Source organism: Thunnus maccoyii, chromosome 16 (assembly GCF_910596095.1).
Source record: "Thunnus maccoyii chromosome 16, fThuMac1.1, whole genome shotgun sequence".
In the NCBI taxonomy this organism is placed as follows: Eukaryota; Metazoa; Chordata; class Actinopteri; order Scombriformes; family Scombridae; genus Thunnus; species Thunnus maccoyii.
Window position 1 is genome coordinate 20,214,386 of NC_056548.1, and position 103,204 is coordinate 20,317,589.

Consider the following 103,204-nt stretch of genomic DNA (forward strand, 5'->3'; position numbering starts at 1 on the left):
CTTAAGTATTTCTGTTTTGTGTTTTTCTTCTGATGTTCCAGTTATAGTGATGACTTGCCATCCCAGAAATGTTAATTAAATGTTAAAAGTCATTTCCTCTCCTTTCTGATCACACTATAGTGTTGCATGGTGGAAGTGACTCTCTAATGCCATCCTGTGTTCACATGAGAACATTGATTTGTTTCCAAAGACACTATACCAAGCCCTCATTTAAAGCCAATGTAGTTTCAAGCGACTCAGATTATCATTGAGATGCATGATCACGCAGAGCACAAGGTGATGAGTCTTGTAATTGTGATGCTCCATTAATGATTCTCTGGAGTATATCTAAAGTAGACTGCTTTATACTAACTAACTAATTAACTTGTCCATAGTGACAGACTCAGACACTAACTCAACCATGCCAGTGGTCCCCCCCCCCCCCCCCTCTTTTGGGTCTGAAGCACTATCCCAAGGTCAGCAATAGCAGGAGCAGCAGAGCTGCCACTCATCTGCCAAACCCTGCAGGGAAGAGTATTTCCATCTCAAGCTCCTACCCCTGTGACCCAGAGACGGGAGACCACAGGGCCACAAGGATCATTCCAGACAGCAGCTGTGCATCATGACAATGAATGTATGCCCTGCAGTGCACCATTGGCATGCAAGCTGCTCATCAATTTAAACTGAGGGGTTTCACTTAGTTCAAAGAGATGATGATGTTTAAATCTGAATTTATAGCTTAATGACAGTGGAACAAGGGGGTGTTGTGTGTTTACAAGCCTGAGTGGGGTTCATGCTTAAGAAAGGCTCTTAACTGCTGTTTTTTCAAAATATGAATATAAATGTGTTGATTTCATAGTGTTAAACAATAGCCATATTGTTTACTTTGTATATGCCTATTATTTAGCTCTTCTGTCAGTAGTAGGTGTCTTCAAGCTATGTTGCTTAATATCCAGTGTTTTTCACAATAATACAATAAGGTTCAATTAAAGGAAGTAATATCATGGATTGTATGCAACGATACTTAGATTTTTTCCCTGGAGGACTACATCTACCAAGAGTGATTTTTGTAGTTTCACAGTAAATAAATGTCGCCCTCTCCTGGCTGTAAAGCATGATTACATCAACAATAAACGTCTCTTCAAGGGCAACGCAAAGATCCGCCTACTGCCACTTGATTGGTTTAGGTCACAATTCTCGCAAGCTCATTGGATACGCGGACATCAATTAAATGACGAATAGGGAAATGTAAGGGAGGAAAACGGTACTGGTGAGAAACGTGGGTTTACTCTTGTATATTTTCTACTTTGTGTCCTCATTGTATTCTGTATGCGGTTTGTTTTCAGTCTTTTCTCGGTTTTCAGAAACAATGTTGAAATGTTCTGTCTAAATTCACAGTCCTTTTCCCGCTAATGCTAAAGACATTATGACTACAAGCTAACGCTCGCTGCAAATGCTAACGACTGTGCCTGTTGACAGTGTCACAGCTCAGTTAAATGACTTAAATATGAGTTTAACGTATTTATTCCAGACTGAGCGTGCTTGACTGCTTCCTGACTGGTTCATTAACCTCACTGTATTATCCAGCCAATGTTACTTATGTGCAGCAGTGATTAAATGAGGATATAATGTTCTTTACTCTAAAGTAGATTGACTGGTTCAAACACTTAAAACATAAAACATCTTTAACATGGACGTGTTTTCATATTGTGAGGTGAAAGAATAGTTATTGTATATTTTATCTAGTTATGTTTGTCAAGTAGTTTTCTGTTATATGACCACTAGGTGGTCCAAGAGATCCCTTTATGAGACCATAACATTGATACAGTCAGCTTTTCAGCACTAACGGCTCAGCTTTCAGGATGGACATTGAAAATCGATCCCAAGAGCTGATAAAGAAGTAATTGGAATCGATAACAGTTTGCCATAATAGACAAAAATCCATAGATCAAGACTGTGCTGTTCCACAAACAATAATATTGTTGAATTTGCCAGTTAAAATAAATCCCACTCAATCACAATTGTAAAAGCACAAGCCAAAATAACAAAATACCTTGAACACATAGCCATTCACTTCAATTCAAAAGGTCACCCCTGACTTAACTTCATATCAACTTTGGAATACTATTACTGGGAGGTTATTATGACCCGTGTGACCTCAGTACATTACCATGTGTTGCCCTTTTCAGTATTTTTAGACATTTATGCCTCCCAGCCTCTGAATCACTGTGCTACTGAGGAAACTGATCAATCATAGTTTCTCTTACCTTGTGTGTGTGTGTGTGTGTGTGTGTGTGTAGGTGTGTGAGTTTCACAGTTTGAACCATGACTGCCTCAAGGAAACTGGCGTCCTTCCGCCTGCCTCCCATGCCTACTGTAGGTGAGCTGATAAAGCTGTACAACCTGCGAGCTGAGAAACAGCTGTCCCAGAACTTTTTGTTGGACATGAAGCTCACAGGTCAGTTTTACGGCTCAACTCTTTTCTTTCTCTTCCTCCTGCTCTATCTGCATTGCACCAATACCTGCTACCTCCTATTCTTTGTTACTGTGTCTACACTGACTGAGGACACCATAGTGTGTTTTTCCAGTTCACTTGATTGCACAGCTCCACATAGCCTTGTTTCTAGGCATTGAAACCGACAGGCTTCTCTGTATGGGTAAGGTTGGGTAGATCTCCTGCTAATGTGAATGGACCGAGTCAATTGTTTGCAGCCCTTGCGGTGCTCCTGCCTTAATATAATTATCAGTGATGCAGTGCAGGTCTGATGTGCTCTCTTGTCCTTGGACAAGGTGACTGTTAGATTAATGCATCTCATCTTTATCACACAGAGGCAGACAGGTAGTGCTACATCACACACTATTAATCTCAATTTAGAAACCCAAGACTCTGATGAAGAGTATGGTGTAATATGATGCATGAGTTCAACTAAGTTAGTATATAATTCACTGATTGTATACTTTTGTTGTATAAAAATATCAGTGAAAAACATCCCCATCTTTGCAGACAAAATAGTGCGTCAGGCGGGCAGTTTGAGGGATGCCCATGTGTGTGAGGTGGGTCCTGGGCCAGGGGGCTTGACCCGCTCCATCCTGAACGGCGGTGCGACAGACGTGATTGTGGTGGAGAAGGATACACGCTTCATTCCTGGGCTAAAGGTAAACTGAGCAGCCACATTGAGGTTGGCTAAATAACAATGTACAAGGTTCTCAAGGTCATTGGGCCATTCAGGAGAAAAAGATAAAACACCTCCACCTGTCAGTTGAATGAGACCAGTTCATCTATTTTTAACTGCAGTATCATTAGCTACCTGGAGAGTGACTGATGACTACGTAGTTTTTCTGAATGCTCGTTCATTTTTCTAATTTAATGTTGTATCACCTCTTTTTCTACAGCTTTTGTCTGAGGCAGCACCAGGCAGGTTGAGGATTGTCCATGGTGACATACTTACTTACAGAATGGACAGAGGATTCCCAGTAAATATCTCTAAGCCATGGGGGGAAGGTGAGAAGATGTAATTATACAAGCTGTCACGATGGTTAGAGTGTAGTAAATCCATGGAACTAAATTGTGTGTATTGTGTATAAATATGTGTTTTTACAGATCCACCAAACCTTCACATCATAGGGAACCTACCATTCAGCGTCTCAACCCCCCTCATCATCAAGTGGCTGGAGAACATGGCCAACAGAACAGGACCCTTCCTCTACGGACGCACCCGACTCACGCTCACTTTTCAGAAAGAGGTTGCAGAGGTATGTAAACACTGTTACATGGTGTTAGTCTTCAGGATGTGTATCTGTCAGGATGCAGCACTCTCAACCAGGAACCAAGAATACAAGCAGGAAAACCTGCCTGAATTAAGTTTCAGTTGAGTTAAAATAACTGTGAAAGTTGAACAAATCTTAAATACCCTTTTGTATTTTAAGCATGAAGTCTACTCATGGTTTCACATTGCTCTTGTTCAATGCAGTCACAAATGTATGAAAATATTGTGTAATGAATGACTAATTTTGTTAAGATTAAATATTGATTTCTTGATCCATTATTAATGACAACATGAAACTAAAATAAATAAAACTGGAATATTTTTTACATATAGCCCAGGCAGTTCATTCAGAGCAGGATCTAATGATGGTTGCTTTATTATTAACATTTTTTAATGAGGATATATTCATATTAGAATACATCTAAATACTCATTTTGTTTCAGTTTGGTGCCTTATCTAATACATTTACTTTACTAGACATGTTTGGATAATACCAAAAGCAACATTATATGACCTCAACAAGTTACCTTGTCTTTCTGAATATGTATTAGTGAGTACTAATTTGTGGTAGTTGTGCTCTCCATCCAGAGGTTGACGGCCAGCACAGGGAGCAAACAGAGGAGTCGCCTGTCCATCATGGCTCAGTATCTCTGCACAGTCCGCAACTGTTTCACCATCCCTGGACGGGCCTTTGTCCCCAAACCAGAGGTAAGAGTTAACTTTGATCATTTCCATCATCATGGAAATAATAAAAAGCAATTAGTCAGTGTGTTAAAGCTTAATAAAGCAATGTTGGCACAGGGATTTTGATGTTTTTGTTTGTGTTAGCAAAGGATAGTTTCATATTTTGTTCCTGTGACAGTTTAATTAACCAGATAATCTGGGGTTCAGTTCAGCATGTGCTGGACTGCTCGAATTGAATTTTCTGCTGGCTTTTGGAGTGCACTGGCAAGAACTATATTATTATGGTCTATTCCAAATCATCTTCCTCTTCCTTTTCCTCTTGTTTACCTACACATAAAAATACACACTCCTGCACCCCCTGGGAGTTTGTTGAAATAGGATTTCAACTTTCAGAACACATTTAGTGAAATCATGAAATGTTAAGAAAGTTTCATGTTGATTTCAATCTTTAATACCAGTGTGGGCAGTCAGGACACCACTGGCAGATGGACACATTACTATTTCAAAGTTTTTACCATAGGACAGCAGCAGTACCTCGACCTCCTCACATCTCCTAATCTCTGCTCCTCATCTGGTCCCATGTTCCCCTCACAGTCCCTCATCATGTCACCATCACTCATCCCTCCCTCACTGTCTTTGCTTCAAGGCTTCATTAAGGCTGTGTTGAATCAGTGTTGTCTCTGTTCTGTCTTTGGACCCTTTCTAGGTTGTAATGATGCCTGGTGGGTATTTGAGATGTAGCACCATCACACTGCGCCTTGTAATGAGGGCCTAGTTCTTTTTTAGGCCCAATTTCTCTCCCCGTGTCTTTCAGCCCGTGTGCGTGTATCAGTGGCGAAAGAAAAACGTTCACTCTTACATAACATGAGAATGCAAGGGGTTTTTTTTATTTTCAGGGTGAGGATTTATAGTAGGACTAGGGGGCGCATTAAAAAATAAAAGTACTGCTGCAAAATTTGAAATGTCAGCGCTGGTTCGTAGACCGCTCCACTGAGATATATTTTGAGATTACGGTAACACAAGTCTTTTGAAAGACTCAGGAGCTCCCTTACATCCCTGTACAAATGAAACCATGTTTTTCTTTTCCTGAATTAAAGGATAGGTGTTAGGTTGATGTCGGAGATGGACTGTTGGTCCCTTGAAGATGTCGTGGCTCTTTAGGAGACCCACTATAGGTAAATATTTAATCTCCTATGAGGAGAAAAATGCAGCAGAGTGAATGGGACCAGTGCTGATTGTTCATTCTCTTAGAAGAGATGGTTCCCAATGATTATTTCATCACACTCAGCTGTCTTTCTGTGCATTTTTTTTTCCTCCCTTGAGTGTCTTATTTTTGTGTGTATGTCAAACCGTAGCTTAATGGATTTCGGCGTGCTTGCCCTGCTGTAAATATGCACAGATGTGTGCATGCGAGTGTGTTATCATGAATGTGGTATGTATAAATGTGAACAGAGAGGACTTCACAATGCATGCACATACATGCACTGCAGATGAATCAGCACCTCCCACATGCCCACAAAGGCCATCTATCCCCACTAAATGTTTTAATGGGCACTTGGTTGAATTGATATCATTAAGAGAGATGATGGCTGTTTGATGAGCAGGCTTCTTGCTGCTGGTGTCCTATAAAAGATCAGAGAGCACAGACACTATATTAATGCCATCATACTCTCTGCATTGTGCATGCCCGCTTTTTACCAGTATGTCATGTAGTATAATTCATAAAAAGCTCTATGGCTCTGAATTGTTTACTGCTGCATGCAAGGGTAATTACGCAGAATTGCATGAACAATAAAAATGTCCTGTCTGATTTACAGGACAACAACAAAGATGGCAGGAGCAGAGTATTGAGGTTGTGACATACAGGAATATAGACTTCTGGCTAAAAGCAATCGTTTGTCTGTAAACTTGACCTATATATCGGTGAGAGAGGCAAAATGAGTAACTGTGTTTGTGTGTGTGTGTGTACGCGCTTTTTCAGCAGGTGTGTGTGACTGTGCCATAACTATAGCCAATAAATCAGCTCAGTGGTCTAATTGTTGGTATTATCCTGTTCCCTCTGAAGCTTTGGGATCACTGATTGTGTTAATGAAAAGGGATTGTTTAAAATGAAGCACAACCGGGATTTCTCATTGTCTGCTCCTGGCATGTCTTTGTCATGTCTGAACCTGAGGCTCTTTGTTTTGCTGTGAGTGACTGAGACGTGTCTATCCTGGAAGACCTCAGCTCAATCATATATTGATAAGATATTTCTGTAATTATGAATATTTTATGTGGAAAAAATGGTACTAGTTGGTCAGCCGCTTTTAGGAACCCTTTCCACTTGCGCACGCACACACACACACACACACACACACATATATATATCAGATCACGGTCACTTGTGGGGACATTACATAGACTTACATTCATTTCCTAGAGACTTATCCTTACCCATAACCACTGCTTGCCTAACCCTAACCTTAACCACTGGCCTTTTGGGGACACGGCTTTTGTCCCCAATTGGACAAGTCGTCCCCAATTAACTGGTCCTAGGTCTGAAATTTGTCCCCAAAAGTAGCCTACGATAGACCACACACACACACACACACACAAACTCACCGCCAATGGCAATTCTCATACAACCACAAAATATGCAGCAGCAGGTGCTATACTACACATATGGCAATTACTGAAGTGTTAAAAACCGTCTGAAGTGGCTTGATATTGTGTAATCAAACAAACAACGAGCCACAGAAAAAGCAATGAAATTACTGAACCTTTCCAAATAACCATGATGAGAAAATAGCATCAAATAAAGGCAGGGGAAAGGGGAAGTGAAGCGATGATTTGAACCTATAGGAGCTAACCAATGTAGGCTAATGGGATAATGCTAAAGGAAATATTGGATCCATTTTGCATTAGCAGCTGCTGGGGCTGTTATTGACGTGGGGTGGGCAGATAGGCTCTTATCCTTGCTGTTTAATCTGCCTGTCTTGTTCTTCTCGCCCCCGGACTGCACCTCTCTTGTGTCACATTGAGTGACTGAGATTGTCCTTGAAGGTTTCTGAGAGCAGCAATTGGCTGCTTTGATGGTGTTCCCCCCCAGGCTCAGTGCGCCCTACGTCTGTCCTGCCACAGATCACACCTGCCTCCCTAGCCTTATTAGTCACACTCCTCCTGTTCATTCTCACATAGACAGACAGATTGAGTGATCTTTAAATTGCTTCTGTCATTCACAGCAAGAAATAAATCTGAAAGATCTTGTTTTTAAGTAGTCATTTGAGATTATAGACAGCTTTTCTGTTGTTGCTTTAGTAATCATATGCATTTCTAATTTATATTCTGGTCAGGGGTCAAGGAGGACCATCAAGGCATCTGTGTCTTCAACACGGAGATCCAGTCATCTTCACTGCCTCTCGACATAGAAAATAGCTGATTTGCAAAGAGTAAAGAGCGTGTGTTGACTTGCTCATCTCTCTTCCCCTGCCTCTCTGCTTCCTGGTAGAATGTAATTAAAATCAACTTCTGTCCGTCACAGGCAGGCCCATACATTAAGTCACGCAGTGGATGCTACATCACGAGCAACCTGCTGTCATCCTCTGGAGAGCTCCTATAGGGTTCCACATTTTGCTAACAACTGCCTTACTCAGAAAAGGGGAGGAAGGCAAAGTGGGAGATGGAGTAATGATTGCTGGCAAGTAGTAGGGAAGATATGAAATTCAGAAAAATGGATCGATAACTGTGTTGAGGTGACACAGAGAGAAAACATCGAAACTGGACTGAAACCCCAGTTATATAAAAGAATAGAAGCAGTTGTTTGTGGAAAAAGAAAAGACAATTATTGAGTGGAAGTGAATGGAGAGATGTATATAGGCTGGATCTGATATAGAGAACGAAACAAACACTGTGAAAAGGATGTAAACGCTGCAAAGCCCTCCTGTACACGAGCAGAGAGTGCCACAAGACAGATTCATGACAGAGATCGATCTGGAAGTAGAGTGAGGCGTACCTCCAGCAGATGGTTGTCTGGGCCCATTGTCAGCCCGCTCTGAGTAATGGATGCATCAGCCATCACCCACCAACTAACTGAGCCTCACAAGAGGAAAGCCCTACAGATGTTCGCCTTGTACACAATCGTCTACCAAGACCACAGGCCAGATGAGCAGAGCCTAAATTAAATTTGTTAATGCTGCATTGAACATCCATTATGGCTGGCTGTTATCAGGGAGAGTTTGGACTCAGGCAGTATAAATTCAGCAGACACATTCACCTATATGATATTTTTAAAATGTCTTTTTGGTTTTCTCTCATGCTAAGCTGTCAGCTGGCGTGTCAAGTATCAAAATAATGATGTCCTTTGAATTCAAAGGGGTGTTTTTAGTGTTGAAAGTGACCCACCTCAGTCCAGTGTAATGCAGTGGCAGCCACAGTGATGGATGTCTAGGCTGTGACCCGAAGTGGCCCAGCTCTCGCCTCAAAACTAAGAGTTAGAATCTACTCAGAGGGACTGCACTGCTTTTCCACCTCCCGTCACACACTCTACAGGCACACAATTCATCCAGGCCTATTCCTATCTCGTAAACGGGGTCAAACACGGCATCAAGAGTATCGGGGAAAGTTATTTCAATGACTCGTGCGAGCACGGTAAACGCCTAAGGGCTTGGTCTCAATACATCACAGACCCAAGGTAAAGAAAGCTAAAAATACTCTCCTCCCTCTTCCTCCTTAAACAAAATGCAGAGGTTGGCAGAGTTGGCTTGTGAACATCTCCAGAGATCTACGGCTCCTCCTAACAAGAAACCGTGCCGAGGCTCGCTCAGAGTCAGCGTTCAGAGTTTAGCAAATTCAGCTCTGTTTGTTTAGTGAGCACACCAAGAGTATATGCAGATGTTTTAAAGAATAATGCTGAAACTCTGGCTACACACCAAGGAAAGAAGGTCAGCTTCCAATAAGTATATCACTAGACTACAATGGGAGGCATCATTCTATAAGCTGTTAACGTAAAAGGTTGTTTGAACGCTTCAGTTTAAACTTCATGCACTGTGATTTCATGACTTCACTTCAGGCTTTTCAGAGCAACTGAAGTTGTAGGTTGGATTTTGTGTTCATTAGGTTTTGTACAGGTCCAAGCTGAAAAAAAATTCAAAGCTAATAATTTTGTTTCAGCTAAATATTAAAATAATTCTTTGCATACGTGAAAGTAAAAGTACTGTTGAACAGTGGCGTAGGTTTGGTTTGAACTTTGATAGGGACATTTTTTGTCGGATGGCCAAAACATTTGTGTATGTGTACTTGCTCTTTATCACTCTTTTCTCTTTCATAGGCACATTCAGTTTGCACACATACACACACAAGGAGCCTGACTGCTGTTTACTGTACTGGATATTCATTTGCATTTTATTTTATTGATAGTCTACTAAACTATAAATCTGAGCCCAAAATTAATATGTAAAAAGAACATATGAGTATTGCAAGAAAATCAATGTTTAGAAAGCTGTAGGTAATATGCTGCTCTGTAACTCGCTGCTATAAGGTTTTCAAACCTCACTTGAGATTCTGTCCTGCTTTCAGTTTGTTTATTTGGGCAAAACAACTCAAGAGTTTCATGACAGACTCACATTGAAACTGATGCTCAAACTTATCTTTAAATCATCTCAGAGACTTCTATTTGCTGCTGCTTCCGTAATAAAATGATGCCACACATTCACAAACAGATCAGTTGGACAAGCTGTGGCTAATTTAGCTTATAAATAATGTTCATGTCTTCATGATACATATGCAATAGTAACTCTGCTCTCCTCTCATGGAAAAGGAAGAGATGGCATTAAATAGTAAATATTTCTCTTACTAATTTCAGAGATTAATGTTTGGATTGATTACAGAATATTCTTATTAATTAAGCTCAACTGTTTGACACTTTGATTCTTTTTTGCAAATTAAGACCAGATGTCTTAATTTGCTTTTGGGAAGAATTTTCACCAACAGTAATGAAGTAATTTATTTAAACAACATGTCTGAGCAACGGTCACAAATTAGCTAACAACACTTAACGTCTGAAATTAAATTTAATATCAGATGATCTTAGTTTTGTCCAGTGAAGTCGTTTTCAATTCTGTGACATTTGGAGCTTTTAAACTATAAACACTAACCGCTTCACTACTGCTGCTGCTTTCGGGGTGCTGCTAGTCAACAATGCGTATAGCTTGAAGCTGAGGGGTTGCCAGATCATCAGGTTGAGCAACCCCCATATCCTATTCTTTCACTCTTTCACTCACGCAGAAAACACACAAACCTATATAATATACGAGATCTGTAAAAATATCGGTAGGGACAATCCAGCAACACCTTGATATTGGTAGGAACATTGACATCTATATTTTAGCTTGTGCTTCTCTGTTATGCAATAGAATATTCTCTACCATAATCATTTCCATCAAGACTGAAAAAAACACACTCTTCAACCATTAGCCTCCCTCACCTTCAGCTCACCGAATACTCCATACCCGTGCTCAAATCTGAAATATTAAAGGGCCTCCTTTGAACTGTCAGAGTGTATTGTTTTCCTACAAACGCTCCTTTTGTCATCTCCGTAGCTTTTACTGCCTTTCTCAGCAGTTTACTGCGCAAGCCAAGGTCGTTGCTGTTATTCCCCAGCCTCATATGAGCACTGGGACCAGAGGAGAGCAGCTCCAACAAAGGAAGGTCATTCTTTCTCAGTGTTGATGACCGCATTATATCTCCAGTATGAACCTTCATGAGCATAACGGCTGTCCAAAACAACGAGCCGTGCATTAAATATGGTGACATACTAGAGCAATTTGAGCGCCCACTGTGTTTTGAGCAATGTAGTGAACGTTAATGGAGTTTTGGTGACTGATGGCATTACAGCTCCTTAACACGGTCTGATATCTGTCTCGCTCTTTTCTATCTGCCAGCCTGACTGGTGGAGTGTGGTAACGCTCTTTGTGTGAAGTCATCGCCTCATTGTCTTCCACATTTCCCGTTTTCTTTTTTTTGCGGTTGATCTTTGGAAAAGGTTATTTGCTGGTCATGAAGGTCAATAAAATAATCACTGAATTGGACGTGGTGGAGAAGTTCAAAGAAAAGCCTGACGCATGATTAACCCCTGCCTGGAATTGACAAGTGCTCACCTCCCCTCATCTAAGCTCATATTCCAGATCTGTCATAGCGGCAATACAGGGTGAAAGCCTTTGATGGAAAATGTAGGTTAAATACACAGAGGAGCAGATCTTATTAGCGTTTCCCCACGAGAGGAGTAGTTATTTGATCTGAACTCTTGTTGCATAACCAAGAGGAGTGGGAGAATGAGAGAGAGCCTTGAATAATCCATGTTTGTTTCAGGAAAGCATATTCTCACTCAGTTTGCGACTAGGCTCCAATCAGCTGTAATGAGAGGCCAGATTCTCTTGGAAAGTAACTATTTAATAAGCATTGCGTCTGAAGTGTATACTGTGGGCTATGGGACACAGATATTAAAGCTGAAGAACACGCTGTGCAGTATTCTTATATGAAACAGGCTCTGCTTAAGGCAAATGATATCTTCATGTAGAAAGTCGTGCAAAGGTTGATAATGCAGAGTAGAAGTTTTTGTAGTTTTCTACATCTTGGCATTTCTCTTTTTATAATAGCCTTCTTTGCAGTTTTATTTAGAGATTTTATTTGTTCGTGAAGCCAATTTGATGAAACACATTTGCATTTCAAAATGTACTCTCGCCTTCCTTTATCATTTTTGCTGTTCTATGCGTTTGCATGTGTCCGGTTTCTCAGGTTTAGTGATTCATGTTAGTGATAAAATGCAGATGTCATCTGTTTCGCCCTTAGGTGAATGTCTGTCACACACACCCGAATCAAATCAAATTTGAACTTTATTATACAAAGAAGGAAATTCAGTGGTTTGAGATGAGAAGGAAATTACTCAGGCGTTGAACAAAAAACAAAAAGACAACAAGACTTTTTTTCATAAAAGGAACAAAATCAAAAGCAGTGACTGTATGTGTTACCTTTCTTTTGTCGTCATCGTTCATTATTTTTTATTTATTTATTTATTTAAGGCAGACAGGAAACAAAGGGGAATGAGAGATGTGTATGACATGCAACAAAGGTCCCTGGCTGGATTCAAAGCAGGGATGTTGCAGTTATGTGGCATGCGCAGTAACCATTCGGCTACCGAGGTGCTCCATCATTCATTATTTTTAAATGGTTAAACAAAACAAGACAAATGGAATCCACCAGCTGTACTTTTCTCCTCCCATATAATTGCATAATGTCAGCAGCTAGTCTTCATGTTATCATTAAATTCATGACTTTGCGTCAGATGAAGCGGAAAACTGAGATAACTCTCATTCCCTGAAACTCCCAGGGATGCTGTTTCACTCATGTATTAGCTTATACTATCATCTCAATAAGGAATAACTGGAAGGGCTCGGGTGTGGTATTTAAAGGAAGAATTCCTTTTTCAAAACCCATTTGCGCAAGGTAATGTTTTATAGATGTGTATTTTAGTTGGACTGATACTGCTGTATTCCTGGGCGCTGCGTATGAGCAGCCTGCCTGCCTACACTCAGCACAGCCTGTACTATCCAACAATCTGTACATTTGGCAGGAATATGAATGCTGTCTTCATAGTTATGGGCCACACACATACAAGCACTCAACAGACTACAAACGGTAAGCATGTTGCTTTCACAAAATAGTTTTATTGGTAAAAAATAGAACTACTTGCACAAGCACATTGAGACAACTGTATCAGAACTTGTGAACTGTTCATCATCACAAATATGCTCTGGCAAAGTAAGAAGTGCTAAAGCATCCACAAAAATAAGCTGCAGTTATCAAAATGATAAGTCAACATCTTGGTACAGTATATGCAGGAGAGTTGTAACTCTTTAGACTTTTAGGACCTAGTCACTTTGCACTCTGGCCATTTATAAGCTTATGAATTGCGTGCTGATGATCAAGCTGCACAGCCACAAAAAAGAGAAATCTCTAGCTTCTATTTCCCTGCTGAATTCTATCGACCATTCCCTTTTTTTTTTTTTTTTCCAGAGTGCCAGTTGTGTTTTGTATTTGTACTGGTCCAAGGGAGCTTGAAATGCTCAGCCATTTGAAACAAACTGCTGTCAAATAAAGTAACACAAGCAAAGGTGCATTTGCGTAGTCTTCTTATAAAGAAGATATGGTATGAACATGGTATTGTATCTTATATTGAAACAATCCAAGGGAATCCTGATCCCTCAGTACAAACAAACACCTTAAAAGTCTAGATACTTGTGTACAGTTCTCACAGACTAACAGTGAACCGGAGTTCCTGAAACAAATATTTTTTTTATTTAGAAAATACACTCCAGTATTCCCAATGAAACACTCATGCCTAGTGAAGTCTTGCTGTGCTGTGGGAAATGAGGAATAAAGAGGATTTAAAATAACCCTTGAAAGCTGCACTGGACTGTACACAAGCATCTAGTTGACTTGAGACTTAGTCTGGCAGAACAAATCACAAATCCATAAAACATTTGCTAATGTATAATTCATGTACAAACAACGCAATAAAAAAATAAACAGAAAGAACTCCAGATAGTATTAAAACGTGTCATCATGAGACGATTTTGGCACATTCTCGAAACACATAACGTGTCAGTATTAGTTGATGACATGGCACATTCTTTACTCTGTTTATTGCATTGGTTATGGTGCCTGGGCAGTGAGTTATTGTCAGGAGGCCAGCTCTGTTGGCTATAGTCTGTGCTGGGCAAGATGGCTAGTGGGTGGGGCTAGAAACCTGGGCCTAGAGGGCTGCCAGGGCCGGAAGTGGTGCCCACAGAGATGCCCGTGGCGTCCCGGTAGCAGCCTGCAGGTGGCGAGCTGGGCTTAGCCATCTGCTCTCCCCCAGGAAGCTGTTTATGAGAGAGAAGGAGAAAAATGTGCAGTTCTACACATCACTACCAAAGGCCTGTCTCAAGCAGGAAAACAATATTCCTCCAATCCTCTTCCCTCAGAAAAGAGTAGACACACTGGAACATGACTGTGTGAAAGCGTAACAGCGCTACTGACATATGAGTAGGTGGGAGTTCTGTTTATGTGCGCCCGCTGCCGTGCGCATGTGTGCGTGCGTGCGTGTGTGTGTTGGGGCGGCCATGCTTTCAACATGCATCAGCATTCTCTTGTCAGCGATCACATCCATGTGACATGTGACACAAGCAGGACAGAGGGAGGTGGGTAAAATGAGAAGAGACTGACAGGTAGGAAAGAGAGGAACGGTGGCGTAGTCAAGTGGCTTCTATTTAAGACACCGAGACCTTCCGCAGGTGCAGACTGGTAGCATATGCGCACTGCTGATGCACTTGGAAAACAAGTCACATATGGAGAATGACTCAAACCTTTTTTAGCTGCCTGCCACAAAGCTACCCAGTCAACCATGACTCAAGAAGCTTCTCCCTCTCTCTGCTTCGGTTTTGCTTCTCTTGCCACTGCACCATTAAACATCTCTTCATGCCCGTGAAAGTAGTTGCACGGTTAAGACACCATAGCAGCTGACGGTAAAAAAAGAACATTTTCTAAAAAAAAAACAAAAAAACCTCTGACCACATAACACGGATGCTGCTGCCTGTCACTAGCTAATAAAGGGGATTAGTCAGAGTAGTGTGAGCAGAGGCTGTGATTAAAGCTTCTGGAACATCAGCAAGACAAAAAGATGCCCCCCTAAACAACTTCAAATCACTGACTGACATGCACCAATCCCCAGACAATAAAGATACTTGAATGCTGAATTCTGTTTCCATGGCAGTGCGGAGGAGGGTGGCAGGAGTGAAAAGCACATGCAAAAAAAAAAAAAGCCGGCGTGTCTGAATGTTTACTGTGTACATAAAGACACACATGAGCATGTGTAAGTGTGTGTGTGGGGGTGTGCATGTTTGAGGGCGTGCTGGTGTTTTTGTGCCAGGAATGGGTAGATGGATTGGGATGGGTTAGCTGCTACTTACAGACAGGTTGTTTTTTTGTTGTTTTTTTTTTTGGTTTGGATGAGAATATGAAAACAGCATATCAGAGAGTCCACTCTGCTGAAGGATTGAGTCTCCTTCTATCAGTTTCTCTCCATCTCTCTCATATTTCCACCCCGCAGAGAGAGAAGCAGGCATCTGTTTGTCTGCATTTTCTGTCTCACATCCAGCCCAGCAGCCCACGTCTACTCCTCCTGACAGTCCTCTTTGAACAGTTACAGCAGGGTAATGTTTCTACAGCTTTTCAGGCACAGGCATATTGTGTGGCTATGTCTCAGTCTTCTACCAGGCATTCCGCTGTATTAATACACAGACAGGCTCCACACAGCATGCTTTAGAGGCAAAATATCAACGTCATTCTAGTAGCTAACAAAAATATGACCATTTATCTCAATCAGTTCCACATAGCATTCTAGTGGATAAGTATACGAAAAACTACAATGGCTTGCTATGGGGGGGGTAGGGTTTCCACCTACTGCTTTCAGGCATTATATTGCCTATTTTGTCAAATGGGAGGGTTCCAAACGATTGTAAATAGCAGCTAAATGATTGCTTTTTTCTTTTAATTCAAACCTTTGGCGAGGAAAAAAATCTACACGGAAGGCTTCCTTATTTGCTTAATCCATTCCCCAGGGAACTCTTTCTCTGATTTACTGATGAAGGATGTCTGCATTTGGTTAGCGGCTTCCTTCGATTCTGCAGCACCTTATCCTGGCTCCTTACACATTCACACTGTTTGTTCCAAGGCGCTGCTTCGGGAATACCTCCACTGCTTGTGCTTGCAGAAAAGAAAAAAAAGAGAGAGGAGCAAAGATACAAGAGAAGGGAAAAAAAATGAATTCAAAGTTGTTGCCCTCCTCTCTCATTTTTTCTCCACCTCCATCTGGAGTAGAGCCTTGTGTCTAGCATAAGCCGTGATGGTTTCCCCCCAGGCTCCTCTCCCTTAAGCTGAAGCGTACACAGCGCTGCTTTATTACACATAGTCCTGCAGGCTGTAGCCAGTCTTATTGTCTAATGGGGAGAGAGAGCAGTACTGGTGCTGGAGCTCCTGCTGCTGGAGCAGCTGTTGCTGCTGCTGCTGTAGCAGCAATTTGTCGGGAGGAGGGAGCAGGACCAGGTCCTGGGGGCCATGCCTCTTCCCCGAGCAGGACATGCAGAAGATGGACCCCCCCATTAAGAGGAATCCTGCCGAAACAAAGGCCACGTACACAGCACCCCCAGGCTCAAACTTATTGCTCTCTGGCACACTGGAGTCCAGGAAGTTGGTGATGACCTCGTTGGTAAACCAGGAAGCAGGCACCAGACACAGAAAGCCTGCAGCGACAAAGCAGCCACCACTGGCAATTGCAGCATGCCGTTTGGAGCGCCGTCCACCTCCCCAACGTGTGCATTTGAGTCCCAGGGATGCAAGGCAGAGGCCCATGGCAGCCAGTACGCAGCACAGCACCATGGTGGTGCGGGCAGTCTGCAAATACGCAGGTAGTGAAAGCACAGAATATTTAAGTGTGCAACTGAACATCCCTGTACTGTACCATGTGCAGTCCATCCACAGTCCCTGCATCTGGGAGATCGCTGTGATGATGTTGGAGCCCACATCTGCGCTGACCTTCCAGTTGGGCAGCAGAGTGGCCACCATGGCACCCATGATGCCCAACAGTGCCAGGACAAATCCAAATATCTGCATGCCCGTGGATGCCATGCTCCTTTACAAGATGATGCTGCCGCTGCCGCCTCAGCCCTTGTCCTCGCCAGGCAGCATTCACCCAGCACCAGCCAGGCTCGTCGACCCCACTGCCCAGCCGCCTCTCTCCCCTCCCTTGGTAGTTTACCAGCTGTCAGTCAAATCCTCAGTTCCTCAGCTCTTCAGCTGCGGCTCCACCGGACTGGAGGAGAGAGATGAAAATGAGAAATTGAATTGAGTGGGTCCCCTAGCACTCCCTCCTTCTTTCTCCCCTCATTCACCTCACACACAAGCACAGACTTTTCTGGCTGGAAACAAAGGACAGCATGAGACGAATAAAGGGGGGGCTGGCTCTGGCTGACTATAGGTAAGCAAAACACAGGGAGTTGTTGTGCATGTGTGCTGCCTTCTCCTTTGCCTTAGCGGAGCCCCATAGAGCTGTTATTGGAGAGGGAGAAATGAGTTTGTGGTATTTGCAATACTCAATAGCTATGTGGACTTAAAGCTGCAGTGCCCTCACCCCACTCATATACTGTATTTTCTATCACTTTGGTTTCACTGCTGTTTACCTAATAATCTGAGCCCTTCTTTTTAACATTTATACAACGTTATACTCAGCTAGAATACCAGTTATAATCTAGTCAGTCACTAATATGTAACTTTCTTAATGTACAGTTCTTTTATTATCATTATGTCGGACTTCTAAGCCGGCGCATCGTGACATTTTAATCTAAATAAATCGGTCGTTCTCGCTTTAGATAAATAATATAGAGGCTCAAGCTAATTGTTTATTGTTGTTCTATGTTAAAAGAAGAACCAAAAAGCGATGTTAAAATAATCCCTTACCCCGGCTGGTGCAGAGCTGTCGGTGACGCGTCACGTTGTTCGCAGTGATTCCTGTAAACACACACAGTCACACACTGAAAGGGAAATTCAGCCCGGACCACGGATCCATTCAAGTCATCCATTTCCTTAGCAACAGTGTATGAGTGAGGACATCCCAGCTCTATAGACCACACAGGCTCGACCGGAGCCTGGGAGAAATAACCGTACTGCTCTCTCTCTCTCTCTCTCTCTCTCTCTCTCTCCTTCTCTCTCTCTCTCTCTCTCTCTCCTCGCCGGTGTGTGTGTGTGTGTGTGTGTGTGTGTGTGTGTGTGTGTGTGTGTGTGTGTGTGTGTGTGTGTGTGTGTGTGTGTGTTTGTGTGTGTGTGTGTGTGTGTGAGAGAGAGAGAGAGAGAGAGAGAGAGGAGAGAATAGCAGTGTCTGCCTCGCAACTTCAAAAACAGCTAAACCTTACTCTCCTGCTCCCCAACTGCTACTGTACTACCGTCACCTGCTCCTTTCATGTCCACAACCAACGTTTTTTTAACCGTTAACAGTAACGGATAGTACTCTTTTCTTCATATGCGTTTCAGAAACACTTAACTATTTTACTTTAGAGCTAATCAGGCTACTTGCTGCTATCTCATCCTCATCAGTGTTTACTGTATAATGGTATTTACCTCATGAAATTCGTTTTATTCCGCCGCGAATGATCTGAATATATATTTCGTCCTTTTGTGGCCATAAAATCCAAATTAAAAAACGCTTTCTGATATTTCCATGAAGGTGAAGCTAATTTCGTTTGACATGAGTCATTTCAGATGATAAACTACTCAGTGCAATAAAAATAACGTGGGGGAAAAAATCAGCAGAAACTTCTCTTATCTTTCCAACAAAAACGTCTGAGCTCCTCGAAATAATCCACAGAGATTTACCAGTGAACCGTTTTTATTGGAACTACTTTCCACCAAAGAAATAGTCCCTTCAACAGTTACTTTATTCAGGGGAATAATCTGTATTTATCCGGAAAATTTGCCTTTTGAGAAAACAACATGGAAATACAAGAATATTTATGATGAAGTTCTGCAGGAATTTACTGCTCAGCTGATAAGGTGCCTCTTGAGAGAAATACTGTTTGTCTCTTTATTCTGGATGGAGAAAACTCTTCTTGCTGTATAATTTAAACGAACTAACAAATTGAAATTGAATCCATCCCATTTTTTTTCATTGAGCTGCTCTGTAATCGTAATGCAATACCGCTGCTGTTAAAAGATAAGAAACTGCAACGATGCAATATCTAGATAAGATTTCCAAACATAGCCCCGCTACACAACTGGGAGCTGTAATCTAATTAAGACAGAATAAAAACCTGCTATCATTATGACCAGATGAGCTGGTCAGACTTGTGTCTCACGAAGCTTTGTTTGGTTATGTTATGGTCTGGAGGCCAGAGGAGCATGTGTACCCCACCATGTCAAAAACTGACCCTCCCCTAGGCATCATCTTCATCAGGCGTCAGTCAGCAGGAGGCTAAAACTCACAGCTGCTACCCTGTCTTTCCTCTGCTTTCTGTAGAGGACATACAACAGGAGAGGGAGTGGCTAGGACGGCCTTGATTCATGAATGACAAAGAGGACAAAATGAGAGAAAGGGGGGGGGGGGGGATCAGTCAGGACTAATAGACCTGATACCCTTGGAAACGCAGATGTGTGTTGCTATTATTTTGCTGCATGGGCAAATCAGCAAAAACAGTCAGCTGTGGGAAATTATTTTGCCATCCCCCCCAACTACAGTAAAACAACCAGGCATTGACCACAGTGATGTGCAGCCATTACTTGTAGAAAGGTTGGTAGCAATTGATTTGTTTAGCTATTGATCTGTTTGTTTAATATGGCCCAATGTTCTCTCCAGCCCCATTGTTTTTCCCATAAACTACCCCTAAGAGACCCTTTCTTAGAATGAGATCTGGCCGGCATGCAGGGACGGTGCACACTATATTACCTCCAGTGTGATGTTGGTTTCGAGCGTCAACGCTACATTCTCCGGGCTCCTTGTGGGGATACCACTGCAGCAGGAAGAGAATTTTTTTTTATTCTGCAGACACACTACAGTATGGCGTGTGTGACCTGTCTCCTCGTAACCGATGAGATCCCTAAGTGCTGATGCTGGTGTTGTTCTGTGGGGGGAAAAAGATAAATAAATAAATAGATCATAGAGGGGGATGGATGAAAGGAGAGAAAAAGATGGAAGGAGAGAAGAGCAAAATGTAGTTAACATACACCGGGTGAGTGCAGATGTGTGACGTTGTGATGTGTGAAGATATTGCGGGCTATTATAAGCATGGTCCCCTTTATTTTATCACCTCACAGCAGAGCTCTCTAGCCTTTCTGCAGCATAGCTCTGAGGCACAGCCGGACCAGCCACGCTCCTTTTTGCCCACATGATGGGCTTTTATCGTTCAATTTGCATTTTCCTCTTTTATGTCCTCTCTTGCGTAATTGGTTTTCGTGCTCATCGTCCTGCAAAGGCAGTTTGTTCACAGTGGAGACATGCAAGTGTGATAGCTGTGATGTCGCTGTCAATGCAATCTTGTTGTGTCGCAGGGCCTGGGTCCAGTTTCACCGTACATAATATGTGTAAATCTGTCTAAGGCAAAAGACTTTTGACATGTTGTGAATTTATCGACATTGCCTGGGATAACGAGTCTGTTATGTTAACTTTGTTAAGCCTGAACTCCCAAGTACACAATGTGGAGTGGCATTTAGTGAGTTTTTAAATATCTCACCAAAACTATTTTCCCATGTTGTCCTTATCTGCTGTTCTGCTGGTTTTAATTCCACATTTCTGAGCAAAGTTTGAGATTTTCTATGACGAAAGCATCTCTCCAAGGAGCTGATCCTGTCAAAGAATAGGGCAGCGGTCTTGGTTGTCTTGTGTTTGTGCCCTGGGCGATCCCATGGAAAGTACACTGGGCTGCCTGCACAGGAAGCCAAAGCCCTTCCTCCCAAACCCCTCGAGCAACTTCAGCTTAGTATATTCAGCGGCATTGACTGCTGCCTTCTCCTCCTTGAGAGGCTGTCTCCCTCCACTGATGTAATGGAGGTTGTCTTCTCAAGGTATTGTCATGATTAATGCAGTTCTTCCCCTTTGGTTGCAGGATCTCTGCGAGCTTTTCTCTCTTGTTTTCCCGAGCTGTATATAGCTTTCATCCATCCCCCTGCTTTTTCTCAGAACCTGCCATTATGTAAGCACAAGTGTTGGTGGTTCAGGTAGCGCAGTGGCTGGTGCCCCAGGGCCCCTGCCATCTCATCTTGGTTACGCTTAGAGGGACATGACAAATTACTGCTCACACGCCATTGGGCAAGAACTCACTAAGAAAGAGACATTGGAGGAGGGAATGAGAAAGGGGAGCTGGAGAACCACAGGGCAAAGCTGGAGTAATAGAGTTCCCTACTGAGCTTTGGGAAGGTCAAACACATGAAATATCGTAATGCATAAGTGTGTTAATATGGATGTGTGACTATTGTGTTCAAGTGGGTCAGAAAAGGTCTCGAGTTGCGGACGAAAGCAGACATGTGACTTTTAGATAGAGATCTTTTATATTTTGCCCTTTTCAAACACTACCAGGGGAATTGTCAGTGTAAGGCTGCCTTTTTGCAATATATGGAAATGCAAGGTGTCAGGGTTGGTTTATTTGGTTTATCAGATTATTTAGTATACCATATGCAAGGGTGAGAACCAGGTTCAAAGTCTGTGTAAATGTTTGAAGTCTTTGTTTTCAGAACCTCTGATCAAATTAGGCGGATTTCAGAGTCAGAGCTAGAGGAATTTCCATGAGCTATAGATCGTTACATAACAATCTAATTTGGAGGCCAAATTAGTGGTAATGATTCACTTATTTTTCCTGCTCTATGCGATGGTTTGCACAAGCCTACAAGAAATGATTACATTCAGACCATCTCCAGACTCTGTCTGCCTCATATGTATGATCCCCACCTCCACCCTTGTAAAGAAAAAAGGGGGGGGGGGGGTAAGGGATAGGAGTCTCAATGAGGGAGAGATGAAGGTTGTCAGATAGGGTCAATATAAGTCAGTCTGCAACCCCAGTTGAGGATCTCCCAGCATATGCAAAGTATTTTCGGGGTTTGGGGGGAGGGCTGGTGGGTAAAGGCATGTTCATAGCATCTCAGTGGAGGGCCCAGGTGACAGTGCATGATTTAAGATGGAGTTTCCTTGCATGTTGAGGTTATCAGGGGAAGGATTAATGGCAGGGAGCGGGATATATTACAGTGGTGCTACCTAGTGAAACCGTGTAGCAAGGCCATACATAAATCATAGCAGCAAAGTGACTTGGACAAGCTGATGGCTGAAATGCTGCTGCCTGTATAGTCCCAATATCGACTTTTCCCGTTGCTCCTCTCTTAAATCATGAAGTGCAGAATATAAATGGCCTAATTATTCCAGCAGAGAGTGAAATTAAAGACGTTCCTTTTTATTGCTCCTTCCCAACAGATGGTGGTCTGATCTTGCATCACCAAAGCATTGGTAGATGCATTTTGTTTTTTCCAGATTTAACATCCCAACCAGAATCCCTCCTTGCTGATGTGACGGTTAGAGGAATTGATTCTCATAATACCTGTTCCAAAGCAAGTGATGTAGCCAAAGCTCCAAATGCCCTTGACACCACCTGCCACAAGGCCTTTGTATTTAAAATGCATAATCTGAACTAAAAGGGTTAGTGTATTAATAATAGACTTATCAAGAAGAAACCAAGGCCATTACTGCCTCTACCTATAAACTATGAAGTCATAATACATTGTGTCAAACATGACAAAAATCACCATTAAAATTAAACATTAGATTTACCCTAACAGCTGTACAGTACGTGCACTTACGGCGTGAACTCATAACATCCTTCCTTCCTCCATGTAATGCTGCACCCAGGAGCTTTCTCTGCACGTAGCTTACAGGGCTGTTGAGACAAACAGGCTCCACCGCCGCTGTTCTGTTAAACGCCACTGCGGCAGGAAGCTCAGCGGCAGCCAGGCATCTCCGAACTACACAGGGATCTATAGATCTGATTAGAGATAGAGCTGAGGTTTACAAGTGCCGCCAAATTCTACCACAGTTTGTTCACTGAAAAAAGGGAATCTTAAACATCTCATTAGAAATCCTTTGCGAGTCCTTGGACCACTTTAGTTTTCCTCACCTAATTATCGACGCCAGCCCCCGGCCCAGGAAAGGCAAAAGGCAGCTGTGAATGAGAGTGAGTCACACAATCCAGAAATACAGGCTTCAAGGATGCACGAGGAGCTCTGCAGGGCATGTAGTCTCAACAGGAGGGCTGTTGAGCTGAATTAGATGTCCTGTTATTTTACTTCTATGTACGTGTTTGCATGACTAAGAGGGAGAGCATGTCTGCGGGTGTGCTTAAGTGTTTTTTTTGCTTGTATGTCTTTTGGATTATAATTACAACTAATACAGCTGATGTTTCTTCCACCATTGTCAGTCTGCTCAGCCAGTCAGAGTACAGTCCTTCTCAGTACTTCCTCACTAGGCTACTACCAACTATGGAAAGACAGACAGGTGACTGCTCTGCTCTGCTGCCCACTGTCTGGCTGTGCCATTGGTCCACACACAATAGAGTGTACTCTTGACTGTGTGGTAGCCCCTTAAGCTATAAAATTCAAGCTTAAAACTATCAAACACTTGTAACAGCTGATGGCCTTTTTTCTGCTGCAAACGCAGCGATCCAGAAATTCTGAAATTGTCTTTTAATGTAGTTTGGTTTCTTTTGATCCCAACGTGGTGTTCAGAAGATAAATAGAGTATACTATCCTTTCCATGAGCACAAGTAATTGGAGAGAGTGTGTGTGCATGTATATGTGCGAGGGAGCAAGGCTCTGCTGAGTCTGGCACGATTACTTCACCAGTGTGTCATGTCAGCTTAGGGCTGACACAGGAAGGATCGGGAGGCAGCAGCTATTGAGGTGGTACTACAGCCAAGGTTCTCACTAACACCAGCACCACCAGTCCTCCACTTCATACTACATTTACATTTTTACATTTACATTGTTGTCATTTGGCAGACGCTTTTATCCAAAGCGACAATCGAGGCGTTAGAGGACAGTTACTCACGTAAAAAGTCATGGTATAAATTTTCAAGGGTACAACTGCAAGAAGAAAGAACGCTAGAAGTTTATTTTTTATTGAAGTAAGAAATAACTGGATTTAGACAAGTGCATGAGAAACAACAAGAAAGAAGTGCAACAATCAACAAAGTGCTAAAGGCTGAAAGGTGACTTCGTACCAGGCAGTGATGGTTTCTACCAGATGAGGACTAGTTCTGCTAAGGTGACCTTCAAGCTGTCCACCTTATTAATTCCTATCTCAAAACATACTCAATGAGCTGAGTTTTACAAAGTGAAGGTATACTGTGAATAAGTTTATCCATGACTTTCTTTAATGATTTTTTTTCCACTGAAGGAGTTGAAAGCAGGTATAAGCTGTAGCACCTATGTTGGGTGAGTCTGCCTTAAAGCAGGATGTGAGCTCTGTGGCTGCCTAACGCACCCATCACTGGATCTATGTATGTTTGTGCTCCGTTGGTTTCACCCTCAGTGGAAACCGTAGAGCTGGATAGACAAAAGACAGCATGATGAAGAGAAGAATGCTACAGTTAGTCAGGCTTATAGGTATTAAGAAACTCAGTGGTGATGCAGCGACAGGAAGAGAGACAGGAAAGAAAGAGAGAGGCTCAGTTTCTATGGTCCATCGCACAGGTGTTACTGTGGCAACTGGAACCGGCTCGCCAGCCAGCCATGCTGCGTCATCTTCTTTTCTGCCTTTCCTCTTTTCTTTTATCCCACTGTGTTGATCCCTCTACCTCTTTCTCTTTGTCCATCGTTGTATCTCTCTTGCCATTTGTCACTCAACCTTTCTCTTCAGCATTTTTTCTCCACACTTTGCATTCTGCTTTCTCTTCACTCTTACCTGCTCTTCCTCGCCAGTTTTTGCCCGTCATTCCCATGAGCACACTTTATGCAATTTAGTTTTAAGGTCTGTGCTAACCCCCTGCTGTTTGGATTTCTTCATGCTGCCTGTGTGTGTGTATGTATGTATGTGTGTATGTGTGTGTGTGTAGGTGGATGTGGGAGTAGTTCACTTCACCCCTCTGGTTCAGCCCCAGATTCAGCAGCCCTTCAAGCTGGTAGAGAAAGTTGTCAGGAACATTTTCCAGTTCCGCAGGAAGCACTGCCATAAAGGAATAGAGTAAGTACTATTATACAACTTGATGTGTTGAATGTTTTACATTTTTCATTCTCTCTTGCCTGACAGCACCGTCTTCATCTCATCATTAATTACAATGGTTTCTGATTTGTTTTTCTTTCCCTCACACTGACAAACGAAGACACAACTTTCAAGGCTTCTCTAACCAGAGTCTGAACATTGGAACATCCTCAGAGCTCTGTTAAAAACCACTAGCAACAAACCCACACACCCACGTGCATGTGCACGCTGCCCATCGCCCCCATGCCTGTTAGAGAAAACTGTATGTAGGCCCGGATAACAAAAGAACACTGGCTGTGTGAAAGAGAGCAGCAATTATGAGTCATTGAGGTGGCATAGGAAGACGAGGCAGCATATTTTATGTAACTGCAGTGGGTTGGCGGCAGCAACAACAACCTGGAGAGGAGGCACCAGCGCTGAAGCGCCTAAAAAGCATCTGTACTGCAGAGTGTGTTGAATTGGCTATTACTTACTAACATGCAGAAAGAACACCTTAGACTGGGGAAAAGGCTTTTTAAAGGAAAGGGCTACCTCTCTGCGTTGGATATTCTGGGGATCTGCTCAGGGTGAAAGCAAGAAAAACTAAATGAAAATTGGAAATTTAAATTACAGCTGTGTGCCTGAGTATTTCTTCTTGTGTCAGTATCTAACACCCCTTCACTGTGTAGCATGGCAGTTGAACAAATTAACAATTCATGAGCAGTTCTAGCCCTTTGTGTGATTTCAATTAACTTCACAGATTTGAAATAATTGCTGAGGGATAATTTCTTTCTGTTTGAACTTTATAATGCCATTAAACATGCATGATCATTAAGATATCAAAGCGACCTGAGTGTAGGAATCTGTACTATCATTTCTTCACTTTTTCTCTTTTTTTATTCCCCCCCAGAAAGTTGTTCCCTGAGGCGTGCCGTGTTGAGCTGACACAGGAGATGATGCAGAAGGCAGATGTGGACCCCACTCGACGCCCTACAGAACTCACTATACCCGAAATAAGGGCATTAGTGGATGCTTACGCTCATGTGTGCAACCATGAACCCAGTTTCCTCAACTATGAGTTCAGAGAGGAGCTCCGACTGAAGCACCTGGCTAGGCAAAGAAACATGCCAATGGACGCTTTTATGGACACGCCAACCGGCACACCACCAAGCCCCCAGCAACCCTGCTGAAACAAAAAGCACAGAAACCAAGAGAAGCCCACTAATAGCCTCTGCTAGCAAAGAGAGACAACAGACTGCTCTTAGCCTTGACATTTCCACCTGGCATAAGCATGCATTTTTAAAACGTTTTTCCCTGCACGCAGGGGCAATACAGTAAGGTAACTTGGTATACATGAAATCTTGGGACAAAAACAAGAACCACAGAGGACATAAAGGTCCTGGATGAGTTGGATCAGCTCCAAGACTTTGTTCCAGGATAGACAGCTCAGAGTATAATCATGTGTTTTTGGAGGAATGACAAAAGCATGTTAGTAACCCACGATAGCTCTTTAAGAGTATTGCTGCATAATGCTTGGCTGAGTCCTCTCTTTATGTCCCAATTCTTACTTCAGATCCAACTCGCACCTCGTCCTGTGGGACCTGAGACACGTCAGTGTTTTCAGTGTGATTTAGAGAATGGGAACAACATGGCAGCACCAAATCCAAGCCACTTTTCCCTTCCACTGTGTATCACATAGTCACTTGGGAGACAGAGCTTAAAGGGAGGAGGAAAGTGGTGGGAATTTTTCAGTTCAAGAAAGATATATTAAAGAGGAAGGAGTGCACTGTTGAATGTTTCTATTATCATGTTTTGATCGTGAGATGTTGTAATCTTTGTTTTTGCTACCACTGTACATATTCATCTAAACACTGTTCAACTGGCAAATGAAGAAAAATATTCAAATCTCATGTGTTGTTTTTGTTCTATTTAAATAAGAAATATCAATTCAGGTATGTCATTATCCATATTCACTACATTTCTTGGACAGAATATGATATATACGGCATGTATGTTAAGTAAATTTGATCCTGATTGTAGCATTTAAGGTTTTATATCGATAAAAGTGTACAAGTTTTTAAAAATTCATCTGTCAATACTAGAACATATTATCACCAACAGAACATTGCAGGGCTGTTTCTTGCCAGTGTGACAGATGGTATGCTAGGGTTGGCTTGCCAGAGAGAGAATTCACTCAGTTTTGATGATTGGTGGCTGTTAATCTCCAACCACATCTACAGATAGGTGAGCAGGACTGCTTCTTTGGCAGCCGAGGTGGTGTGTTATAAAGACAAGTCAGTCATGCCAAAGAAACATGGTGTGGTTTTGTATAACACATAAGCTTTTATTTTTGGTAGATTGTGTTGTAGATATGTAGAGATTGGTGGGTCTGAACTGATGTCACATATAGGAAGGGAGGTAATTAGCCACTGAATCAAAACACCTGCAAGGTTTCAGTGAAGAAATGCTGTAGAGATGTTGAGTTTGGCCCACCTAGTTTGTTTGCACTGTTTTATTCATTTTATCCCTAAGAAGTGAACTGCCAACATCAAGAAAAGAGTTGGCTGACCCCAAGACAGAAGAGGCCTAACCACTACTGTTGCTGCCAACCCAGGTGTGTGTGACATCGAGTCCAGCCCACAGCCACTGGTGAGTCAAAACTTTACATACTCACATCAAATAGGCATGTAGACATGTGGTATTTCACTCTGAGCTGCCCACAAGCCAACAATTGAGTTTTTTAAATTGTAAAAACATTTTTCTCCAAGTTAAACCTTCTTCTAAATTTGTCTTTCCATTAATACACCATTTATACCTGAAATGTACCAGTTACTGAAACACAGGTATGTGAGTCTATACATTTTCTTTTCCTCATATTCTATACTTATTTAACTGTTTAAAGCAAATGTTACAATTATCTAAATGCTGCTTTGAAGCTACCACAATAATTCTAGTGGAGAGAAAAATCCTGTAGTATTCATGCTTTTGGTCTAAAACTGTCAAGTTAAAGAATTTTGACAATAAACTATAACTGAATCATTCTTAAAATATCTCAACATGTGATTTCTGCATTTAAGCTTATATATTTTCAATAGCACCATGTTAAAAAACTATTAAGTCCCGCATTCAAAATTTTATGAAATGTTAAGTTTATTCAACAAAATGTATCAGTAAGTAAAATAACTAATTATGCACATTGCTGTTTTATTATATTTATATTATATTATTTATATTACATATTTAATTTTGCATTATCATTATTGATGAGTATTAAGGTATGAAATGTAGATGGCTGAGCTAATTTGAACTACTTGATGTACTGTTGGACAGTTTATCAGATGATCATTTTGTATAAAACAGTTGTATAGCTTAGTTTAAAATATTAATATGCAAAGTAACCATGGCTGTCAAATAAATGTAATTAAGCAACTAGTATAATACTCTGAAATGTCGTGAATAAATAAGTATCAAATGGAAATGCCTAAATGAAGTACAAGTTCACTTTCCACCATCACTGTTAGCGTGCAATGTACTGTTGCATAACAGGTTTTTGTGGAAATCTGCATGTGTGGTCAGACAACTGTGATGCTAAGAGGTGTGCTGACTAAGGGGGAAACACTGTGGTAGGTGAGGGGTGATTTCAATCATTTCCAGACATGGCAAAGTTTTTGCCAAAATGAAAGTTGCACTAAGTAGAGAAAAATTGACCCTCGGCCTCCCACAGCTGTCTGCATAGTTACCTGATGAATCTCACCAAATCTGAACCAAACACAACTGTATCCTTTCAGCTGGATTCACTCCCACTGATTCGTCACAGATTGTGAAATGCAATGATTCTGAAGTTGTAAAAGAGCACAAGCTAATTCCCTTGTTACTCTGCCAACATTACCTGTCCACACATATTTGGATGCTTTGTCATCATCGTGCTTGGTTGGCTGGTTGTCCTCCACATCCAGTACCACATCATGAAATAATCCTATGTGGCTCAGTGTCAGATAATACTAGGAGCAAAATAAGAATCCTGGTCATATAAGTTACTCTGTTCAGCTCAATGAAGTAGATCAAGTCCCTTGAAAGTGCAGTTAAGCTAAAACACTAAATTCTCCCAATGTCCATTGCTGAGCAGTTTTTCAAATCTCATTATTCAGTGCTTTGAGCCCTACAAACTTAATTCAGTTCACGTCCCAAAACCTCTACAAATAAAATGGGAAATATTTGCATGGCTAGTTGCTACTAGGGCTAAGTGGCAAAATGTTTTTGTGATTTGAGTGAACTCATCCATTAAACAATGAGACAGCATTAACAAAATGCTTAATTTTATGGCAATTAAAGCATTTTCAGTCTGCTGGCCTTAATATTTAAGAGAATAAAGAATAGAAAAACACACTAATTGTCTTTGTGGAGACGCCCTGCTGAAACATGCTCAGCCATTGGAACATTTCATATGCCATACTTGTCTGTATATAAAACCAAAGCAACCCAGTAAAGCTTTTTCTGCGTCTTTCGTCATGTAACTGTGCCCCACTTATGTCAAATAATCATGTATTCTATGGAGGATATAGCTTTTGTTTCCAATACTAGGATATTGAATTCTGCATTTCTTATGACAGTTAATCAGGGACTGGTGGCAAGTCCAGCCCTGGGACTGATCCTGAGATAAGACACTTACTTCGCAGCACTGCTTTAGCTGTCAACAGATCTAAAGGATACTCAAAACTGAATCGACAGACTCTGAAGGGCAAGTTGAAAGCATCGTTCTCCAGGTGTCACTCACAGATAAAACTTTTATTTATAAAACAGTTCCATAAAAATGGGGCATTCACATTCATTGGTATGCTAGCATTAAAGGCATGGTAAAGTTGAGCTGAGAAGGTAAAGAGTGTACTGTAGTAGTGGTTTGCCATTTTATAGTACCTCAACATGTACTTTATGCTGTAGCAAACAATGTTTTACAAAAATATCAGCTGAATTTATTGCAAATTCCTGCCTTGTTTCTTACCTGTACAGTGTCAAGTATGTATAAGAGAATACATAAATGTTTAAAAGATAGAAAAGATTATATATACAGGACACATATAAACATAAAAAGAAACATTGGGTTTTAAAAATTATTGCAGTTTAAAATCATTCAATTAAGCAGCCATATCTCAAAAACACTTGTACATTCCAATGTATGCACTGGAAATTACAATCTTCAGCAAAAAAAACAACCAAAATCCAGTAGGCTACATTTAAAATTAAGTGAAAAACCGTCAAGCTGTATTGCTTTTTTTATTTTTTTTTATTTACTTGTGGACCAAATCTTTAACGGTTCAAGCCCTCACCCAAAAAGTTACTTTGATTAGATATACATAATCAAACCTATTAATAAATAAAAAGCATTAATAACATTAAAACCTGTACAGATAAAAATTTCAAATATATAGGCAAACAGTGTACTTTAGTGCACAAAATACAGCAAAAAGGCTTTGTTGCGCAAGTCAGTGTCCTTCCTGTTCAACTTAAGCCAATATCATCTCTTCACAGGAAGTATGACTTGACTGCAGCAGGTCTTTGGGTGAATTTTATCAATCTGCAAAAGCTTACACTCACTCCTTTTCCTACAAAAATTTATAATAAGCGGTGAGTGACCTATAGTATTTGCTTCTGTGAAACCACAGAATGCATACCCTACCAAGCCTGAAAACATGAAAGCCTGCTGCCCAGCAAACTGTCCTAAAGCACCAGTGTGGTCGCCCAAGAAACCTTTTGTTATTTTACCTCAGTGTCCCGTGGCTGTATGCACAGTGGACTTCTCTTTAACTTTTGGGACTGACCAGACAGACAAATGACATTCTCCCCCATTTCTTCACAGAAAAGGTCAAAAATTGGATAAAAACTGCAAATCAGCATGAGCTGCAGGGAAAACTTGGATGGAATACGTCACTGAAACGGTTTGCAGGGAGAAGGCAAGGCTTAGAGCAGAGGAGACCCGAGGGTGCGCATCAGTGCTTAGCAGATTCATTGCAGTCATTATCACTGGGACAGAAATCATCTCGCTTCGCTTCTCCAGGGGAGGAAAACCGTGTCTGTCAGCCAATAGGCTTCCATCAGAATACATCATTTACACCTGACCTTAACTAGGCAGGTGTGCGGCTTACTAAATGGACTTCCGTGTTGAGACACAGCTTCATAGCCACCTTGTTAGAGCCTGCAGTGAGTCACAGGGGTTTCCCCTCTAGTGGCACAGGGGCTTTAGTCAGCCCCTCAGACTGTTTGACCACTAACTTGTTGCCCTGGTATAGTATAGTCTTGTTCTGCTCTGTGTACACCCTTAGGAGGAGGGGGCTTGTTCAGAGTCAGTGGCACAGCTCTCAGCTGGATCATAGAAACAGTCTTCATTGACTACTGAAGTAAGACTTTGGACACTGAACTCCCTGTCCAGCAGTGTGTTGAGGTCCACCGCCCCTGAAGACGACACTGCATCGGTTTGGCTGTCTAGTGACCTGCTGTGCTCCTTCATGTTCAACAGTGCACCCTGGCTCCTCTTGAAACTGCTGTTTTTTCTCTTTACAGCATTGAAGTGGCCTCGCATCAGTTTGGGTTGGATCTCCGGAGTGTCGCCCACTCCCTCCGGTTGGACGCAAGGGGCCGGTGTACATTTTAACGCCGCGTCCTCTGAGAGTTTAAGTTGGAGGAACTGAGCCTCAATGGCGCTAGTCGGGGAGTTGCTGCCTCCACTGTCCCTCCTCGTTCTCCCCGTCTCGCTGAAGCCATCGTCCTCGTCACTTAAAATATCTGACTCCTTCACAGAGATGGAGGGAGGTTGTGAATTACACTCAGGTGTCTGAGACCAAGTCTGCTGGACTGGGAGGATATGCGAGTCAGAAGAGTTGCAGGGCGGAGGAGGCCCAGACAAACTGTAGGTTCCACTGCTCAGGCTTCCTTCATCTGAGTCTAGTCCAGGCTTGGGATTCCCAGCCTGGGCGTGGAGATCTCCAAGTGGCTGCTTACACAACCAGGAAGCTCTAGAGGAACCTGGTATGAAGGTAGAGATGGAAGTCAGAAATGTCACTCTTATCTGTAAAAAACACTTGCACCATATTCCCCACATTTTATGACCTTAAAAGCAAGATATGATCATCTGTAAAGTACATGCGTACTTAGTATTATACAGTTGATGATTTTTAAAACCAAATGACCTTAAAGGCTAAATATCAGTCAACAAGAATCACCCCTATGCCCTATGTGGATATGTTTTTATAGGAAACTTTCCCAGGCTGCAGTTGATGTACTCAAAGTAGAAATGTCAATGGTTGCTCATGTCTGTCCTCCATAAAACATGCAGAAATATTTTTCGTAAGAATCTTGCTTAACACTCACCTAGCTTGGCGGAGGCGGGCAGGGTGTTGCGCAGGGGGACCATGCGCTCCTTACAGTTCCTCTCCAGAGTGCCGTCAGTCCTCATGTTCCTCCTCGCGTTCTCCCTGAGAATGGATCGGATCACCTTGATGATGTTGACCTTGCTTTCTGGCACACTGAGGAGGACACAGCAGAGGTACCATAGTAAGATGAGCACAGCGTATGTTAAACTTGATTTCAAAATATCTTCTAAATATAGATTAAGAAGATTGCTGAGAGAGTTCCAGTGTGTCCCTGGTGAAATAGGCGATTTAATTCATTAGGTGTGATCCCATTTTCACAGTGCGCTATGAGACTTCACATTTTGAATGCAGGCTTCACTCTCACCACAAAGTAGACAGTTTACACTATTAAATGCTACAAAAAACATCAGTAAACAGGGTCCATGGAAAGAAATATCAACTCAATAACCTGTCTTTTTTGGGGTCTGTGATATAAGGAGGAGGAGACAAAATGAAACATTAACATATTATTTTAGTGTTGTTGCCATATTTCCCAGATATCAGTGTTTGACTACAATAGTAGTGAACCCTAAAATGTCTATGTATAATGGGTATAAATGACTTTGGAATCTTTGCATCTGTCCCAGAATCAATCATCACTGATTCCACCTGAAAGTTTAATCTCTGACCTGCTGCACAGCTGGAAGACTGTCTCTGGTCTCCCTTCCACTTCAGACTTGGAGTGAATCAGCTCCCAGATGCAGCTGCTCTCTGTGCCTGTTCCTGGGAGAGCGGGGGTAATAAAGAAGAGGCTTTTAATCACACAGTACAAATATGGTTTATGGTTTCAGTAGAAGATAAGGAAGGAGGGAGTGAGCTGAATAGAAATGCCAGAAGATGTGTGTGTGCGTGGAGAAATATGATGGCGGGGTAAAGAACAAAAAGGATTTAGTGGATTTACTTTGTGAGTGATTTAGTGGGGATAATGTGGCAGTGTGCCGGCCTCTTACCTGCAGTATTTCCCAGTCTGACCTGCAGCGCAGAGAGTGGGATGAGCCAACGGAACTTGAAGGGATCTGAATCTCCGTGAGAATGTGCCGAACGAGGGTTCGTCTGGTCATCACATAGAAAAACGCCACATGAGAAAAGAGAGAAACGCTATGTCTCACACCAAGACACCGTTTGTGGCACGTGAAGGTAAATGAGCACTACAGACGAAATACTTACCATCTTTTTCTTCAGCTTGTTGTGTTCCCTGTAGACCAATATCACCGCTTTCTTGAACACTGGAGAGAGAGAGAGCACATCACCATCTTAATTTTGACCGTGAATGCCTCTTGGGGAAAGCTGTCTGAAGGAGTGCAACCCACAGAGGCATTTTAGATGCCAGCTTGAAGCTTTAAAGCACATCTCTACAGCTACGGATATTGAAGTTCACTGAGAACTGTTTGAGCGCTACTCCAGACACAACTCTGCATGGCTCTACAGCATACCCAATACACTTGGTTTGTACTGATTAAATTTTAACTGCAAACATTAAATAAAATAATTCATGCAACAGTGGCAGGAACAGTTTGCAGACTCACCGAACACGGTCATTTCGGGGTCTTTTCTCATGCGGCCCAACGATGGATGCGGGTTGAGCCAGACCACCGAGGAATGCAGAAGAAACTCTCCCATAGAGATCTCTGTGACCTGAGTGAGAGACACAAGAGACAGGAGGTGGTTTATGAGAGAGCGGAGGCAGAGGGAGCGGAATAACAAACCAGGCTGTTGGCTTTTTTGCTGTAGCATCCTGCTGTGTGAGATACATACTAAACATCCATGTCTGTGAATGGAGTTCCACAGACACCGCAGACTCTGATCTGATTTTCACTTTTATCTGGTTTTTCATTGTGAGCTGTTTAAACACGCTGCAATGTTACGGTGCCCTAGACAACATTATTTAACATTCACTTTGAATATTTATACTGCAGTGCTTACCAACTAAATATTCCATCAATTTGTAAATGTATTCAATCCCCAGAGGCAATGCACAGAAGATGGCATAAACAGCATAAGGAGCTAAACAGCTCCACTCTGATGTCCTAATAGTTAGCTGGGTTGAAGTAGTTCAAACTGATTGTGATAAGTATTTAGTATTTTTAAATTTAACTTTAATTTGTATGAGAAGGCCTGGAGAAACTCAATACAATATTAATGTAAGGCAGCTTTAGATGTATTTACTATAGAGCTGAAACAATTGGTTGATTTATCGATTAGTCAATCAGCAGAAAAAGAACTGTCAACTGTTCATAATCAATAAATCAATTTTTCAAGCAAAAATGCAAAATTTTCGATTTTGTTGATTTGCTGCTTTCTTTGTTTTATGTGATCTTGGTGTTTTGGACTGATGGATGGACAAAACAAGCAATTTGTTAACATCACCTTGAACTTAAAGATAATTGTCATCGGCATATTTCACTATTTCCTGATATTTCTGACATTTTCTAATTCGCTAGAGACCAAAAGATTAATCAATAATGAAAATAATCGCTCCTTGCAGCTCTAATTTACCACGCTCCATTAATCCGATCTGAAACGTGCATCTACCTCTTTATCGTGGCCGGTCTGCTCAGCAACCAGTTGATCAAAGACGGAGCCGTAATCCTCGTAAATCTTCTGCATCTCATTGATGTGACTAGCCACTTTCTCCATGGCTTTCAGGGCCTCTGCAGGGACAAAAACAGAACAAAGTGTAAACAGGGATCAATTCTTGGCTGTATGTGTGGGTATTTAGCATTTAAGTAGCAGATTCGACTTGCTCATCGTGTTTATGCGTTGTGTAAGAAAAAAAAAAGCCTTTCTTATATTCCGAGAACTGTCACTTAATGCGCTCATGCATGATAGCATGACAACGTGACGCTGAAATGACAAGTGTGAACATAGATTATATTTTTAGCCCGCCCTCCCCTGTGTGTGTGTATGCATGGGTGTTTGTAAATGTATATGTATGTCTCTCCCTACCAGTGAGGTGGTAGTGCTCTTCGCTGTCAGCATCAGTGAGGGAGACCAGCTCCCTGAGCAGCAGGGGGTACTTAAGCACCCTCTGCACCGGTTTAATCAGGTAGGACTCCAGGGTGGATGAGTGCTGCTTGGTGGGGTTCCTCGCGTCTAGGAATTCCTTGAAGGCCTGATCCGTCTTAGCTGGAAAAAAAAAAAACAACACATACTGAATTAATATGGATCATTCAGCAGTTTGCTTTGTTTGTTTTTGGTGTCAAGTGTTTTGCTGATGTAATCTTATTCTCCTGTTGTTTAGTCTACCTAGTGAGAACAATTTGTGGCTATATTGTATAACCAAACTCTGATCTGACAAAAGATAAACGGTAGCTCTCTATTACAGACCAGTGAAGAATCATGGTGCAATAACATGTCTCCAGCAGGGGGTAGTGTGGGCTTCTCCTCAACCTACCATGACCACTGCAGTCTTCAAATGTAAATATCTGTTTGATGCATGTATTAGACTCAGCACATCATCTCTGTGCATCATAATTGAAGATGAGGTGTTTTCACAAATGCAAAGGGCAAAAAAACAATCTAGCAGATCTGTGTTGTGTTACTTAAATGCTTAATAAAGCTGTCTTATTTTTTAATGTGGTGAAAAAAGATCAAGAAACATTTAGTGTGAAATGGTAGGTATAATACAAAATGTTTCTTCTGTAAAGGTGATGACATTTTCCCTGAGCAGTATGCTTCCGTGATGCTTACAGAGGGGGGCCATTAGAGTATTAATTATAGCACTCCCAGCTGCAGACAGGCAGCCGCATCGACACCTCCCAGAGTAATTGGCAGGCAATTAACGAGTCGACAAATAAACAGAGAAACTAAGGCAACCCAGGGCCTTTGGCATGATGGGGTAGGGAGGGGAGTGATGAAGATGGCAGAGACGGGCATATAATTACTTATAGGGTTGAAAAACGCCCACAGATTTCTTCAGTGTGTCCTTGAATCAGCTGGTTGTGGCCGGGCTGCGCTGAGTGCTGTGTATCATGCTGAGCCAACTATAGACTCGGTGTGTGCACTGTGCAACTATCGCCTTGTTTTACTTGGCTGTTCTTATCTGTACTGTGCAATTATTGAGCTACATGTTTGTTCTAATATTGGTTCATGTGCACCAACTATGACAGTGTACACCCCACTGTTTAAAGCTTTGGTTAAGCTTTGGATAGGGTGTATGATCGTGGTGAATACTGTTTGAGTCTGGCATCTTTTCCCTTCAATCAGACATTAGGATCCATTTTGCGCCGAGTTGGCAGACTGAAGCACTTCAGAATAATCATTACGCTAGCATCACAGGTGCTATTTGAAAAGCACAATCAGTAATTTTTGACAGTATAAATTGGAGGTATACTCACATTTTGTGCATAATTATTTCAAAAAAAAAAAAATTGAGAGATCGGAGATTTTGTTTATATTTAGATCACAGATTGTGCCTTTCAGCTTTTTTGCATCTTTTGGTGCATCTATAAAAGTAGTATAAAAGAGCCAAGATAGCCTGATGGTGGCAAAATCTATAATTTTCATGATCTTTCAAAATATTTACTCAGTACAGGAAACTCTTTCATGCACCAGTGTTGCTTTCATAACCATATTTACCACACTTTATTCTCCTCTAGGTAAGTCTGACCCATCTGAGACTTTTCTCTGTGTCTAATCCTATTTAATATCCATCCTGTTGCTTACTTCGAGGAATATCCCATGCAATTCTGGTAATGGGGCAGACTCCCCCCGCCCCCTTCCCTCACACACACACACACACACACACGTTGGCAAAGAAGCCAGTCTTCCTGCATTCCTCTCTGTACTGGGCAGCGTTCCCAAATACTGCCAGAAAGGCCGGCGTCTTAGCGGGCATAAATCAACTTTAAAATTTCTACTCTGTCACATGCTGAGGGAGACGTGAGGAATTATTAGGGCTCTCAGCTTGTCACGGTCGCATATCGGCTGTTACTGTACAAGGTTATCCAAAGTCTGTATCAATAAATAAACGTATTTGTTTTAACTTCATCTGTTTGTAGAACAGCTAGTAGCTCTGAATGTTTAGGAACCATAGATCATAAAATAAACGGAGAAACTTCCTTCTTGCAAAGCTAATATTTTGTGTGTACATCTGTGCATGATGTTGGAGAAGCAGTTGAACAGGGCTTGCAGTAAATTGGAGAAGTATTCACCTCACTTCCATCCACCGTCCCACTCTCGGACATTTACTTTCATACATAATTCATTTGTTTCCCAAAAAGAAAAGGCCAAACCCTCAACAGTAAGTGCTGTGAGGTGTCTCTGATGCAACACAGGTGCAAGGAAGCTGAACATAGCAGGTGTGTGGTACATTTTGGATTAGTATGTGTGTGCACATTTATTTAATGTGTGCCAATTCTGAGTCTCCATTTCTCTCTGTGCAGTAGGTTACGTATTAAGACCATGCCATCTACTCTTCATGTGTTAAGGTGCGTGTAGTACCTCTCTCCAGGACCTTCTGAACCTTGATGTGATTGGCACAGAAGCCACTGTAGAGCTTGAAGTGGTCGGCGTAGTAGAGGAACGAACCCCCAAGAGAAAACAGCAGCTTCTGTAAACAGAGAGGATGTGAGAGAAAGAAAAAAAAACAGAGAGAGTGAGTGTTGCACACAGATGGAGAGAGAGAGAGAGAGTGATGGCACACAGAGAGAGGATGAAAGAGTGTGAACATGTGAAGTCGTGACCGGACCACTCTGTCCTCCCTCTCTCGGGAGACTATTCAGACGCCCCCTCTGTCCTTTCCCTCTCGCCTAACCTCTTGAGTACACTAGCTTTCAGCAGCTCACAATCCAACCAGCGAACCGCCGCCTCAATCAATAGACCCCACACCTTGTCATGTCAAGCCTATATATCAGCCCGCGATGCTCCTGTCACAACACCTCAATTATTTATTAACCTCAAGATCTCAAAGATCAAACATTTCTTTGGATTGGTGGCTAAAATCACCTGAATGCAGAATAATGCTCCGTATACCCATACTCATCATGGAACCTACACTGAATCTTTGGGCATTTAATCAATAGTACGATATGTTTGCGTATCTCACCTTGAACTGTGAGGGGGTCTCAAGGGTGCTGAAGTCAGGTGAGGAGGCGATCCTCTCTTCCAGTGTCTGTAGGAAGACTCTCTGGAAGTCCAACATCTCTGGAAGGCTGCCAAACAGACTCTCCATCTGAGAAGGAGAATGAGGGTGGGGGGGGGGGGGGGAAGATAGTGAAATAATTGATAGAAAGAGGTGCAGAAAGTGGAGGTAGTGTAGAATCGTGTGGAGGTGATGGATTAGGATGTATAAGGGGGAAAAAGGAACAGGAGTGGGGAGAAGAGAGTGAGTGAAGGAATATGAGGTTATGAGAAAAAAAAAAAAAAGCCAAGAGAGCTTGTAATTCATAACAGTCAGTCAGACAGGCACCCTGGAGTGTTATAAAACTTCCACTCTGATGGCTACATTTCTGACAAAGGCACTTAGGAACAAGCTATGGCTCTGCTAGAAATGCAGCCCTTCATTAAAAGCCATTCAAGGGCTAACATGCCCTTGTCCATTTTGTGTCTGGACACGTCCCGCTGTCCCATAATGGCCTTTTAATTTGCCCCAGTGCTCAGTGGCCTATCGACTATTGCGTCTTGGGAGAGACGTCCTGTGTTTGAGGTCACGACTGGCACAGCACTGCACACAGGGCTGGAGACTGCAACACCGAGGTCATTAACATGCTGCAGCTACACTGTGTTTTCAAAGGAACACATGACGACAAGTTTAATTTAATGTGTTTTTATATGAAAAAAAATCCTATTTAATGAAAAAGGTGCACTGAAATTAATAGACAGCTATACTGTGGTGTGTGAGTCTGGGTTGAATGCTAGCCGTTATTGGTGTGTCCCTCTGGGGATGCTACAGTAGAAGGTCACTGTAGGGGAATGCTAATTTGTCCTCCAGGCAGTCACAGTGGTAATGAGGGAGATACGGCCCAGCAGAGTTCATCGACGTCACCTTAGGATAATAAACACTCAATGAATCCCATGTCCTATATAGCCTCAACACCTCCCAGGACACACCTCTGGACACTCCACCTGTCTAACACACACACACACCTCTGTAACACACACACACACACTCACACACACACGCACACACACTCACACACTCGGCACCTACCTCGTCCAGTGTGAGGAAGGTTTCTTTCTGCAGAGGTTTCAGGTAGATCTCGAACAGACACGCCAGGTCCTACACAGACACAGAAAAACCAAAAGAGGGTGAGTGATAAGGAATCAAAACAGCAAGAGTAAAATTATCTCTTTACCTGTCTCGTCCTTTAAACCCCTTACATCATCAGATCACTCCTTATTTCTCCTTTTATAACCTCCAAGTCCCTCCCCCCACCCCCCAACTACTTTAATGTGGCTGTGGCTTGTCTTGGTATCAGTGGGGATATTCTCATTAGGTTGATTTATGAGCTGCTTCTTCCTCCTCCTCCTCCTCATCCCTACAGTGCACAGATAGGGGTAACTGGCCTGCGTCAAGTCACGCCGGGAAGACAGTCTCTTCCCTCAATTATAAATCAGCGGCAGGTTGAACAAGAGGGGTGCACTGGGAAAGGGATTTAATGAAAAATGAGTTGATGAAGAAGAAAACAAAAAAATGCCAGCCATGACAAGTGTTGCAGAGACAAGAAGATCATGAATGTGGCTGTTAAATGTGTGTCAGGGAGGAAAAGGTCATATCGGAAAACATGGGGGCAGCAAAATGATCGAGTGGGAGGAAGATAAATAAGGCTAGACAGGAGGAGGGAGAGAAGGAGGAGCTTTGTCTATACATGGGACACAAGAAACGGCATCTTCTCAACACTCGCTTTTTCATGCCTCGTATCTCTACTGTGCACAATGTGTTACATTAAAGGCCCTCAAATTCTATTTTCTTAATCAGCTACTGACTATGAGCAATGGGTTTCTACATGAACACAAGGTTTTCTGAAAAACAGTCAAATAAAGTGATGTCACATACGTCCACCTTCATCACAGTTTCGACATTTTTTTGAATCAAAACGTAATGACAGTTTTGACAGTTGCATGTCTGTTGCCGGCACTGTCAGTCAATCCACACATAGTGCCTGTCATGGTCTGTTGTAGAGTTATGAATTGGGTTTTGTTGAGAGCAATTACACATACTACATGGATTCAAGTTTGAATATCTTTATTGCATATGTTTATTTATATAGTTACTGCACATGTGATCATGATTTCCATTATATTTGATATGCTGAATCTTGAATATGTGATCTTTATAACTGAGGGAGCTTCAGCCTAAAAATGTGAACAGGGAATAAGGCCAAGGCCAAGGCCAAGGCGCAGATAAGGAAGTGTGAAAAAGTGTTCAGGCTGCTGCTCCCAACAGGTGTAGAAATGTATTAAAGGCCTCTCAGCAGATGGATGCGGAGGCAGAAGAAAAGAAACACTGATCAGTAACAAACAAAGGGCTAGCTGTTGTCTTTTCATTGCTTCTGACAACAACGGAATCCTTTGTAGTTTTCATGATTGGTGACTATATCTGTGTTTCACTTTGCCTTTTTGCTCTTAGTCCGTGTGCACACGTAATGCTCAGAGCTTTATTAAAATGTGACAATATTTTAAGAGATTTGTCTCGTTCCTCTTTGTCAGAGTGGAATTGCAAAATTGCCACGACAGTTTCAAAAGGGACTATGGCGGTTCTTGTTTTAATAAAAAGGAAAAAAGAAAAAGTTTAAAAATTAATAGTTTAATCAAATATTCATGTTAGCTTCCTAGAGGAAATTCTCACCTTCACATAGGATTTCTCTGTGTCCACCAACTCCTGTATGACCTTGCGTAACCTCTCAGTGCCGCTCATGTGCTTAGGGCAGGGCCTGAGCAGAGCGGCCTCACCCCTGGGACCCGACCCTAACTCCCCTCCCTGCCTCACTGGTGGTTCTTTGGTGTCGTCCATCAGACCCCCAGAGCCTGAGCCCGTCCCCTCCTGGAAGGACTGGTAGAGAGTGCACACTGTGTCCACGCTCTGCGGGGGGGGGTGACACACGGAGAGAGGAGGGTATTTAGGTTAGGCAGCACAGGGATTATGACAGCCAGCTGGATAGAATGAGGATCTCACACACACACACACACACACACTCATGCATGCATGTATCTGCAAACAAACATATTCTCTAGATTCCTTTAAAATACATTTAACAATCTTCAGTCTTTTACCTTCCTCATTTAACCATTCACCACTAATGACTCCATAGCTGTATAAAATAATGATTATATATAATTCTGCACTGTGCATAGCCAGTGATTCCCCTGGGTATACTAGGAGCGTTATGGAGATTTAGTTATGCACTCTATGCTAATTGGCTTTGCATCAAAGACTTTACGGTGAATCTGAAAGCCTAAACTGGATATCCCGGCAGATAGTATTATAGCATATTACATTATTCCTCTAAATCCATAATGGACAGCTATGCAGCTTTGTGACACATCAATTACAGAGAATTTGACATGCCAGGAGATCCCAGGTGGCTGTGTATTAGTTTGTAGTAGTTTGTATTAGTGGGAGTGGAGGAGGGCTTTAGCATCATCTTTTTTTTCTAAATTTAGCTGATAAAACCTCTATTCACGCACAAGAGTATAATTTCCTAGAGCCTGCTTTGTAATTCTTTGATAGGTGGAACCCTATGAAGAACTCAGAGTAACAGCTATAACAGAGGTGCTCAACAGAAACAGATAATCTGCATTACTTCATATTGGACTGTATTGCCTGGGGTTGGGAAATTAATATCAGCCGTAGGCACCATATTGGAAAGTCTTGCCTGTGGCGGGTAAGAGTTTGTACTCTGAGCAGCTGTGGCAAAAAATGAACGATTATCAGTCTCTCTGTTCTGTTCCCTAGGACATAAAAAATAAGCAGTGAGGGAAAAACTCTCTACATTACACAGTGAGTGGTACTGTTTTGCCTTTCTAATATGTGCTTTACAAGTACTGCATCAAATGTATATACACTTCATCAAAATCCAACCTATTTTCTTACCTGACAAGCTATTCATCAACTGCACCAAGCTTTGCTAGACTGTAGTGCGCACACCATCAATTATGCTGTGATTTCTATGCCAAAAATAGCGTCATGATGACCAGTCCCCCCTATATTCCAAGTGAATGACACGATGTAGAATTATAATCTGCGGCCAGTCACTGGAACCAGCAGAGGCTGATAAATGCCAGTTATAGCAGGTTCCAATCCGCTGCACAGCAACACAGCACAGTGGGACGGCCATCATGCCAGGCAAAAACAGCTGCTCAGCACTATCCGCCTTCCTGTGTGTGTGTGTGTGTGTGTGGGTGTGGGTGTGCTGGTATTTAAAATAGCGCATGAGCAAGCATTCAAGTGCAGCTCACTACTAAAGACTGTACAGCAACACACATAGATCGATACACCCTTCGCTCTGACACTGCAGATGTCGATACACATGCATACACACTTCTCAAAGTGTGTGTGAAAGCTTGTCTGAGTCATTCAGCTCAGATAGTGGTGTGAGCTACCACCCAAACCCCCCCACCCCCATCATTTCCCAGGGAGCCCACAGACAATCAGGGCTTCCATTAATAAGCCTGCGACTCATCAGCTAGCTCATTATAGCATGGTCACTCCAGAGACGGCCCTCCGATGCTACAATATAAAATGTGTGTGTCTGAGAGTTACAGATTGAAAGAGAGAAAAGAAAGAGAGAGGCAGAAGGGGAAAATGCCTCTCTGTGTCCTCTATGTATGTCTGGGCTAAGCCTCTTTCAAGTGATCCACCACCCACAGCAGCGCTCCTCTCTGGAGCTGTTTGAATGTGGGCTGATAATTATGAGGGGACTTAATGTCTCCCTTTGCGCTGGTGGAGGGATCAGAGTTCTGATTGAAGAGCGCAAGACACATAAATGTACTGCAAACGGACACCTGTACATAAAGACACAGTGACTGGGCTGACAACAAACCATACTCTCCATTAACCATCATAAGAGTTGTCGGCCATGCTAGCAGCTCTATAAGGCTGTACTTAGGCACTTAATGCTAACGTCAGAATGCTAACATACACACAATGACAATGCCATTCACCATTCTCACCATTTTAGTTTGGCATGTTACCATGCTAACATTTAGCAATTAGCAATGAACGCAAAGTACAGCTGAGGCTGATGGAGACGTCATTCATTTGGTCATAAAGTATTGAACAAATGACCCGATGATGGCACTAGATTAAATAAATAAAAATATAACACTGTAAACCCCGTGAGGAACACAGATGTCTGGAGCAAATGTCATGACAATCTGTCCAACAGTTGTCGAGAAACGTCAACCTCATAATGGTGCTGGAGGAAAAGTCACGGGTCGCCAAATCCCTTCTTTGTCTTGGCACCATGAATGTCTGTATAACAGTTTTTGTCAATATGTGAGATATCTCACTGGATAAGTGCTAAATGAATGGTGTGGGATCATCAATCTCATTGTGCCTTATCTTCTAGATCATGTCTGTACTAAATCTTACAGATTTCACAGCAACTCTAATAGTTAAGATATTTCAGTCTTTCAGGGCCGAAGTGGTGAACCAACTGACTAACCAACATTGCCAACCCTAAAGCCACACCACTAATGTGGCTAAAAAGGGCTGGGTATGCTCATAATTGAAGGTTGATCTAGTAATCAAGTGCTACTTTCTCTGGTTGGAATATATATTTGTCTACAATCATCTACTTCAATGTCTGAGCTGATGGGAAACCTTTTCCCCAACATGTATTCTGATTGTGTGCATATAAATATTCATGTAGTAATCATATAAACACTTCTCCTCAAGCACAGGGAATTCATAAAAAAACCTTAGGATATCGTCTTCGTAATCACAGCCACTGACAAACTATTTCATTAAAGATCAAAAAAATCTGCCTCAGACGATGACGTTGCCACACACAGCGCCAGTCTGACTTATTCACTGATACATGCTCTGGGAAAACTCCATATTGCGCCAGACAGGAGGGCAGGGGAAGACTGCCTGAGGGAAACACAGAGGTTGAAGGATATCAGAGCGACATATACATCAAATAGCCCAGTAGTTGCCCCAGACAGGGGAGAGCAGCATTGTGGAGACAGATAACAGTCATATCTGCTGTTTATTCCAGCTACAGGCGCCCAGAGGAAAAGGGAGGCCTGCTCGGGTCTTTAGAAACGTGTGTGCCTGGTAGCACGCTGTAGCACATACTCTCAAGAGCTGAGTTAATTCTCACACTCACATGCTGGAAGGAAATGGGCTCATGTTCACCTTGTATGCACACAAATGAGATGATGGAGGAGCCACAGAGCTGGGGGGGAAAAAAAGAGTAATATGCTTGATTGGAAGCTCAGGCACGCATGCACAGGGAACCACACACTTTCACCTCTCATACAGCTCCCTAACTACGATTTTCATCAAGGCTAAATTGCAGATACCTGCATTGGAGCGTGACAAGAAGAAGTGGGCAGACAGACAGAGGGGAGGGGGGAGGAGGGGGTCCAACACACCGCCATGACTCAGGAATTGTGATTGCCTCACAACAATCCCACCGACACAGCCTGACAGTTCACCCAAATAACCAATTAAGAGCAGAGGACAGCAGCCAGCAGAGGCGGGGGGAAAAGCCTGGGAGCGCCAGGAAAGACTGTGAATTCCTATTCAGGTTTTCTCACTGACAGCTGTCAGCTCCGGATCATGTTTCTACCTATTCCCGCTGTTCATGCCCTTCAGTCAATTTAGAAAAGAATTCTTAGTCAACCTTTGCAGGTAAAACACATATAATCAAGTGAGAGGCTGTTGAGTCATTTTGTCTTTGTCTACTCTGGTTCCTCTTGACGGTGTCTTTTCATTTTCAGTCATCTGACACACACATGTACATAATGTCCAGAAGTTAGACCCCCCCGATTTAAAAGCAAAGGGTTTGGGTTTCATTCCAAAACACTATACTCTTCATGTCAAGAACAAACATTTATTTTTACATACTCACATTTTCATTCAAAAGTGACCAAAAAAATCCTAATAACACAAATGAAGCTACACCAGCATTCTCATCACTCTGAAATTAAACCACATCTATTGAATCCAGAAAGCCCTTATGGGAACCTACTCACTATCAGGAGCTGTCGGGGAGTGCTAATGACTTTCTATCGTCTCTCCTGATGAGGCCCCTTCAAAAAACTGCCATCAAAAATTACAATATAAACAGCGTTAATCTCTAAATATTAACTTCCTCTCCCAATCCTCTGCTCACCATGAAGAGCAGTCTGTAGAGCAGCCTCCATGCTGCTGTGGCCTGCCGCTGGGTCCTTCGGGCCAGTGAGCATCCCTTCCTACGCAGCCTGCCTCCCCTGGATGCTGGCATGGTGGCTCCACAGACAGCGTGTACAGCTGAACAGCCAGAGAAAATAGTTTTCAAAGAAGTGAAAATCTGGCTTGACCACCTTGGAGATTTGTCTTCTTGCTGCGTCCACCACTGATTTTCATCTGATGGTCAGTCAATCCCCTCTTCAACTTTTCTCACCCTCCTCCTCCTCCTTCTTCCCTGCTTTTTCATTAATGTCTGCTGCCCGTCTCTCTGTTAGGCCCGGGTCTAAGGCCTCAGTCTCCAGTACACCTATGCCTCTGGGGCGGAGCAGGCTTTGATGGGGATCGAGCCATTGATCCTGCGTCCAGCCGTTCTGTGAGCGTAGGCAGAGAAAAAGTGCTTGCTGCCCGCTTGTTTTGCATATCAATCAGGAGTGGACGGTCTGGTCACTTGGCTTGTGCAAATAGAGGGGAATTCTTCCCCTGGCAACTATGTTACTCTCTTACTGTCTGTCTTTTTGCATCAGCACTGGTCCTCCTACATCTCTACCTCCACACCCCGTCATCCATCTTACTTCCCTCTGTCCATTTGCCTCCAGATATCCCCATCCCTCCTTGCTCTTCCTCTGGTTCTTCCCCTCTCTTTTGGCTCCATGTGACCTCAGTGTAATTTCCAGAGAGCTGAATGGAGAGGCCGGGGGCTGTATCAGTGTCCAGTCTCTCAATAGCGGCAGTACAATGTAGACTGTTCTGGCTTGTTACCTCCACACACAGAGGAATGGCTGACTCAAAAAATGGGAGGCTCTGATCCAGTGGGGGGGTAACAGGGTAGGAATGTTAACTATGGCCTTGCACAAGAATAAAACGTGACATGTATCTCTCATTGCACAGGGTATTTTCGCATGGAATAAATAAATAGAAAAAGACTATCCATGAAAACTGAACCGGTTATCCAAATTGACCTAATACAAGCAGATTTTAAGCATACATTACATATATGGACAGCCAGTAAATGGAATAGATTACAATTTGTTAAGCTACCCATAAGAAAACAATACAATGTCAAAGTGTATTATGTCAGGAATGACATGCAACAAAGGTCCCCAGCTGGATGGGAACTAGGGATGTTGCAGTTTATGGTCAGGGAAAGCTCAGGAAAGGCTTTTCTTTTTAAGACAGCTGGAAATGTTTTCTATATCACTGGAAGATATGATGCAATTGTCGTGTCGGTATTGAGAGCAACCTCACCTTTGAAATCACTGTGTGACAGGAAACGTCTGGACAAAGAGGTGTGAACTGTATCAAAAACCACAAGCCAGGAGCTACCATACCCTGCTGAAATTTTTACACCATTCGACTGCGGAAACAGGGACACAACAACCTTCAAGAGAGATCTCACTTTCATCTGTCATATTTTAAAAAGATTCTTTCTGATAGTCTCTACATTTGTGGCACTTGGTTGAACACTCAAAAAAGTGACAAAAGCAGTTGTGTGAATAATGAAAAAAGGCAAGTTCAAACTCCACCAACATTTACACATCCACACCTGGCCAGTCACTGTGCAAAGTTGGAATAATTGTTGGATTGTTTGTTTCAGATCCACCGTCAGAAGAGTTTTAGTCCCTGTTTTTAGCACATGCACACACACAATAGCTAAGAACTTACTTAAGTTCATAAAGCATGCCACTAAATGTTATTCCGTCTCATTTGTTTCACATTCCAATACTTAATTTTTCCAAGTGTTGGGTGTAAACAAAAAAAAAAGCAGCTCAGTTCTGTCAGTCTGGAAGGTTGCAAGATAAACACTAAACACTGTCTCCATCTCCCTTTAACGCTCCAATGGAGTCATTATGTACAGAGCTCAGTCTGCTCTGCAGATGAAACACTGCTCTAATCAAAGGAGAAGCCTTGTGCTTCACCAGCGGAGAAATAAGAAATAAACAAATGTGGGGAGAAAGAGGATAAAGAAAAGGGGATGAACAGGCATGCCTCCGGGGCTGGCTTTACCCATCCCTCACAGGAAACAGCCTTGTCATGACACTATGAGAGAGAGAGACGGAGAGAAGTGGCCCGGTGGCTGGTAGGCAGGCCAATGATTCATTTGCCATGTTAGTGGGCTATAGTGCCACGATGCCATCTCCTTTTCAAAGCTCAATAAAAGAAGACGCGCCCTCATAAATCACAGAGTGGAGGGGAGGAGAATGGAAGATGAGAGGGAGGGCTGGTCCCGTCGCGCTCCACTCCAGCCCATTTACGCCTTTTATTATTCATCCTAAACAAATATTATTCCGCCAAGTCTCGGAGGACTTTGGGAAGAAGAGTGTGTTTTAATAATGAAGCCAGCTTCTGATTAAAGCACCCATTCTACTGAGTCCCCTAGGCTTTATAGATCCATTCCGCTGCATGACTGCCAGTACAAAGCCAAAGTAATGCCAGCATTACACGTTATTCTTGCTCCACCAAGATGCCTAAAAGTAAATGAGAGGTTAAGTGGAAATGCTTGTTGCCAACATTAAATATAGCCTGATGTCTAGTCTTTGGAAAAACTAATGGGAAAACCTCTGCATCCCCTATTCCCTTTCCTGACATGGAAAATGCTAAATCTGGGTGATTCAGAAGCAGGGGAAGAAACCTGAACTATCAACGCCATACAACTGCCAAAGACGACATGTTATTAACAGATAACAGACCCACTGAGCACACAAGGTGACCGTTTCAGGGTGAATACACGTCCATAAGGACAGTCACTGCGAGTCAAACCAGTACAGTTAATTCTAATAAAGTGCATACTGCTGAGATAACAGATAGCAGAAAATGTAAAAGTTAACATCATGACCTTTTGACCTGATCCTATCTGCCTTCACTATAAACCTTACACAGTCTAATTAAATATCACCATGTACGGCGCAGTGCCAAATAATTCATGTACTCTACACATAATACTGTGCAGGCATGCTGGAATTCATGAGCTAATCTAAAATGCTAATATAATGCTAATAAAAGGCCTATAAATTCTCAGACTTTGTGAAGATATTTTTACCAAATACACACAGAGGACTGTATGAGTTGTGTGAAAACTTGCAGCTCAAATGTGAAGACTCATAGTATCACCCAGCTCAATTAAAACCTTCTACAGTTGATAATTACCGGTTGTTTGTCCCCTTTGGTGCCTCTCTGGCAGGACAGGCAGTCAGCCATATACTGGGCCAGGCAGGCCAGTTTGTCTTTAAGTGGCCTACCAAGGCTGAGCAGTGCAGAACCCAGGAACAGGTCCATCTCCTCTGCCTCACTGCAGGACGGCCAGAACCAGCACATAGCCAGCAGAGAGCACAGGGCCTGGGCCGGCGACTGGTCCCGCATAAAGAGCTCAACTAAGGTGGTGAGGCAGAGGCACGGCCGAGGGTCGTCATCGTTCACCATCGGGGTTACAGCTGGTGCAGCTACAGCCATGGCCGTGCAAGGCTATCCCTGTGTAGTCATTCGCTAGATCTGGGTCATGGTGGATCCGAGTCCCTGTTGTTCCCTCTGTTTCCTCTTTCTTTTAAAGGTTTCTCCAACCTTGTCTTCCCAACTTGTTTACAGTGGGGTGGACTGACAAGTGCAGGCTAGTATTAACTGCGCTGACAGCAGTAAGCCCAGATTATTAGCCTGCTCATGGCCAGATGGCGGCTGATGGGCTTAGTCATAACACACCTCGACAAATTACCCCCCACCCAACTCCCATCCTACAGACAGACAAACACACGATGGGTAAAGGAGATTCTTTAAAGTTTGGAGAGGGGATGGTTGTAGCTCCAAGGAAGACGGGATCATGTTTGAAGAAGATGATACAGCCCAATATCCGTAGGCATCTACTGTATCTTTTTGAAGTCTTAGACCCATGATAAGAGAGGAGAACTTAAACTGAATAATTCAACTTTTTCTTAGTCACACATTTTTTAAAAGTGTTAAAACACCTCTCAGACTCTCCAGTCCACTGAGACACATAAAGAGGCAGGATTTAGACTAGAAAAAAAAATAGGAGGAGCACATCCACTAAATGTATAGAAGACAGCTTCTCATTAAGAGGCAAAGTCCAATAACAGCACCATTTGTACTGGGGGCCAGACAGACTCCAGTCATAGCTCTATTCATAAGTCCATTTAAATGCTCTTACTGAAATGTCTGGTCTGGACAAAGAGGCTTAATATGTCTGTCCACTGTTTAACCTTTGGTTTAATACAAGACATGACTGACTACTATACATTGTGTCAAACATAGAATGGCTACTGGCTATAGAATAAAATGAAATTTAGAGTTATTACAATATAATAGAATTTAACATTAAAGTATATCTGGAGTCATGAGTGATCATATGTAATGAATAACAGTATTATCATGTCACAAAAGTCATGAAATACTAGATATATGAAAGTGTTGTTGTACCAGAAGATTATTTACATTAATAATTAGTCTGCTGGTTATTTTCTCCATTATTCAATAAATGTTTTGGTTTATAAAATGTCAGAAAATGTTGAAAAATGTGCATCACGATTTCCTAAAACTGAGGTTAACATATTCAAACAGCTTGTTTTGTCTAATTAACAGCCCAAAACCCAAAGGTATTGAAGTTACTATAATAGAGGCTGAGAAACCAGAAAAATATTCACATTTAATTATTAAATGATCAAAAATTTTGCCAATTCATTTTCTGCTGATCAATTATTAATTTTATCTACTAATTGTTTCAGCTCTACATTAAAGCAATGGACGGAAAGATTTTGTATGTGTGTTGTTCCCTACCATAGATTGGTGCGATTACTTCCCATGTTCCCCCACCTGTCTATTAAGATCTCCTGGTATGTTATAGATGTGTGCATTCACATGTATGCGTGAGAATGTGTTGATGACGTGCTCCCTGACAATTCCCCAACAAGCTTCTAACTCAAACCTTTCAGTTCCTTAACTAGTACAGAATAGTTGAGGCATGAACAAAAATGGACGTCTTTACAACTGCAATACCTCAGTGAAAACCATGTCAAATCAGTTTAATTTGAGTTGCCTCGTGGGAGTTATCCAGGACCGATTCAATTGACTTCTGCAATCGATTGGTTAAGCTCATAATGGTAGCATTACATTAAACCAATTGCTATGGTGCTCACACTATAGCCAAATATATCATTAGGTAACTCCCAGGTGCAGGAATTACAATCAGGATCCCGATGGTAAACATCACTATCAACTCTGCCTAGTAAGCACTTCACCTTAAACATACACCCACACACGCAGATCTCTCTTGTGTAATAAGCTCAAATTGGAATGCAACAGACCAATTAATCAAAAGTAGTCAGTCTAGTGAGGCGGCCGATTACAAGGTGTGACAAGAAGCTTGAAATTGGTCCTTCCCTTCCATCCATCTCTATTGACTTTCAGAACGGCGTGTGCACGCATGTGTGCGCCTATATGCTGATACACGGCTGATTTTCTACCCGGTGACTCGATTTCTTTCTCCCCGCCCCAGAGAATAAACTGATGGCTGTGCTGTGATTAAATTCCGCTCTTCGTGACAGCAAAAATCTGATTTACCAGCACCAATATCTCACCCTGTGTTTTTTTTTTTTTTTTTATTGCCTTCACAGTGGCTGGCTCTCCCTAATGGAGGCAGAGGGCTTTTTCTCCTTGTGTCTGAAATGTGCATGTCTGCAGTGACATAAGAACACACATAAACCTGTATCCCCCCCCAGCCCCCCCCCCCCAACACACACACACACACGCACACGCACACACACCTATCTTCCTTTCTTCCATTCAGTAAAAGACAAATGTCAGGGAGCTGAGCATCAGCAGAAGTGGTGCAGTGCAGATCCCAGCGCAGTGGGACTGACTCATGTCGCCGGGCAAACAAAAAGACAGACAAATAGAGCGAGAATAGAGAGAGGAGAAGAGGGCAAGTTGTCCTCTCTAATCCACCTCCTTGCTGACCTCGGGTCAAATGCTGCACGGCATCTTCTGACACGGGCAATTAGAATAAAGCCATGACAGCCACAGCAATTAACGATGCTTTCTGGATATTTGGCCTGGATTTACTATGAATTAAACACTGATGTAATGAGCACAACACTCCTTTTTTTCATTTAGCCATATCACATTATGAGCAGGTTGGTAAAAGTTTGCAAATCACACATTCCCAATGTTTAGAACAACTACACTGCTTTAAAAGGACATTAAATATCTGCTGCATCGATGAACTCACACACATGCGCTCTCAGGCTGTCAGCCACGTCTACATCATTAACACATGGCTTTTTGTGATGACCGCGCACACTCATTACTGCTCTCAATAAACACCAGCACACTGATTCTCCCCATATTACATTATCACAGCGCTGAGGCGTAATTCCCAACAGGACAGGTTCACACTCTCTTTAATGACTTCAATAAAGTTGGTTTACATATCAAAAACCTGACCGGATATTCAACAACCAACAGGACAGAAATAGGCGTGCCATCTGCCATAATTCATGAGGGACAAACCATTTGGCATGTTTACAGAGGAAAATATTCTTTTAAACTGGTTTGAGAGGGAATTCGGGAGTTGTTTCAATTGCAGAGTACCTTTATTGTGTTTAAAACCAAAGCTAGGACTGCCAGAAAATATTAAAAATATGATAGATGTGTATGTTTGAGTGAGGTGAGGATAATAGAAGCATATTGGTTTCTTCTGAGGGATTTGGCTTTGCATCTGGGTATGCAGGTCAGCGTGTACATGTATACTTGTGTATGGGAGTGTGTGTGTGTGTGTGTGTGTGTGTGTGTGTGTGTGTGTGTGTGTGTGTGTGTGTGCGTGTGTGTGCGTGTGCGTGTGTGTGTCGGGGGCGGCCTCTTCTCTCAGTCTGCATCCTGCATAAAGTAATAATCTGTGTTTATACCAGTGGCTATGATGGAGTATTGTAATTATGGTAATGTCGAGAATTGAAGCTAGTCTGGTTTCTGACAGCCCTGCAGCTGCCACTGTGAGTGGGCACAAACACATACACAGACACACAAACACACATACACACACACAATGTGCACACTTTTATTCATACAAACCTAGAATTGAAGCGAGGTACAGTATGTGGATTAATACTTTTTTTTTTTTTTTTAGCACAAAGACACACACTCTAACCACTCCTACCTTGCTGTGCTGTACAGTCCTGTGTGCGCAGTGCGAGTGACCATTCTCCAGTCCTACACACAGGGACTCGCCACCATCCACTGCAGCACACACATCTGGAGAGAGACAAGAGAGAGAGGAGGAGGAAAGTTTTATCTTATGCTCGTACCACCCATCACTGCATCTGTACAACAGTGGTTTCTGCTTAAGCACATTGTTCTACCGACCACGAAACACAAACAATGCTGGCTGGTTTCAGTCTAAATCCGTCATGGGTGCCTGCCAGTCGCACAGAACTTAAATATGTCTCCAATCTGAAAATGGCAATGGCATTCAGATGTTCCAAAAAAGAAAAAGAAAAAAAAACACTTGGCAATCCTAATTAAAGACTCTGTTATCTCTGTCCTTGTTTGCCTGGGAAAAAACCCTAAAACGGTTTTGTAGATAAAGTTCACTGCTGGTTTTCTTAAAAATCCCTCTTCATAAAATGTACATTTGCATATGAACTGTCCTGAAAGGATGATATTATCAGAATAACTGTTTTGAAAACATTTCTCTGATTTTGCCTACTTCTCATTAAATTCAAGGTCCTGAGGACAAACCCTCTAGCAGTTGGCACATGAAAAGACTTTATTTGTAATTGTAGCCTGGGAGGCAGGCCAACGTGACTGCAGGAAACAAAAGAAAACTTCTGGACCTCCCGTGGAGCTGAACTTCTCCTTTCTGAGCTGGCAATCATTTGTCAACCAAATGTCTGACTGCTAGAGCAGAGTCACTAAAGATATCTAAGCATCTGATTTCGATTCTCTTTTCTTATACGTTTGTATAAGGCTGAATGAATCAAGATGACAGACAGTTTCTTTTTAGGAACGCTTTCATGAAATTGTTTGTATCATTTGTGTCAGACAAGTGTTACTTCCCCCACTGTTGGCATTTACCTCACTGCCTCCTCATCAGCCTGCCTGGGATCCTATGCCCTCTAGAGACAAAGAAGAAAACTGCAGGGCACTTTGATCACGCCACTTACTGTAATGAGCCCTGCAAGTCATTAATCCCTTTGTGTTCAATTACGGCTGTAGTGGAGGAAACGATATACTAATGAATTATCATCATCACGATGACCCTTTTTTTTGACCGTTTTTTTAAATGATAAAAAGTCATTTAAAAAAAGCAGAAATTGAGGATGTCAGCTGCACAGTTCTGGTAAAGTTTTGTAAATTTAATTAGAAAAATCTATTCTATTAATAAGGTCATTGCTTGCTGCGTGGGGGTAAAGTGCATAATGTGAACCCACGACATCCTGTTTTCAAATCTGCTCTCTGAACATTTTGCAAGTCATACTCTTTCCTAATTTACATTCTCATGTTGCTTTACCATTATTAGAAAGCTTAAGTATTATGAAAATAACTATTTAAAATATAAAACTTTTACATTTTGCTCTTTTTTACTTATCTATTAACTGACCATGGGTAATATTCAATTTGTGTGCCTGATCCGACAGAAAATTAATCATTAAATTAACTGTTTTAAGATGATCAAATTATCGTTTCAGTCGATCTTCAAGCGTAAAAGCCACATGTTCACTGATATCTGCTTCTCAAATTTGTGGCTTTTCTTTGTCATATATGATGAGCAAACTGGATATTTTCAGTATGGATTGTTAGTCAGATTTTTAGAGGCAAATTTTTCATTTTTTTCTGACATTGTATAAATAACCAACCAAAATGATCAGATATTCGAGAAAATAACCAGCAGATGATTCATTGATGAAAAAAATGGTTTCTACATGTCCTGTTATGTCATAAAAACCATCCATTTCTTACAAAAACAGAACTGTACCAAAACTCACACACATTTAACGCATCAGTGTACTTCAGTTATGTATCCCTTACCTTTAGGACAACTCTTGAACAAGGAAACTATGTTTCTATCAGCTGGGTATCAGCTGTGTTTGTCCGGCGACAGGAATGACCTTACTGTTCAGCTCTGACACCTCGCATCCACAGTGAGATTAAACCGAGCTGACAGGATACTTATACATTCCAGCAATAATGAGCCCTCTGCGGTCAAAAGCCCCTCCTGGCCTTTCATCTCCCTCAGGACATACAGAGCTGTGAAAACTTCATTCGGAGCTTTCTACCACTTTTTTTTTTTTTTTAACTTTTGACAGTGAAGACCGATTAAGTCTCTTTTGAGGAAGTAGAGCTGTGAAAGATCTTAACTGTAAGGGAAGTGTTGTGATGGTCTTGTGGTTGGGGTGACAAACAAACTACTTTCTCAGTAAACTTTTTTTTTTTTTTTAGGTTTACATGAATCCCATTCCCTTAAAACTATATCACGTACACAAACTTCCCAACATATAACTAATCACAAAATAAAAAGATGCAATACAGCAGGCAACAACATAAAACAGAAAGAGACAGAAGAAAAACTGGTCTTTAACTTTAAGAAGCGGTAGACCCATGTGGTTGTTTGCAGGACTGACACCGCTTGCTGATGGTGTCACTTACTGAGAAAACTGTACACATATACAGAAGAGAGAAGCGTTACCCCGATGGGTGTGCCGAATTGTCGCTTATCAAAGGAGATAAAATGTCTTTCGTTGTTTGTTTGAATGCATCTCTCTCACACACACATACACACAGGGTCCCATGTGAAGCTAACAAACTAGATCTAAAGGGTATCATTATCTACTTCACTTTCAATTTCACTGTTGAGTGTCATGTGAAAATATATAGCCTCTTAGTTCAAATACAGTCTCGCTGATGACTAAATCTATTTTTCTCACTAGTATGAGAATTGTGTTGTTGTGAGTGCATATGGATTTAAGCACCTGTGGAGGACTTGGCTCGGTGCTTGTGTTTGGGAGCCGGGTGGTTGGATGCCACGTTTAGAGGCAGCGGCCCGTCCCGCCTCATGCTCAGGTGGAGGGTCTGCTCAGCAAACAGCGTCTGGATCAGTGCCAGGTCCAGCCCCGACACACAGCGGCCATTCAGCACTAGGATCTCATCGCCTGGACGCAAACCTGGGAACACACATGAGCATGTTTCAGCATATACCGCACACATGTGATTTCAGGATTATCTGTGTCTATCTTAGGCGTGTTGGCACCTTCGCTGAAGGCCAGTCCATCAGGGAGCACCTCACTGACAAAGATCCTGCTGTTCTTTTGACTGTCTATATGTCCTGTTACTGCGAAACCTGGTAGGAGGAAGAGAAAGAGAGGAAGTTAGACTGATAGGCACAGAAGCAGCAAGATTAAATGAAGGATCATGAGAGGTACATGAAACTACAACCACAACATCTATGTCTGACTCACCAAAGTCTCCAGTGCCACTCGGCTTGCTCATGTGCAGCGTAAAAACATTAAGTGGGACCACCTCCAACTGATCATTGACCTACAGGGTGATATCAAACAAATCAATAAACAAGAAATAAAGAGCAGATAATGAAGAGCACTCTGTGTCAACATGCGATTGTTTGGCCTCCTCACCACATCTCGGAGGAACTCGCCAGGCGCCACGTGTCGAAACTCCATGTCCGGTCCCACTCGCCTGTGCAGTCGGAGGCAGTGCAGACCCGGGTCCAGCTGTTTCACCTGTTTATACAAGAGTCCCTAATGTTTAGCAGCCCATATGCACACAATCATCGGACATGTTTCACGCACCAACACTTAACTCTGACAGCTGCTGTATGGCAGAGGCGTGAATTATTCACCGACTTTACAGTCAATGATGAGTAATTTTGCGGTAAACAAAATAGCTTTACCCAGGGGATTACAGAAAGTGTGTGTGAGAGTGTGTGTGTTTGTTTGTTTGTGTGTGTGAGTGTGTGTGTGTGTGTGTGTGTGTGTGTCCATCTGACTGCAGTCATTCTTAGGGTACTGTGTGAACTCGGACACAGGATGGATAGGTGTGTTATTTCAAGCCCATGGGAGAGTAATACAACAATATCTGCTGCTACAGATGCTCCAACAAAGACCATTTTACCATTAACAAGACTACACCTGATGTAGCTGATCATTTTTAGAGCAGCAACTTTCTATTTACACATGACAACTAACCAAATTACAAAAGTATGAATAGCAGGATTATGTACAAAGACTAGACAACAAAATCCAAATGACATCACTGATTTTGTTTGTTTTTATGCTACAACCGTCAGGAATATTGTTCATTCATTGCGGTGTCATGTGATCATTTATCTGTAACCGGCTGCCAAACCAACCTTGCAGGCTGCAGAGAGAAGGTCGGCAGCTGTCTGGTCTCTTCTGACGGGAACTTGGACTGTCAGGCTGTCTGGCATGTAGACACACGTCAGCACGTCTGTGGCACCACTGATGCTGTCCCACACACTGCCCTCAGGGGGCGACATGGAGTAGATGCTGGTCAGCACATCCAGCCTCTGTATCGGAGGAGAAGGGGGGGGAAAGGAAGATAAAAGAGAGAAGGGGGGATGAGCAGCATGAGATGGAGGAGAGTGAAAAGGAAAAGGGGGGGAAAGGAAGTAAACACAGTGGGGGTGAGAGAGAGCAATAGACTTTGAGTAACAGCACACAAATCAATACAGTTCCATTAGTCTAAATGCTTGGCTGTGGATCAAGCATTGGAGCAAAGATGTCATACAATTAGCCTTTCAGAAATTCATTTGACAACGCAGACGGTAGTTGCTTCACATAATAGTCACCGTAATGACCGTGTACACGAGAGAATTAGCAGGGGTCGACTGGCAGGTCTAGACATCCAGATGATATCTGTGTGTGCGGTTCCCCAGGACTTATTTACTTTGGAACGCCACAAGAGTAATTTCGAAGTGATATATAATTTATTTCAAAATCAGTCAAACTTTCACATCACATAATTATTTGTTGGTGGCATTAACAGTGAGGTTTGAGCTGGGTATTGAGGCGGGGAGTTAGCCCACCACCCGGCCTCACAGGCAGCCATTTGGGGGTTTTGGTTGCGACTTTGTGTCTCTGGAGGGAAAAGCGCCACTGCTGTGTTGTGGGGCTGTGGGAGACGCCAAAGTGCAGCCTAAGACCACAATTATCAAGGCTCTAGATCTTGAGGAAACGCTCAATCACACCAAATGTACCAAACCTCATGGGCTGAAGCAGTTAGTGATTCAGCACTTCTGACAAAGACGATATGAGTTCTCGGTTTAACTGAGACATGGGACCCAGAGAGATAATTGCCTCAGTGAATAGGTCTGAGTATATAGCAAAGTTTTAAACGCATTACTGGATCATAAAAATGGAGAGTGGTGTGTGTGTGTGTGTGACTGAGGCTTTCTCTCTGATGTGCATGTGTGTGAGCTTTTCTGTCTGTTTCAGAAGCTGTTTGCGTGCTGTTGATGCATCAACTCAAGAGGAAAAAGACCTTTTTCCCTGCCAGACAAAAAGCCTAAGGGACAAGCTAAAGTCTCTGATTCAGAACACCACTTAGCACCACACACACAAATAGCGTTCTACCCGGTGTAGCTCAGATAAACACATGCACACAAGCAAACATTTGCCTCATTTTCCATCTAAATGTCCCCTTGACCAGTCTACTTCAGGAATTAGTGCCAAAATAAAGGTGTTCTTGTTCTTACGTCAATGTTCTTTCCAAAATGTTTCCCTAACCTGTAGGGATGGAGGAACACAAGGTGCTGCTTCATCACCCACCTTTACCCACCCATTTGGGATGTGAGGTCATGCTTACAAAGTGAGAATGAAAAACAAGCCGTCATGGCAACTGGTTTCATAACCACCACCGTTTGTGTCCCGGCAACATGGCGTGACCGGAAAACTAAGATTTGGTTGCCTGCACTGACCTGACCAGCAGCTGACTAACACTGTACACTCATTCATGGTCAGAGAGGGTTGTAACGGACCGACGGTTGCCCGGTCAACGTTCCACAAACGACTGCCAAGAGTGCAGTCCAGGCACACGATGGATCTCGACAAGTGCTCTGTGTGGAGAGAGTGTGTGTGTACGCTATTTATGTTTGCATTCAGCCAAATAATTCAAACCAATAACTTCAGTCTTTCCTCTCAAGTGTGGAAATTATTTCCAAGCCGTCCTCCACCCTGGCGCTTCTAAAGATGGACTGTGAAGTAACAGGACGTTCGGTGGCCGCTGCACAAACACAACCTTTCTGTTCCACTTAGCAACTGAGTAACAAAAATACTGCAATACTGACTGAAATAGATAATAAGCTAACCATGAAGAAGAAACAGAAGAGTAGCTGTGGACAATTTCAGCCCATTTCCCTCTATTACATCTATTAAAAGAGTATTTTCAGGTTCTTCTTTCCACCATAGTGACACGCTGTTCTACACAATCATACACACAAGGTGACAACGACTACCTATGCTGCTCTGCTGCCTGTTTCTCAGCCATGACTTTAAAGTTGAGGCAGAGGTGTGTATTCGTGGGTAGCAGAGTGTGGTGAGAGGTGGTGACACAGAAAGAGGAATCCGTATGTCATGGACAAGAACAGTTGGATGATCACCAGCCAGCAAAAATATAAAAAAGGGAGACTAAAAACATTTGTCTCAGATGGTATTTTAATCCTCCCTGCCAAAGGAGAGGAACGTGAGCGGAAAAGTGAGCTGTTACCATATTTCCAGAACCCTTCCTTTGGAATTTACTTAACAATAACATTTTTATACATTTCTAATATGTCATGTGTGAGAAGGCAGAAGTAAGTTAGAAAATCACTCTGTTTACTGTGCGAAAGCGCTGAAAGTCAAGCACTCATGTCATTTTTCTAACAGCAAGATATTCACTCACTCCTCTACTGACAGCAGGAGTGGGTGGATGGAGGCTTTGAAGAGCAAAACTATGCCAGTCAACGTGAGCTCACTTTTAACCTCTATAGGAGCCAGGGAAGCTGGTGTACTGACAGGTTCAGCCCATATAGATGTTGTGCTTTAAGCAACAGTCACAATCTATGCCTAGTGCCAACATAACCTCAGTCTGTTGAAACAGCTGGTAGGTTAAAATCATATAGAAAGGATAGTAATCACACAGCAGTACAAGTAGAATGAAGTTTCGGCACAAATACACATTGAAATACACCCTTCAATTGACTTGACTTCAAAGGATTAGTGGAAGATGATTCCTAAATAGAGTGATTCCAGGGATTTGTGACCCAAGTTGGACAACAGGCGCATAGTCATCAAGACAGAGAAAAAGAACTGTATGTGTCGACAAAAATCAATACAACTGTGCTATCCCCCCCTCCCCTTCTTCCCACCCTGAAGAGGCTTAATCCCCACATCAAAATGGATTCTAGTGACGACCTGTTTTCCACATTCACGTCCAAATCTAGGAAAGATCGAAACACTCAACTAAGGGGAAGCTGCTGCATTTAAAGCAACATTAAAGCGTAGACCCAATGAAGGCCATCATTGTTTCCCCAAACCACTTCCTGTTCTGAATCCATTTCTAGGCCCTTAATGGGGGCAGTTTTAACATTTGCCACATTCATCACAGACTCATACTATGAATCATTGCATCCTGTGGAACAGTGATCTTCATAACACCCGTTCTGCTCTTCTAAAAGTGTCCATTATACTCATCTGTCAGCACCACACTTCATCTGTTCGTCCAGGAAAACTTTGAGGAGATTTTATTTGAAGGAAAAAACATACTGTAGTATTCTGCATATATGCATTTAAGCATTTATGATATATATAAGCTGTAGAACAGTGGCACACATACTTATTAAACCTGAAATAGATTTTATGGCAACTTGGGGGCAGCAGAAATAGCCTGTACTGACATATGATCACCTTTAAGTTGATGAACTCGTGAAGAAAAAGCAAACAAGCAACATATATATATATATATATATATATATGTATAAAGAGTGAGGTCCAAAAGTCTGAGACCACATTGAAAATATTTAATATTTATATTTAATATAATATTTAATATTTTCACGTAAACCTGGAAATAATCAGAAACTTTGAGGATTGAGGAACATTTAAAACACAAGAATGACATGTAAAACGAAGAAGAAATATTTAAGATTCTGCACTATTTCTAGATCAGAAATCAAATTTAAGCACATTTGTGGAAGTGACCAACTTAACTCCTTTGTACAAAAGGTACAATACATCAATCTCAGTTCCCTGAGAGATAGAAAAGCAATTTAATCACAGATACAGAATTTGCTGAATAAAGAATGTAAGACTCCAATCAGCAAAAGTAGTGTCAAAAGGAGGCTGTCTTATTGTGCTCTCAGAAGACAAGTAGCAGTTTCTAAACCACTTCTCATGAGGGGAAACAAGGCCAAACACTTGGGCTGGACTAAGAACCAGCATTTCACAGTGGATGACCGGACAAAAGTCCTATTTACTGATGAATCAAAATTTGAGATTTATGGAATAAACAGGGTGTTTGTAAGGAGACAAATAGGAGAGATAATGATACACACTGACAGTGAAACATGGTGTTGGGAATATTCAAGTCTGGGGGTGTTTTGCCTGCTCTGGAGTTGGACACCTGCAGCGAATCGACTTCACCCTGACCAAGGAGAAGGACCGCTCCATTCTTCAGAGACATGCTGTACCCTCTGATTTGCATCTTTGTGGAGAAGGATTCATACTGCTGCAGGATAATGACCCCACACACACCTCAAAGCTTTGCAAGAACTACTTGAAAACCAAAGTCCTGACAGTCATGGACTTTCCTTAACAGTCACCTGACCTCAACTCCACTGAACATTTATGGGGAAACTTGAAGACTGAGAAAGCCAATCATTCTGTGACATCACAAGAAGCTCTTTGGAGCACTGTCAAATCATGCTGGGATGACATGGGTCATCAAGTTTTGCACAAACTTGTGGAGTCCATGCCAGCCTGAGTGCATGCTGCCATTAAAGTAAAAGGGGACATACCAAATACTAAGATACTCTGAAATTCACGTAAATTTTTCAAAGATTCAACTTTTCACTCAAATTGTTAAGCTGATATTATCATTTGTTATGAAAAAATCCTCTTCTAGGCTGACATTGCCCCCATCCACAGGGCACAAGGGGTCACTAAATGGTTTGATGAGTATGAAAATGATGTGAATCAAATGCTATGGCCTTCGCAGTCATCAGATCTCAACCCAATTGAACACCTATGAGAGATTTTGTGGAAACTTTTGAGGTTTGGAGCTGAATCTCACAGTTCACACTTCCTTAATGGAGGCATGTAACCACCCAATAACCTGCAAAATGCTGCAGTCCCATCGTCTGGCTGCTCAGATGGCCAGAATTCACACTCGTTGATCATTCAACACTCTTACCATACACACATACACTCACACTTTCAATCAGCACTTCTGGTCAACACTTAAACTCAACACCCTCCATTAACTGAATTATACCGTGAATTGGACCCCTGTCCACACCGGAGTTTAACACCGTTCTACTGCTGTAATAAAATCTGTTGTTAAATGTGCCATCTATTTATCTTTCAGACACCTGCAGATCAACATGAAAGGAATGTCTGCTTTGATCCTGGACAGGTAATACACAGAAGCAGACACATGTACACACCATATGTCAAAAATATCTTCACACAATCCACCATCAAAGCTACGAGAGACAGCAGAGGTCAAAGCAACAGGACTTGTTTCTGCCACGGCTACTTCACGCTGAAACCGATCAGTTGACACATTAAATGGTACCACAGGATGGATATGACAGATGGCAGTGGAATTTTAAAAAGATATATCAAAGATCCACAATCTGTGACGGACAAAGTCACTGAGAGCTATGACTCACCTCGGTGCTCCTGGGAGGTAGGGCATACGTTTGACCTCCTGCATCGCTCTCAAAGATCTGAAATCAAGAGACAGGCAGTTAGAAGTACAGACAGTGGGGCACCACACTGATTGACTCATAAGCAATTAAGAGACCAGCCACTTCGGCAGCACAATATTAGACACACACGGTGCTATTATGTAGTTAATTAAAAACTACGCGTGGCGAGTACAGCGCTTTGATACTGCTTCCAAGCGGGGTCTGTAGCCTTTGAAGGCGCAATGGTGGAAATATGCTCTGTGTGAGCGAGCAGAGGGGGTGTGTGCGGACACTGAGTGGTTTCTGTGTAGCAGAGAGATGAAAGGGGGAAACAGCCTGGTTATAGATGAGACGATGACAAGCGCTCCCCCTCTCCATCTCCACATTCACCCTTCGGTGTCAAAATCTCTCACTTCTTGATCCATTCTGTCTCCTTCAATCTCTCCTCTCACTCCTCTTTCTGGCTTGTGATTGTAAGTTGTGTTGTGTCAGGCTGAGCCTGATGTTGGAGGTGACTCTGCAGTCTCAGTGGGCTCTTTAACACAACAGTTACACAGAGTTGTCCATAATCTGAGGGTGTGACTCCAGTCCTCATTCAACAGGCTGCAGTCAGCAGTTTTTACTAAGACACTTTGTGGCAAAAAAGTTCTCAAAATGGGTCTGACACAAGCTCAAACATGCTTGTATTTTGCTATGAAATTAAACCAGTTGAAGCTAAATTTCTTGCCAAATATTTCCTCTGAAAATATGCACACTGCAGTTTAAAAATAGTGAAGGGAAAGGGCTATGTATGGGGTCATTATAATTCAACCTGATCCTTTCCCCAAGAATATGTTTGACAAAATCCAACTACTTTTCTCCAAGAAAAAAAAATCCTTTACAATCAGAAAAACTCTCTGGCTCCTGTTATGGTAGTAAGAACCCTCATCTGACCTCTGATCAGCAGGCTACAGTAACTCTCCCTCCCCAACACAAGTACATTTATAAAGTGGCTGTAAACAGTGCTGCTCCACCGTAAACTGACTAATTTTAGAAAGCTTTACGAACTCTCCCACAAATCCTCGGACCTTTCTGGCCTACTTCCCACAGCCGACTGCCGGCCAGCTCCTTACTGTATACATAGCTCTGCTAAGACGGATGAGAGATGAGAAAACGAGGCAGAAGGAGACGGGGGGGGGGAGAGCATGACTTTGGGGCAAGGTTGTCAAGCGCAGGGGTAAATGGGATTTAGGCTTAGTCAACACAGATGAGTCAGTATGGAAACTGTGGGAGAAGGACCGGCAGCCAACGTTCTGATGTTTATGCTCTGAGAAACGGGGGGTTTGGGAGAGAGGACGGAAAAAAGAAAGACAAATTGTGAGTGAAATTGGGGGGAGAGTGAGATAAAACTCTAGGTTTAAGAGATTAAATAATCAAAAAGGAGGGAGAAGCAAAAAAAAAGTTTGTTTGATTTGGAAGGAGGGAGATAAAGGGAGAGCATGGGGTGGGGGGGGGGGGGGGGGCGGGGGGGAGTACTGAAAGAAGATATCTCGAAAATCTTGGAGAAAGTACAGTCCGAGAACCTGAGAAGGTAACAACAGATTAAGTGTATGGAGGAGAGTTTGGCTCCTCTGATGGCCTCCCTGTCCAAATCCCTCTCCAGCAAACACGTGTCTCTTCAATACCACATGAGAGAAGCGCCAGGACAGGACTGATGATGTCATCTGAGACGACCACGACTAAATTTCACACAAGTCACAGAGAATAACAGAAAACCGAAACTAACACTACAATGACCTTTTACTCTTGTAAAAAAAAAGAAAACAACACAAAAACAGCAGATGTCCAGGAAAACCCAGGACTCTGAAAATCCCTTGAAGCACTAACAGCCATCAAGTGCTCCTTATTAGCCTCTACCTGTATGTAAAAAAAAGCACTAAAAAGTGGCTGTGAGAGAGGAGGGACCTGTAGAAAAAAAAAACAAAGGGAGGCTGTTTAATATTTAGCGTCTTTACACCAACCATCTGCTGGTGTCTGCAGGGCAGAGGAAAAAGTGGAGAATGCCATCTACCACATATGGCTTTTAATAATTCATGTGTGTGCTGCAGCGCCACCTCGGCCTTCTGCACTGCGAAATGTAACTGGGCCTCATTAGGGTGGCCGGCTGGAGTTCCCCAGCAAAATAATAACATACACACATACCTAGTCGTTGACAGACGTGTGCACATGCACAAATACAAATATCACGGAACAGGTGGTGGGACGGATTAGCTAGATAAAGGCCGAGTGAAACAGGACAGGCAACATTTTGTAGCAGTCAGAGCTCACCTAGTGAGGAACATGATTGGTCCTTAGCTGCGCTAGCTCCAAAACAATAAGACACCATATTGACTTCACAGCATAAAGAAAAATGGGAGCAGTTAATCAAAACCACACTCCTCTCCCTCCCATACTCTAAACTAATGAACAAAGGTCCATAAAAGACTTGAGCAAATGAGTGTTTCCTGTAGCGATTCTTAAAATAGACCACCAAGAGTAGAGTATTCTCCAAAGCTGTACCTTCAGGGTACACAGTGGTGGATCCCTATATCAATAAATAACCAGTCTTCATGAGTCTAATTACTAACCAGAGAGGATTTAGACTCCCCCCTCCGCACCTGGGTAAGGAATGCTCCCTTATGTTGATGGGAGGTTTGCACTCAAACTTACAGGAAAGGAGGGGGGGGGGGGGGGGGGGGGGGGCGCGCACGTGAACTTATGTGCTTCTAATTAATAAAATCTCCTTGGGGGGAAAATGTGCTGAAAAGACTGCATGACTGTAAAAGTCTCTTGCTTGCTTTCATGTCAGTGCAGGCATATTTCATTTGAGTAAGCAATAAGGCAACATGTTTGCAGGTTGTTTTGTTAATGAATATGCACAATGTGTACTCAGGGTGTAAGTATCAAGACACCGTTTTTCTGAGCAGCACACCCCAAGAGACTATGTGCATGACAGTATACTTTGATGGGGTGTGCATGTATGCTTATGAATTCTGCATGCTCATGTCATGGGTGTGTGTGGGGGGGGGGGGTCGTTTTCTTGCTGCTGAATGCATGAGCTGGGGGATCCTGCATTAAGAATCTGCTAATCCAGACCACCTGAAGAGTTTCATTACTCTTGAATTCAATGGAGATTATTTAGTGTCACTTCAAGGTCTAAGTGCTGCTGTAAGGCTTTCAACATTGACAGGAATACACAAATACTGATATAAAGCTGGTATATTACATAATCTTTCATCTACTTACAATACTGGTATCTGTTTTTTGCCTTAAGTGAGTGCTGACTGGCTCTCTATATGTCACATATTAAAATAATTTGTCCATTACCACTACGCCTTTATCTGTAGTTTGTACAAAATAACGCAGACAGAACACAGTGCAATCTTTGTGACATGAGAATAATTGCACAAACACCTTCAACCTAATGAAGCACCGTTTGCTGCACAATTTTATCCTGAGGCCAGCAAGCTGTACTGAGTTTGACTACAAGAAAAAACACCAACAACAGTGCATTTTTAATGCAGCTTTCATCTGCATTTTACATACATTCATAGAAAATTTAGGACACTTGATATTCCTAAAAAACTTAAAGTTTTAAATCTAACACTTTTGATTCTTCTCACACTTTAAAAATAGATTTAAAAGTAGTGAACACTTTGATACATCTATGTCAACATAATAAAAAGAATTAATACCTACTACAATTTTACGCACATTTGGTATCTATATTATATTCAAAGTGCCAGTATTGTTTTTAATCATACCAAGATCTGTGTGTGTGCTCAGCAGTACCTGTGATGCAGAGGGCCTCTTTTCCCGGCCTCTCTTGGTCAGGTTGTCGAGGCCTTTGAGCGAGGAGAACAGGCCTCTCTTGCGCTGACGGTAAGTCAGGGACAAAGAGCGCCTCCTGAGCGTGGCCTCATCTCTGGAACAGATCTGAACAGATACACACTATCAGGACTATAATCATTTAGCTAAAACAAAAATGTCCTTCTAATCAGACCATCTTAATTAGGTTTATTTTCCTCCAGTAATGCATAAAGGGGGTGTTCACAGGATGCCTTTTAGATTTGAATGATTAAAAGATTTTCAAGGTTGCTGTTTGACATCAAGTAAATTAAAACTGAAGCATCACATACAAAAAGGAACGTTACAAAGCATCTAAACAGGACAAACTGCTGGTCCCTTGATTTTTTATTCTGCATAGTCATTCATCTGTCCCTCCCCTAGCTCGTAGGCACTGTCCTGGGTTTCCTCACCAGTGCGTGGAAGGAGGAGACAGAGAAGATGCCCAGGCGTCCCAGGGTGGTTTTGGTGGGGCGGCTAGCAATAGCTAGCAGGCTCTTTGGGTTGGGCAGCTCTCCACCCTGTAGACTGGCCAAGTAGCAGCGCATCCTGAAGAGATCCATGTTAAACCTCTCCAGGTTCTGCTCCCACTGCTGGATCTGAAGGAAGAGGAAAAACAATACTTTGGTAAGTTTGTTGGGGTCTCTGAATGTTAATTTGGTGGATGGTTTTGGGTGGTGGTTTAGAGAGGAGAGTAGGGGGTGGGAGGGTAGGGGGGTAAAGAAAAAATGAGAGGGAGGGAAGGGAGAGTCAAAGGGGGGATCCAGGGTCAGTAGAGTGCTTTCCATTAAGCTGCAATTGCTTGCAGATGTTGGTGGAGGGTGAGGACATAAATTGGAGGGTTGATAGTGAAGGGTGACTGCATATCTACCAGAGGAGCAAGAGCGTGTGTAGTAAATCCAAATACCCATTTTTTATGCAAGTCTAGAGAGGGTGGTGATGTTGCACAGACCACCCGTTAAACCCCCACCCCATGTGCACACAAACACACATACACACACATACAAAAATGTACAATTGCCTTCCCCCTATCCCTATTTGCACTGTGTAAGCTATGAGAAAGTGCTTATTTTGTTGGCTGGAGACTAGTTTTAATGAGAACACTCAAGTTAAACAACCCTCTATAACAACTGCCTTTAATAGGTCTCGTCTGCAGTGTGAGTTAATTTACAATAAGACACCCTTTGGCATTGTCCCATTAGGTCTCATTCACATTGATGGCATTCTTTAGGATTAAGAACAAACTGGGAGGGTGGCATTTTATGAACCTCAGACTTTTCAAACATCTTGCACAGAAATCACCATGGGGCCATACTGTGCAATGTGAAAAACGACTATGTACATAGCTGTGCAGGTGGCCTCAGTTAACAAGCCTTGAGTGAATGACATTGAAGCCATGATTCCCATTGTATACTTGGACCATGAGAACAACAGCTAGGAATCCACATGCTTTGGTTAAAAATGACCTTGCATTTGGCATGCTTCTTATTTACACGACTGGAAAAATTAACAGAGTGAGGCATTACGTCATTTTCTGAGCAAGAATGGCAAAGGACCCCAAACATCAAGCCTTATCTCTGGAAAATCAGTCTCTTTAAAATTTGAAATATAGATTACTACTATATGAAAGTTTTTGAGTGTGTTTTTGTAACACATGCTTCGTGCTAAAAAAGTAAAGTTTGATCCATAAGCAATAAAACGCACCCTGAGGTTCTGCAGCTACAGCCTTACTTAAGTACCTTTCAGTAGCTAACGTTAGCTAATACTAGCAAAGTTTGGATAGATATTGCTGTATAACAGACATTACTGAGTCAGTTTATTAACTTGATGAATGTACTTGGGCTACACTATGTTTTAGCATTGTGTCTACAGGTAAGTAAAAGTTACGTGGTCATATTTTACCTACAATGCTAATTAGCAGCAATTGCTATGTACGATACAGAGATTATAGGCGACTAACCTCATGTTAAGTCGTATAAAGCCATATAAAATATGTCAAAACAACTACACAACTATTAAGTTGGCCTTCTTATTTGGATAATGGTAGTCACATAGAGCATTAGCATGGTTAGTATTGGGCACCAGAACAAATAATCAACCAGGGACACATGGATGACTTTCGTGTCTGTGTTCTCATCACTTAATAGGTAGGCTGACAAACATGTATTCCTTTCACGTTTTCACTTTGTCCGAGGGCTTTTCTGTCGGGTCTTGGTGTTCCTCTGCTGAACCTGAACTCAAACACTTTCTACATAAATCTTCTGATGTAAGGAAGCAAAGCACATTTTTTACCCTGCTATTCTTGGGACATTATATATAACATGGTGTTCTGGGGGAACTGTGAAGTAATTCCAGTGAGTAGTTTGAAGATGACTTTAGATGAGGAGGGAGGTATTAGTAAGTAAATCAGATAAGCTCCTTCTTCAAAAGCAAAGACAAATTTAGGAGAGTTGCTGCTTTGGAAAAACTCATGTCTATGTATAACTATCACACAAGATCCTAGCATGCTTCTGATTTACATGCCATCTGGATGTGTTTGACAACAGTCGAATATCCGCATCTTCATTCAGGGATGTTCAAAAATAGTCCTGTGCATAAAATTCGATTTGATGATTCATGCCAGGGTGCATCACTGATGAACAGAATTCTTTTAAAAAAGGCCTATGCAGTATTAGTCTGCTGCTTCATGGGACTTAAATCAGTGCTTTAAGACAATCAGGCAACATCAGTGGAAAAACAGGGCATGTTGGGGCCCATCTGGCCTGCGTGCACAACTTATTTACATCCATTTCAGAGCCATTAAGCAAAGCAGAAATAAGCCTTTCTTTTCACAGATCCTCATCTTTTCTTGGTTCCCCCTCTTTAACATCTGCCCCCGGCTCTCCATAAAAGCCCTAATGCATAATAAGTCTTTCAATGCAACTTGATCATAGTGTGTGTGTGTGTGTGTATGTGAGGGTGTGTGATAGGGGGCAAAGGCAGACTTCAAAAGAGGTCTACTGGCACTGATTTCAGTAGACATGGGTGGGGGTGGGGGTGGGAGGGTACATCAAAGTAGTGCCCTGTTGGTGCTAGACAACCCCACCGAAACCTTAAATCTATCATCAGCCTCAGGGCGCCTGTATCAGAGCCCTGTCCAATACCCCTCTGACCTTGTCATTGACTCCTACCCCGTCTGTCTCTTGGTCTACTCTGAGGTGGCATACTGCCTAATTGGAAACAGATACAAGCACACGATTGGTCAGTCCAGTAGTCAGGCAGTGACATCTCCACTGGTCATTACTGCGGTGAGCTGCCTAGCTTGTATCTTGCTTGTTCTTCATAAAAAAGATACTCATATGTACACTCAGGAAGACCAAATATGAGTCCTGATATACTCCAAAAAAACAGCAAGCATTTTTTGCTTTTTAAGTGCACAGACATGAGAAGCTGATAAAATACTGACCCTCATGGCTACGCACATGCAGAAAGCATAAATTTGCCTTAAGAGGCGCTTCAAGTGACCACCTGAGTCGCAGACAAATGATGCAGCTGGATTTTCCCGCGTTCCACAATAAACACTAATTTCTTGTAAAAGTATTTGTGTTCTTGCTACGCTAAAGGTTATGGGCTTTTTATACCCGTCTATAATCTGCTGTGCTGTATGTAGGCTACAGCACAGCGCTGGATGCTTTGGATTCTCCCCCAGGCTGTGAGGAGGAGGAAGAGGATAATGCACGTTGAGAGCCCATTACCAGGAAACATCTGGAATCCCAATCTGATGCTCGGGGAGCGAGACGCTCCCCTGGGCCCCTCACGATGTGTTTGGGGATTGGTGCATTTAGGCCACTTCTCCCACCAACAGACGAAAATAAAGCACAGGCTTGTCACCGCACTCACAAAATCAGGAAATATAAGTAGGGCACATCATGTGGTTGCTACATGTGTCACGTGGTATAATGACACACAGAGGAATCTAAAAATTGAAACTTAGCATGAAAAGAGCATACATTTTGCCAGCTGATCTATCGATGCTGTAAAGTAATCCAGCAGATTTTCTGTGGAATCTGTCCCAGGGGGCAAGAAAAGCACTTTAAAATATTCTCAGTGACGCTGCTATTCATTTTAGCTAATTCTACTAATATCTCACTATCAATATCATTATCACCAACTAACCTGGTTTTCAATGGCCTTGCGGTTTTTGGGATCGCTGACTACCGTCAGCTGAAGCTCAGCCATCTTCTTCATCTTCCCATCCATGTCGATCTTCTGCAGCAGGCCACGGACCTGGCTCCGCAGCAGACGCACTGTATCCTCTTTGCCCTGGCGCTTGGCCAGCAGCGAGGCACTGGCAGAGTGAATGGCTGTCACCCAGTTTTCCAGGTCGGTCTGGTTGCTGGCCTGCAGGGGCAAAGAGGGACGCGAAGTTCAATTTGATGAAGTAGCAAGAGATCCGAAGCCTGATAAATCTTCTAGGATTATCAATACGCTGCTGTTGTGTTATTCTATCATACATCACAATAAGATCATTGAGTGGCAAGCCAGGCTTTGCTGGATCAATAAATGAAAACTTGATTAACGGTGCTTCTATGAAAAAGCGCTGGTTATGAATTGTTTCTGAAATCAAACATATATTTTACCCGTTAATAAGCCATTTCATGATTATCACTCTGTCTTTGTAAGATGATTCACTCTGAGGCGTTTGTTATGAATCAGTTGAACCTCTTTTAGAATAAGAATGACTCATGTTTAACAGGCCATGTGAGTGGAAACAAAAGGATGAAACCCACACCGTCTTCACGTCATAAAGTTGATTTTCTCACTGCTTGCCTCTGGGGTTATTTCAGATCCACACTACACTGTTTCATTAGATGTAGGTCTGGACACTGTGCATATTGCAGTCTGGGGAGCTTGTAATCTTGAGTGGAGGAGGCTACAAGGCAAGAGCTGAGGCTGGCCATGAATTTGGTACTGATATGTAGGTCAGTAAGCACAACAGGCAAATGGGCTCTCAGAACCCTTAGCGGGAAAGTTTGGGCACTTTGCCTGCAAGTCCCTGCCAGGCTGGAATTGGTCATTTCATATGAGATACGTGAGGGAAGGGAAGCTCAAAGTGTGTGTATGGTGTAATTTAACCACAACCATGTACTGAATCTCTGCACACAAACTTTCTGACTTTCTGCCTAAATGTACATTCTGACAATTCGAGACAGTAAACTAGTGAAAGTAATGTGGGAAAAAATTTTGTTATGTTGAGTTGTAACAAACATCTGCCATCCATTACATCAAGCAAAAGTTGAAGCCTGGCAAAATATTCAACAATGAACAAGATTTCTCACAGACGTCATTCACAAGATTTACCACTGATGATTTAACTCATCTGCCGTGGATTTCAGAGAAATGTAGCTGATGTGTTTCACCTGGAAGAGGTAGACATCTCCATATGAGTTGCTCAGGCAGAAGACATTCTCCTTTTTGGGGTGCTCAGGAACGGCCTGGACGATGCTGTCCTCAGCCAGGAGAGCATAGCGAGGTGATAGATCCTGCTCTGGAGAGCCTTTACCATATGTCTCATAGAACAGCAATGTACATCCTGAAAAAAGATGAGATGATGAGAAGTACAGACACAAAAAGGAAAGAGATGGACACAAATGTACGCAAGTGAGTGAGGCAGAAGACAAATAGGTGTACATCATCAAGCCAAGTCTCTCTAGACTGTAAGAGTTTGGGGCTTTTAACAGCTGTTACTGTATGATTTACAGACAAAATGTCCTTGTAAAAAAGAAGATAAAAGAAAGTTCAATGGGACTGAAATATTTGAAACATAGAGTGTGAATGTTTTAAAGACTCCCAAAAGGCCACTTGGAATCATAAAAATAAGACTGTCCTTGCTCTTCAATACTTAAAAGTAATGTGTGTGAAAGCAGCATGTGTACATGCACACAGACACATACACACACATCAGGTGGCCTGAATTTTATCCATTCGGCCAGAAACAGCAGCGTAATTCCCTGTAAGCTTTTAGGATTGGAAGAAAGGACAATTACTATATGTCAAGTGTGATGCCAAGGGTCAAGGACATGACTTCTGTTAGGAGGAAAACCATGAGACCAAAGAGGAACCTACCTGTCTGTCAAAACTGAATTATACAACAAAAAATTGGATAATCTACTTAACATTGAATTATTTTAAAAACACAAAGTCAGCACAATCTTGGACTCAGCTTCAAGGAGAATGGTGCATAATTGCTCGTCTCACTTGCTCCTCTGTCCCAAGACTCAAGCTCACCTTTCAAGGTCACCCAGTACTGCTTCCACTTGCGGCGAGTCACTAGCTCCAGCTTCCTGTCCTTGTGCAGGGTTACGAGGGGTTTGAAAGAAAGCCACCCAGCCCGTCTGACCACCCCTTGCTCCTTTTCAAACAGTAGGTCCAGCTGCTCCAGGGAACCCTCGGCCGACTCACTGCTGCTCTCCCCCTCCTCGGTGGAAGCGTCTCTTCTTTCGCCTCCTCCCTGTCCAGTGCCCATCTCTAGCTCCCTCATGAAGTTCTCATAAATGTTCTGGCGGAGGGCATCGTTGGTCGTTTGGTGAATAGCCCCTGACGATTGGGCCCTGGATGCTCCTGGGAACCAAACGAGGCTTGAGACCTGGGAGGGGGAGCTTGTGTCTGCAGTCAGGCCATCAACTCCACTGTCAAAGGCATCGCTCAGGTCCTTGTACCTGGTCTCCTGATAAGGCACAAGATAAGCAAAAAGGTAAGGGTGAGATGTAGGAACTGGAGGACAGACAATATGGGGAAAGCATCAACAGTTTCTTTAATTAGTCGCCATTGAGGATGTTTCATACTTAATTTACAGATTCATTGTTCCTAACTACATTTAGGCAAAACCCCACCTTGTCAGCCCCAAGACATACACACCTCTGTATATATGGCAAGCCCTATGAGCCTACCATAGAACAAAAATCAAACAGTACTCTTTTCAATTAGCCCCAAGGCACTGCAGAATTGGAGGAGAAACTTTTGAAAAAATCTAGTCAAACCCCTCGAACCTACTTCAAAGTCTGCATTACAGTCTCTTAATCTTTCACTAGGCTGAGAAAGTGGGACAAATTTCCTGTGATGGCACCTGGGAGGTTGGAACCCTCCAGGCTCAGACAATTTCACGTCATTTGAGGTCTGCTGTGGCTTCCCAATTCCCCAAATGAACACTTGATGGAATTGCACTCTTTCATGCCTAATGACAGCCTACCTACACTTGACTAGATTGCAGCATTGATTCTGCCCCTGGCAACAGAATGGAGTGCTCTCAACATGCAGACACACAGTATCATGCCGGAGCTCATTCTCCATCTTTGTTTGTTCTTGTGTCTCATGCAGCTTCGTCCAATTTTTCTTCATTCTTATCCTTTTTTCATTGCATTTCTTTTGTGCATTTCTTGATATTTAGCAAACAGTTCAAAATTGCCTCACGGGACTTGACTTGAAATATGCCTCACAAGCATGCAGACATATTTTCAGCCTATATATGGAAAATAATAGCGATGTGATCCCTTGTTGATTCTGTGGATGTATTTTCTTCTCACATCCCGTCACCAGAAAGGTCAGCTTTCCTGCAGCTAGCAAGGATTCAATGAACCCTTTGAACCCACAGTGTTCACCTGCTACCATAAAATACAAAGTATTTGTATAGTATAGTTGTACGAAATGTGTCCTGAGCACAGGGTGTGTCTTTTTCAGCTTTCCCTTGTTTCCTTTAGCCTGCACAGCCCAAATTTATCCACCCTCTCCCAGCTGCTTCTCATTTGGAGCAGGTTCTTGGGCTTTGGCATCGGGGTCGCGGTGTGACCTTTAAACCCACAACAGAGCCCTAAAGCCCAGGTGGAGGGGAACCAGAGCTGGAGGTGCTCCTGATTTTGGTCAACCCACTGAAAGGAGGCACTGTGACCGGCCCTTGGAGATATACGGCAGTGAACAAAATGGCCCCTGGGGGAAAGAGGAATATTCAGCCTGAAAGACCAACTCAGTGACTTTAACATGAACTTGTTGCAGCCTTGCCAAGTCAATAAGTAAGAGAACCTCTGGCATAAATAACTGATACATTTTTTAATTTGCCCGAATTGACCAAAATTAAACTACGTCAGGCTTCTGATTCTTCTGATTTCATGAAAGACATTGTTTATCTCTTTGTTACCAATACCTAGAGCTGGCAGATTTTATTTTCTTTGAGTAATCAAACCCATTTTAAATGTTTATGGAGGATTTCTGCAGGCTTCTATCTGTTTTATTTCTGGATAAGGAAACAAAGACTGAAGTTAATCTGTGGGTGCTAACCTACCCCCTAAAATCGGTTAAGCACCAACACATGGCCATAGATTAGCATGGCGTTATGGCAGGCAGGAGATTTAGAGGGGACATTGTTAATGTAAAGTGGAAGCCCAGTAACACTTAAAATGAATACTGCCTGTCTATTGCATATTTGTCACTACACGGTTGAGCATCAGGGTCAAGCCAAAGGATCCATAGTAGCCATATTTCACTCAGGATTATCTGCTATTTAAGTACAAAGAGAAGCTTACTAATTCTTACTTACTTACTCTTACTTAGCAAAGCAGAGAGGGCCAGCTGTACACAATGATCATTCTATTCTGTCCTTTTGTTTGTTGTCAGATCCAACTGACCGAACACCAATCCCTATTAGCAGATTTACTCTCTAAGGACCGTGAGGAGAGCCCAGAAAATCTGCACCACATAACAGCCAGAACAACCATAAGTCATTCATTAACATTAGAGTAGGGGTGGGGTTAAATTTTCAGCTAGGATTTAGTTTCACTCTAACAGAGCCTCTCAAAGGCTTACAGCTATTCTCTTGGCACTGCCCAAACAGCGTGCTTAAAACTTTTACAAGGCAAAGCTAAACGAATTAATGCAGAAACAATTGCTTTCAAGCCTCAAAGACAGAGGGACATGGGTTCAGGCTCAGTTTAAACAAATGTTCTATGTCAAATTAAGGCTATTAAGAATGTAGTGTTTGTAGAACAAAATCACATGGTTCTTAAACATGTGCTGGCGACATGCAGACACGCTGTGGTTATTTTCAACACCTCCTCTGACCCAAGCCTGTATGGTACAAGTATCATTTTGCTACTGTGAAAAAGTCTATGTATCAGCCGTCTGCTCTCTGTTTCATTGCTAACATTTTTCTTTAGCATCATGCTCCATTCTCAAATGTCCATGGACTTCCTTAAACCACCAATTGAACCCTTCAAACCCTTTTTAATAAAATACAGTGCTTGAGCTAATGAGCACAGATCATAACAGACCCCCTGTAAGATTAATAAAATAAAAATAAAAATTTCCACCCTTACAGCCTACAAGCACATCCAACTGTAAACAAAAGACATCAACATGCCACAAGTACTGTACATTCAATGACTAATCACAATCAGTATGCAATAATGCTTAAGATCTACCCACCCAGATGCAGTCATCATGACATCTGCACATAAGCTCCCAACTTCTTTTCCACGGAGGATCATCCATGTCTTACATTGAATGAGGGTGTATCTCTCATCCTTGTACCATCCTCACAAAAACAACAAGACCCAGCGCTGGCTGCCTTACAAATTTCATTTTGTGCCACCCCACTGTGCCCCATCCTCAGACAGCTGGTGTTGTGGTGCTAAGGACCAGAGGACGGTGGTTGGTTCCTGGCCATGCCAAGCCCACCGCTGTGGCTCACGATCAAATAAACATTGCCAGGCAGGAAACTGTCTGTGCATAGCTGTTACTGATACCCTCTCTTGTCCAATAAGCTGTTGCTCTAGGGTTAGTTATGAAAGAACTACAGGCAACCACAATAAGATGGTGATAAATGCATCTATTGTGTGCTTAAACTATGAGAGCTGTGGGTTACGGGGCACACACAACATCTATGCAAACTATTGGTTTACATACCATGTAGATAAGATCTCTGAATGAACCCTGTGTGTGATAAAGGAGTGCAAATCATTAAAAATGCTGAGCTCAAGACTTAATCAATGTGATCCCCAAAACCCATTCTGACTAAATTTACCTGAGATTTCCTCTTCTTGCGGCTGAGGCTGCCAGTCCAGTCACTCAAGCGTCGGATGCGGTTTTTAATGGAACCTTTCTTGTGGAAGCCAAAATCTGGTCCAACCTGCTCCTGGTGCTGTTCCTGATCAGGGTACTGGTCTAGATCCTCACTCATGGTGTGGGCTTTGGGCCTTCGACATGGCAAGGTGTATGATGAGTATTGCCGGGCCTCTGGGCATTCTTCCTCCAAGGGAACATCCAGAACTGATGCAAAAGAGGCTCGGTGTGTCCGTCGACCTGGTGGAGGCTCCTGTAAACGGGAGGACAAGTCCTTGGCTGTGGGAAAGGTAGCAGCCATTGTGGAGTCCCTGTAGAGGTCTGTGATGGACAAAGGGGGACACTGCTCAGTGAAAGAGTCAAGTTGGTGGATGGGGGAGTGGACTAGTGTCCGGCTGGCAGAGCAGGGTTGGTCCTGCTCACACAGCTCTGTGCTGGGCCCCCAGGGAGAGTCATACCAGGAACCATCAGAGCTCAGTGAGCTTCCTTTACTGGTCCTGGCCGTGGAGGAGGTAGAGGCTGGTGGTGGACCACTGCGGTGGCTATCAGGTCTACTACCGCTGGAACCAGGCAGACTGGGGGTAGAGGCAGATTCCAGGTTGGGAGAGAACTTAAGGAGCTGGACAGGACCAGAAGCCTCGTCCAGCAGGAGGGCATTGCCTGAGGTGTTGGTGAACTCCACCCTGAGACTGCCATCCTTCTTGATCACCACCCGTGGGCTGCTCTGGTCTTCTAAAACCTCATGCTCATCACTGTGTCCATTCAGGGTGTGGCCATTGAGCTCTGCACCATATGGATTATCTTCATATTCATCTGACGTATGCCGCCTGTGTATACCACATCCAGGGGTCCGATGCCAGCGATGCTCACTTGGGCTGCCCCTCGCTCCCTTGGAGACATAGTCATAGTGACGAGTGGAGTAAGGCTGCCGGCTTTTAGGAGGAGAGAGACAGCCGCGGCCAACAGACCTGGCCTTGTACCCTGAGCCTCCTGGCGCATGTTTCCACCATGTATGGGGTGACAGAGCGTCGTCTTTGGCTGAACGGAGCTTCAGTGAGTATGGCTTCTGTTTTCCAGGGAAGACAAAGCTGGTGCCTTTGGGACCCTGGATGCTGTACTGGCTCTCTGAATTTCCCATCTCCTTCTGGAAAATAAAAATAAATAAGAAACTAAACCATACTGTCACCAGGATTATGCTGCTGGAAAATGAATAGTACTCACACAGGCAGTATAATATATATGACATGTATGACATAATGCTAGCTCATCAGAGACATAAAATTAACTTATTACTCATAAACAGTAATGGGTACACTCCCATAGACCACGCACATTATTGTTAAATTTGCAGTGGCTTTTTCCAGAATAAAACAGCAGCATGTCTAATATCTTCCTTATGCCCTTAGAAGAAAATAGCTTTAAGTAAATCTATCGCATCTGGTCATTATCCTGTAGGGTCTACCCCCCTCTCATTTTACTACATTCTTCCATTCTTTCTACAGAAATGTCAAGTGAGATGAACAGGCTTTAGGCTGTCATGGTTGTTATGTGTGATGGAGTTCAGGACAATGAAAAAAATCACTTCCAGACTGTCCACAACACTCTTACATTAGTGACGGGAAGCCGTGACCAGACAGACATTTCATTACATGGCTGATGCTATAGCACATAAACTACTGGGACAACTGCTGTCAGTAGGAAACAGTACTGCATCGTATGCTGTCTGTGAAGTGATTACATAATAGGTCCAGCTAAGATTTAACACCTTTACCCATCTCCAGGTCTTTGAATTAGCAAAAGTAGATTAGGAACTAGAAACAAACCTCTCTGCAAAATGTGGCATGGATTTAACACCTTTTTTAAAACAGTTAACACAGACAAAGACCTCTAGATAAAGGCAATGTCTCCAACATGTACTAAATAAAGACTAAGAGGAAATGTTTTTTTAATTTCAGCAAAAGATATAATAAAGCAAAATCATATCGCCCCGCAACCTGTATATGAGGCATGATTATATTTTAGCCACAGTTCTCACTCACCTGTCTCAAAGTCTCTTCTCAGATTGTTATTTGCACGGTTCCCTCCGCCTCATTTCTCACAATAAACTCTTTCCTTTGTCGTCTGGCTCATCTGAAACAGAGAGAGAGAGAAGTTGACTGAGTTTAGTCTCTTTGCACACAGCACTGCAATTTACTCCATGTAATGAGCTCCATGTTTGATAACAGGTGTGCCAGTTAAAGAGTAGACCTAATCCCCAGGATTTGGGAGAAGACTTGGTAAATACACACTACTTGTTTCTCAGTGAGATAAACAAAGCCACTAAAAACAGAAATAAGGCTCCACCAGCATCTGAGAGATTGTCTTACTTTTGGTAATTTGAGATTTTCTGTATCTGCAAAAAAAAACATTGTTCATGTTGGCAGGGTTGCAGAAATGGTTCAGCCAATGTACCAGAGATGAAAATATTTCTTCACAAAAACTATGCCATGCTATACAATAAGTAACAGGTCCAACAAACTTCAACCAAGTTCCCAGTGGTATCACATCAACCAAGCTTTGCACTGAGTCAGTACAGTAGAGTAGTGCCACCCTGGCGATACAGTATGACTAGTTTAAAAATTCACTCCACCCCTCCAAATCTAACTCTCCTCAATCAGCCATCCAAACCAAACATTAGTCGCATTTTTCCACCTCCCCACAAGTAAATGACGTCGTCTTTGATCGGGGTTGGGAAAGTTTTTCAAAGCCGGCTACAGTTTACCCGTCTGTTTATTTTTAAACCTTGGAATCCTAGCTTGCTCCTTTTTTTCACTCGTCACCGCCAAATTTGTCCGGGGGCAGGATCCAAAACCAGAAACGGCTGAGGAGCACTCTTTGTGGAGGCACCGGGCATCTTCCGAGAAGCAGTCTGACTCCGTCTTGTATGTGTGTAATATAACCCACTTACATGTATGTAGCTCAAACTCCCAGGAAGGCTTTCAAATAGTGCTAACTCCACTAAGCCTCGCAGCACACGTACAGCATGTGTAGGGTTACAGTGTAAACAGCCCACTGCCAAAAGCCCTAACCTTCAGGATTAAGTGATCTGCAGCATTAAGAGTTGATCTGCTCCTGCTTCGATGTACCTTGACTGTGAGGTGAGATTAAATAGTGTGACTGAATAAATGGACTACTGTAAAAGAGTGTGCTGTGTGTTTAATACATGAAGTTGAGGAGGAAATTCCAGGGGACTTGAACGATTTGAGTGTGAAGCACGTGAGGCACTAGATCCTGAAGTTCAAGGACGGGCCAAAGATGCAGGCTAATGTTACAACAAAAAAAACAAAAAAAAATCAAACATCACAAGGAGCCACACAAGGAAATAATTCCCTCCTTCAAACTGTTTAGAATGTGTGTGAAAAAGTAGTTGAGTGGAAATTTGTTGCTGGAGACATGTAGACCTGGTACTGAACTTGAACCATCACTCTGAGCTGATCAGAGGATTAACCAAACACTTGCTTCATTCGTCATGAGTTAGAAGGTGAGTTACAGGGAGTAGATGTTGAATAAAAGCAATACAGACACTGAGAGATGGCCTAGGTACTATGACCCTGAACCCACTCATATGGGCCATTTTCTGCTAGAAACAAAAACAATTTCCAGCATTGTCATGCATGGTTCCCTGGGCAAAGGGTACTTATACATGGTAACTTGAACTTGACTAGTCTCTGAACACCTGGGTCAACTTCATCAACTTAGAAAACTGTGGTAAAACCATCTAAGTTACTCAATTTCTACATCCCAAATTTTTATATCCCATATCTAAATTGGGCATGCACAATGTCACCAGTTAGCATCACTAGTTTGCAGTGAGGCATGGCAAGCAGGTGAAAAATATTTTGCTTTTTGTTAGTTTCTTTTGCATCTGGAGACTCAAATGTTCGGGGTAAAATGTTTTGGAGTCTCTGCACATGAATGAGGAGTAACTAAACAAAGCTCAGAGGTAAACACCTAGAAAGCAGCTGCCGACAACACCGGGAGTCGGCATAAAGCCGCTTGTCGAACTTGTCACAATGCGTGCTTTCTTTTAACGCTACTACTGACGCTTTTCTTGTAAAGTTTATTCAGGCAGAGCAGGGCTGCTAGTATGAAAGGCTTAAAGGCGTGCCAACACACAAACCTAAAGACACACACGTTTGCCTTCTGTTGCAAATTGAACCAGAGTATTGTGCGACTGTTTTGGGAGAACAACAAGACAAGTCTTCCTTTTAGCTGCAACCACTGCGCTCACTCTGAACCCTCCCTCCCTCTTCCCCTTCAATCCTCTCGTCAATAGCCTTCCTACAGGCCATCTGCTCAGGGGCCAAGGGACCACTGCCACCCCAACACTCCTCGACACACCCTGTGACCTGGCATTCTTCTCCTGCTGCCCCGGAATGACTCCCACGTAAGCTCCATGTTTAGTCTGGCACTGTGTGTGTCTTGGGTCTGGAGCTCAGGATAATGGTGAGGAATGGGCCACACCTCGGCATGGTATAAACACAGTAGGTACATGAAGGCAGCGTGTTAAGGGAGTAACTGTCTTTTTCCTTTAGGAAGACCACCGTGCATCTGTGGAACAAGAGTCTGGAGATCTATGCTTTCTTCTGACTCTCTTGTCCTTGAATCTAAACTTGAGGAACAAAGCTGGAGGAACAAACTATTGACACAGCAGTGTGAAACACAGGGCAATCCTCCAGAGAGCTAAGCCACACTGTAAGATCATGATGCTGTTAGTGCAGTTTTTCACACTACTACAGTACGTTCAAGATAAAAGTACAGTCTTGGCAGACTTTTTCTAAGAGCACATAGAGCAGCTGAAAATATAGGCCAACCATACTGCACAATCCTTATTTAACATGTGATTCTGACAGAAGAAATCATATGTCAGCAATGCAAATGACAGAGTGGCAAAAAATAATCCCATTGCAAGATAAAGTACCAACAAGGTTTTATTTTTGAATTATTATGCTGTCAAACTAGGTACTATGAGGTCATTTTTTATTTGTAGTGACTGCTACAACAATCACACCGCTTTCCTCCTGTCAAATCACAGCCCATGGGACTTGTCTCTTATCACTTTCCTCCGGCACCGTGACAACTGAGCTCTTAAAGGAGCAGTGCACTTAAAGCTTCAGATGCATCTTAAATTAAAACTTATGCAAAGCAACCCACAAGTTCTTTCAGTACAAAAACAACAACAGGAAGTAAAGAAGAAGAGAAAACAGTGTTATTGGAGCCAAAGACCAGGCCATCCCCCGCTGAGTTTTTGTCATATGAACCAGATTTAAAGTATCCTGCGGTTGTTTGCTTATGAAGAGAATATCTATCTATGAATCACTCGCTGAAAGCCCACATTACTGTGCGGTGAATACAGCCAGAGCCACCAAACATCCATCAAAGTGCTTGTTAAGTGTCTTTTGGAGTTTTTCATTATACATTTAGAAGCTCTGTGCCTGGCTCCTGACCAAAAATGACATGGCAGCCTTCTGAAAGATTTATACACGTATGCCACTGCCATTCCACAGTGATGCCAAGAAAATGAAAATGTTTCCAAACACGTCCATACAATGTGCTCCCACCGAGCAAGCAACCACCAACTTAAGCAGGACTTTAGACTAGGTGGGAAGTTTGTCTTGTGACAGACATAAAACTGCTGACAACCGTGAAACAAACAGCAGTAAAAGTGATAAAGTCAGAGATTATTAAAGGTCATTATGTACATACTTCATTTACAAGGCTATGTTGCTGAAGGCTTGAAAAGAAAGGAAGGCCATAAACTTGAGATAAAAACTAAAGTCCAACTGCTATCTACTGGATACAGCTGGAAAATAAAACAACACTCGCACATGCAAACACACAGTGTAACCAACACCTGTACATCTCAACAGTAGGAAACACAATACAACCTCTTCACCCCAGCCTGCTCTTAATCCAGTAAATAGGAGAAACAAAGGGAGAGGAAGATAAAACACAGAGCCCATAACATCCCTTACCTCTGTGGCCCGAGCTTTAATCTAAAAGCTCTTTGAAGAGCTTGCAAAAGGAGAAATCTAGCTGGTGTTCTCTGATCTCAAAGTGGATTCTCCCTGTGAAGGCTCGTTGAGTCTTAAAGCAACATACGCACACCGCATCTGACTCAACCACCCAGGCACACTGGAAGACACGTGGAAAATCCCTCCCGGCTTCGAAGCGGCAGCGAATCACAATCCTCCCGGGGCAACCCTGGGTAACGGAGCGCCAAGAGGAAAAGCAGGAGAGTGGGGAGGAAAAAGTGGAAAGTTCTCAACAGAAGAGCTCTCTCAGAAAGAGAGGTAACGATGTTTTAAGGCTCTCATCCATTAAGAGTCTCCACTGAAAAGAGGCTCCACTTCTCCACAGAGTTGTTTTTCCTATATCCTGCTTTTCCGTTGGCTAAGAGGAGGATGCAGGGCTTGTTACAGCCAAGGCGGTTTTCCATAGCTGTTTGAGGCGATTGGGCGAGACAAGCAGGCGTATAATGGCTGCAGTACTGCCTGGGAGGCAGTGGGGAGGGCGCAATGACTGGAGCTCTTGTCTGACCCTAAATACCACAATGACCCCAGGAGGAGGCCAGGGAGGCAGCCAGCTACTGGGGAGACAGAAAGAGTGTGTGTGCATATGTGTGTGTATGAGTCAGTATGAGCCAGAGAATAAGAAGAAAAGTACAGTGAATGAAGACAGGGGCTTGGTTTTATAAAGAGCAGGGCCAAAGAGGAAATTACAGAAGAGGAAACAGAGTTAGCAACATGGCTAATCTCTCTGAAAGTTTCCAGGGGCCAGAGGGTCGAAATGTGCATCTCATTTTGAGAAGCTAATTAAAACGCAAGAAAAAAGAGTCAAAATTTTCCCTGGTATTACAATTTCTTGAGAGATGCACTTGAAATGTTGTGACTAAGCCGTATCCCAGTGGAGACGAACTTGAGACCGCCGTCGGTCTAAAAACACATGCATGCCTCCATTTGTCTATGGTTCACATAGCTGTGGTCACACAGTCAAACTGGACCTATTCAGAAAGCCACACCAGAACACGGCACAGCATTTGAACTGGACGAAGCGTGCCAGACTGTTCCCAAAGCTGCTCACAATCCAGTTGTTTATTTCAGAGGAGCTAGGTGAACATTATAGTAGATTTCAAATGGAAAACATGAGAGCCTATGTGACTGTGTTCTTCTCTGGAAATTCATCATAGTCTGAAAAGCTATTCAAAGTCATGTCCATGCCACGCTGCATGAGCAGATGTGGAATAGTCTTCCATCAGCCTGCTGCTTGACATGGAGACATCAGCTCTGGGACACAATATCAGCCAGCGTTCACTGGGGCTAAACAACATTGTTAACAACACAATAGTCCTCGTGGCCTATTCGAAGCTCCTCACAAAGCCCTTTGTCGGGCTGTAGATGGAGGCAGCTAAAAGGTTGGTCAACAACGTGCCCAGAGAGAGGCTTGAAAAGAGAGAGGCACTGAGAAAGAAAAGAGAAGGCAGGGAGGAGCGCTGTGATGCATATTCAGACAGAGCAGGTGCTGAGTCTAATTCCATCCGGCCAAATGATCTGACCTCTAATTAAGATCAATTAAGGCCACAACAAGCTCTCCGGAGCCAAATCCAATCTCTCTATATATAAGCTCTGGGCAACTGACTCATGCACAGACATCAATGTTACGTCCATTTACATGTTTTCAGCTGCTGAGCTAATGCTTGCTTTGGTAGTGGAAGCTAAAGGTCACATTGCACTACATCATGATAATGACATAACTAAAGAAGATACTGATACATCGTACTCTGCCCATGTGTCTGCTTTACTCAGATGGTAACCAATGCAGCACAGGAAATACAGGAAAAAGGCGTATCTAACAAGATTTTACATGGAGGAAATGGGGAGTACTATTGTTGCATGGGGTGACACGGAGTTTGAGTAGTTTATCAGCAGAGCTTTGCCTTGGGATAAAGCTTTAAAAGACCCAAAATCCCCACTGATATTGAGTTCTAAGATGACCCCAGATGGCCTCTCTGTCTCTGTGCAACAATGGCAACGTGACAAAATCCATGTCCGTCACAGAAATACTCTCCGCCAATTCACGAACACAAATACTGCAGTTAAACCAACATTAGGTCCTAAAGCAACTTTAATGATGGCAGATAGTTAAAGGTAAAAGTGCCTTAGGGTTTAAAAAGCTCAGAGCATTTATATAGTCTTTGTGTTTCCAAGACTCATACTTTTCTTAATCTGAGACAGAGACAGTTGTTTTTTAATCACAAATTTTTTTGTGCAAAAATGCTGGAGCAATTGCTAACTAAATCAATTAGGTAGTTGAAAGCCAATTAATCTACAATAACTTTGATAATCATTAAGTAAAAACTTGCAGGTTCCAGCCTCTAAAATGTGAAGATTTTCTAATTTTCGATGACCGTACATTGAATAGGCCTACCTTTCAATGTTAACCAGACAAAACAAGCCAGTTTAAGATGTCGCATTGGGTTCTGAGAAATGCTAACAGGCATTTTTATATTTCATTAATAACTAAACACTTAATCAAAAATATAACTGATGGATTTATCAGTAATGACAATAATCTTAGGTTGCAGCCCCATTTCAGCCCTACTACCAAAATAACATGAAATGAGTATGAGCTTTATTTCACCATGTTTTGAAGAGAACTTAAAGCATTAAATGGAGACCAAATGTTAATGCATCCAGCTCAGTGGCTGCAAACACCTCTGATGGATTAATTACATTAATGTACTTAGAGAGCACCTTAACTTTCATGTAAATGATGCTTTTTATGAGGCGTAAATTATGTCACATTAAATCTAAGACAAATCACTTTCAATAATCCATCTTTGATGAAAAGAAGTGACACTGGTTGAGCGATGCTCATGGGACCAAAGCTGATGGATGGGGTGGAGGAAGAGAGTTGGGGGGTGGGAAGTCAGTGGGAGAAATATGAGTTTTCAGTCGGGATGCTAATACTTAATGTCTCCCTCCTAAACAGCGTGATGGAGCCACTCTCATAGCTGGAGGCCGTTTATGGTTTGATGCCATTGATTATCCTGCTCACTGGGGACTGCAGCAAGCGGCAAGTTGTGAACAAAATGTCTGCTGGGAGGGAATAAAATGATCTTAATTGCTCATTTTAGAAAAGATTAGTGCACCACCACAGCCAGAAAACATGGATTTTAAATATCTAGGGTCTAGAATGCATTAGAAATTTAACTAGAGGGTCAGAGGAACTGAGGGGTGTGGACTGATGGAATTCATTTAAGCTGGGATGCTTTCAGGGTCAGGGTGAAAGGTCAAGTCTTTTGTTTGGTGGTTGGCTTCCACACTCAAACCCACTCCACATATTTAACAGTTCAGTTCCATGGTTAACCAAAGACAAAAATATATATATTACCCTGATAAAAACTGCTACCTTGATTTAAAGTCTTCCCTGTTGAGAAGTTTCTTTTTTTATTTTCCAAAATTACACACTCCTGCAAGTTTAACAAAACACAACAAAAATGCAAAAGTGCAAAACTCAAATCAGGAAAATATCTAACATTTAAAATGTTTTTCTCATATTTTGTGACAGTCTAAAGGTCAACCCTCCCACTAATTATCCTCTATTCCTCCTCGTCTGCCTCTTAATCCTTCTGTCTCATACAGTGAAATCTCTATTTTCTGCCAGCCTCCCCTGCTGTCAACTCAGTTCATTTTCTACTGCTTTTACAGCTCCTGTCAGACTTGACAGCCCAAAACACAGAGAGTCTGACACCGACTTTAAATCAACCAGTATATGTCGGCAAATACAGGCTCTCTGCTAACAAAAGAGGGATGATGTGTGCCTGCGTGTGTCGAGACAGCGTGTGTACGAGAGGACAACACCAGAGGGTTTTTGCTCTCTGCTGACAGGTCCAGTGTAGAAATCAAAGAAATCAAAAATGAGAAATTTGGTGTAAACAGCTTCTGATGCTTTGTTTAGAGGAGACACTGACTCAGAACATCCTCAAGGGGGTGTCAGCATCCATCTGCTGTGTGCTTGTGTGTGTGTGTGTGTGTGTGTGTGTGTGTGTGTGTGTGTGTGTGCATAGGCGCCTGAGCAATGGATCAAGTGGAGCAAACGCATCCCCATTATTCAATTAGGGAGAGCAAAATTATGGTTTTGCTAACCCACTTTTTGTCTTTTTAAAAATAAACGTATCATCATATAGTCCCCGCAATTAGGTGATTATATTTAGGCAGCCTATGTCAATGACCATTTTGCTATTTTCAGCAACTGACAAAAACAAGTAAAAAAAAGAAAATCACATATTTTTGGACCACCCTTTGAGTATGTTCAGTCGAACCCGTTGTTGATCGTTTGCCACACCATGCTTTGGCTGTCAATCACAGTCTGTCAATCCACACAGGAGTCTGACTGTTCACAAAGGTGAGAAACCTGCCATTTAGCTTAACTGAGACCATTGACTGAAAAGAGAACATAGGAAAAGATAGCCTAGTGTATGTTGAATGAACCTGCTTGGTCCATTGACTCCAGCCAAACTTTAATTAGCTAAAAGTAGAATTGTACTGTTGCTGAAATGCCAAACTGATTTTAGTAAATGTTAGCTAACTTTACCAGCCCGCTCACCTACATTAGCTCGCTGACAGGACAAGATTCGGCTATGGATATGGGACGTTCGAAAGGAGCCAAATCAGAGTCGGCTCTTTTAAGTGTAAGGTGGCTATTAACAGGGCTGCCAACTCACACACATTGACCGTGAGACTCATGCAATAAACAATTTTCACACGCTCTCACGCCACACCTCCATTTTCTCACACAGTGAAAAGCAAATTCATAATATGATGATTACATTGTGGTGTGGAAAGAGGACACTGACAGCGCACAGACAGACAAGACAGAGCATCACATCACAACAGCAGCAGCGTGCAGCAGCAAATTATTCAGCCCATCAGAGAGAAAGCAAGAAATATACACAAATCTATTATATTGTAATTTATTCTCATGCATGCTGCTCAGAGTAATCTCAGTCAGTAGCTCTCCTAGCAGCAGCACAGTGTCTCTCCCTCTCCTCTTGTGCCGTTAATATGAAATAGCCATTCTACTAATAATTATTTCCAGTCCTGATCCATCCAATATATACTGTTCTTGATGCATTCTTGGTTTTTATAGCACCCTCAATTTAACTAATCTAGACTAGTGCAGGTGGCCGTTTCTTGATTTAGCTAATCCAAGAGGTTAGGTGGTCTAGAAATGCAGGAATTTTGTTTTAAATTAAAATATTGTTTTTTTCTGGGGGAGGAATCTAAGACTCCTCCACCAATTATGTATTTTTGCAAGTTTGCTCCCCCATTTTAAAACATAACCAGGCACCCATGTGTGTGTGCATGTCCGCTTTTACGTGTGGATTTTTTGAGTGGCAGAGGGAGGAATAGGTTAACGGCTCTGACAAAAAGATGGAGTGTGTGTACGTGTGTGAGATATAGCAAACAGCTGGAAAACTGCAGGTGCAAATCAGCTTTCCATCAGCTTCTCTCCTAATTAAGCAGCTTAATGGGCAGTGGGAAGGTCATTTTGAGGGTTAACTCTGCCAAAGAAAAAGACATAAACACACGCACACCATCAGCATGTTCTTGAACTTATTCCAGAGCTACAGTATCTGGATTTCAGACTGACTCGATATTGCCACAATTTAGCTGCATTGATTTTTTTTTTTTGTGAAATCAGTATATTCTCACACAGACATCACTCATAGCAGAGCTAAAGCAGAGCAAGCTTTAAAAGCCCCTGTCTTCAAGATGCAAAGCTATATTGAAAATGCCTGGAGCTGCTGGTAAAAGTAATAGAATCAGTGACAGGCTGTGCATGTGAAACACAAGGAACCGGAGTCTTTAGCAGCCACAGGTCAGATAAGAGACCCTGAGGCTGCTGGGAAAAACAAACGCACACCAAGCCCTGCCCAGGAAGACAGGGCAGAGCGCGACAGCTTCCTCGTTCAAAGAGAAGGGAGAGATACTTAATTAATCTCCCTGCCGATAAGAGATGGGGAAAAGAAAAGTGCCTTTGAGGTGGAGAGAAGGGGAAAAGACCAGCGACATTAGCTGTTAACCTTCAGGAAGGTCGGTTTGAATCCAAGGCACCATCAAAAAGACGAAACCTTTTTCATCTCATCAACTTTTTTCCAAGGTTCACAGTGACTTTGTATATTCTATGCATTGGATGTGAATGCCTGCATAATACGCCTGTACTAAGCCTGTTCGCAAACTGTATTATCTCCACTGAAATTGACTGTGGTTGCCCTTTGTGCGCTGCAGTATAATCTGTCACACGCTACGTGGTGTGAGCTCCAGTGATTAATACGATCAGCCCTCAACTCACTCACTCACTCATTACCATAGCAATAGCCACTGTAGTGTGCTGCGGCAGTCATGTGAGACATATTCCAAGCTCCCTAAGGTGATCCATCAGAGATCATTGACCATTGCGGTACAGTATCAGTCACACAGACAGAGCCAGCTGCTGGAGGTCAAACAGAATCACCAGAGGTTTCAGGGAAACAATGAGGTACTGGGGATTTGGGAGCAGGTAGACGCATGCACGTACAGTAATCGATGTTACCATACTGGAAGTCACACATACACATTCAAAACAGACACCCTTGCAGCATCAATCACTGGACTCAACAGGAAAGAAAAACCTATTGAGGGAGCAGAAATCGATTCATCGGCAATTTGAAAAGGACAAAGCGAATCGCTCAAACTGCCCCAGACGTGAGATAGCATAATAAAAGCTGCTCCTTCTAACCAAAATGACAAGCGGCAGGTGAATACAGCTCTATCTGGGGTAGTAGGGCAAACAACCATGTCTGGCTTTGTCCCACCAGACACACACACACACACACACAAACAGAAACACTCAAACCACACACACACCTGCTAAGCTGGCAGATACTGCTGCAAGGGAGGGCCAAACAGTCTGCATCCAGATGCTCTGTGGATATGTATGTGTGAGTGTGTGTGTGGGGGGGGAGGAGGAGGAGAGGGGGGTCAGGTCGAGGCTCTTCATCCCATCCATCACTGCCACAGACATGCATTAATCCCTCTCTGCATTCTTGAGGAGCTCTGACGCCAGAGGGAGTTTGCCCTTGTGGCCTCCCCCCACCCTGGGTGTAGAGCACCACTCATGGCCCCTGGAGGCAGCTTTGCCCGCTGCAAGTCAAAAACTTTATTCAGAAATCTGTTGGCACTGTGTGAGCTGATGACTCACTGACGTGTGATTTAAGCTTGGAAAGCCAGAGGACAGGTTGATGCTAATGGATATGGTAATTCAAATGTTACCTCCCTATTGCCAAGGCGAGCCATATGTTCATGGTAAACTAGCACTCCAACTGGCAATGTCTCTACTTTTATGGCCTATTAAGGGCCAAAGTGTAGATTACAGTCAGGCCAAACAGAGCATAAGTCACTCAGCTGGCTCTGATTGAATTCATTGTTCTCTTGACCGTCTGACTGATAACACAAGTAAGTGACCTAGAAAACAAACCAATGAAAATAAATAGGTGAGACATACGGCAATGTCCAGGTCATAGTAATTGTTTGTGCTAGCTCAGCACTTTCACCGCCATTCACATATCACAGTCACATCCGCTAAAGCCTTAAACAAACTGACAGTGAAAGCCAAGATGATGCTTTAAGTCAATTATAGGTGGTTATGCTAGTCTGGGCCTGTCTGGTTGGTTTGCTCATCATGATCAAGGTTAAGAAAGATAACAAAGAAGCTTTTGCTCAGCTAGCCATTAAGGGCCATTACCTAAGGCAATTACAGTCTATATTAAAGCCTCTCTTTTACCACATTGGCAGGTCTGAAAGATTGCTTCTCTTAAGTGCTCAGGACGGATGTTACCTGTGGAGAACTGTCGTCATCAAACATGGCAGCTCCTTCAATGTGGCGCATAAATTGTCCGGTTTTCTTTCTGTCTGAATAAATACACCTTGCACTTTGTGAGATAATTGAGTCCAAATTGACTTACCGGTAAGGTTTTCATGTAGCAAACCTTTCTTTGCCTGTTCTTATTATAATGATCTGCTTTATTCTGCCTTGTTTCAAAGTAGTGACAACTTAAATAAATGCCTGAAACTGAACTACAAACAAGTAGCATTATCCCTCTCTGCCAGAATGGAGGATTAACTCATTTAAAACAAATTTCATGACTGCATTGCTTATTAGGCTGACCTTTTTTGCAGCAGCACATCCGAACCACATAATAAATGCATTAGAAAACATGGGAGTGTGATTTATTTCTGTTTAAAATGAAAATTAATGTGATGATTCTTCAGAGAAGCTTTGGTATTCCCGTCACATTCCTGCACCTGTTTGAGACAAGCATACATCGCGGTCTCTAGTTGAGCTGAGTGGAGCCGGGCAGCTGGGCTGTAGATTGTAGGATAAAAGCGGTGGGTTGTCAACATCAGGTCGCCGGCCTACATCAGAGCCTTGTAAACACAGGACCACAGTCTGGACAGCTAAATAAACCATCCATCAGGTGTAATCAACACTGTTTAGACACATCTTGGGGTACCTTGAGTCTATATGCACGCATGTTTACACACATACAGCACATAAATGTCCTTAAACACTCATGCAGCCTCCAATAAGGATGTACCGCACTTTCAGTACAGCTTTAGTAAACACAGTTCTGAGCTCTGTTCTATAAATTTTCATGCAAAGTAACCATCCTCTGACTTAGACTGCTCACAGCTACTGGCTTTTCAACCAAAGAGGGAGAGTAACTAATATTCTCTATTGAGCTGGATAGTAATCAAAAGGTGGGTTAACTCCCTAAGCAATAAACAGGTTATGAAATAAAACCAGCTTAGTGCAATCTCGCTTTCACAGGAAAGCAGGAACATTGCTGCTCCTGTTATCATTAGCCAAACAAATTGTTTTTATTACAGCTTCAAGCACAGCTGGACGTAATATACAGTATTAGTTACTGAGTACCGTCCATAACAGGTTTACAGCACAGATAAGAAGACAGAAATCTGAGCTAGACTGTCTGCTCAGCATCCTGAAAGCACAGATGATGGGTGGGACAGCTGGTGACGAGCCAGACACAAACACACACACACACACACACAGAAATTTTACTCATCACCAGAGCCACCAGTTTTGGATGTCTGAAGCTACTCTGTGCATGCAGCAGGCTCTTGAATTTCTGCAAAAGATGTAGAGACAAGCAACTATGTGCACACATGAGCTTCATGCAGATAGTCTTACAAAGAATCATGCACATACACATATTGCATTTGTACAGATTTGGATGTCATTTGATTAAAGCCAATCCTTTTTGCACATCAGACCGCAGCTTTCCAACAATCTTGACAGACTTCATTTCACTATGACAGCCAGTAAACAACCACACCTAGGTGAATAAAAACCATGATTGACTGTTAGCTTCAAGCTGTGATGAGCGGTTAAGAGTGTGTGTGTGTGTGCGCGTGTGTGTGCATGTGGGGATGTGTTTTTTGAAAAGTGTGAGAAATAAGGCAACACTGAACACATCCTGCAGAGAGTTCAACACTCACAAACAGGTTTGAACACCTGTGGTGTGACACAAATTTGCATGTCTTCATGCTTCTATTCAAGCAAATGTGACCTGTGACCTAGTTTCTGTCCAAAAACTGTGTCATAGGTTAATAAAATGCAATTCATTGGAGTATATAGATATGTGTTGCGTGCTTAAATGTGTACATACGGGGGTTTGTGTATTTGTCAGTGAATCCTCATTGTAACTCTTAACATTGTGGTTGAAAATCTATAAAGCTCACTGTAAAAAGGAGCCAAAATGCCTAAAGCCAGATTTCACCGTTGAATTATCACACGACATTAGCTGGGAGCCGTTATCGACCTGTAATCCAGAACAGGTGCTCCACAAAGCACTCAGCACCGTGTTTAACTGAGGAAAGCTAAATAAACGGAACAACAAAGACTGACCTGTGCAGGCTGAGGGAAAACACCTAAACCAGTTTCTCTGGTCACGCGGACGCAGGGGCACGTGAGCTAACTTGATTGCTGCAGGAAAGTCACAGAGAAATCTTTTGCAAAACAAATTCCTTTGTCCTGTTCTGCAAAACCTTTTCAGAAACAGGAATGTGGCTCGTAAAGACATATAACACAGGAACAAGCCAAAGCGGGCACCGAATGGCACCTCATCTGAGGGCATGGCAAGACTCGGCTAAGCGCTAGCAGCTGCACCACATGTGCACCGCTTTCACCGACATGATTAAATTAAGGCCCCTGCCAAACTCATTATTATCCCATCCATATAGGGAGGCTCAAGAATGTCAATGAGGACCACGCTCATTATGCAGTCGTCATGCACGGTGCCCAGAAAGAAACAAGTACTCGCACACAATTACAGACTGCAAATCAACAGCATATTCGAGCTGACAGGCTTCTTTTGCGGCTCTGAAAAATTACAGGCCGGTCTTTAATTTTTATTCTGTAAAATAAATTCAACCAATTGAATTACTGCTTAAAGGCAGATGTGACAGCCTGGTGATGTCCCATAGGACAGGCTAGTGGAATCGACAGGCAGATGCTCCAACCAGCAGAGGTCACAGAAGGTCAAGCTGTTCCATTATGAGAGGACAAGGGTGGTATTTATTCACAGCCTTCTCCTCCTAAAACGGGGTGGGCTTAGAGGGAATGGAGATGGATACTTAACCCTTGAGGCAAACGGCTGACTACAAGCCATCCACTGTTTCTCTCATTACTGGTGGAGATAAAGCAATTGTTCCACCCACACCCAGTGAGAGGAAGGTACAAAAAGAAAAAAAAAAGAAGAGAAAGGCAGAAAGAAGGAAGACAGAAAATTGCTGGAGAAAGCCAAAAATTCACAGATTCTCTGACTCCTGAATGATCAAGAGAAAGCGCTGCCACCCAGGCTACATAATAACAGAAAAGAAAGGGGAACACACACTGACAAGACTCATGCACTGTAACCCACTTTAAACAGTAATAATGGCCACAGAGGTATATAGTGGTTTAAACAATCTAACCTGATCTGACTTGTCTGCAGAGTCTGTGAGTCTGTTTTGTCTCAGACTTCATCAAAGTGGCTCTGATGTACCCTTGCGTACAGCATATAGAAAACCATACCAAAGTTTTTCAGCATTTTTCATGCTATGTATGTATAATGTATCTTGGCTTTGGCCTCCTGTGGTTAGCCAAAGTGTACTGCATGGCTTGCCAAAAACCCAGATATCAAGCTTGATGATATGGATGCTGGTAAAAGATCGGAAAGAATGAGTGCGGTCTTCCAGGTTGTTAAAATACTTGTTGGCTTAGAAAAAAAGCCTGTGGCACTGTATGATAGCATGATTAGCAAAAGCAGCAGGCATGTCTGGGACCAAACATGAAACCCATAGACAACCCCGCCCCCCCCTCTCTCTCTTTCTCTCTCGGGCCAGACTTAGGGGCCACTTAAGTGGTGTGCATGTCCATGAAACACAAAAAGGTTGAGATGTGTTAATTAAGGTTTCCACTTCTTATTTCAAAATCTTCTCAGCCATAGGACAAATGAACATATGAATCATCGAGTGAAAGGAAAAAAATACAAAGTTAGAAATTATACATGAGGCTAATAATACAACATGACTGTGTGAGTACAGCTTTCACCCAGCTCTTTGAACCGTAACAGCAATCTTAACTGTCAGGAAAACCCAGTTCCTGACGTTTCTCGACATTGTTATTATTAGTTTAAGCTTGGGCATGCCAGGACGGACGTATGCGCTGTAAATATCGTTATTAGTATAAAAAAGGCAACCATAAGTTTCCAGTGAAGCCGATTTCTCCACGCGAGCAGACCACAGGGCTTGCCACTGGAGACAAAACCACTCGCGCGCGCACACAAAATTACTACCGAGGAGCAGGACAAGCGCCTAAAGAGACAAGAATGGTTTTCAAAATAACTTCAAGAGAGTATCACAGTTATTAAAGTCATTCTTTTACAGTTTCAGAGTCTCTGCCAGGCAGAAACAGACATTTGGACTGAGAAAATTGGAGATTGCCAACAAAAACTGTCAAGTCTGATCACAGATACCCCAGGCAGTATAAGTGAAATTAAGCTTTCTACTTATTGTTTGTATTGAGAGATGAAATGAAAGATGAATTTCTATGCTCTAGACAGTGCATGTCAGTGGGTTGAGTGACACAACATCAGCCACCTATTAGTCACCAGTCAGGGTGTGTTCCTTGGATCACTAACCTCATGAGACCGCGAATAAATGATTTCATCCTCCAAAAGGGGAAATGATTTATAATGAATGACTTCAGCACTGTACGCATTCACTTTACACCAGATCCTGTCACATGCAAGGCGAATATCAATGAATATATAAAAGATGGATTTAGAAAAATGCATCATCTATGAAAGAGGTGTTTTTCCTCTTTGATATGCAGGCAGAAGGATTCCTACCATGAAAGCAGATGAGATAGAGATCAAAACTCTCACACTGTGAAAGCCAGCAGCCGGTTCACACACAGCTAGTCCATCAACATGGATGATGATGGCTTTGAGAGAGTTATGCCGTGTAACACAAGAGTTCTTATTATTCAGCTAGAAAGAATGCAAGCAGAAAAGCTGCTATACAACATGTGCGCCACAGTGGCCTCACATACTTCAGCAGTGATTTTCTCATATGCGCACACACGCCAGTTGTTTTACACGCAGGATATGCACATCCCTTGTAGTTGTGAGTCAGTCGTTCCCCCTTTTACCACAGAACACCAGTCTAAACTGTAGACACTACATATCATCCACATCCAAGGAGATCCATCTGGAAAAGCAAACAAAATGTCCTGCTGAGTGGGTCAATCCACCAGGGAGGATTGAGAGGTACTGGCCACTGATCTAGGCATAAAGCGTAATGGCTAGGATGTATAAAGAGGTGGGGTCACTACTGCAGCAAAGCTCAGAAAGCCTAACAAAGTCCCTTTAAACATAAGGCTTAGATCTTTTATATTTGATAACCTTTCTTGGAGCAAAATGCTTGGATAGAAGAACCAGGACCAGATCCGTGGGAGTCTATAAAACCAAGCAGTTCACTTTTTGGCTCATGCAAGTTTAATAACATTAGGATCGAGCTGCAGACAAATTAGGAGTCAGCTCCTGCAACGACTGTTGAATGTCAAATACCATTAATAGCCTCTGGCATCTCCTGTACACACAGCACACACGTGTGTTTGATATGTTTGCAGCGGCCTAGCGAACTGGTTGCCCTCAATCTCTTTAACAAAATACCATTAGGTTTGGAGATTCTGTGTTGTTGCATTGAGCTTCTATGAGTAGCAAGTTTTAATAATCCTCTGACATGCCTGTGCATCCACTTCAGCTAGACTGCTAAAACTTTTAAAAAGGGGCATTTATGAGAGTCTGGTGGCATCTGCTGTGACACCGTTTGGGGAGAGATGTATTAATATTGCAAGACTGTCCAACGTCGCAACAAGCTGAGCGGCGACCTGCACTCAGCGTAATCTGCTTGGCTTGGCATGAACCCATAAAGGAACTTGCTAGCAATGATACTGACCTTCTTGACTTTGAATAAATTATGTGCCCTTATGTGAGTTGATGGTATGTTTGGGAGCAAAAATGTTCTCAGTGTGAGTTCTCAGAAAGTCTAGAAACCTTTGCACCTGCCTTTTGCACCTGGACCCATCGACTGTGAAAACGACCGGTTCTGTGGATTGTGCGGCAAGGGTGCCATGGAGAGCTAAGCCAAGCAGTGAGGGAGATGATCCTCCTGGGCCAGACAGAGAGAACCCTGGGTTAAACAGCTCTTATGTAACAGTCAAGCAGAGATCATGTCTTGGCGCTAGCAGAGCAGAGAAAAGCGAAGCTGGAAGTTTCTGGCCGATGAGGGAAACCCAAGTCGACCTTAGTGAGAAATGGAGAAAGGCTAGTCAATCTTTGGGCATCCAGAGGGTGCTGTAAAAACAAGCAAGCCCACACACAGGCTATCCTGCTGCGGTCTGGCAGGTACACCACTTGGCTTCCCCTACATTGAGGATGTGATGCATATTAAACTATTTTTCTGCTGTTTTACAGAGGCGTGGACTGCAAAAGCTGATAAAACGTCCAACAACACTGTTTCTTTGGCCTTATCTTTATGTGCTTTACAATGAGCTCTTTCACTTACATATCCTTTTCCTTCCGACAGCCGAGGCCTGTCAGCCAAATAAGCCTTGACGATGATATCGCTCCAGGAAACAGGTTATTTGGATACATTTACCTCTTTGGAGAAAAGAATTTTCAAGAGAGCTTTAATTGAGCATGTTCAGTGAGTGGATGCCAGGATTGCCGGTGACCTAAAGCAATCAGGACCTTGTCTCTGTTTACGCTGGCCTGACGCCAAATGACTGAACCAACATGACAAAGCTTGGAGGCTGAGAAGTGGAGAAAAGAGCTTATCTTGCTCGGAGATCAAACCACCGACTGCTTAAGTAGGGAGGGGGCTGGACAGGCAGAGGAGTGCTAATGAGCCTGAAAATGTTCCTCAACATAACACTAATATAACGGCTGCCAAAGACCTTCCAAAGCACTTCGCGTTTGTCACAAAGCCCGGGAAACTGTGCAGATAAGGGCACATCATGTCCCATGCACTTCAGTGAAGCGAGCTACTGAGCAAGCAAAAAAAGCAAACATCAATAACCTGCACAGTTATGGCAATTTTGTGTTGTGATGACTGATATATGGCTGCTAAAGGTAGACTGTGATGAATGGAGTAATGGACACTGTTGGTTCTGTGTGTGGTAAGTGATGGATTTGTGTGCCTGACAACACCCTTTCCCATCTTTGGGCTACTATATTTTATGCCATATGGTTCAAAGAAATGAACACAGTGCTGATTATTTAACATATGATTCTGCATATGTTGCCAGACTAATTTGCCCAGCACAAGGTGCTACACAACAGCAGAAGAGTGGACTTCCTAAAAAAAGGAAGAACAAAGATATAGTCAATTCTCCACCCACTGATGAGCAGGTGGGATGTGTTGGAGTAAATGTGTACCCAGAATTAGCTCCATCCATCATGGGGACAATACAAGACACATGGCGCCAACTGAACATCCCAGCACCGAGCACTTTGGCCCGTAGCACCAGCTGTGTTTGGCTTTCCAATACGGGAAGGCTAGTAAGTGAGACCTTCTGGCTTATGGACCAAGGTAGGGCAGATCAATCACAATTTCTATTGTTGTTGGGATTGACCGGTGAGCAGGCTTAGAGTCAACGAGTGGGGGTGCAGAAGGGGGTATTTCCATACAAAGAGGACTGTTGGTCGCCTAAAGAATGCACGAACACGTGCCATCTTTAGAAGAAGGTATAAGAAACACGAATATCATGTACATACAGACTTTACTGCGCTCCGCAGAGACATGATGCAACTTCACTGTTTCCATCTTGAATTCATAACCAAAGGATAAAATAGTATTTTACACACAGCAGCAATGCACATAAAAGAATGTGCTTTGAGCATTAAAGATCACACACGCTCCAACAACGTTCCTGTGGCGGCTGGATTGTTAAGATATGAAGTCCCATATGCAGATCAATACACCAGCAAATAACCCAATACCCAATACTCCCTCTCCTCACCATCTCACTGTTCATACATTTTGATAATGAAACTAACTCTTGTATATTCGCAGCTTGTAAATCACTTGGTTAGGTTCAAAGTGATGAGGCAGCATCTTTTTCCAGACTGAAATATTGTATGCTGTCTGGTGTGCACACAGGAATTACATGCACCGCTACTCTACTGCTGCCATGGGAGCTTTTTGCTTCATGTACACCAATCGCCATGTGATTTATATGACCATCGATAAAAGAATGGTAATGGCATGTCTCGCAGTTATTTCTTTGGGGTTAATGAAAGTCTGAATCACAAGTGTAGTCGTCTGGCACTGTTAAAAGCTACCTGACTTCCTTCTTCGCCTGCACCCCAATCATCCACTTGGCAACTCTTAATCTGATACCTCGTTTGACACATTGTTAAAAGCTGCAGCCACCATTTAATCTTCATTTTCTTTGCAAACCTTACAAACCATTCTTTAGCAGGTGACCCTGAAGGAGAGCAATTCAATTTAGACCTACGCGTTAATCTCCTCAAAGGCCCGAGAGCTGTGGCTGTTAAGAGGGGCATGAATGGGCGCATCGGTTCAGTGGGATGAGACTCACATCGCTCTGTTGAGCTGGACAGAAGGTTCCTGTTTGTGCAGCAGAGCAGGGGATCTTGTGTTGGAGCAGATTCACAAAGTGCAGCTGACTGAACAAATCTCTCAAAGTGGATGGGCGTGTGTTTGTGTGTCCGCCAACCCAGTAGCCACAGCAAAACAGGTTAAATTCAGAGTCACTGAATTATGCAGTACACAAGGTACAAAGGATCTCTTTTGGGCTGTTTTTTAGTCACAACGCTCAGTTATTATTTTTGTCTAAACTGGCACCACAAGACAGGATGGGTAAGTCAATGTTGTGTTGGTGATAGCTCTCTGACCTGCAGTTGTGTGCACCCGGAAGGGGTCAAAGCCAGCCATGTGTCTTATGGTTGGCGTAGCGGTGAGTGCGGTAGCAAATGTGAAGCTTCAGCCAAGATGCTGTCAACACCAGCTTTTAGTTCACCTGCTTTTTATAGCAACCACTCCAGACACGGCTGGCCGTACACTACCAGCAAACACTGTGAAAGCCAAATATAATCTCAACCACAGCAGTAAGAAATAGAAACATACAAGTCACCATTATGCCTTTGTGACTGGACTTTCTACACTAAAACAGAAGCTTGAAGGCAAGAAAGGGCACTTCATTGTAACCAAGGGAGCGAATATGCTGAGAAATGTACAAAAGTGAAAGTTTTTGTTTAATCCATTTCAAATCCTTTTGTCCTGGAGATGCTCCAGTCAAGTGGAGCCCCTGTGGTTTTCCCCTGCAGTGCCTCTCTACCTAGAGACAGTAAAAGGCCTTCATCCCCGTGTGACAATAAGCACAGATGTTACCCATGCCTGATAAGTCACATGCACGCCACCTTATATGGAGAAAAATGTGCCGGGGAGAAGACATGAAACATTGGTGTTTCTCGACCAGTGTGCTAGCACTTCAGAATTAACGATGACGGGCACTCACACACAGCCTTCCAAATGGCCTGCGGAGAGAGAACAATTCCAAACTTCTCGGTTGACGTCGGTCGTTGTACACATAAAGCATCAGGCACGAGAAGAGTCATTTTTCCACCACAGCTAGATCGTACTTCTTTACATAACTCCACAAAGTCACACACACAACTTCAAAACACGATTGTTTCATAAGGGAAGTTCCTGTGGTAATTATGTCACTGTTTCAGAATGTTAAATTAGGGAGATGATGAGCAGTAGATGACTGTGACGCAATCCTGTGCCACCCAGAGAGGGGGTAGCATTACATCTCCCTTTTGTCACTGGTAAACAATTTTGACAACTGACAGTCCCACCAGCTGAGAGGCAGAAATTGCAACTTGTGTCACAAAGGGAAAGAGCAAAACAATCACGTTTTCCACTAAAAGAAAATTATGGGTCATACTCAATCAGTATCACTTTGGTTCAAGACCCCATCCCAACCCGGGGAAAACAGAATAGTAAAAACATAGTGTTCCCTGTGGTTGAGGATTTCTTTGCCACAAAAATGTGAACCACATAGGCCAAAATCTGCGTGTGGTGCAACAGCTTCTGTCCATTCAGTTTAGTGATATGATCTCTGAAAGAACAGGGCGCATACATGAGAACAACAGCAATTGTATAAGTAAATAACTACTCCTTTATAGTTCATTAAACAGGCAGGGTGGCAGGAAGGCCTGACGGAATATAAACCAATCACACAGCATGTTTCTCCCTAGAAAAATAAACAGCAGACATTCTTGGCTATCTTCTCTCTTGCGCTCATGTTGGGCTAAGCCTACTTCCTGGATATTGTTCCAAGTAAATGATTAGTAAACATTTACATTGCCTCCACTTATCCGGTACATCATCCAATAACCATTTATCACATTAATTACTGTTATCATATCACTTTTCCTCAAGGTTTAACTTCTCCATTAAGATATGACTTCCAGCCAGAGCCTTCAGACAGATCAGCAGGCCTCTTTATGTTAAACATTAGCCTGTGTTTTTATTGTTACAACCCCACTCAACTGCAAAGGTAGCAGTACAGTCAGACTGACACCTTCCCGTGCCGGTTTCCATGACAGAGGGCCAACCATGCCAAAAGGGCATGCCCAACCCTTCCTCCTGCTCCTTGGATCTATTTGCTCTGGGCAGGCCCTTCACTCCAGGGGTCCCAGGGCCCTTTTGTTGCCTGTATGTGGCTAGATGGCCCTTCCACCCCAGCACACGGCCAAACAACAATAGCAGCTGAGGGTAAATCACATCCAAATACAACAGAGGAACATACCCCAGCATTTAGCGGAATGACCGATGCGCCCTATCTCTCAGTTCATAAATCAGAAGCAAGAAAAGAAGGCAATAAGCAGCTTCTCTGATACTGCTGTGGGCTACATGTTGAACATCTCCACACTACACAAGCACCAACTGTGATCTACTGTGTCAGTGGAATGACAACCCAAATACCTGTGGTATGGAGTTTTAATTAATTTCCAAGGCTGAACATGATGACAGGGGTGGGATTTATTACTCATACCAAATTGCGTTTCACACCGCACAAAAGATTTAATTAACCGATATTGTATTCCAGTAAGTAAAATTAAAACAACAGTTTTAATGAATGATGATTATAAATATAAAGGGAGAGGTCATTCTCTCTCTGTCAACAACAACTTGACCAAAACTACATTGTACTTTCTACACAGTGCCCCGTGTTGTAGGCTATTCCTCAATATAATGACTTTCACTTATGATAATAATGAAATAAAACAATCTGTCACAGTTGCTGCAGCGAGCTATAATACACACAGCGTTCAATGAGGACTCGCTGGTGAATTTAAAGCCGAATAATTACACAAACACCGCCAAACTTTTCTTTAACAAAAACAAACTTTGATCAAATGCGTGTTGAAGAGTTGCAGCGGACAAAGCGCACTTACACATATGCACGGAGTCCTTCACAACCAGCGTGACTGTAAAATAAGTTCGCTTGTAACTTACCGGCTAATGTTTCATCTGGTGAGACATACTCCTCACAATATTCACGTGTTTCCCTCTTCACAACCGCTAAATATAACGTTGTTGCATTTTAAAGAAACATAAAATCGGATTTTTTTGGAGCGTATTTCCACGATTCCTCCGTTCCCAGAACAAATGTTGGTGGGACGGAGCGCCAAGAGACTGCGGACTCCTCCCAGACAATGTGGGGTTAAACTCCTCCTTCCCACGGCCACAGAGAGGGGGGATGGCCGTGTTCTTACACCATGCTATACCGTAGAGGTATATACACATGGATGATAACACATATCATAGTAATTTAGGGGTTCCCAAACAGTGGTTCGGGGATTTCTTGGGGTCCCTCGGGGAGATGTGAGTGTCTTCAGTAAAATATAGTTAAATTACATGAATATTTCACTTTAATTAAAGGGGTCTTCTACCAAATTTACACATGACATTCGGTTTATTCGTCATGAGCACTGCTCAGCCTGTTGTAAAATGTCTGTGTGGTTCTGGAGGAGCTTTCCAAAGTTAAAAGAAATTACCCTGAATTAATGATGTCATCGGTGGTATATTGGCTTGGGTTTGAGACTTAAAACTGGAGTGCAGGACTTTTACATATAAATGAACGTCCGTTACACTGAAGCCTTTGTCAAACGAGCTCACACAATGCTGATTGAGCCTTTCACTGCCAGATAAATCTCTCAACATTCACAGTATATGAAGTTTTTAAATCTGATGTCTGTGGCGATTTTCCCGCCGGCGCAATGGTAGTGATGCATTTCATGTCAACCAGCAATGACTGGTTTCCCAGAGCTGAGGGGCGCCCATTGAGCATACACACCAGGGACTTCTGCTGGCCGAGCCAGCTAACATCCGGTTTAGCCCTGTGCTAACTTTTGACTTTTAACTGACTATTTAACTGTTTACTGTCACTGCCAGATGGGGCAGATAAAAGTTCTGCACTGCAGGTTTAATATTTTTAATACAAAGCTTTCGTTATACACTGCAGGATTTGAAAGATGTATTTCATTAGGGAGGCAGATGGTTTAAATTAAAGATGCTATTGAGTTGTATTATGGGAAATGTAGGATCCAGTGTTTTTGGATCTTGACCCATACTAGAAACTAAAATTCAGGATATCTCAGTCTCTGCTGCTTCAATTTTGACCGTTCTTTTATTTAAAAAGCTC

The 103,204-nt window shown here is 42.7% G+C and overlaps 3 protein-coding genes across 4 annotated transcripts; 1 reads left to right on the forward strand and 2 right to left on the reverse strand.

Moving 5' to 3' along the window:
* The first annotated feature begins 1,154 nt into the window (after positions 1-1,154).
* On the forward strand, positions 1,155-27,113 carry tfb1m (transcription factor B1, mitochondrial). The gene is made up of 8 exons (XM_042388074.1): positions 1,155-1,258; positions 2,280-2,437; positions 2,984-3,135; positions 3,373-3,481; positions 3,581-3,732; positions 4,335-4,454; positions 25,079-25,206; positions 26,114-27,113. Exons 2-8 carry the CDS (start codon positions 2,305-2,307, stop codon positions 26,391-26,393), a joined length of 1,074 nt encoding a protein of 357 aa, XP_042244008.1. The 5' UTR covers positions 1,155-1,258; positions 2,280-2,304; the 3' UTR covers positions 26,394-27,113.
* Positions 15,356-18,197, reverse strand: LOC121880668 (claudin-20). The gene is made up of 2 exons (XM_042388075.1): positions 17,958-18,197; positions 15,356-17,313 (listed from the first exon to the last, which is right to left on the reverse strand). Exon 2 carries the CDS (start codon positions 17,127-17,129, stop codon positions 16,404-16,406), a length of 726 nt encoding a protein of 241 aa, XP_042244009.1. The 5' UTR covers positions 17,130-17,313; positions 17,958-18,197; the 3' UTR covers positions 15,356-16,403.
* A 2,854-nt stretch (positions 27,114-29,967) lies between the features above and the next one.
* tiam2a (TIAM Rac1 associated GEF 2a) lies at positions 29,968-102,216 on the reverse strand. 2 transcript variants are annotated; one of them, XM_042388071.1, is made up of 28 exons: positions 102,016-102,216; positions 78,853-78,943; positions 76,776-77,957; positions 76,658-76,684; positions 72,992-73,430; positions 72,124-72,296; positions 70,880-71,104; positions 67,138-67,323; positions 66,671-66,814; positions 62,843-62,899; positions 57,305-57,481; positions 56,571-56,675; positions 56,397-56,475; positions 56,189-56,278; positions 55,911-56,102; positions 53,099-53,193; positions 41,395-41,628; positions 39,757-39,825; positions 38,653-38,778; positions 38,049-38,157; positions 35,553-35,732; positions 35,139-35,257; positions 34,133-34,241; positions 33,774-33,832; positions 33,557-33,659; positions 33,236-33,329; positions 32,566-32,720; positions 29,968-32,220 (listed from the first exon to the last, which is right to left on the reverse strand). In XM_042388071.1, the coding sequence occupies exons 3-28, from the start codon at positions 77,949-77,951 to the stop codon at positions 31,517-31,519; spliced, it is 5,226 nt and encodes a 1,741-aa protein (XP_042244005.1). In that variant the 5' UTR covers positions 77,952-77,957; positions 78,853-78,943; positions 102,016-102,216; the 3' UTR covers positions 29,968-31,516. The 2 variants fall into 2 exon arrangements, with proteins under 2 accessions (XP_042244005.1, XP_042244006.1); XM_042388072.1 differs by lacking the exon at positions 76,658-76,684.
* Between the last annotated feature and the right edge of the window lie 988 nt (positions 102,217-103,204).

What these genes read in the sequence shown, in the direction of transcription:
- tiam2a (XM_042388071.1), bottom strand. Translation starts at nt 77,951, where the DNA reads ATGGGAAATTCAGAGAGCCAGTACAGCATCCAGGGTCCCAAAGGCACC. An exon ending in TTCTCTCTGCAGCCTGCAAG is followed by an intron (nt 56,676 to 57,304) that starts GTTGGTTTGGCA and finishes TTGTATAAACAG; the next exon opens with GTGAAACAGCTGGACCCGGG. An exon ending in GAGTGGCACTGGAGACTTTG is followed by an intron (nt 56,279 to 56,396) that starts GTGAGTCAGACA and finishes TCCTCCTACCAG; the next exon opens with GTTTCGCAGTAACAGGACAT.
- tfb1m (XM_042388074.1), top strand. Translation starts at nt 2,305, where the DNA reads ATGACTGCCTCAAGGAAACTGGCGTCCTTCCGCCTGCCTCCCATGCCT. An exon ending in GCTTCATTCCTGGGCTAAAG is followed by an intron (nt 3,136 to 3,372) that starts GTAAACTGAGCA and finishes CTTTTTCTACAG; the next exon opens with CTTTTGTCTGAGGCAGCACC. An exon ending in CTCTAAGCCATGGGGGGAAG is followed by an intron (nt 3,482 to 3,580) that starts GTGAGAAGATGT and finishes GTGTTTTTACAG; the next exon opens with ATCCACCAAACCTTCACATC.
- LOC121880668 (XM_042388075.1), bottom strand. Translation starts at nt 17,129, where the DNA reads ATGGCATCCACGGGCATGCAGATATTTGGATTTGTCCTGGCACTGTTG.